Consider the following 144,179-nt stretch of genomic DNA (forward strand, 5'->3'; position numbering starts at 1 on the left):
AATTTTACTGAATTTTAATCATACTTTGACTTCCTTTTGCAAAATAACTAATTCAACCTCACAATTTCAGAATCTTATGCCCTTGAGGCCTCTTTTCTCCATTCTTCAAAATTCCAATTTTCAAACTTAAAATCAACCAACAAAAACAAAAACATTTTTTGGAAGAGAACTACGGTGGATTTGATCCCTTAAACGGGTACGTAGGCAAGGAGCAAAATTCCTTCAATTCAAATAAAATAAAAATTCAAACACATTCTTCTCCCTCTAATTCTTCACTTAGAATACCTTTAGGCTTAATATCACTTTCAAATTAGCATTTAAAAATAAAGCGCGCGCGTAGAAATTAAAGACGGTTCCTATAGGATACTATAGTCGTTATGGGTGCCTAACACCTTCCCATAGCAAAAACAACTCCCGGACCTCGATTCTCAAGGGTTTTGCTTACTTTTTCCCTTCCCAAGAAAAAATAAGATGTCACCGGTTTAAAAGGTTCAAACGTAATCAATGTTTGACACCCCGAAAACCAAGATAAAACACCCATTTGCAGACAGTGGGTTTGATATCAGGGCGACAAGAGACTATATTCCATGTAAAATTCTCTTGAAGATCCTGAAGTTCCTCATTCATTGCTTCAATCCAGCGCACATCTTTAACGGCTTGCGAGTAACAAGTAGGAATGGATAAGCTAGAGAGTGTGGCCATTAGAGAAGTATGTGTGGAATCATAACTGTCTCGTGAAAATCTATCTAGTGCTCGAGATGTTCGACCAGAACATCTTGGTTTGACTGGTTCAGGATCAGGTGGCAGATATGTGTCTAGAGGGGCAATGGGAACCTGTTTTATGCGTTGTCTGACATATATGAATTCTGGCTTGTAACATTCTATAGATTAAGGCATAATAGACAAATTTGGAAGAATAGCAATATCATTTATGTCAGGAAAAATAAAATGAAACATGAATTGACTACCAAAAAATGTATCATTCTTCAAAACTCGGAAGCGATGATTAGAAACATCATAACACACAAAACCCTTATGAGAGTTACTATACTCAATAAATGCACACAGAACGACCGTGCCCCAAGCCTATACCTTTCTATCTTAACTTGTCAATGATAAAATGCTAATCCTTCTGTGTTTTCTAAAATTACGTCTATGATAACAACAAAGTTATTTTTCAACTAGTTAAATTTTGGCAAAGTGCATAAAATGTTATTATGAGTACTGCATAACTGTGCGTCCAAAACAGAAATAGAAAGGAAAATTTAAGAAAAATTCCGTCTACAGAAGTTTTATATATCTTTGTGATGAATTTTCTTTACTAGAATGTATAATTCATTGCCACCATTTGCAATATAAAGATCTTCCATTGATTGAATTCAAAGCAGATGCAATTTCTCAAACAAATAGTTTGACAATCACTTATGCTATATTTAGCATTTCCAATATTATTTACCATTACAGTATTGGCATAACCCGATTTAAAAAAATAGTTTGGACAAAAAAATTCACATTGCCCCATTCAAACCAATTTAAGAAGAGGTTGTGATACCATATGAGGAGATCAATTTGAGAGAGAAAGAGAAAAGAAAATTCCGTACATTTAATGAATGATCTAATAGAAAGTTAGTTACAAGATTCCTATATATACAAGTGATGGAAAGATAGATAACTTGGAGAACAAGTACCGGTTATAACTAACTTCTAACGAGCTTATTTACGTATCACTAACTCAAATCTAGGAGCTATGACCTACTAATGACTGGTAGTAACCGAAAAAAATCAAACATAAACCTTGAGAGAAACACATTCCAAGATCACAAGCCAACACTACCAAACCAACTCAAGTAGATTTTATCTTTTTATAAAATTGAAATTTATCATATTAAAAAAATTGAAATTAATCAAGCATTATCTTACAGTTATTCGGGTGTGAGTTCGCTTCTATGATAATTATTCGCATGCCTACGTACAAGCACTAACATGTTAACATATCAAGTTTTTAAGATAAAACCATGAATTTCAAAAAAATTTATGCCTTTTTGAAAAATATAATTCTATTTCATTAGGTAAAGACGAATAAAATTATGAATAAATGATTTAGAAGAAGGGTAAACTTAGAAGAAATAAAGAGTGAAGGTGAGAAAAACACAAGAAGGGGGGTTGAATTGTGTTTTGGAAAATTTTTCGTTTCTCCTAAAAACTGAACACACTGGTCAGAAGCTAAGTGAGACAGCTTCTGAAGTGGTAATCAGAATCTAAATGCAGCGGAATAAAACAGAGAGAGAAGAAGAACGACACAAAGCAATTATATTGGTTCCTTCCACAATCTGGAAGTAGTCCAGTCCCCCTTGCACTTCCAAGGAAATTTCACTAAGAGTAACATCTGATTACAATTGCTCAAGCACACAAGCAAGAGACTTCCTTTGCTCAAGCACACAAGCAAGAGACTTCCTTTGCTCAAGAACACAATCAAGAGACTTCCTACTCAAGCACAACTGCAAGAGACTTCAAACTAAACAAAATTACACAGAAAATTGTTTAAGGTTGAACACTTGATATACAATCAGAGGTGCTCACAATACAAATCAGATACAGACTCAATGACTTAAGAATTTCTAAGATATGACTTTGAGACACAGAAATTCTAAGTGAATGCAGAACAATTTCAGCAGAGGTTTGGCACTTGTAAAAATGTTGTGAGTCTTTCGTTCAGTGTTCTTGCATTACCAAATCTCTAAGTCTTCACTCCTTTATATAGAGGGGTGAAAGAGACGTTGTGAAATTGCCAGCACATCAAAGAGTCGTTGTTGAAGCTTGATCTTTCACCAATAATCTTTTTCCTGATTTGGTTGTTGTCCTATGAAGAACAAATTTGAAATCCATTCCTTATCCAAAGGAACATCTTTGCAGGCGAAGCCGCATTCTGGAGCTGTTTCCTTGTCTTGTAGCGTGGACACAAAACAGAGTAGTGGAGAAGGTGGTTGTACAGTTCGTACAATAGTACAATGTCAACGCTTTCATCCAAATTGCAAGCACATGCCTTCAAACACCTTTGAAATGACCGTTGCAATGTTCCACTGATTTTCTGCTATGTTTTCGAATCCAATAGTCAGCTTTTGCAGTGTTGATTCTTCAATCTTTGAATCTTTTGAAAATCCAGTTGATCTTCAGCTTCTGGTGAAATGACTTATGATGAGGCGGCTTCTGATGATGCAGCTTCTGATACCGCAGCTTCTGATAACGCAGCTTCTGATGATGTGACTTCTGGACCTCTTGTCTTCAGAAGCAGTAATCTTCAGGAGCACCATTTCTTCAGGAGCACTTTACTCTCTTCAGGAGCAGCTTGACTTCAGGAGCGCTTTCCGTCTTCAGGAGCGTATTGCCTTCAGAAGCGTCTAAGCTTCATTTTCTTTTGCTCTTTATTTGCTCATTCAGAACCAATTAATGATGTAACTTTTTTAACTGTGGTCTTGTACACTTGAACAAATATTAGATTGTCCAATTTACAATTTTTAATACCTTCACTACTAAAAAAAGGTCATTTTCGAACAGAATTTCGGACGGTTTTGGGACAGAATTTACGGAAATTTCCCACGGAGTTCGGACGGAAATGTGTTTTCGGACGGAATTCGGACGGATAGGGCGTTGTCCGAAAAAGCCGCGTCGCAAATCATAATTCCGTCCCAAATTCCGTCCCAAAAATATTTCAGACGGATTTCACACGGTTTTCCCGTGGGATATTGGAATAGACTTCAGACGCATTTCGGACGGATTTAATTTTAATTTCCTACGGATTTCAGACGGAATTAAGTTTAATTTACAACGGTTTTCATACGGAATTAAGATAAAATTTCCTACGAAATTCGGACGGAATTCATTTAAAACTTCCAACGATTTTCTGGCAAAATTAATAATTTAATTTGCTTTAAAATATTTACCACGCTTTTTGGACGAGATTATAAACTTTTTTTTTACAGAATTGCCACAAATAGATTTGTTTTTTAATGTGTTTGAGATAAATTCAAATCCTAAAATTTATATTCAATAGTACAATACTAGATTCGAATAAAAATAAATATAATAATTCAAGAGTAAACAAATCCTCATTGTCTAAAATAAAATTATACGAACTAGATTCAATGTTCTAGCACAATATATTACAAACTAACAAACTAAATTGTTCATTAGTCAATACAAAAAAGTAAAGTAACACAAATTTGAGTAACACTTTGTTCAAAAGATGACATACTCGAACACAAGACAAACATATACACGCTCAAGTGAACTAGCAGGGACAAGGGCGACAACAACTGCCCTCAAAAAGTATACTTCGAACCATTTGTTCCTATAGAACCTAAACCATATAATTTCCCTTTTTTACCTTTGGGAGCTACTTCCTTCCAAATAGTCAAGTCATCTGACATATTATGCTGGGTTTCAGAAGACAATCCTTCTTCCTCTTGATTTTGAGACTTATATATTTCCAAAAGCTCTGCTTTTCTCTTCTTAAAATTTCCCTACAATTTTGAATTTTGTTAATCATTTAAATAACAACCAATTATAAATATGTAATTTTAGTAAAATCATAGATAAATTAAAAGCTATCATTTCTCAGCTCTATTATTATAACTTAAATCATAGATATATTTAATCTGTAATGTTAACTACTTACATGGGCTTGCTCAGCTCTATTATCAACCCATGTCTTATCCCTTTTAATATGGAAATCAAGAAATACCTCCTCCTGTGTCATTCTCCAATATGTTCACAAATTAATGGGGTCACATGACACAAATACACTGAAAATCCAGAAGTCATGCAATACTATCAACAAATAATCAATTACTATATTAATTCACCAGGACTATAGTACATTATCTTTCTAATGCTCAGAAATTAAGGTCTATTTATTATTTCATTTACTAGGCATATGTTAATTTACCTAAAGTACAATATTCATCAATTCACATTCATGAAAAGCATGAGAGGCAGAGTAGTAGCTATGGTTTGTACAGATGATAAGTAAAGAAACTCACTTTTTGGCAGAGTACTAGACACTGAATGTTGGTCTCAATTTTTTGAGTTCAAATATGATTTACGTTGTTAAGTGCAACTTTTTGCAATATTAGAACATAAGCACCACGGCAAACTCACTTTTCGATCCATCCCTATCATTTACAGAATCAATTTGAACTTAGAACAACAACAAATTTGCAGAGGCAACATATTATTTGAGAATGAAAAAATAATATGAATCAATTTATGACTATAAAATATATTTTTTTTCTAATCGGTGTATATTATTGAAACACACCAGGCACAAGACGTGCTAAACGGGTAGGCGGACAATACAAATAAGGGAAAACTACACGGAAGCTGCAGCAATAGCTGAAAACACTGCTGATACGCAGCTGCTAAACACCAAAACAGGAGGAAAAACATCACAGAAACACAGCTGGACCGTGCCAAAACAGTCCCTTTATGTCCCTTTATCATACTTTTTTTTAATGAAAATAGACACTTAAGTAAACCATTATCTTCTAATTTCTTTTTTGCTCTCATAACCAGTAGCCATATAAACTAGATCAATGGCCAATCTATCATTTTTGCTCTCTTTTCTTTTCTCATTCTTAGTGCTGACCAATTAGCAATCAATTATTTTTACAAAGAAACAGGACAATTTATAATTTGTGACATTAACAAGTAAACATTCTAAAAGGAAACTGGCTATTTGGTCATACAGTGGACACAATAATCCAACTGAAGAGAACTTCAAAGAGTTTTTAAGCTTTCTTGGAGAGCACAATGTAGACCTCACAGATGTAAAGGTAAATATTTGGTCCTCAAAATAATTACTAGTAAATGTACCTATGCAAAGTACTAATGAAATTAAGATTACTAATGATTGTTTTGCATTTTTTTTCTTCCAGAGATGTGCCATAGATGATGATACTTATTCAATGGTTGGAAATACACACACACTAAAAGGGGGCTTGCTTTACTAATTTAGAATATTACTTGTTGCAAAAGCATACCAGCAAAAACAATACAAGACAGCAGCGGCTGCCAAAGCATACTAGGAAAAATTAGGAAGAAAAGACTCCCTAAGCCGTCCTACAAAGCAGCTGAACACAACACCAGAAGAAAAAAAACAGCGACAATAGCAAAAATCCAGTAACAAATTAAGCCAATTGTAGGCTAAAACTAACTGCCGTGCAGTTGGGCTATTTGTACACCGCACCACAATCCGGGCAGCTGCACCCAAAATAGTGGTTTTATGAATGAAAATATTGTGACAAGAGCTTTCTACAGAAAAATTTCTAACTCTTTGAGCCAAACTTTCAAATAGTTATTTTATTATTTTAGCTTCCTAATAGATTTGGTGGTCTTTATTTTGACAAATATTTTAGGGTAAGCTACTGATACCAATATTAATGTCTTTATTGGTCTAAACTACCTCCAAGGGTCATACCAATAAAACAAAAAGGGTATGCAATAAGGCCATTGATGAAAACAAAATTGAATCTTTAACAAAACATAAAAAAATCCAAGTACTTGAAATTGAACAAAGAAATTGATTGAAGAGCAGCACACTGAGATCACACTGAGAAATTGATTTTAAAATTGGTTTTAGGGTTATGAGAGAGGGAGATGAAATTTTAGGGTAATGAGAGCAGAACACGGGAGGGAAATTTTGTGAGATATGCTGGAGATGAAACTTTCCCAATTAAAACCCTCAAAAATATTAGCCGTCCGAAATCCGTCTCAATATTTCACACGGTTTTGGGACGGAATTGTTTTTTTTTTTTAAGAAATTCGTGCGAAATTCGTTGGAAAAAACCCTGTTTGAACATGTCATGGAATTTTCACACGATTTTGGGATGGATTTGAGACGGAAATTTAGCTCCGTTAAAACCGTCCCAAATCCGTCCGAAAAATTCAGAAAAAATTGTATCCGTCCGAAAATTCCGTCTGAAAACGCTGTTTTTTTAGTAGTGCTTGTTATCATCAAAACTCTTTAAGGTTCATTATTAAACACATTTTGTTCCAACAATCTCCCCCTTTTTGATGATGACAAACAATAGTATTTAAAATTGGTCAATTGTTGTTAATCCAATTAACGAGTTGACTTTGGGGTTTCTGAGGTTTGTAAGCTCAGAGTCTGAGGTTTGTAAGCTCTAACTCCCCCTGAGTCTGATAGTCTTTAAGGTGAGGTTTGTAAGCTCCCCTTAAGTTCTATCCAGGTGAATTATATTCATTTTTCGCACAATAATATCAGAGCTTAAAAAAAATTGAAAGAATTGACTTATAGATAAGAAGAATGGTTCAATTAATTTTATTTGAAATTTCATACTCCCCCTTTTTGATACACTGTTTTAAGGTAAAACAAAGGATAGAAATTTTCAAAATTTTCAAATATTATTGATGGGGCTCATAGCCTTTAAATACTATCACATATACTCCCCCTTTTGTCATTAGCAAAAAGACATAACAAAAAGAAGAGATGAGAAAAACGTAAGATTAAAGGTTCAGAGCATAATTCAAATTATTTTAAAGCATATTAAACATCTTCAAAGATTAAATAAACAGGGCATAGCAAGCATTATTATCAGAGCAAATAACAACACACATGATATAAACAGTTAATGATATTCAGAAGTATATAATATCATAAGCGAAAAGAACTGAATCAGAAGCAGAGATGATCATAGAATATTAAAAGCCTAAAGAGACAAAAATAAGCTAAAAGTGTGCAACTATGGGTTTGGCTTATTTTTCTAAAATCTTCTTCAGAAGCTCTTGAACATCAGCATATTTCTTGTCCATCTCTGTTCTGTAGTTGTCTTATCTGATCTTGGCTTCTTGCATATCAGCTTCCAATTTTGATATCTTCAGCTTCTGCTCTAGTAGCTCTGTTTCAAGTCTTTCAAGTTCTTCTTTGAGCACCTTGTTCTCCTGAGCTAGAGCCAGGTCAGGTGCATCATTCTTCTCCAGGATCTCAGAAGGAATAATCAGATGCAACTCTTTAGTCAGGAATTCACCAGGTTCTCTACCTCTGATACTGAGTGGGTTCTTCACCCAAGTACCAAGAATTTCTACATCTCCAGTATTCTCTTCTATTCCATTCAACCAATCTTCCAGCTTCTGCTTGGCTTACTCTTGAGCCTCAATGTTGAGATCAGGTTGACGACCCTTTCTTTGATCCTCTTCCATTGCTTCTGATAGTCTATTGTATGACCCAAGTCATTTCTTCCTGGTATCAGTCTGAGAACTTCAGAAGCAATATCTTCCCACACATCCTGTAGTACTCTAGAATCCAAGAAAATGGTGGGAGGTGAAGGTTGTTTAGAGGGTTTTGGAGGGGCTAAGTGTACAATTGGTAGGTTTGATGATGATTGGTCATTTGTAGTTAAGGATTGGCTAGTTGATGGTTGGTCAGGAGTGGGGTCAACTACCATATCAGAGGCATGATCATCTTGATCATCCTCAGAGTCTGTGTCCATATCACATACACCAGTATGATGAGTGATCTTGATAGCTTGTACTGGTGAAGGAGTTATGGAAGCAGGGGTTGGCTCAGGAACATTGTGTTCAGGAGCGGCAGTTTCAAATGCAGGTTCTGGTATGGATTCAGGTTCAGGTTCAGGAATGGGTTTAGTAACTGGTTGTTCAGGAACAATATGTTCAGGAACGGTCTTTTCTGGTTCAGGAACAGATGGTTCAGGAACAGTTGGGGGTGATGAAGCTGTAGGTTCAGGTTGAGAGGGTGAAAAGGCTTTTTCTGGTTCAGGTTGTTTTTGTGGGGGGTTTTCTGAAACAACTTTATCAGAAGCGGCTGCTTCTGGGTTTGTTTCAGAGGCTTTTTGTGAGGTTGAGTCAACATTTTTTGGTACAATCATGTTGAGGGGTTGAATGTTAAGAGGTTGAGGGTGATGGCGGAGGATAGTACCAATGACTCTATCTCTCTGCTCATCCATGTCTTCTAATTTCTGATTGATTATGTGACCAACTGGCTCATATGTGCTTGACTGAGAAGGCTTGTTGTTGGTGTTGGTTAATGTTGGATGGCTTTTTACTGGCTTACGAAAAAGAAGTCCAATGGGTTTATCATCATCAGAACCAGAAGATGATGATGATGATATTGAAGAGGGTGAAGGAGAGTCACTGGATATCTCATGTACTACAGGTTCTGAGTGTGTGTAGACATTACCTGTTGTAGAAGGTTCTGAACAATCAGCTGACTTCATTTGATCATCTTCAGCAGTGCCAGGAATTTTAAGAAGTTGTGATGCTTCTGTCATTACCTTCTCTTGAAGTTCAGAAGCAATCTCCAAAGATTTTCCATCAGCTTCTGACACAGTAGTAGCAGCTCCAGCCTTCTTGGTAATAAGAGGAAAATCCTTGGTCATCCTTACTGCTTGCTTCCTTTTCTTCTTTGGTATTGCAGGTTGATCAAGATCAGTACCAATATCTAGCATCAACTTTGAGTCCAAGTATTCAATAGCTTTTTCAATTGATGGCATTCCAGAACCACCAATGTTAAGCTTATCAGGAGTGACTTTAGCCTTCTTCGCAGATTTTTCAACCTCTAGGTACTGTTCTGCAGTCATCTTCCTTTTTGACTTTCTGCCTTTAGTTCGTGGCAGAGCACCACCATACATTTCCTCGGGTACATCTTCTAATCTGATTCTTTCGTTGGTTGCCTCAAAGTGCTCCTTGATGTATTACATCTGTACATCAAGAGGATCCTTCTTACAGATAGGTGGAAAATCCCTCATAAGATCAGACCTGACATGGGATTCACTCAAATCAGTTTTAAGTTTGGTGACCTCACTGATTAGCTTAATATGCAGGAGTGTGTGAGCATTGATGAACTTCCCAGTCTTGGCGTCAATCATCTTATCAGTGTAGGCTTGAGCCCTGCTTAGACTGTCCAAGACACCTCCTTGATAGAATATCTCTGATAAGAGCCTTCCATAAGGAACCCAGGGTTTACCCAGCAGTTGACTCTGTTTCAGACACTCTATCATGTACTTGAACATGTATTTTGGCACTGTCACCTTTTCCTTCTTGATGAAGTGCTGGAGAAAGACTTTCTGTGCCAAATTGGGTTTTTCACATCCACCACATGGTAGTAAGTTCTCATTCTGAATCTTCAGAAGCATCTTAGTTACCATGCCCAATTTAGCATATTTCCTTTCCTTCTTGGAATTGTATATAACCAAATTAGCTCTTTCTTTGCAAATGCGTTCTTCAGCCGCACTTGAATGATCAATTCCAGAGTAATATCCAGAAGCTTTAGCTTTCAGAACAACTTCTATCTACCATTGTGTAATTCTCACTGGAATACCGCAGATACTTGACCTGATTTCATCTTCAATAAATGGCTCAAGTCCCATTTCTTCTCTTGTCTTCCCCTCTACTTCTGGATACATCAAAATCATTTGACTTTCTTCGGCTAGAGATGCAGCTCTGTTATAAACTTTTGCTCTTACCCAGAAGTGCCTAACCAATGCTTCATATGTTGGTCCATTCAACATCGTGAAGTATTCCAGAAGTCCTTGCACTTCATAGTAGCTTCTGATCCAACACTTATGGAAAGCTAGTGATTCAAAATCCACTGGATTTTCTATCTGAACCTCTAAATCCCATTCTTCCAATTTCATGCTTCTTCCTCTGTAGTCATATTCAGGGACCATTCGTTCTGAAGATTCTGAAACTTCTTGTTGCGAGCTTGATGATGCCATTTGATGATTGAAGAAGATTTGAAGAAGATTTAGGGTTCTAGGGTTTTTGCGCTTACTTCGCAAGTTTGAGAGCAAATGTGTTTGTTGTGAGTGCGTAGTGTGTGAATTGACAAAGTGTTAAAAGTAAAAACGATTGCAATTCAAAAGAGACAAACAAACATAACATTAATGACAAAATTGGGGGCACGTGAAAAGTACTTTCAAAGCTATTAAATCGTCATTGCCCTTTTAAGTTATACACCAATACAGACAGGCCACGTCAGAAACTATCAGAGTAACTACCAAGTTAGTGGGCCAGAAGTTACCATAAAAAGTAACTCCCAACGTTTCCACTAACTCTACTATTCAGAAGAAAAAAATCCAGCTTCTAGACTTAAGATGCTGACATCATCATCAAAAGCGAGTTTTCCTCAGAAACTCAATAAAGAGCTTCTGATGGACTACTGCTTCTGAACTAACCTCAGAACCTAAAATCCTATTCAGGAGCAAGCAAACTTTAATCAGACACGAAGTACATGTTGAAATTTTCCTTTATAAAATCAAATCTTTCAACAGTTAAAGGCTTAGTAAATATATCAGCCCATTGATTCTCAGTATCAATGAATTGTATATCTAAAATTCCTTTTTGAACATAGTCTCTGATAAAATGGTGTTTGATTTCAATGTGCTTAGCTCTTGAATGCAAAATTGGATTTTTAGACAAACAAATAGCAGCAGTATTATCACAATAAATGGGAATACTGTTAGCAATTATCTGATAGTCTTCCAACTGATGTTTCATCCAAAGTAGTTCTGTACAACAACTTGCAGCTGAAATGTATTCTGCTTCTGCTGTAGACATAACAATAGTTGTTTGTCTTTTGCTAGCCCAGGATATAAGATTGTCACCCATAAATTGACAATTGCCACTGGTTGACTTTCTTTCAATCCTATCACCAGCATAATCAGCATCACAGAATCCAATTAGCTTATAATCTAAGGATTTCCTATAGAGGAGTCCAAGATTAGTTGTTCCCTTCAAATACCTGAAGATTCTCTTGACAGCAGTCATATGAGATTCTCTAGGTTCTGATTGAAATCTTGCACACAAGCATACACTGAATAAAATATCTGGCCTAGATGCAGTGAGGTATAACAAAGAACCAATCATACCTCTGTACAGCTTCTGATCTACTTTAGTTCCTTCATCTTCTTTGCTTAAGTTGCACGTAGGATGCATTGGAGTGTTCATCTTTTTGCAATCTTCAAGCTTGAACTTCTTCAGAAGCTCCTTTATATACTTTGATTGATGAACATAGACTCCATCTTTGCATTGATTAATTTGAATGCCAAGGAAGAACTTCAGCTCTCCCATCATGCTCATTTCAAATTCATCCTGCATCAACTTAGAAAATTCCTTGCAAAGAGATGAATTAGTAGAACCGAATATTATATCATCAACGTATATTTGCACAACAAGAATATCTTTTCCAAGGGTCCTTCTGAAGAGTGTTGTATCAACCTGTCCTCTTTTAAAATCATTTTTGATTAAGAAATTACTTAGCCTATCATACCAAGCTCTGGGAGCTTGTTTCAAGCCATATAGTGATTTCTTCAGTTTAAAAACATGGTCAGGATATTTAATATCCTCAAATCCAGGAGGTTGCTTGACATACACTTCTTCTTCTATGACACCTTTGAGAAATGCACTCTTGACATCCATTTGATATAATATTATGCCATGATTAACTGCATAGGAAAGAAGTAACCTGATTGCTTCCAATCTTGCAACTGGAGCAAATGTTTCAGTGTAATCAATGCCTTCTTGTTGACTATACCCTGGTGCAACAAGTATGGCTTTGTTTCTTGTTACTTCTCCTTGCTCATTCAACTTGTTTCTGAATACCCATTTTGTTCCAATAACGTTCTTGTGCTGAGGTTTGGATACCAGATCCCACACATCATTTCTTTGAAATTGATTCAACTCTTCTTGCATAGCTAAGATCCATCCATCATCTGAAAGTGCTTCATCAACTGTTGTAGGTTCAATCATTGAGATCAATCCAATCATTGACTCTTCTTGTCTGAAGTATGATCTTGTTCTTCTTGGACTATCTTTGTTTCCAATGATTAGCTCCTCAGGATGTGAAAACTTATGCTTGAAAGTGTTTCTGGGAGGATCTGCTTGATGTGAGCCATCTTGGGCTTCATCAGAAGCAGCTTCATCTTGCGCTTCTGATGTGGGTTCAGCTTCTGGACTTTCTTCAGATTCAGTTATCTGATCAGGTTCTGGAGTTGCCTCAGGAACCTGTATCTCTGCAAAACTTTCACTTTGCTTTGAAGTTTAATCTTCAAGCTCTTTGTCATCAAATTTAACGTGCATAGATTCTTCAACACAGAGTGTCTCTGAATTATACACTCTGTATGCCTTTGACCTTTCAGAGTAACCTAAGAAGATTCCTCTTTGGGCCTTGGCATCAAATTTCTTTAGGTAGAGCTTGTTGTTCAGAATGTAACATGTACATCCAAATTGATGAAAGTAAGAGATATTGGTTTCCTTCCTTTAAAGAGTTCATATGTTGTTTTCTCCAAAACAGGTCTGATATAGATCATGTTCTGAACATAACATGCTGTATTCACTGCTTCTGCCCAAAAATGCTTTGGTAAATTGTTTTCATGGATCATGGTTCTGGCCATTTCTTGTAAAGTTCTATTCTTTCTCTCTACAAACCCATTTTTTTGTGGAGTTCTAGGAGAGGAGAATTCATGGACAATTCCATGTTTTTCACAAAAAGCTTCAAATGGCTCATTTTCAAATTCTCCACCATGATCACTTCTGACTTTCAAAATCTTTGATTCTTTTTCAGACTGAATTTGAGTGCAGAAACTACTGAATACATCACACGCAACATCTTTACTCTTTATGAATTTCACCCAAGTCCATCTGCTATAATCATCAACAATGACTAATCCATATTTACTTCCATATAAGGATGCAGTACTCACTGGTCCAAATAAGTCAATATGAAGTAGTTCTAAGGGTCTGGAGGTTGAAACAATGTCTTTGGTTTAAAGATGATTTCACAATTTTCCCTCTCTGAAATGCACCACATAGTGCATTTGAATGATAGTCAATGTCTGGTAGCCCTTTGACAAGTTGTAACTTACTAAGCTTAGAGATTAACCTCCAGTTAGCATGTCCCAACCTTCTGTGCCACATCCATTTCTTATCATTCACTGATAGAAGGCAAATTACCTTCTGATCAGCCAGTTCAGAAAAATTGATTTTGTAGACATTATCAACTCTCTTTCCTTTGAACACAATGGATTTGTCTTCCTTGTTGATTACAGTACAATTGGTTTTCTCAAAAAGCACATCATAACCATTATCACAAAATTGACTAATGCTCAAAAGGTTATGTTCAAGACCATCTACCAACCATAGATTATTAATTGAGGTAGAGGAATTACCAATAGTTCTTGTACCTATGATCTTGCCTGACTGGTTGCCTCCAAATTTCACATTTCCTCCCTCTTTCATTGTTAGGCTGAGGAAGCTGGACTTCTCTCCTGTCATGTGTCTTGAGCAACCGCTGTCTAGGTACCATGATCTTTGCTTTTGCACTACTCTTAGATATACCTGCATTATTGACATTTTTAGATTTAGGTACCCATTGTCCTATGGGTCCTGGAAGCTTAGTACTTAAGGCTTTACTCTTCACTTCTTGTACCTTGTGCTGTGAGTTGGGTTGCTTCTGATTAACCATCACCTTAGGTTTTGGTACTTCAGAAGCAGTAACTGTCTTCTTTTGAAACTTAGACTTCAGAACCTCAGATTTTGGTTTCACCGGACTCTGAGGAATAGGTTCTGATCTTTTCAGGATCCTAACCTTTGAAGTCTTGGAATCAGATTTGATCATAGCCTTTGACTTAGAGTTCTTTGGCTTTGAAGTAATCTTAGCCTTAGAACTAGAAGCTTCAGGTTCTGATTGAACAACAGTTTCCAACTCAGCACCTTCTGGTACAAAGAAGGTTTTCAGACCTTCCTTGATGCATTCACAACAAGATTTTAGATTGGTTTTCTCAAGTTTCACTTCTGGAAAACCAATTCCTCTGCCATTGTTCTTGTAAATGCTATAAATCATAGAAGCCACTCTGCTTCTGTCAATGCCAGATATAATAAAATCTTCAAGAGCAATTTCATGGTTACTTAAAGGTTTTTCATTACATTTTTCTTGTAGCTTCTGACATAAGAACCTGAGTTGATCTTCATACGTTTAGACATGAAGTCAAAGCCCCTAAGTCCTTGTTCAAAAGCTTTCAGATCCAATAGAGTTGATTTTTGCTGTTTAACCAAATCAGCATATTTTTCTTTTAAATCCTTCAACTCATTGGTTCTTACTTCAAAATTTGTAAGAAGTTCTTTAAGTGACTCAACAAGTTCATCTCTGGGAATTTTGGAATATACCTCGTTTTCATCTTTTGAGTCTGAATCTGATCCAGCTTCTGAAGTTGCTGTTGCTACCAACTCAACAGCTACCTTTGCATCTTCATCAGCTTCCTCTTTATCAGATCCAGATTCACTTCCCAAATCATCCCAAGTTGCCATTAAACTCTGCTTAATCTGTCTCTTAAATTTCCTTGGTTTGAATGTTGACTTCTTTGACTTGTCCTTTGATTTCTCCTTCTGAAGATCAGGGCATTCAGCAATGAAGTGTCCAGACTTCTTACAGTTGAAGCATCCCTTCTGATCTTCTTTTCTTGAGCTTCTGGAGTTACCCCTTCTGGCTTGAAACTTTCTGTTCTTCTTGGCCAGATACTGAAGTCTGTTGGAGAGCATAGCCATCTCAGCAGGATATCTGGTTCTGAATCTGAACTTAATTGATCTTCTTCCTCAGATTCAACCACTTTAAGAGCTTTTGATGACTTGCCTTTGGATGAAAGAGCTATTGATTTACTCTTCTTAGTAGACTCATGTTCATTAAGACTTAACTCATGAACTTTGAGAGAAATAACAAGATCTTCGACACTTAAAGTGTTTAAATCTTTAGCTTCCTCAATGGCAGTCACCTTTGGTCTCCATCTGGCGCGCAAGCATTGAGTATCTTGCTCACATGGTCAGAAGCAACATAACTCTTCTTCAGGATTTGTAGCCCAGAGACTAAGGTTTGAAACCTTGAGTACATCTCCTCAATAGTTTCATCATCCTTCATCTTGAATAACTCATACTGGTGTACAAACATGAGAGCCTTTGCTTCTTTGACCTTCTTGCTGCCTTCGTAGTTTGAACAGAGAGAAGCAAACATAGCTTTGGTAGTGGACTTGTCACTCATCTTCATATACTCTGCTTTAGGGATAGCAGTGACAAGTGCTCCTCTGATAATATGATGCTTCTTGTAGAGTTTCTTCAGCTCATGAGTATGTTTCTCTCTATCCACAGCAGCTCCTTCTTCATCAAGGACTAAGTCACCAACACCGTATTCTGGTATATCCCATAATTCTTCATCTAAGCTCATGATATAACTATAGAAGTTGGTTTTCCACCAAGAAAATTCTTCAGCATCTCCGTTGAACTTTGGAATCTTTCCAACACTGGATTTCTTACTATCACTATAATCATGTGAGACATTTTTATAGCTAGTATCACCAGAACTAGTGGGAGGAGGAGTAGACATGTTTTTCTCAGATCTTTGACTGTTGCACGGTTAAGTGTTACACAACAGACCAAGGCTCTGATACCAATTGAAGGTGAGAAAAACACAAAAAGGGGGGTTGAATTATGTTTTGGAAAATTCTTCGTTTCTCCTAAAAACTGAACACACTGGTCAGAAGCTAAGTGCGACAGCTTCTGAAGTGGTAATCAGAATCTAAATGCAGCGGAATAAAACAGAGAGAGAGAAGAAGAACGACACAAAGCAATTATACTGGTTCCTTCCACAATCCGGAAGTAGTCCAGTCCCCCTTGCACTTCCAAGGAGATTACACTAAGAGTAATATCTGATTACAATTGCTCAAGCACACAAGCAAGAGACTTCCTTTGATCAAGCACACAAGCAAGAGACTTCCTTTGCTCAAGAACACAATCAAGAGACTTCCTGCTCAAGCACAACTGCAGGAGACTTCTAACTGAACAAAATTACACAGAAAATTGTTTAAGGTTGAACACTTGATATACAATCAGAGGTGCTCACAATACAAATCAGATACAGACTCAATGACTTAAAAATTTCTAAGATATGACTTTGGGACACAGAAATTCTAAGTGAATGCAGAACAATTTCAGCAGAGGTTTGGCACTTGTAAAAATGTTGTGAGTCTTTCGTTCAGCGTTCTTGCATTACCAAATCTCTAAGTCTTCACTCCTTTACATAGAGGGGTGAAAGAGACGTTGTGAAATTGCCAGCACATCAAAGAGTCGTTGTTGAAGCTTGATCGTTCACCAATAATCTTTTGCCTGATTTGGTTGTTGTCCTATGAAGAACAAATTTGAAATCAATTCCTTATCCAAAGGAACATCTTTGCAGGCGAAGCCGTATTCTGGAGCTGTTTCCTTGTCTTGTAGCGTAGACACAAAACAGAGTAGTGGAGAAGGTGGTTGTACAGGTCGTACAATAGTACAATGTCAACGCTTTCGTCCAAATTGCAAGCACATGCCTTCAAACACCTTTGAAATGACCGTTGCAATGTTCCACTGATTTTCTGCTATGTTTTCGAATCCAATAGACAGCTTTTGCGGTGTTGATTCTTCAATCTTTGAATCTTTTGCAAATCCAGTTGATCTTCAGCTTCTGGTGAAATGACTTCTGATGAGGCAGCTTCTGATGATGCAGCTTCTGATACCGCAGCTTCTGATAACGCAGCTTCCGATGATGTGGCTTCTGGACCTCTTGTCTTCAGAAGCAGTAATCTTCAGGAGCACCATTTCTTCAGGAGCACTTTACTCTCTTCAGGAGCAGCTTGACTTCAGGAGCTAGCGCTTTCCGTCTTCAGGAGCGTATTGCCTTCAGAAGCGTCTAAGCTTCATTTTCTTTTGCTCTTTATTTGCTCATTCAGAACCAATTAATGATGTAACTTTTTTAACTGTGGTCCTGTACACTTGAACAAATATTAGCTAGTCCAATTTACAATTTTTAATAACTTGTTATCATCAAAACTATTTAAGGTTCATTGTTAAACACATTTTGTTCCAACAAAGAGATCCACCAAAAAAAAGTTATCAAAGATGTACCAAGGCTTGGTTTCTTCCTTATACAAGTACATTTAAAAAGGCTATTTTTTTATTCGATAAATAATGATAAATTTAAAAACAAAATAGTCAAAATAAAAAAATATTACGTTTGTTAAGGCTTGACCATAGTTAATTAAGGCTTGACCATTTTTAGCCAAGGCTTCAACTATCATATTTCCTTCCCTATGGATGTGACTGAAAATGAAAGACATGTTTCTCACTAAAGCCTTGAAGTTGTTCCATCGTAAGCTAAGACTCCGAGAACTGCAGAATTCTCATTCATGGTCATAACCATCATCAAAGAGTCACTTTCCAACCAAAATTCCTTCCAATTGAGAGATGCAGCCTTTTCCATAGCAAACATTGTTGCACAAAGTTCAGTCATATAAGAAGAAGCATGGCCAATATTATGATCAAAGCCTACAAGAAAGTGAGAGTCAATGTTCCTGAAAACTACTTCAATGGAACCACAATATATATGGAGATCCAGAAGTTGAACCATTGATCTTAGCTTTCATTCATGCAGTCTGAGGAGAAAGCCACAAGACTTCTGAAGTGGGAACTAATATGCTGCCTCTAAGAGGAATGTGAAAAAGCAGAGCAATTTTAAAGTATGTAATAGAGAGGTTGCTAGCACCAGAAGTCAAAGAATACCTGAACTTTACTTCAGCAATGACACTATTAATCATGATGGAGGTATAATCAATCTTATTATGAAAGTTTCTCTTAGCCCTTTGAATTGGGATGCACCAAATGATGTGCATGATTGCATAAATCATTACTTGATGTGCAAGCTTACTCCACCTACCAATGAAATTTTTTAGAGACCATAGAACAAGTAAAGAACAAGTGCTATAAAGTTTCTACTTGATATTTGAAGAAGCCGCAGACAGACACAATGCAACAATCCCTATTTCTTAAGTGTTCATCAATTGGGAGCTTGTTGTGTTCCAATCTCCAGGTGATGAAAGGTTTGGTGGGAGGAGCAAATTTGTTCCAGATTAAATTGCACCAAGGAAGCTTGGTTCCTGACACAACAAGAAAATCGTAAGCCAACTTACTATAGAGATCACCCTCCATAGAGCCAGTCTAGTTCAATCTATCAAAAGGAAGAGAAGTATTCATGTTATTTGCTCGGCTAAAAGCATCCTTCAGAATCAAGTAATCAGGTATATTCTACTTTCCATTTAGAATATAATCATAGGTTGTCATATTGAGAGAAGCATGAAAAGATGCAGGAATATTCAAATAATCCACTTAGGATCTAGCCAACCATTTATCTGTCCAAAACATCACTTGTCTCCCATCGTTTATGGTCCAGGTAGAATTTCGAAGCACAACATTGACATGAATTTTTAAACCATGCGAAAAAGATGAGGTGACAGGATAAATCACAGGCTTCCCTCTTTTGAGAAATCTAGCTATGCACACCCCAAACCATTGTTCATCTGAAGTCAGACGTTTCCAACAAAGATGAAGCAGGAAAGCTTGCTTCACAAGAAAAGGATCCTTCACAACCAAACCTCCCTCATCTTCTGGTTTACAAACTTTTCTCTACGCCACAATACAAATTTTGTGTTGAGTAATATCCAGTTGCCTTGCCATTAATGGAGACAGACAGCTTAGCAGATTGAAGGATAGAATCCAATTACAAGAACAAGCATTAAAACTAAAACACTTGAGAATATATAGCTTAAAGGACCACTTTATGGCATCGATGTTTTTCTTGATATCAATTTTGAGAGCCTTACTCCCCCATAAGATTTCTTGCTAAGAAAGTTAACATCTTCCGTTACTAGAGAAACAATTTTAGAAGCAACAATTCCTAATCTATTTGCTAGAATCTTCGTGATGATTTTAAATTGATTGATTGTGAAGGAAGTTCTAAACAACATGTTGTTAAGCCGGCAACAACGTCTGGACAAGTTAATATAGAGCAAAATAAAACAACCACCACTTGTAGTTGAATAGGTATTATGGGCACATCCGCAAATAAGTTAGTTCGTGGTAATGTTACTAACTTAAATCAGGTTGATACTCCATTTATTTTGAGCCGGTTCAAGAAAACAATATAAAGTGAGACGATCCATAAAACCAATGCTTTATGATTTTGATGAAATTGTGGTGTTCAACTAACTTGCAGGGATATTTTGAACTCCTGATCCAAATCAACTTGAAACTTTGAAAATTTCACAATTATATATTTCCGTCGGTTTTAAATACAATCTAAATGTAAAAACTAATTGATCCAAATTTAAACCAAAATATTCAATATCGGTGGTAGTGTCTACATATAATCTAACATTGATCTATCATTTATAGAAGGCTGATGATTTAGCATATTATATTTGGTAAGGGAATTGATGTATTATTCCATATAAAATTTATTATTGCACTCAAATTAATAATGAGTTTCATCAAATGACGAATTGTTCAAGAGAATTTGAGTTTAATTCATAGGGGGTATTTGTTTCAAATCATAATTGGAGATTCCCGGGAATACAATAGCAAGAAAGATATACTCATATGTCTGTTTCAAATTTTAAAATTTTATTCCTGAGAATTGAATTTTCCTAGGAATGTTGTTTTGTTCCTGACGGAATTGGAGGAATAAAGGTGTGTTTGTTTTAAGTTACATTTGTTGATTCCTAGGAATAAAATAATATAAATATATAGGTCTATGTTTGTTACAAGTTTACTAAATTTTATTCCCGAGTATAAAATGTTCTTGGGAATATAAAAAAATTCCAAAGAAAAGGGCGGGAATAAAGTTCTCATGGAGACGAGAATAAATTCATATGTAATTACCTATTATAATCCCTATTTTTATGGTTCCTAAGAATAATATAAAGTTAAGCAAACATATTTTTTCTAAATATCCTGGAATAAAATTCCCAACTTTATATTCCAAGCAATGTTATTCCTGAGAATAAATTTAGTAAACTTGAAACAAACACAACATAAAGTTCCCATGAAGGTGAGAATAAAGACATTAATTATTATCCATTAATATTGTTTTATCATTCAATTTTAGGAATACTTTAAATACGTTGAAACACATTTTTTCATTTAACCCAGGAATAAAATTCTCTTCCTTATATTCCTAAGAAAACTATTCCGGATTATATTTTGTAAACTTGAAACAAATGCCCCGTTAAAGAAATAATTCTTGGTCAGACTTTACATACCTTTCGAACGTACTCGGGATTAGCAGATCCCCTTCTAATGAAAATTGATAATTAGTGGGTACACAATTACTTTTACCCGTCAAGTAGCTTATGATTCGAAATGTGGATTTTTAGGGTTCGAACCTCGACCCCCTACATATATAATGCAATGTTCCCAAAAACTAAGTTGACCTCATGATTTTTTTTTTATCATTATGTAACCGAAAAAAAAAATTATCACTTTTTTCAAAGCTTAATAATTTCTTATTTCTTTATACATACTTTTTTCGGTTTTTTTCTTTTTGGTCAAAATTATTTCCGTTCGTTTTACTCTGTTTTTTGAAGGAAAAAGATGATATTTTTCTGAGAGAAAAAAAGATGACTTTTTTTTAGGGGCTGATATAAACCGACTTGTTATTTTCAGACTTATGATAAAAAAAAATTTCAATAACCCCTTGGAGATTTATCGTTGAAAGAAATAGGCAGATCGAGATAATCCATCCTTAATCAAAAAGGTAGAATAAGATTATAAATACTATCCGATAATAGAAAATAATTTCTTTTTTTTTTTTGAAGGATGAAAATAATTTCTTTAAAAGTAATCAAAAAAAAAAAAAGTAACTCTAAAACGGTAAAACGCTTGACCAAAAAAAATAACTTTGAAATGACATCAAATAAAAAGGAGCAAAATATTTGTTTATATTCTTTTGTACTCTCAAGATCAAAACCAAAACCATACTCAACCAATATCACTTGAAGCATGTTATAGATCTATAATAAAACATATGATATGAGTGACACACCTGATTAGTATTTCATTAAAGAAAAACGTGATGATTCCAATTAAAATAAGAGAAACCTAAAAAAAAACTAATGTAAATGAGAAATTCATAATAATAACAATCATAATATCAACCCATAAAAGTTCATATATTTTTATTTGCCTGCAATTTTTTGAAACTCAATACAACAGACTTTATTCATGTTGATCCAACAAAGATAAAAAGAAGCAACAAGGTTTTGGGACAAGAGAAATTAAAATAAACATAGTTTGCATGATATATTTATATAAAAATTCTAAAGCATTGGTTGTTTTCCTTTCTTTCTTGAGACTTTGTTTTTTGTTCCAACCACCGGTTTCTCTGCAAGAAGTAACATAGATTCAGTTGTTTCTAAATCACGAAGACGTGATCTCACCATTTCCTTAAATTTCCCATATGAATCTTTCAATTCCTCAAGTTGAGTGAGATCGGTCGGTTTGTATTCTTCTAGGATCTCATCATGTGCCCTAGCTTCATTTTCAGCCTCCTTTAGTTCAGCTAGCACATCTTCAAGTTGTTGATTCAGATCCTCTCTGTTCGGAACTTCAGAAGATGAGCTTCCTATGCCATCATCTAGGTTGAGCTCTCCTTCAAGAAATTTGGATGCAACATCATCAACACTTGGATGCCCGAAAGAGTAAGGCTTATTCCCAGGGGAGAACACAACAATAGCAATTTCTGCCCCGCACAAGATGGCAAGTTCATTTGCCTTCTTGAATAATCCTGTTCGACGCTTAGAGAATGTAACCTGCCTTATGATAGGGTCTCTCACCCTTGCAATCGCAATTTTGCGACGACCCATGACCCCTTCACCCACTTCACACTATTTGCTAGTAAAATAGAGGGATCTGAATTGAGGGGTTATTGTAGTTGTTGTGGCTATAGTCGAACCCTATGCCTCTATTTATATCCATTTTCAATAAAAAAAAGGTTCATTGTTCCAAATATTGTATTAATTATTTTTTAATTTATGAACAATTTTTTAATAAGATTAAAATTTATTTCTATTTTTCTTACTTGCAAAGTTTCTCCTAATATATAATATTTTAGTCTTTTAATTTTTTTATTCTTTTATGTAATTATGATAATAATAAATGTTGGAGTTTTATTATTAAATGTAGGAGTTTTATTTTCCTAAAAATAAATGTAGGAATATTAAATATAACGGAAAATATGTAAGATTATCGTATTGTAACTAGCGGAAAGACAGGCACAATCATGCCCGTCTGTCCGCTCTTTCTACTGCGCTAACACATGTGATTATTTTATTATGTTTGTTTGTATAGTTTTGATTAAAAATTTTAAATCTCAAAATATTAATGGATATTATTGATATATTGATTTATAAGCAAAATATTGTCAAGGCATATAACAAAATTATTTTTGAATTCAACATATTTTAGTTTGCCTGCATATAAAATTAAGGTAAAATAATGATCATTTGTTGTTTATTCTAATAGTAATTAGTAACGCGCGTTTAAACCGATCCTGATACTTAACTCGTGCTTGACTAATGTCATTAATAAACATTCTCCGTTACACTTACTTTCCATGCTCTTTCGTCCTCTGGCTTGTTTGACTGGTAATATTCTGATACTGACAAGCGGGATATTACAAATCATTAACATTATATTATTTTTTGCTCACGTTTGTTACTAATCTTTTTTTTAGAAAATTTAAAGTCCAATCTTTAACATAATTTTTTTCTCACGTTTGTTACTAATCTTTTTTTAGAGGATTTAAAGTCCAATCTTTAACAATTTCTTTTGCTCACGTTTGTTACTAATATTTTTTTTAGAGGATTTAAAGTCCAATTTTCAACAATTTTTTTGCTCACACTTGTCAAAAAAAAAAAAACAATTTTTTTGCTCACGTTTATTACTAATTTTTTTTAGAGGATTTAAAGTCCAATTTTTAACATTATTTTTTGGTCATGTTTGTTACTAATTTTTTTAGAGGATTTAAAGTCTAATCTTTACCATTATTTTTTGCTCACGTTTTCTACAGTTGATCAAAAGCTAAGGAAGTATAACTTAATAAAATAATAAAATATATGGAAATACTGTTTTTTTTAAGTAATAAAATAATATGGAAATACTGTTTTTCTGTGGAAGGGATATCAAAATACTTGGCAATTTTTGTCGGTTGTATTGAGGGGAACAACTCAGATGTATAACATAAAATCGGCTGATAAAAAAGTAACATGAATTATTATTTTGTGCTAGTTTTTGTGAGTTTGATCTATGATTAACGCAGGTAAATGAGGGTTAACGGGGACGATTAGTGACATGGATTAGTAATCCACGTGTTATTTTATAATTGGCTAACAGTAAGAACAGTTCATAAGAGTATTTTATAATTGTGTGTAAGTTTTCTCCTTAAATTAAATTTATTCTTATCTATTTGTTACATGTGTTATTTGTATTTAAAATTAAAATTAAAAATTAAGGTTATTTTTGGAAAGAAAAGTCCAACCTAAAAGTGTGCTGAAAGGGGTAGTTTTATATATATATATATATATATATATATATATATATATATATATATATATTATATATATATATATATATATATATATATATATATATATATATATAGTATAGAAGTATATATACATATGCATTATTATATAGATAGATTTAATTGATATTCAAATATCGATGTAAAAATTGTTTACAATACTTCACAAAGTCATTCTTTTTAGAAACAAGTCAATGTTAGAAGAGTTTTTTTTACCAAAAAATATAAAATCTTAGATCTGTTTGGTAACTTACCCTATTTGTTCACTATTGTTGGAATTGAAATTTGAATGGTTAATCTTACATTGAAAAATAAAGCTTTGAGAGGATTGGTCTTATATATCAAAATCAAGAGCGAGCTAAATAAATACTCTTTCCATCCCTAATTATAAGTTATCATCATTTCACCCATATTAAAAAATTTAATTTTATCCCGTCAGTTTAGCTCAGTCGGTAGGGATGTTGCATATTATATGTAAGGGTCGAGATTTGAACCTGGACACCCCACTGCTCCATATTTAAAATAAATGTGTGAGCTCTAGCCACTATACAGTCTATACTACTTGACCAAAATAATATATAATTAATTTTGTGCGGAACAGAGATATTTTGAGTTGGTTTACAAAACTGCATTGTCCTTAATAAATGATATGAAAAATATAAATAAAAGAATTCAAGAAAGAGAGAGTAATAAATGGTAAAATAAGAAAAAATAACATTATTGTTTCATTTGTAAAGTGACTTATAACTATAGAGACAATATTTTTTCTCAACACTACTTATAATTTGAGACCGATGGAGCAGGATAAGAGAGGTCATACTCCATACCCTAAGATTTTAGATGTAGATTGGGTGTTAAGATCTCTTAATTGTTTGCCTTATTAGGCCACTATTTATTGAGAAATGATATTTGTACAACCAATTTGCAACAACTTTTTGACAACTTTCTCTCTCATAGCATGATAAGGGTTCTTGGGGTCTGAATAGAGTTGAGATCTTTAAGTTTATTCTTGATGTTTTAACTTACTTTTAACTTGTAATAAAGTTAGAGTTAAAGATCTTTTTGGTCCCTTTAAATATACAATTTTTGCGTTTTACTGTCTCTAAATTTTTTTTTAGATTTTTAGTCCTTTAAAAAAAATTCATCGTCACTTTTGGTTCCTTCTTTTTAGTCAACCCATGTTTAACATACATGTTTTTTAATGAAATTTTTCATAAATGGATAGAATATTTAGAAAATACCTCCCAAAAAATAAAATTTTTAAACAAAACATGAATTAAATATGATTTTTAGTTTTTGGTGTTTAAAAATACATATTTAATTCATGTATTTGTTAAAAAATTATATTCTTTCAGAGATTGTCAAAATATTCTACACAATTCTGAAAATTTCAATATACAGTACGAAAGTTAGACATGGAAAACTTTTATAGCCTAAAAGTCAAACATAAATTTTAGAAGAACTAAAATGAAAAGTTGATATATTTATAGGAACCCAAAACACATTTAACGAAAAAATTAGTATACTACATTATATATCAAAGACAGTAGTTAATTACGAACATAATAAAATTTTAAAAAGGAGTATGACTTTTAATAATATTTATGAGAAAAGATAATATTATTGTTATTTATATTTAATGAAGAACCATAAAGCTTTAATTTAATATATTAATTTTTTTTTTTTTTGCTAATATAGATTTCAATTATTGTAATTATTTTAAACCAAACCAATAGATTCAAGTGGTTAATGACCTCCATCTAAAAAAAAACAATCGGAAGAATCTGAGTTTGATTCTTGGTTAACGCCTAAACTTCAAACTATAAAGTCGCCCAATCCCTGAGAGAGCGTTAACAAAAAAAAATATTTACAACCCCAACCTAACATTAATTTTTTAAGGTGGAGTTTAATATTAATGAAATATATTAGTTATCTACCACCAATTTTTTAATCGTATAGGTTATTTTACAAAAAAAAAAAAATCAGTAAATTACGTTGTCTTTGATAAAATTAAGCATCATTATTTTTCTAAGACCCCCTTTATTTTTACTATTTTATTGCACATATATATCTCTACCAAAAATAATTAAGAATATTATATATTTTTTAATATTAATTCGGAGCTCCACCAAAAGACAAGTATAGTCTGGTCAAAAATTGTTTTACACAGAAAACAAACTCTCATTTTCCCTAATGATTCGTCTTTTGGTGGAGCTCATTAATCACTTAAACTCAATCACTTTTTTTTTAACAAAAGATGCTTATAGCATTTCATTAATATTAAGATTGTTAATACAATGAGGTATATTGAAATAAATTGTTGGACTAGATGATAATGTGACAGCTTTTGCAAGGGCACGAGTTACCTCTTTTGCTTGTCGCCTATTAAACTTAACCCTCGAATTTGTAAACTGTGTGGTGAAGAAGTTCTTGCAAGTTGTAATAACATGGCCAAATTCTGTGACATAAATCAGATTAGTTGTGAAATGGATTTGTTGTTGTTTTAGAGTCTAACACAAAATTGACATTATCGAACTGCATGTCGCGGAGCCATTGCAAGGCATGGAGCAACCCAAACACTTCACCTACAACACATAGGGGTAATGCACATGGTTTTCGCCAAGACAAATCCAACACCATATTCATCACGCAAGCACATACTAATGCCTGTGCAGTTCAGCTGAGTCGAAAAAAGAAACATCAATATTCGATTTGAGTGTATCGCGTTGCGGTTATCACTGAAGAAGGCATGAACGTTGAAGTTTTCATCCGCTGCACAAGACTTGTCGACATGTCCTGAGTTTTCTGCCGATAGGCAGTTGTCCTCAGAGTATTTGCTAACTTCTAGTCCTCAATTAAGTGAGGTACTCAATCAACTCTTTGTGTGCATCACTCATTCACATCCTGCCTTAACTTTAGTTTCTGATGTTTCCAGAGACACCAAAATATGGAAGCCATCCATTGGGCATGTTCCAGCATGAGTTGTTGTAATAAATAAGATGACGTCGGATGCCGAATCAGTGGTAATTTGTAACAGTGTGATCAATAATCTGATAATGCAAATGAAAATCATGAAGCTATTCATAGGCAACCTCAACATTAAAAGAAAAATCTTTCCCTTTTAACCACAATTTAATGAAAAAGACGACGAGAAAGGTATACATCCACCAAAATACGTGCGTAATGGCCAAAAGTACGGCTCTGAGTCGTCGTATCAATTGTGATGGGCGTGCCTAAAGTACTAGAATTTTTAAACAAAGTACTATCCAAACAATACTCATGTGGTAGATCCATAAGACATATCCACACCTATGCTTTGTGTTTGACGTTCTGTGTGCTTCTTGCGGTCCTTCACTTATTGAGACAAACGAAACACCCCCAGTTTCAAGTTAGTTAATCCCATAGCCCAGGCCAAGGCACAAATTTTCAAAAGATGCATTTGATCCAAGGTCCAGTTGTTTTCAAGACTATAGCCATCCATTTGAATGTCTCTTACATGCTTCTATAACCTTGATGTACACGTCGTTACTAATTTTTATAGACAAAGAGTATTTTTTTCATTGTTAAAAGAAGACTCTTTGTCTTCTAAACAATGTCTCATCTAGCACATACTTCAAAGAACAACATTTGTTTCAAATGAATGTATTCACAGTATTTATTAATTAGTTTATATTTTTCCTTCCACTTCACATGACGTAGAAATTGTGGTCACGAAATCGGTGTGAGTATCTATCCCTTTAGAAGTTGTTTCCCTTTCAAAGATCTCTCTTGTAACATAAAATGCTGGTCTTCATAGTAAGGTTGTCAATGCAGATTTGTTTTTTAATATTGATATAACATCAGTCATTTTAGGTCGATCATTTGCATATTATTTTAAACATAAGAGACAAACATGAATGCACCTTTGCACTTCGTCAGGAACAAATATGTTGCTTATTAATGATGGAATAGAAAAAAATATAAACTCACCATCATTCCATAGCTCTCATTCCATCAGTTGTCTAATCAAATTAGAAAGAAGGAATAGAAAAAAAATATAAACTCAGTGGGACAGCTTTCTTCTTTCTAATTTGATTAGTATCTATTTTTTTCTAATAAGAAACTCGATCCAAACACACCCTTAGTATCTATTTTGGTGTTTTCTATTATATATAATTGACATTACTTTTATATTTGATATGTCTGTAAAACTTGCTATTTTGATAATATAATAGAAATTTTCTTTGATGTTGCTTTAAATTTTGTGTGGTGCAATAAAAAAGTATTGCAAGATATTATTTTTCGGTTAACTATGAATAACTTCCAAAATTTTATTATTAAAAAATATTTATTTAAGACAATATTGTTTGTAAGGAAAAAAAAAGTGACATATTGCAACGGACAGTCTTGTCCTATACCAATAACAATTGACGTGGTGGCTAACACTATTAAATAGGTTTAAAGAGTCATTGCTATAGCTCTGAAATATTTTACCAACGTCCTAATTTATTGTTGGTGTAAGTTATTGGGACGACATTTATTATACAACAGTAGGCGTCCGTAGGCTCTATGACCTACACCAACGGCTTTTGGACCTTTACTGACAGTTTTTGGCCATTGTTATATGGAAAATTTCTTATAGTGCCTAACGATTTTGTCAGTTACGTTTTAAAACACCATAGGAAAGGATGTATTCAACTTTTCTCGTTATAGCTGCTGTGGAGCAGGAATTGGTAAGTGTCCTGGATATCTTCAACATGGTCTAAATTTTGTTCTCCCTTCTATGTCAATCTTAGGCATCTTGGAAACAATGGTTACTTGGCGTTAATATAGTTTCTCAAAAACCTTTCACAAACCAATGCCCTGTGGGTTCTCTTTTTCTTCCAATTGTTAAATTGGAGGTTTCTGTTGTATCGCTTGATTGTTACCTTTGTCTTGCACCTCTTTCTTCTTTTCGGTATCCACAACACTAACTTATTGCAGGTGCAACCATCAATAGTTTGTAATTGTGTGATCAATAATCTGACAGTGCGAACAAAAATCAGGAAGCTATTCTTAGGCAACCTCAAAATTTAAAGCAAATTTTTCCCTTTCAACCATAATTTAATGACAAAGATGACGAGAAAGGCATATATCCACCAAAGTATGCGTGTAATGGCCAAAAGTACAATTTTGAGTCATTGTATCAATTGGGAGTCGGCGTGCCTAAAGCCCTAGCAATTTCCAACAAAGTTCTATCCAACCAATATTCTTGTGCCGGCTCCATAAGACATATCCACACTATGCTTGTGTTTGTCGCTGTGTGTCCTTTTTGAAGTCCTTTGTCCATTGCGATAAATGAAGCTCCTCCGGTTTCAAATTAATTGTTCCCATAGCCTAGGATAGGCGCAAATCTTCGAAGGATGCAAAGGAGAATTCATAAAAAATTAAACCAAGGGATATAATTTTCCAAGGTCTAGTTATTTTTCAATGTTTTGACAACTGTGCAATAATTTATTTGGTTGTGTACGCTTGTCACCCTTGTGCAAGACTAGCCATCTATGAAAATGTATTTACATTCTATAACCTTGACCTCCTCTCTAATTTTGATAGACAAAGAGTCTCCTTTTATTGTAGGTTGCGGAAGAACTTGAGAAAACAAACTTTGTTGATTAGCAGATTTTGTCAAAACTAGTTGGTTGTCAGCCACACAAGGCCATGGACATGAGAATTCCATGCTTGTGTCAAACCCTTACTGATGTTCCTTGCCTATGCTCTGAAAAACAATCGTGTTTGTATCCAAACAAATTCGAAAAGGAGAAAAATAATGTGTTAGTCTTTGTAACACCACTAGGAATAATGGCAACAGTGCGGATGCAATATCACCAATTGATCGAATTAAAACGTATAAGTAACAGTTGATGGTCGAAATTGAAGAGCAAACATGATGAGGCCTGTTAGGAATTGTAATATCCCGCTATTTCATGTTACGATGTAATACCTGTTAACGAATAAATGCGCGCGTTTGAGATTAGGGGCAATTTTGGAATTGGGGCGAGAGGAGTATTTAAGGGTCTTAGGTCCCAAAATATTCATTTTTCTTCAAGCTTTCTCTCTCTAGGTTTTTGGAAAGACTTTCGCTCTCTTCCCTCTCTAGAAAATTGGCTCCCATCTTGATGAGTCATAGATAGTTTAATTTATTGCCTTATTTAATTTAGTTTTATTAAAGATTTAGTTTTATTTTATTGCATTTTATTTCCTTTTAGAATATTTTACTTTAAATTGCTTTTTATTTTATTTTAGGAACGAATATATGGTGGAAGGTGTCTTGGAGCAAAAGAAAGAGGACTGGAACGAATACAGTGCGAAAATACAAAGATACGGGACAAAAATATGTTCCCCCATAGTCAGAAGCTTGGCACGGCCCGTGCCAACATGTGGCACGGCCGTGCCCGTCTCCATAACCTGTTTTGCTGCTTTTTCTTCGGGCCCAAGTTGCCCTGTTGCAGCTTTACTGTTTTATCCCTTTAGTTGCTTAGTTTCTAAGTCGATTGTAAAGCTATAATTAGAGTAGCTCTCCACCATAAACATTCACCTTTTACTTTTCTTAGAATATTTATATTTTCAATAAAAGTCTTTATTTCTTTACTTTCTTTCTCGCAATTTTACCTTACTGTTATTTTCTCTCTTCTTCCCCCATGTCTACGATGAACATGAGTGAGTAGACTTCTTCGTCTAAGGATTGTTGGGGAGTCTAAATGACATAATCTTGAACAAACCAAGCTTAAACCCTAATTTCTATGTAACCCTAATTTCTAATCTAGATTCACCGTCTTAACGTGGATTAACAATTATCAAACTGTGGAAGCGAAAGCGGAGGGTTTGATAATCGTTAATCCATCATCCCTAACATCAATTCATAAAGCAAGATCAGAGTCTTGATGTTGGAACAAGTGAATCTAGACAATAATTGCAAAACAGTGAAATAGTCTTTGCAATTATTGAGACAAATAGTAGTTTCAATCCTCTATGCATCTTCTAGTAATCAAGTCAGCGAAATAGGCTTGGTTACTAGAAGTAAACTCTCACCGGACTTTCATCGGAAAGGTGAGGGGCTAAGGGAAACCGGTCTTTAGAAATTAGTGTGTAAACCATGAAATTAGATGTTTAAGTCTTGTCTAGTGAAGGGTTTGTTATTATGACAAACCAATAATCCTAAGGCTCTTTATTAATATTGTTATTTACCTTCAGCAATCAAACTCCTCTTTACTAAACTTTCTCATCCTCTAATCATTCTTTAAAAAGTTAATTAAGTTAAACAACTCCCTAGCGGAACGATACTCTTCTTACTACTATTACTTCGATAGGCCGTGCACTTGCGGTTTGGCCCTATCAAGTTTTTGGCGCCGTTGCCGGGGAGTTAACTAATTTGATTAACTTTTTCTTAGTGATTAGAATTCTCTCTTCTTCTTTCTCTTTTCTTTTTATTTTTAACTTTTTATTTTTCTGTTATTGTTAACTTCTTGGGTTCTCAATTTTTTATGCGAAAAACCAGAAATCGAGTTGTAGTAATCAACGAGATCGAAAGGTATTTGCATAAACGAAAGAGAGACGCACGAAATAATAGCATCATGGCCAATCGCACTCTCAAAGAGTATGCAACGCTTACTACGGCCGAGCCACAAGCTGTTATTGTGTACCCAACGGTTGAGGATGACAATTTTGAAATTAAGCCTGCCCTACTTAACTTGGTGCAGCAAAACCAATTCTCGGGATGCCCCACTGAGGATCCCAATCTTCACATATCTGTTTTCCTACGAATTAGTGGAACCATGAAGGAGAACCAAGAGGCCGTAAGACTTCATCTCTTTCCCTTTTCCTTAAGGGATAGAGCTAACGCTTGGTTCCATTCCCTCGAAGTCGGTTCCATTACTTCATGGGATCAGATGAGGCAAGCATTCCTTGCCCGTTTCTTTCCACCATCTAAAACCGCTAAACTTAGAGACCAAATCACTCGGTTCAACCAAAAAGATGGGGAATCTCTCTATGAGGCGTGGGAGCGTTTCAAAGAAATGCTAAGACTTTGTCCCCACCATGGCCTAGAGAAGTGGCTTATAGTCCACACTTTTTATAACGGCTTGACTTATACCACTAAGATGTCTGTTGATGCAGCTGCAGGTGGAGCACTTATGAACAAGAACTACACGGAGGCTTATGCCTTGATTAAAGACATGGCTCAAATTCATTACAAATGGACCGACGAGAGAGCCATCACTAGTTCTTCATCTTCCAAAAAGGAGGCAGGTATGTACAAAGTCTCTAACTATGACCACCTTGCTTCTAAAATTGATACACTAACCGAAAAACTTGAAAAACTCAATGTTAGTGCTATCAATTCTGCTTCTACTCCTTCTTGTAAAATTTGTGGTATAACTGGTCATGCTGGTGTTGATTGCCAACTAGGTAGTGCTATTAACGGTGTTGAGCAAATGAATTATGCTAAATACCACCAAGGGATGAGACAAAATCAAAATTTTTACAAAAACCAAAATCCCTATGGCCAAGTAGCACCACTCGGTTATGCAAACAACCAAAGATTCACTCAGAAATCCAATTTGGAAATTTTGTTGGAAAACTCTATTGCCAACCAAAACAAACAACTTCAAGAACTTAAAAACCAAACCGGATTTCTGAATGATTCTCTTTCCAAGCTCAATACCAAATTTGATTCTATTGCTACTCACTCTAAAATGCTTGAAACTCAAATCGCTCAAATAGCCCAACAAGTGGCTACCTCTTCCCAAACACCGGGAGTCTTTCCTGGTCAAACTGAAGCCAATCCCAAAGGCCAAGTTAATGTCATATCTTTTGGGGGTAGTAAATTAGGCGAAACTTTTGCTAAGGTTAAAAACATTGGGAGAGAAAGTGTCAAGCCCTTAGGTGATAAAACTGTGATAGAAGAAGAAAAACCACTTGAAGAAAACAAAACTCCATCCCTTTTAAATCCTGAGAAGCTTAAACTTGAGGGTAAGTTTGAAAAATTTGTCAACATACTTAGGAAGATTTGCATTAAACTCCCCTTTGCTGAAGCTTTGTCTAGGATGCCTCTATATGCAAAAATTTTAAAGGAAATTTTTTCAAAGAAAAGGCCTATAGAGCATAGTGAGACAATAGCCATGGCTAAGGACACTAGTGCAATCATTCAAGAGGCACACCCTAAGCTCAGAGATCCAGGTAGCTTTGCCATACCATCTGAAATTGGGAATGAAACCATAAACAAAGCCTTATATGACTTAGGAGCTAGTGTTAGTTTGCTACCTTTGTCTCTTCTTAAAAGAATAGGGATAGGAGAGTTGAAACCTACCGAAATGGAGTTGAAGTTAGCTGATCGTTCTAAAATGAAACTAGTAGGATTTGTCGAGGACATACCTGTTAAAATAGAAGGGATATACATCCCAACTGATTTTGTAGTCGTTGACATTGAAAAGGACGAAGACGTCCCTATAATCCTAGGTAGACCTTTCCTCGCCACTGCGGGAGCTCTTATAGATGTTAAGAACGGTAGGATAGTCTTTCAAGTGAGTGACACATTGGTTGGTTTTGAGTTGGAAAACGTTATGAAAGGTCCCGCTCTTTACTCTTGTTGCATGCTTAACGATCATGTTGTGAAAGAACGTTTTGTAGCGTCATCTACACAATATGATATATTTGATCCATTCTAAGGACCCTTTCTAACCGTCAAGCTAATGACATTAAAAGAGCGCTTCGTGGGAGGCAACCCACACATTTAATCGCTTTTGTTTTGTTTTTCTTTGTTTTAAGTTGTTTTGTAGGTAATTGTCCATGTGTAGTTCGAAAAAAATCAAGAAATTGAAGAATTCTGAAGCCCCCAGGACCAGAGAGGTGGCACGGCCCGTGCTAGGCATGGCACGGCCGTGCCAAGTTTTTAAGAAAAAAATGCAGGTTGAAGTCAGAAAGATGGCACGGCCCGTGCCATGGGTGGCACGGCCGTGCCCGACCTCTTGTTGCCTATATACATAAATTTTTCTCTTCTTCTTCCTCATTCTCAAACCACAAACCTCTCTCTACCTTCAAACTTCTCTCTAAACCTCCATAACCTCCAAACCTTCAAACCCTCATATCTCCCTCAAATCTTCACCAAATCACTCAATTCTTCCCCCAATCAATTCTAAACTTCATTCAAAACAAAAACCACCAATCAAAAACATCTTTCACCCACTCAAACATATAATTCACCAAACCCTTATCTCCATTAACATTAACCCAAAAACCACAAAACCTTAACCAATCTCCACATCTAAAACCATAAAACTCACTTAAACATCAACCCCAATCCAAAACCAACCTTTCCCACTAAAATTATCATCAAAACCCTAACCTTCACCAAAACCCCAAAGTCAAACCAAGGTCAAAGGTCTAATGGCTTCAAGAAGGAGTGGCAAGGAACCGGCAACATCTTCCGGAGGACCACCATCCAAGAAAAGGGCACCGGCAAAGAATCATGGCATCACCTTCAAGGATAAGAACCAAAAAGAAAGGTACAAAATCCTTATCACTAAACCTTTGCATCCTTGTAGGTACCCTCATTCTCATACTATGAATACCTTAGGGATTAGGGACAATGCTTTTGAATTTCTGAATAGATTAGGATGGGGTGAGATGCTTAGTCCTATGAGGGGGTATGAAAATTTTACTTATGAGTTTTTAAGTCTATCCAATTCACGAAAGATAAGTTGAATCTAGATGACCCCGATCATAGAGTCTCCTTCCGGCTTTTGAATATTGATTACGAGATGTCCCTTGAAAATTTTGCACTGAAATGGGCTTCGCAAATGTGGGGTTCATCCATGACTCTTGGAATCAAGCTCTAAAGCCGGAAGACTATAACCACGCTAGCTTTTGGAAACGCATCACTGGTCGAGAACAATATGTTCCACGATCCAACAAGGCTAGTAACATCCACAACCCAGTTCTTAGGTACCTTCAGAGAGTAATGGCTTGTACCATTTGGGGTAGGAAAGAAGTAGGAACATGTAGGACGGATGAAATCTTTATGCTTTGGGCTATGCTTCATAATAATCCTGTGAATACTTGTTTTTACATGCTTGACTACCTTGCCTCAATAGGAACTAAGCCTAATCTTGTAGCTGAAATAGTGGTGGGGGGTGTCATCACATTCATTGCTAGGAAGTTTGGAGTGAGCGAGGAGGAAGGGATAAATGAAATTCAGGGCAACAATAGGCTTAACATAGAGACATTAATCTCTATGAAATTTATTACACATCATCCACCAATGCAATATGCCCTTAAACTCAATGTGCCTACTCTGTTTTTGCTTCCTATCCCATCTCGGACTAACACCGAGGTGGAGGAAAATTGGTTGTATGTTGATAATGAATAGGTACATGAGTAACATGACGAAGGAGAAGGTGCTAACTTGCACTATGAGGAGGAGCACCATGACCATAATGCCGGAGAACTCAATAATGATGAAAGATGGGCATGGATGCGAACCGAGGTCGAGAGGATAAGCACCAGCAACAAAGGCAAGGTGTAGAACTTTTGGGGCTGAGAAATGATGTCCAAAGGGGCAACCGCTTGTTGGAAGAAAACAATGCAATGCTCCGAAGAATGATGCACCAATTCAACCTCCAAGGTCCTCCTTATGGACCTCAATGAGAACATGTGAGCTTTCCTCTTCCTCTCTTCCCTCTTTCTTCTTCTTCTTCTACTGGGGGGGGGGGGGCTAATAAAGTGTCTAGAGTCGTAGTGTTCCAAACTCCCTTGAACTTTATTCTTTTGTTTTGTTTTTATAGCAAGAGGCATGACTAGTAGCTTGTTTTTAATGTAAAATATGGCATAAAATTTTTGTTTTGTCTCTTCTTTAAAGGTTGTTTCTTGTACATGAAAGTAGTTTCTTGTGTTTCTTTTGTTCTTGCTATACCCACATCTTGTTTTATTGTGAAAATCTCCAATGAGAAAAGCAACTGGTTGCAATCCTTGAGTAAATGTATGAATAGGTATTTTAAGGAGCACGTTCTATCTTTAGTGTTAACTTAGACCCTTTAAAGTCTTCAGAGTAAAAGTAATATAAGTTTGTGTGGGAAAATCAAATGTTCTTAATTGTTATATGCTTAATTGTTAAAGTTATAATGGGGCGGGAGAATGGCACCAACATGTGGGGGAAAGGACAATCCCTAACTTCCTAATTGTGGTGGTGACTCCCTAATTTGAACTTAAAGTGAAAAAAATTCATCAATGCTAGGGGGAAAGGACAATTACATCCGAGAAGACTTCCTACGCGGAGATGAAATAAAAGAAAATTTTGCAGCACTGCTTAGGGTGATTTTTAATCTAGGGGGAAAGGACAATTACATCCGAGAAGACTTCTTATGAGGATAGATAGCCCCTAAGCATCAGCAGACCCTTGTGTTTAATTGTTAAATTAATTCAATCTTAACTTAAATTCCCATCACTCTTATATGAAATGAAGAAAGGACTTTTCTCGGTTACTTTAGCACTAAGGATAGAACCTATTCCTCATAATATCTGTCTTATACAGGAGCAAGAAAAGGGTTGGACTGTACACACACACTCACTTGAGACTTGATGTTGGGTAGAATAGGTTCATGAGAAGTATTTGAAATTGTAATTAGTGTACTTGAAGCAAAGCCTTTCTTTTGAGACATGTGTTCTCAATATTGCCAAAATAATCTTTTGATGCTGCTATGTCTGTTGCCTTTTGCTTGAGGACAAGCAAAGATTCAAGTGTGGGGGAGTTTGATGAGTCATAGATAGTCTAATTTATTGCCTTATTTAATTTAGTTTTATTAAAGATTTAGTTTTATTTTATTGCATTTTATTTCCTTTTAGAATATTTTACTTTAAATTGCTTTTTATTTTATTTTAGGAACGAATATATGGTGGAAGGTGTCTTGGAGCAAAAGAAAGAGGACTGGAACGAATACAGTGCGAAAATACGAAGATACGGGACAAAAATATGTTCCCCCATAGTCAGAAGCTTGGCACGGCCCGTGCCAACATGTGGCACGGCCGTGCCTGTCTCCAGAACCTGTTTTGCTGCTTTTTCTTCGGGCCCAAGTTACCCTGTTGCAGCTTTATTGTTTTATCCCTTTAGTTGCTTAGTTTCTAAGTCGATTGTAAAGCTATAAATAGAGTAGCTCTCCACCATAAACATTCACCTTTTACTTTGCTTAGAATATTTATATTTTCAATAAAAGTCTTTATTTCTTTACTTTCTTTCTCGCAATTTTACCTTACTGTTATTTTCTCTCTTCTTTCCCATGTCTACGATGAACATGAGTGAGTAGACTTCTTCGTCTTAGGATTGTTGGGGAGTCTAAATGACATAATCCTGAACAAACCAAGCTTAAACCCTAATTTCTATGTAACCATAATTTCTAATCTAGATTCACCGTCTTAACGTGGATTAACAATTATCAAACTGTGGAAGCGAAAGCGGAGGGTTTGATAATCGTTAATCCATCATCCCAAACATCAATTCATAAAGCGAGAGCGGAGTCTTGATGTTGGAACAAGTGAATCTAGACAATAATTGCAAAACAGTGAAATAGTCTTTGCAATTATTGAGACAAAGAGTAGTTTCAATCCTCTATGCATCTTCTAGTAATCATGTCAGTGAAATAGGCTTGGTTGCTAGAAGTAAACTCTCACCGGACTTTCAACGGAAAGGTGAGGGGCTAAGGGAAACCGGTCTTTAGAAATTAGTGTGTAAACCATGAAATTAGATGTTTAAGTCTTGTCTAGTGAAGGGTTTGTTATTATGACAAACCAATAATCCTAAGGCTCTTTATTAATATTGTTATTTACCTTCAGCAATCAAACTCCTCTTTACTAAACTTTCTCCTCCTCTAATCATTCTTTAAAAAGTTAATTAAGTTAAACAACTCCCTAGCGGAACGATACTCTTCTTACTACTATTACTTCGATAGGCCGTGCACTTGCGGTTTGGCTCTATCAAGTTTTTGGCGCCGTTGCCGGGCAGTTAACTAATTTGATTAACTTTTTCTTAGTGATTAGAATTCTCTCTTCTTCTTTCTCTTTTCTTTTTATTTTTAACTTTTTATTTTTCTGTTAATGTTAACTTCTTGGGTTCTCAATTTTTTATGCGAAAAACCAGAAATCGAGTTGTAGTAATCAAGGAGATCGAAAGGTATTTGCATAAACAAAAGAGAGACGCACGAAATAATAGCATCATGGCCAATCGCACTCTCAAAGAGTATGAACGCTTAATACGGCCGAGCCACAAGCTGTTATTGTGTACCCAACGGTTGAGGATGACAATTTTGAAATTAAGCCTGCCCTACTTAACTTGGTGCAGGAAAACCAATTCTCGGGATCCCCCACTGAGGATCCCAATCTTCACATATCTTTTTTCCTACGAATTAGTGGAACCATGAAGGAGAACCAAGAGGCCGTAAGACTTCATCTCTTTCCCTTTTCCTTAAGGGATAGAGCTAGCGCTTGGTTCCATTCCCTCGAAGTCGGTTCCATTACTTCATGGGATCAGATGAGGCAAGCATTCCTTGCCCGTTTCTTTCCACCATCTAAAACCGCTAAACTTAGAGAGCAAATGGACCGACGAGAGAGCCATCACTAGTTCTTCATCCTCCAAAAAGGAGGCAGGTATGTACGAAGTCTCTAACTATGACCACCTTGCTTCTAAAATTGGTACACTAACCGAAAAACTTGAAAAACTCAATGTTAGTGCTATCAATTCTGCTTCTACTCCTTCTTGTGAAATTTGTGGTATAACTGGTCATGCTGGTGTTGATTGCCAACTAGGTAGTGCTATAACGGTGTTAAGCAAATGAATTATGCTCAATATAACCAAGGGATGAGACAAAATCAAAATTTTTACAAAAACCAAAATCCCTATGGCCAAGTAGCACCACCCGGTTATGCAAACAACCAAAGATTCACTTAGAAATCCAATTTGGAAATTTTGTTGGAAAACTCTATTGCCAACCAAAACAAACAACTTCAAGAACTTAAAAACCAAACCAGATTTCTGAATGATTCTCTTTCCAAGCTCAATACCAAAGTTGATTCTATTGCTACTCACTCTAAAATGCTTGAAACACAAATCGCTCAAATAGCCCAACAAGTGGCTACCTCTTCCCAAACACCGGGAGTCTTTCCTGGTCAAACCGAAGCCAATCCCAAAGGCCAAGTTAATGTCATATCTTTTGGGGGTAGTAAGTTAGGCGAAACTTTTGCTAAGGTTAAAAACATTGGGAGAGAAAGTGTCAAGCCCTTAGGTGATAAAACTGTGATAGAAGAAGGAAAACCACTTGAAGAAAACAAAACTCCATCCCCCTTAAATCCTGAGAAGCTTAAACTAGAGGGTAAGTTTGAAAAATTTGTCAACATACTTAGGAAGATTTGCATTAAACTCCCCTTTGCTGAAGCTTTGTCTAGGATGCCTCTATATGCCAAATTTTTAAAGGAAATTTTTTCAAAGAAAAGGCCTATGGAGCATAGTGAGACAATAGCCTTGGCTAAGGACACTAGTGCAATCATTCAAGAGGCACACCCTAAGCTCAGAGATCCAGGTAGCTTTGCCATACCATGTGAAATTGGGAATGAAACCATAAACAAAGCCTTATGTGACTTAGGAGCTAGTGTTAGTTTGCTACCTTTGTCTCTTCTTAAAAGAATAGGGATAGGAGAGTTGAAACCTACCGAAATGGAGTTGAAGTTAGCTGATCGTTCTAAAATGAAACTAGTAGGATTTGTCGAGGACATACCTGTTAAAATAGAAGGGATATATATCCCAACTGATTTTGTAGTTGTTGACATTGAAGAGGACGAAGACGTCCCTATAAAATTAGGTAGACCTTTCCTCGCCACTGCGGGAGCTCTTATAGATGTCAAGAACGGTAGGATAGTCTTTCAAGTGAGTGACACATTGGTTGGTTTTGAGTTGGAAAACGTTATGAAAGGTCCCGCTCTTTACTCTTGTTGCATGCTTAACGATCATGTTGTGAAAGAACGTTTTGTAGCGTCATCTACACAATATGATATCATTGATCCATTCTAAGGACCCTTTCTAACCGTCAAGCTAATGACATTAAAAGAGCGCTTCGTGGGAGGAAACCCACACATTTAATCGCTTTTGTTTTGTTTTTCTTTGTTTTAAGTTGTTTTGTAGGTAATTGTCCAAGTGTAGTTCGAAAAAAATCAAGAAATTGAAGAATTCTGAAGCCCCCAGGACCAGAGAGGTGGCACGGCCCGTGCTAGGCATGGCACGGCCGTGCCAAGTTTTTAAGAAAAAAATACAGGTTGAAGTCAGAAAGATGGCACGGCCCGTGCCATGGGTGGCACGGCCGTGCCCGACCTCTTGTTGCCTATATACATAAATTTTTCTCTTCTTCTTCCTCATTCTCAAACCACAAACCTCTCTCTACCTTCAAACTTCTCTCTAAACCTCCATAACCTCCAAACCTTCAAACCCTCATATCTCCCTCAAATCTTCACCAAATCACTCAATTCTTCCCCCAATCAATTCTAAACTTCATTCAAAACAAAAACCACCAATCAAAAACATCTTTCACCCACTCAAACATATAATTCACCAAACCCTTATCTCCATTAACATTAACCCAAAAACCACAAAACCTTAACCAATCTCCACATCTAAAACCATAAAACTCACTTAAACATCAACCCCAATCCAAAACCAACCTTTCCCACTAAAATTATCATCAAAACCCTAACCTTCACCAAAACCCCAAAGTCAAACCAAGATCAAAGGTCTAATGGCTTCAAGAAGGAGTGGCAAGGAACCAGCAACATCTTCCGGAGGACCACCATCCAAGAAAAGGGCACCGGCAAAGAATCATGGCATCACCTTCAAGGATAAGAACCAAAAGGAAAGGTACAAAATCCTTATCACTAAACCTTTGCATCCTTGTAGGTACCCTCATTCTCATACTATGAATACCTTAGGGATTAGGGACAATGCTTTTGAATTTCTGAATAGATTAGGATGGGGTGAGATGCTTAGTCCTATGAGGGGGTATGAAAATTTTACTTATGAGTTTTTAAGTTCTATCCAATTCACGAAAGATAAGTTGAATCTAGATGACCCCGATCATAGAGTCTCCTTCCGGCTTTTGAATATTGATTACGAGATGTCCCTTGAAAACTTTTGCACTGAAATGGGCTTCGCAAATGTGGGGTTCATCCATGACTCTTGGAATCAAGCTCTAAAGCCAGAAGACTATAACCACGCTAGCTTTTGGAAACGCATCACTGGTCGAGAACAATATGTTCCACGATCCAACAAGGCTAGTAACATCCACAACCCAGTTCTTAGGTACCTTCAAAGAGTAATGGCTTGTACCATTTGGGGTAGGAAAGAAGTAGGAACATGTAGGACGAATGAGATCTTTATGCATTGGGCTATGCTTCATAATAATCCCGTGAATACTTGTTTTTACATGCTTGACTACCTTGCCTCAATAGGAACTAAGCCTAATCTTGTAGCTGAAATAGTGGCGGGGGGTGTTATCACATTCATTGCTAGGAAGTTTGGAGTGAGCGAGGAGGAAGGGATAAATGAAATTCAGGGATAGGCTTAACATAGAGACATTAATCTCTATGAAATTTATTACACATCATCCACCAATGCAATATGCCCTTAAACTCAATGTGCCTACTCAAGTTAGCACCGAGGTGGAGCAAAATTGGTTGTATGTTGATAATGAACAGGTACATGAGCAACATGACGAAGGAGAAGGTGCTAACTTGCACTATGAGGAGGAGCACCATGACCATAATGCCGGAGAACTCAATAATGATGAAAGATGGGCATGGATGCGAACCGAGGTCGAGAGGATAAGCACCGAGCAACAAAGGCAAGGTGTAGAACTTTTGGGGCTGAGAAATGATGTCCAAAGGGGCAACCGCTTGTTGGAAGAAAACAATGCAATGCTCCGAAGAATGATGCACCAATTCAACCTCCAAGGTCCTCCTTATGCACCTCAATGAGAACATGTGAGCTTTCCTCTTCCTCTCTTCCCTCTTTCTTCTTCTTCTACTTTTTCTTCTTCTTTTAATTTCTTTATATTTTCAATAAAAGTCTTTATTTCTTTACTTTCTTTCTCGCAATTTTACCTTACTGTTATTTTCTCTCTTCTTCCCCCATGTCTACGATGAACATGAGTGAGTAGACTTCTTCGTCTTAGGATTGTTGAGGAGTCTAAATGACATAATCCTGAACAAACCAAGCTTAAACCCTAATTTCTATGTAACCCTAATTTCTAATCTAGATTCACAGTCTTAACGTGGATTAACAATTATCAAACTGTGGAAGCGAAAGCGGAGGGTTTGATAATCGTTAATCCATCATCCCAAACATCAATTCATAAAGCGAGAGCGGAGTCTTGATGTTGGAACAAGTGAATCTAGACAATAATTGCAAAACAGTGAAATAGTCTTTGCAATTATTGAGACAAAGAGTAGTTTCAATCCTCTATGCATCTTCTAGTAATCAAGTCAGCGAAATAGGCTTGGTTACTAGAAGTAAACTCTCACCGGACTTTCATCGAAAAGGTGAGGGGCTAAGGGAAACCGGTCTTTAGAAATTAGTGTGTAAACCATGAAATTAGATGTTTAAGTCTTGTCTAGTGAAGGGTACGGTTTGTTATTATGACAAACCAATAATCCTAAGGCTCTTTATTAATATTGTTATTTACCTTCAGTAATCAAACTCCTCTTTACTAAACTTTCTCCTCCTCTAATCATTCTTTAAAAAGTTAATTAAGTTAAACAACTCCCTAGCGGAACGATACTCTTCTTACTACTATTACTTCGATAGGCCGTGCACTTGCGGTTTGGCCCTATCACATCTCTCCCAATCCATCATCAATTAGTGTTTTCTTTTCAAGCAAGCAAGCAAACATGAATGGAATGATAAGCTTTTGATGGAAACAACTTAGTATTCTTGGAGCAAGCTTTCTTCACTTGATTCAATCATCTAGGGTTTTGGTGTAGAGCTTAGGAATACTTGAGTTTCACTTCTTTTGTGCAAGGTGAGTTCTTAGATAGTTAACCTACCATTGGGTTTGAGCAATTCTAGTAAGAAAACTTGAATTTATGCTAAGCTAGAATGATATAGTTTAGTGCCCCTTTTATGTCAATTGATGCTTGAAACATGTTTATATTGCTATGCATTCAATTTCCCTTCACTTTTATGCATTCTGGATGATTGTGGTGCATTAGGTTGCTTAGAATTGAGGTAAAACATCAAAAATCGCATTTTCTGCACTTCTGGTCCGAAGAAACTCCTATTAGCGAAATTATTTCGCTAATAGCGAAATTTTCCAGATTTCGCTAATAGCTAAAATTTGGCTATTAGCCAAATTTCCAGACAGCTCCAGAACCATTTTGCTATCAGCGAAATTTTAGCGAAAATGGCACATCAAGTTTCACTTTTAGCAGGCTTTTGGGGCCTTGTATGCCATCCGAAACCACTTGTTTAACGCTAATTAACCTAAAGAAAACCCTCAATCTCTAAGAATCTAATTCACCATCACAAAAGAGTTTTCACTAGAAATTGCATGAGACATATGAACATGTTTTCAAGCAATAATGGCACTCATGAGAATTTTACTCGAAACATGATGGGGTAGAGAGGAGTTAAGCAAGGGAAGGAACATAGAGCCTCGGCATAGCTTGTCGAGAATAGAACGTCATCATAGAATCTATGTATGATAAGATGTGAAGCGATTAGTTTAATCTATTCACTAAGAAAGTATAAGACGTAGGTGTCGTGCCACTTGTGATTTGCACTAGGTTGAGTCTCAAGGGGTTTCCATTAGGTGAAACGGGATAAGCTTCACATGAGGGGCCTGTACGACACAAAGGGAGTTCCGATGATACCTTAGATAGGTTTCCATCGGTTAGATACGTATTGTGCTCGGGATTACTCCACCCCGCGGGCTCTCCGTAAAAATGAACTCAGATAATGTTATTGTTCAACCCTAACCTCTTACTTAATGAATACGATTATGTATGTTATGATGTTATACTTGAGTGAGCTATGAAGATTACCGACGATGGGTTTAGGTTTTTCCTATTCGTCCGGTTTAGAGACGTGTCATGAATATGATAAGTATTGGCCTTGATGCATTAGTGTATCTCGGTATAGCGATCTTAGGTTCCCTCCGTCTAGACAAGCATGACCACACACATATAATCAACTGTCAGGTTGTAATGTAGACACGTGGTAACCGTAGGTTTTTCCCCAAGGTTACCTATAGCTTAGGACTAGGTAGAACTCACTGAGGCATTGTCTCATCCCTCTTCTTATTTGTTCAGGTTCACAGCTCTCTCGTGGCAAAGGTAAAGAGAAAGCTTTGGATTGATCGTGCTTTCGTGGATCCAACTTTGTGTCTTTCTAGTTGATGCATATGTTATATTATGAGATGTGTTGTAATGAACTTTGTAGTTAAGCCTCGTTCGACTATCCTTGTGAAAATAATGTAACATAAGACTCATGTTGGCTTGGTATCTAAACTCTCGACTGATGTCGTTTCTTTATTGTATAATTAATGTATCCAATATCAGTTTTTAACGCACTTGTTGAATATTCTAGACACTTTCAATTTGGGCATTACAGGAATGATGAGTTGATTGGTGCTATGTAAAACGCAGGTGAGGGGCGTTGTTTACGTAGTGTTTCATTTATATTTATTCTCCAGTAAGAACGAAAAAAAATCTATTTTAAATGGTTTAACAATAAATTTGCTAGACCATCGAAGAAAAAAATATATTATAATAATAATAATGTTTTTTTTCTTTCTTGAAAGAGTTTAGCAGAAAAACTATCACATACTACATGCAGAGAAGTATGAAATTGTAGGTTCAAACCAATGTCTCATCTAAGTTGTACATTCAAAATTAGAGCCATTATATATAAAACAAAGTATTTAGGCACTTCAAAGAACAACATTTGTTTCAAATGAGTGCATTAACAGTATTTATTGATTACTTTATATTTTCCCTTCTACTTCACACGAGGTAGAAATTGTTGTAGAATAGGTGTCGGTGTCTGGCATTTTAGAAGTTGTTTCTCCATCAAGAATGTCTCTTCTAACATAAAATGCTGGTCTTCTGGGTATTGTTGTGAGTTCATATTTGTTTGTTAACATTGATATAACATCAGACATTGTAGGTCGATCTTTTGCATATTGTTCTACACATAAGAGACCAACATGAATGCACCTTTTCACTTCATCAGGAACAAATGTGTCATTTAAAGTTGGATCCATTAGCTTTATATACTCACCATCATTCCATAGCTCCCATGCCTATCAGTTATTTTATCAAATTAGAAAAAGGAACAATTTTTATAAAAAAAATATAAACTCAATGAGACAAATTTTACATACATGTCCTATTAGATTTAGTGGCCGATCAACATCATAGAAGCTATTGTTTCTTCTACCACAAATAATTTCAAGTAGCAGCACACCAAAGCTATAGACATCAGACTTAGTAGAACAAATCCCTTCCATGGCATACTCTGGAGACATGTATCCACTGTACAGAAAAATTATTTAAAAAATCAAAAGCATTTTCTTTATGTAATCATAAAAAAAGTTTAGAGCACTCACTATGTCCCAACAATCCTGTTGGTATTTACTACGGATTCTTGTTGTGTGAACATTCTTGCCATGCCAAAATTAGAAATTTTAGGGTTCATATTGTCATCAAGAAGTATATATTGCTAGCCTTCAAGTCTAGATGAATGATTTTGAGTCTTGAGTACTTGTGAAGATATAGTAATCCTTGAGAAATTCCTTCTATTATGTTGAAACGCTTCTTCCAATCTAGACATTTCCTTCTTGTAGAATCTTCTCAATGAGTTACATAAAACATGATATTTAAATGGTTATATTCATGTTTGGATAACTTGTTATAGTAGTGAAACTTCTAGGATATTTACAGAATAATTTTAATTAGCAAAAGCAAAGTTTTTGGCCCAAAATTTCCGAGACACCCTAGATCGAACACGCTGTAAAATACACTTTGGATGTAAAATGTGAGGTGACAGAAAATAACTTAAAAAACGTGAATTGTATGTGTTGGTGGTGGATTTTAAATCATGTGTCAACAAAATATTTATCTATATGAGTTTGTCCTAAAAAACATCACATACAAATATATAGTCTAACACATCCTCACCAAATAAATAGAAATCCAAGCTTTTGTTTGACATGTATTCATATATTAGAATCCTTTCTTCTTCATGAATGCAACAACCAAGTAGTTGGACAAGATTTGTGTGTTGAAGTTCACATATCAATGCCAATTCATTTTTGAATTCCACAATTCCTTGTCCAGATGTTTTTGAAAGTCTTTTTACAGCAACTTCTTGTCCCGTTGCCAAGATTCCCTGAAGTCATCAAACAAGACAAAATTTAGATGTATTTTCTTAGAAACTTTTTAATGGATCTCTAAAAAAATGGGTACTTAAGTTGACAACCATACTAAAAACACCTAAAACCAATGCATATATGTTTTGTCCAAAACAAAAATCGCCAAACAAGAAAAGAAAAATATAACCACATTATAAGTAGTGTGTCATATGTCAATTGTGATAGTAATTTAACTTGTGTTCAAGTCACCTTATAAACGGGTCCATAGCCTCCCTGTCCTAACTTGTTTTCAGGTGAAAAGTCCATAGTTGCTTCCAAAATTGATGTATAGTTAAAAACTTTTATATCATGTCCCTTGAAGTCATCTTCAAGATCTTTGATATCATAAGATTCATGGGAAGCTGCCAAATCTTGCATCTCATTCTCCTCTCTTTTACTTTTGATATCTACATGACAAAAAAAAAATATAAAGATAGAAAACAAAGGGATTGATTTTCGTAAATATGTACTAAACTATATTTGCAATATCCAAGTACCTTTACGTGCAGATTTCTGTTTCTTTTTCGTGACACATAAAAGGAGTGGGCATAATAGGAGTGTAGCAGCTGCTATTGCAACACCTATCCATATCCGCATGATTTTACCTGCATTGAATATAAACTATAAATTTGAATAGTAATAGCTTCCTATGTAATTTCTACTAGTTATTCAGCATTGTTCATTTAATTTTTGAAAAAAATATTGTTGATTTTTAAATGTTCTTTATGATGTGTCTAATGTTAGTAGGAGTAACTTAGACAGAGGCGAAGCTCTATCGCCCTCCGCAAACCGCTTCCTTTTCATACCTTAAACACATTTGAAAGGAAAGAAAGGCTGCATGATTATGAATCTAGTCCTTCAAGATCTAGGAACTTATCTCGGGGCTCACATGCTTCGCCAAAGGATATCTTATCGATATTATCATTTCATTTTGGATTAATGGAAGAAAACACACATTGGCTTGAAAACCTCATTATCCTTATTTTTATGTTTAAACCTTGCTCAATCCTCCCACATGGGTATTCGAGACATTGTTAGTTACAGACTTAGAGTGAGATGCCACAATCTGATTTTCTATCAAGATGTGGATAATGTTAGTAATCTTGATAGTGTTATGGGTTATTTACTAAACATTATTTTTGAATTGGACTTTCTATTGTAATTTTATACATATCATATATATAATGACAAATAATACATTTTACAAACAGCTCACATTTGCAACGCACGGATGTGTGATCTAGTTATATAAAAAATAAATAGAATTATATTGGACTTACCATGGTGATTTAGCGTTGGCTTTACCATGACGTTATAGATATTTGGATACTCCAAATCAATATCTTGTGTCGAATTCGATGAATAAAATACACATCCAGTCCCATTACGATAATATTCTTGGAACCCATTGCAGTCACAGTTTCTCCAACAACTGAGCTTACAATCACTATAACCATAAGTCACATTGTCTTCGATGGTTGCACTGTCGGTGTTGGGTCTGCCTGTCTTTTTTTGAAACACCTCACCAGGTTCCCTACAAGTTGGCATATCATCCCAGTTTTGGCACCCTCCATCACTATTATATCCATAACACATATCTGCATTCGCAATCTCTCCTTCAGTACTCGTTAACATCCCCGTTGAGTACAGTTCCCAACCTGGAAACATCTTATAATTCTGATCTTTGATTTTAAAAGTGAAGGAGTCTTCATCCTTGTTAGAGACAATAATGTATTGATACACTCGTTGAACTTTCACCGGAATGTTCTCGAATAATCCATTGCTTCTACGTTTTCCGCTTTTCCAATACACTTTGCCGCGTTGCTTGATGTTCAATTGACCTTCGTTTGGTTCCCATTCAAGACTAAATCCACCTGAATTTGGTAGTTGATGAGTCATAGATAGTATTATTTATTGCCTTATTTAGTTTAGTTTTATTTTATTTTAGATTTGATTTTATTTTATTGCATTTTATTTTAGTTTAGAATATTTTACTTCAAATTATGTTTTATTTTATTCTAGGAATAAATATATGGTGGAAGGTGTCTTGGAGCAAAAGAAAGAGGACTGGAGCAAATACAGCGCAAGAATACGAAGATACGGGACAAAAATATGTTCCCACCAAGTCAGAAGCTTGGCACGGCCAGTGCAAACATGTGGCACGGCCGTGCCGCCTCCAGGAGTCTCTTTTGCTGCTTTTTCTTCGGGCCCAAGTTACCCTGTTGCAGCTTTACTGTTTTACCCTTTTAGTTGCTTAGTTTCTAAGTCGATTGTAAAGCTATAAATAGAGTAGCTCTCCACCATAAACAATCATGCTTTACTTTGTTTATTTCAATTGCTATTTTAATAAAAGTCTTTATTTTCCCTTTTACTTTCCTTGCAATTTATTTTACCGTATTTCTCTCTTCTTCCTCCATGTCTACGATGAACATGAGTGAGTAGACTTCTTAGTCTTAGGATTATTGGGGAGTCTAATGACTCAATCCTAAACAAAACATGTCTAAACCCTAATTTATATGTAACCCTAATTTCTAATCTAGATTCACCGTCTTAACGTGGATTAACAATTATCAAACTGTGGAAGCGAAAGCGGAGGGTTTGATAATCGTTAATCCATCATCCCAAACATCAATTCATAAAGCGAGAGCGGAGTCTTGATGTTGGAACAAGTGAATCTAGACAATAATTGCAAAACAGTGAAATAGTCTTTGCAATTATTGAGACAAAGAGTAGTTTCAATCCTCTATGCATCTTCTAGTAATCATGTCAGTGAAATAGGCTTGGTTGCTAGAAGTAAACTCTCACCGGACTTTCATCGGAAAGGTGAGGGGCTAAGGGAAACCGGTCTTTAGAAATTAGTGTGTAAATCATGAAATTAGATGTTTAGGTTTTGTCTAGTGAAGGATTAGTTATTAAGATGAACCAATGATCCTAAGGCCCTTTATTATTATTGTTTTTACCTTCAGCAATCAAACTCTCTCTTATTAACTTTCTCTCCTCTAATCATTCATTAAAAGTTAATTAAGTTGAACAACTCCCTAGCGGGACGATAACTCTACTTACTACTATTACTTCGATAGGCCGTGCACTTGCGGTATGGCTCTATCAAGTTTTTGGCGCCGTTGCCGGGGAGTTGTTGAAATTTGATTAACTTTTTAATAGTGATTAGACTATAAAAAAAAAAAAAAATCTTTTTCGTTGTTTTATTTTATTTTATTGTTTCTATATTTCTTTCTAAAAAAAAAAAAAATCTTTATTTGATTCTATTTTATTTTATTTACTTCATATAAAAAAAAAATCTTTCTCTTTATTTTATTTTATTTTATATATAAAAAAAAAAATCTTTTTCTATTTCTTCTTTTGCCTTTAACTTCTTGGGAAGATAATAACGATATGGCTAAGGAATGCACTCTCATAGAGTATGCAATCCCATCTTCAAATGAGTCATACGATGCTATTGTGTACCCAACGGTTGATGACAATTTTGAAATAGAACCTGAACTTATTGAGTTAGTTCAGCAAAATCAATTTTTCGGATCAACCACTGAGGATCCGAATTTTCATATTTCAACTTTTTTAAGACTCAGTGGAACCGTGAATGCAAACCAAGAGGTCGTAAGGCTGCACTACTTTCCTTTTTCCTTAGGGGGAAGAGCTAGTGCTTGGTTTAATTCATTAAAACTTGGTTCTATCACTTCATGGCAACAAATGAGGCAAACTTTTCTTGCCCAATTCTTTCCTCATTCTAAAATTGTTCGCTTAAGAAAACAAATCATACAATTCACTCAAAAAGATGGAGAATCTCTTTACGATGCGTGGGAGCGTTTCAAAGAAATGCTTAGACTTTGTCCCCATCATGGTTTAGAGAATTGGCTTATTATTCACACTTTTTATAATGGCCTTTTGTATCCCACAAAAATTTATGTTGATGCAGCTGCAGGTGGAGCTCTAATGAACAAAACATACACAGAAGCATATGCTTTGATCGAAGACATGGCACAAAACCACTATCAGTTGACCTACGGAAGGGACACCACTAATGTTGCTCCTTCACCCTCTCAGAAAGAGGTAGGTATGTATGAAAATTCTTCCCTTGATCATCTAGCTGCTAAAGTTGACGCACTCACACAAAAATTTGATAATATAAATACTAGTGCTGTCACACCTCCCCCTGTATCACCTCTTTGTGAAGTTTGTGGTGTATTTGGCCATATTGGCATTGATTTCCAACTAGGTAGTGTTGTTAGAAGTCCTGAGCAAGTAAACTATGCTCAATATAATCAAGGGTTTAAAAATAACCAAATTTTTTTTTCAAACCCCTCAAAATCTTTTTGGACAAGAAACAACACCACTCAGTTATGCAAACAACCAAATAGTCCCTCAAAAATCCAGCTTGGAACTTTTTTTAGAAAATTTTCTTATAAATCAATCTGAGCAGCTCCAAGAGTTTAAAAACCAAACTGAATTTTTGAAGGACTCTCTTGCCAAACATACATTGAACGTAGACTCCATAGTTACTCACAGTAAGATGATAGAGACTCAGACTTCCCAAGTACCCCAACAGCTGGCTACTCCCTCTCAAACCTCCGAAGTCCTTCTAAGCCAAACCGAAACCAACCCCAAAGACCATATACGTGCTATTATTTTTAGGGATGGTAACCAATTAGAGGACCCCGTTGTGAAAATTAAGAACAATGAACGAGAGATAGGAAGTGATAAGCCTCAAAGTGAGAAAGCTATAGGAGAGAATGACAAGCCATTTGTTTCACCATCTCATGAGCCTAAAATTCCTTTAACACAAGAGTTTGCTAAATCCAAGTTAGATGAGCAGTTTAGAAATTTTATTGAAATACTTCCAAACAAATTGCCACCTAAACTTAAGGATCCAGAGAGATTTTCCATACCTTGTGTCATAGGATATAAAACATTTGAGAAAGCCATGTGTGATTTGGGAGAGCATGTTAGTTTGTTGCCATTATCCCTTTCTGAGAGATTGGGTATAGGATAGATAAACCACCTTCTAACCGTCAAGCTAGTGACTCTAAACAAGCGCTTCGTGGGAGGCAACCCATGATTTTTATTGCTTTTATTTTTGTTTGTTTTGTGTTATTTTAATTTATTTTGTAGGTATTTGTCCAAATATGATACAAAAAAGTGAAAGAAAGTTGAAGCCATTGACCTGAAACAAAAAAAAAAAATTGAAAAAAAAAAATTTTAAAAAATAAAATAAAAAAAAAAATTTGTGTCTAAGGTCCAGAGGCTAGGCACGGCCCGTGCCTAAGGTGGCACGGCCGTGCCCAAAAAAAAAAAAAACTTTTTTTAAAAAAAAAAAAAAAAATTATTTTTTTCCCTCATTCAAAATAACCTCTTTCATCCTTTATCCATAACCCTCTAAACCAAATTCATACACCATTAAACCATAACCCAAAAACCAAAACTTCTTCACCAAACTCCATCATTCAACTCTTAAACTTCACTTAAACCACAACCCCATCACTAAACCAACCCTTCCCAACCAAAACCTTGCCTAACCCTAACCTTCCCCAAAATCCACACCAAGTCAAGTTAAGGTCAATGGCATCAATGAAGAAAGGTAAGGAGATTGAAGACTCCGGAAGTGATGCAAGAAGCAATCAACAACCTGCAATCATAGGATCAAATTCAAGGATCCCGAGCAAAGAAATAGGTATAAATCTCTAATCTCTAGAACTATCTCCACTTGCAGGTACCTTGATGTTAATGCTATGGATAGACTAGGAATAGAGGATAATGTGATTAGGCTGTTGAATAACACAACTCTATGCATAGGTACCTTGAAAGGTTTATGGCTTGCACCGTATAGAGTAGGAAAGAGGTAGGGAATGATGAGAGCTGTTTATGTTGTGGGCTATGCTTTATAACCATCATATTAACATTTGCTATTATTTGTTTGATTATCTTGTTTCAATTGTTAAAAAGAAACCGGATGATAAAGGTGATATAATGGTAGGTGGAATCATCACTTTTCTTGCTAGGAAGTTTGGGGTGAGTGTGAATCAAGGGATCAAGAGGATAGAGGGAAACTTTTGGCTAGACTTATATACTATCACTACTTTGTCCTTAGAACCCATGAACCTACTCACAATTACCAATATGAATGGAGAATTATTAGAGCTTATCATTCTACCTAATCCGGACATAACTAATCCGGAGGTGGTGGAAAATTTGTTTTATGTTGGCACTAACCCACAGGTACATAATGATGGTGATGATGATGGTAATCAAGAAGGAGGTAGGTGCAAACTTGCACCATGAGGAAGAAGCCGGTGGAAGCTATAATGAAGAACGGTGGGCATGGATGCAAACCAAGGTTCACAAAATAAGCACCGAGAAACAAAGACAAGGTGTTGAAATGGCCGGGCAAAGAAACAATGTCCTAAGGGGCAATCGAATAAATGAAGAAAATCAAATGCTACGGAACATGATACAACACCTTCTCCTCCATGGTCTACTTTATAAAATTGTGAGCTTTCCTCTTCCTTTACTCTCTCTTCTTCCTCCTCTTCTTCTACTTCTTCTTCTTCTTCTTCTTCTTCTTCTTCTATTCTTCTTCTTTTATTTTTCTTTTTGAATCATTGAGGACAATGCTTCTCCTAAGTGTGGGGGGGGGGGGGGGGGGGGCCTAATAAAGTGTCTAGAGTCGTAGTGTTCCCAAACTCCCTTGAACTTTATTCTTTTGTTTTGTTTTTATAGCAAGAGGCATGACTAGTAGCTTGTTTTTAATGTAAATATGGCATGAAAATTTTTGTTTTGTCTCTTCTTTAGGTCGCCTCTTGTACATGAAAATGGTTTCTTGTGTTTCTTGTGTTCTTGCTATACCCATATCATGTTTTATTGTGAAAATTCTCCAATGAGAAAAGCACCCGGTTGCAATCCTTGAGTAAATGTATGAATAGGTATTTTAAGGAACACGTTCTATCTTTGGTGTTAACTTAGACCCTTTAAAGTCTTAAGAGTAAAAGTAGTATAAGTCTGTGTGGGAAAATTAATCAAATTGTTCTTAATTGTTATATTCTTTTTAATTTGTTAAATGTTAAATGGGGCGGGAGAATGGCACCAACATGTGGGGGAAAGGACAATTACATCCTAACTTCCTAATTGTGGTGGTGACTCCTTAATTTGAACCTAAAGTGAAACAAATTCATCAATGCTAGGGGGAAAGGACAATTACATCCAAACGCGGAGATGAAACAAACAATAATTTTGCAGCACTACTTAGGGTGATTTTGAATCTAGGGGGAAAGGACAATTACATCCGAGAAGACTCCCTACGAGGATAGATAGCCCCTAAGCATCTGCAGCCCCTTGTGCTTAATTGTTAAATCTAATTTAATTTTAACTCAAATTCCCATCACTCTTATATGAAATGAAGAAAGGACTTTTCTCGGTTACTTTAGCACTAAGGATAGAACCTATTCCTCATAATATCTGTCTTATACAGGAGCAAGAAAAGGGTTGGACTGCACACACACTCACTTGAGACTTGATGTTGGGTAGAATAGGTTCATGAGAAGTCTTTGAAATTGTAATTATTGTACTTGAAGCAAAGCCTTTCTATTGAGACATTTGTTCTTAATATTGCCATAATCAAATCTTTTGTTGCTGCTATGTTTGCTGCCTTTTGCTTGAGGACAAGCAAAGATTCAAGTGTGGGGGAGTTTGATGAGTCATAGATAGTATTATTTATTGCCTTATTTAGTTTAGTTTTATTTTAGATTTGATTTTATTTTATTGCATTTTATTTTAGTTTAGAATATTTTACTTCAAATTATGTTTTATTTTATTCTAGGAATAAATATATGGTGGAAGGTGTCTTGGAGCAAAAGAAAGAGGACTGGAGCAAATACAACGCAAGAATACGAAGATACGGGACAAAAATATGTTCCCACCAAGTCAGAAGCTTGGCACGGCCAGTGCCAACATGTGGCACGGCCGTGCCACCTCCAGGAGTCTCTTTTGCTGCTTTTTCTTCGGGCCCAAGTTACCCTGTTGCAGCTTTACTGTTTTACCCTTTTAGTTGCTTAGTTTCTAAGTCGATTGTAAAGCTATAAATAGAGTAGCTCTCCACCATAAACAATCATGCTTTACTTTGTTTATTTCAATTGCTATTTTAATAAAAGTCTTTATTTTCCCTTTTACTTTCCTTGCAATTTATTTTACCGTATTTCTCTCTTCTTCCTCCATGTCTACGATGAACATGAGTGAGTAGACTTCTTAGTCTTAGGATTATTGGGGAGTCTAATGACTCAATCCTAAACAAAACATGTTTAAACCCTAATTTCTATGTAACCCTAATTTCTAATCTAGATTCACCGTCTTAACGTGGATTAACAATTATCAAACTGTGGAAGCGAAAGCGGAGGGTTTGATAATCGTTAATCCATCATCCCAAACATCAATTCATAAAGCGAGAGCGGAGTCTTGATGTTGGAACAAGTGAATCTAGACAATAATTGCAAAACAGTGAAATAGTCTTTGCAATTATTGAGACAAAGAGTAGTTTCAATCCTCTATGCATCTTCTAGTAATCATGTCAGTGAAATAGGCTTGGTTGCTAGAAGTAAACTCTCACCGGACTTTCATCGGAAAGGTGAGGGGCTAAGGGAAATCGGTCTTTAGAAATTAGTGTGTAAATCATGAAATTAGATGTTTAGGTTTTGTCTAGTGAAGGATTAGTTATTAAGATGAACCAATGATCCCAAGGCCCTTTATTATTATTGTTTTTACCTTCAGCAATCAAACTCTCTCTTATTAACTTTCTCTCCTCTAATCATTCATTAAAAGTTAATTAAGTTGAACAACTCCCTAGCGGAACGATAACTCTACTTACTACTATTACTTCGATAGGCCGTGCACTTGCGGTTTGGCTCTATCAGTAGTGAAGGAGCCAACCATGAAATCAAGGACCAATTATGTCCAGTTTTTCGGTTAACTCCCAACTTCATCGTTGGGATCAAAATGTATGTTGGATAATCAAAACTCTGCCATAATATACTCTTTGTCCCATTTGGATGAAGTTGTTGAAGCACAAAGTTACCAGTGTGTAACATAGTGGCCACGGTGTTGTTGGTTGGTTGAGACGAAGAGTAAATGATTATTGGTAAATTTCTATTTTGAAATTCTATTTTGAGCACACCAGAGTAGTCTAGTGATAGAACTGCTGAATTTAAGTCTATGGAATGATTTCTATTATACATCCACACCTAAGTGCCATAATCCGCATTAACACCAATGACCAAGTGAGCATCCTCGCTATCTAATGTTCGATTGAAATATAGACAATACTTGCCTTGTTTAGAACATAGCTTGGATTTGTAATTCAATGTATCACCTGGCTTCAAACTATCACTTGTTGCTTTAACAAGAATACTAGTAGTAGTACTCCACCAAAACCATAAGTATATCAATACAACTTGTTTCTTTACTTCAAAGCTTATCATGATTGATGAATATTGTTTCAAAAAGAAGAGAAATATACTCAGCAATTTAAAGGAGAATAACCTCAACTCTTGCAATCTGCACTTCCTAACTTTGGATACAAAATTTTATGCAAGTGATTATGGGCCTTTATCAGAATTAATTCTGGTTCACACGATTAGTCACAAACCTTTACCTTTATTTTTCCACTACAAAATGTTGCATTAAAGTATGTTTCTCGGCAACTTTAATTTAATGGCAAAGGAAAGATCGATTTATTTTGATACAAATGTTTTTTTTTAAGAGTAATTAGGAAAATTTTAACCAGTACCATCTCGTAAGGGTATTTGTTAAAAAATCAAATAGAGTAAAATTATCTTCAAACATCAACGTCTTAAAAGGGTAAAAAATGAACTTTTTAAAACAAAATTATATTTTCTTTGTTTCTTTCACAAGTGTCTTAGAGACAATGGTTTGCATAACTCTAATAATTAAGGGTGACAAATGTAAAGCTAATAACGTTTCCCATTCACAAAGGGCCTAAGTAATGAATTTTTTTGAGAGAAATGAATTTTTAAAACAGAACTAACGAAATAAAATAACGTGGTGTATAAATAATGAAAAATTTTGTCTTTTTTTGTTCATAAAAGAACAAGTAGGTGTCGTCTGATCTTTTATTCTGGCTATCATATGTTGTTATTTCGTCTCATTCAAATAAAGCATCATTTATCATCTTGTTCTTTCTAGGTTGGTTTTCTTCTAGTTTCAACCTTGTTGGCTGCTACCCCTCTTATTTTATATATAATTTTTTTAATTTTAACAAGTTTTATATATTATCTTTGCTATTCAAAAAGTAGAAAAAAATGAGAGATGTATTCTTTTTTAGAAAAAAGCATATTTAAAATTATAAAAACTTTCCGTAACTAAAAAATATTGTCATTCATAATGAAAATACCTAACGAAAAATATATAAATTCAGAAATTTGTTTACAATTTTAAAGTTTAGTGACCTATAAATTATTTTTCTTTTTTTTTTTTTTTTTTGAGAAACAAAGGGGCCTAAGCCCGGGAAGAGAGAAAATTAAACAGAGATGACTCTAGGGGTCGGTATCCCCATAACATCAGCTAACACTAGAGGACTTAGCCTAGCTGGACATTGCTCATATACACGCAACCCAGGCGCATGCTCACAACCCATGTTTGCAAGACCGTCTGCACACAAATTCGCCTCACGATAAGAATGACAAATCTCCACTTCCCACTCCAAAGCAAGCAATCGTCAAATTTCTTGAATGAGATGCCAACCAACAACACTGCCATCCTTAGTTGTCTGCAGAGTACAGACCACCACACTCGAATCAACGAGCAACTCAACCTTCGCAAAACCTTTCTCTCTAGCAATTCGGAGACCATCGAGGACTCCCCAAAGCTCTGCTAAATACGCATTACATCTACCCAAGTTACGGGAAAAACCAGTAATCCATTGCCCTTCAACATTTCGAAAGAGCCCTCCACTACCAGCTGATATATCTCTTTTACTAGCTCCATCTGTATTCAAACGAATCCAACCTTCCTCTGGTTTCTTCCACATCACATCAACTTTCACTCGATGTTGAGTACAAAATATTTAGTTGCCTACAAAATAATTCCACCTTTTATGTATTATCTTTACTACTCGAAAATTTAATAAACAATGAAATTGTATTCTTTTCTAGACAAAAGAATATATAAAAAAAAATAAAAAATCAGTAACTTATCATATTATTTTTTTTGAACAAATCAAAAACTTATCATATTATTTAATTTTCAATACTTTTGTCTATACACTTTTTTTGGTACAACTTTTGTCTATATTACTACTAAACTAAAATTGTTAGTTTACTGCAAAAAAATGTTAGTAAATTAAGTTTAAAAAGAGGCCAACAGTATGACCAGAGATGTTATCAACTTTCCATCACTCATCCTTCAATTATTGTGTTAAAGTTGAGTGATATTTTTCCTTGCTTTAAAAAAGTAGTTTGGGGAAAACTACTCTTGTGGACAATTTTGTAGTGGAAAATAAAAATCACGTTGGTTTTATTAGATTGTGTGGAACATGAAAATCTGATAAAAGCCAATTAATTAGTTTGAAATTTGTATCCAAAAAATTGGGGTTCAAAGATGTGCAATGCATTGTATGATTTTTTTTTTTTGGTTACAAAGCTAAACAAAAACAAGAAAAGAAGCAAGACAAAAACAGAAACTAGGCCCTAGGGAAGAAGACTCCCGAGGTGTCACTCCGAAGCAGCAAGAGCAGGTCTTCAGGAGGAGCAGTGTGGATGACTAAATCAGCATTGGATGAAGCTCCTAACTTTGCCAAGAAATTAGCGCATTGGTTACCTTCTCTGAGAGTATGATGAACTGTGAAATAATTATTGGTAGCCAATATATCCTTAATGTTTTGAATGAGGACAGCATATACATGATAGTGTGGAGTGTCCCCCTTTATGAGATTAATAGAGAGGAGGGAATCCGAGTAACAAGCCAAATCATCTATTCCCATATCAATAGCCATGTGCAAGCCGTGATAGACTGCTGTTAGTTCAGCCAGCAAAATGCTTATGAGTGGGAGATCATACCTGAGAAAGCCGAGAGGAAAAGACCCCCATTATTGCGAAAATGCCGCCAAAATCAGTTCGAGTAGGAGTCCCATTGCAACTCCCATCAACATTCAAAATGGTGCCCATATGATTGTTGCAATTCCACTTGACATAGCGATCATCAGAAATTGCAGCATCACCATTTTTGAAAGCTGAGATAATGGTGTCAACTGAATTATAGATGTTGGAGACAAGGTAGTATAGAGACCAAGTTTCATTGTTGAGACACATCATGTTCCTATTCCTCCAAACCAACCAAATAGTGGCTAAGAACAAAGTAGAGTGAGAAGAGTTGGTACCATTCCGGATCTATTCTGTAGCGCATGTAGAAAAGAAATCATGACTCGAAAATCCGATTTTGTGCCAAATTATCTTAGAATGTCTGCAATCACGGATGCAATGAAGGAAATATTCTTCATCCACAACGGGTGCAAGTGGCTGAGGAAGCAATTTTACGGTGGTGAAGTAAAGTTAGAGTTTGAACAGCATCATGACACACCAACCAAACAAGAAATTTGTACTTTTCCGATGCTTTCAACTTCCAAATCCACGACCAAGAATACCCACTTTTTGTAGAATAAGCACCATTGTATGATTTGAAACTGAAACAACTTTTCCTATGTCTTGGTGAGTATTTTTCTTCTAGCAATCAAATTAATTGGGTATATAATTTTTCCGAGCTTAATTTTCTATTGTTTTTGTAACTCAACAACAATTCATTTATTGTGCAGCACCTTACATGTCACATATCAAATTATAAAGTAGTAAGTTATTGTCTTCCCATAGATTGTTATTTTTGACTCGGAAAATAAACAAAATTTAATTAAAAATAATAAATTTGAGGGATTTGCAGAGTGGTTACTTCCATGATTGCTGACGTGATGATAATCATCATGTTGGAGATGTAAGCAAAGGACGTGATTTGCCCAGCGTTTAGAACCTTTTGACTTTGGACCATCCCTTCTAGATGAGCTGTGGAAATTTTAAACAATTGTTCTACCATTTCATCCAGTTTAACAATGTCCTCTTCCGCATCTCGGTATTCCTAGGAATTAGGGTAGTACTCCGACCATTCTTGAGGATATTTGTTCGTTTGATGTTCGTCATAAGATGCCATGTACTTTCTTTGTTCTTCTGATGACCCCGAACATTTTGGAAAGCATGTATCACTTCCATGACCTTGTGCGAAGAAGTCTCCAAATTGTTTCAAGTTGAATGTTCATAAATTTGTTTCTTGCTAGCAAGGCATCATATGAATTTAATTCAATCAAACATTTCTTTTTCAAGACCTGCACCTAGCATAATCTAAACTAAAACAAGAAACCTTTAAGTAGCACCGCACAAGAAGAATGAGTAGTAACTTTTTTTTTCCGGTTTTGGAATAACTAAAAAAAAACTAACTAAAAAAAAAACTAACTAAATCTAATCTAAACTAAATAATATCCTAAAAGCTATAAACAATAAAAACAAAATAAAAACTATCCTAATATAAAGTAAAACAAATCTAACATAAGAACAGGCAAACAAATCTAACCTAAATAAAAGGAAAATAAAAACTAATATAATAAAATAAATTTTAACTAACCTAAAAATAATGAAATAAAAACTAACCTAATCTAAAAAGATTTAACCTTATCTCAAAACAATAATCAAATTTATTCTTATGGTTGATAATCCTTGAAACCCTTCGAGTGCAACCTTATTGTCCAAAAAATTTCAAAACTATTATTGTGTTTTGACCATCTTGTCTAACCTTGTTTGATTCAATATCAAAATTAACCTTTTGGTATTTTGTTCGATATTTAAGATTAAGATTAAATAACCATATCAAACTTCACCATTTAGAAAAATATTTTTAACATCCATATATACCTCTCCATCCAACTATCCATTTAGAAAAATAGTTTTAACATCCATTTGATGGATAACAAACTTATGGATGGATGTTTGTGCAATTATAGCATTCTGATTGATGCAATTCTTACAATAGGTGCATATGTATCAAAATAAGCAATGTCTTCTTTTTGTGTTAACGCTTTTGCAAATTGTCTAGCCTTGAATTTATCAATGGTACCATCCACTTTCATTTTCCTTTTAAAGATCCATTTACAACCTATTGGTTTCGATCCGAGTGAGAGATCTACCACTTTTCAAGTTTTATTACCCATAATTGAATCTATTTCTTCTTCGATAACTTCTTTCTGAAAGGATGAATCTTGAGACTTTATAGCCTTTTCATATGCTACCAAATCATGCTCAAGGTTAAAGCAAATTGGTCCATTACTATTTATGAATTTACCTGTTCATTCTACAAGAAACATTATGAAATCAGATCTAAAATCTTTCTCTTTTCGGATCCTCTTACTTCTTCTAAGTTCTTAATCATCCAATGTATCTACATTAGATTCATTGTTTTCTAAATTTTGTACATTAAAATGAACAATATCCTTGGGATAAGAAATTGAGTTAAATTTTTCTTCTTGAAAAATTGCATCTCATGACTCAGTTACTGTATTAACAGAATATGAGTCATTCGATTCAATATCCAAGAATTTGTATGCTTTACTATTTTCTGTATAGCCTTAGAATACACATTCAATTCATCTTTCACCCAATTTATTTCTTTTTGGTTCAGGCACTTTCACAATTTCTCTACAACCCCATACTTTTAAATAATTAAGATTTGGCTTCCTTTGTTTCCAAAGTTCATATGGGGTTATTTTGTTCCTTTTGTTTGGAACCCTATTTAGGATGTAACATGTTAATAGCATTGTTTCAACCCAATATCCTTTAGATAATCCAGAATAGGACAACATGACATTAACCAATTCTACCAAAGTCTTATTCTTCCTTTCTGCTATTCCATTTTGTTGTGGGGAGTAGGGTGCAGTAACTTGATGCATAATACCGGTAAATTCAAAATAACTCAGATGATAAAACTCTCCTCCCCCAATCACTTCTAAAGCATTTAATGAAAGTTTCATGTTGAAGTTCTACTTGTGTTTTAAACATTTTGAATTTATCTAAGACTTTATCTTTTCTTTTATATCGTTCACCATGGTCATGGATGAGAATGTGAGCGTTCATCTCTCCCAAAAAAATTCAGCCATTAATTAGCCATAAATAAGTCATAAATCAAACCTAAAGAGTGTTTAATATAACTTAATTGTTGGGAAGAGGTTGCTCCACTTGAAATCTAAAAAGTTTAATGGTTATGCACGTAAAACTCAAAGAGTATGGGGTTGCCACACTAACCTTTAGGTTCTATTCGCCCACACCAATAATTGTGTATTGGATGCAATAGGAATGACCAGCAAATCCCCGCTTCAGGATACTACGAGTTCATTGATGTGTATTGCACAATCACACCAAGCCTATCTTTTAACAATATTTTACATATTTATGGTTTCAACATTTGACTCATGCATTAGAGAATTGATGGATGGTTCAGAGTAAGAGAATGAGGGAGAATTATGTTATTAATGTACAATTCGTGTCCAACCTGATGCCCAAATGCCAAACATTTATAGTGCAGTATATGGCCTTCACATTAGAGAAAACACCATTTTGCCAAAGGTTATGAGCATATACATGAAGTATTTGACTTGAATCAATGTTATGGTTCATTATCTATCAGTAAATAATATTATTCCAATGTATATGAATCATTCCCATGAAGAGTTGCAACTTTTGGTTCTAAAGTGATTCCATTATTTTGGAAATCACCAACGGATCATAGTAGATGAGGTATGTAAAATAAAGACATGCAAGTAAATGACTTAAAAGTAAATGTCTGGAAATGTAAAGCAAAAAAAATGAAAGACAAGAAAGTAAAGAAATGCAAGTAAAGAACAAAAGCTTAAGAAAAATTGTAGGAATTGATTTCAACCTTGGGGTAAGTTTACGAGTATGTAGAGATGTTTTTTTGCCTCGGTAAATTTGCTGGTTTTAAGTGTTTGCAACAGTTGTAGACAATACATTAATTTCGACTTATAAGGCATAAACCAGTATATTTCAAGTGTTTGTTACAGTTATTTTGGCATGCTTACTAAATTTTCAATGCTGAGAATGTATTTATTTTTAAACATTCTAGAGGCAATGCTAGTTTTATTTTATTTATTTTTTGAACGGCAATGCTAAGTAATATCTATCTACAGAAACATGGACAAAAACTGAAGCGCAGGTGGTAAGCCTTTTGAATCCAGTGGGATGAAGATCTGAAAGATATATAGTTTTAAGATATAAATATAGGAATCCATATCTAAAGTACAAGATAAATGTAAAAACTTGTTCCATAACCTTTCTATAAAGAAGTGCTGTTTACTTTAGATTAGAAAAATGAATGTGAAAACTTCTTTTGATAAACTAATTATCATCCAATTTCCATGTCTCTTTAGCATCGTTGAAATATATGATGATTTACCCTACCTACGATTTAAAAATTAATATTTTGTCTTTAAAAGAAAACGTTTTTCAAAAAATTACTAAAGGGTCTACTTTAGATTATAGAAATGAATGACAAAGTTCCTTTTATGGACTGATTATTGTTCTCGCATTTCCACTTGCTTGCATGCACCACCATCTTTATTAATCCGACGTTAAATGAAAAAAATCTTCATTAATCCAAAACCTAATTGCAAATTAACCTTCCCACATTCGAAGCATTAACAATGGTGCTTTGTAGTGCACAACGAAAAGCTGATGTTTTGCTTCTCTTCACATACTTGAGCTTGTTTTGTTGGACGACTAGTATTGTCATGGCAGAAAATATTGATAGTATGAAGCCAGGAGATAAACTGAATGCCAGTACCAAATCCATGTTGAGTTTTAAACAACGTAGATATTGCATGAATTTTGACCAAAAACCAGATCGTGAAAACCTCACTTATCTTTGCATATTTGGCCAAGGGAGAGATACTTGGTTAGTGTGGGTTGCTAACAGAAACCAACTTGCAGACAAAAGTTCAGCAGTTCTATCACTAGACCACTCTTATTTACTCAAAATAGAATCCGAAATTGTTGACCCAATAATCCTGTATTCTTCACCTCAACCTTTTAACAATAGTACTATTGTTGCCACCTTGTTGGATAGTGGTAACTTCGTGTTGAAAGATATTCAGAACAACATTGTGTTGTGGCAAAGTTTTGATCACCCAACCGATAGTTGGCTCCCTGGGATGAAATTAGGTGTGAATCACAAAACTGGTCATAAATTGTCACTGGTTTCAAGAATCAGTGAAACAATCCATGCTCCTGGTCCATTCAGGCTTGATTGGGAACCCAACAGAAAAGAATTGGTCATCAAGCATAGAGAAAAGGTTTATTGGAGAAGTGGAAAACTGAAAAACAATACATTTGAGTATATATCTGGAAAGGACTTTATGGTCAACGCTGTGTCGAATGAGAATGAAGAGTATTTATCATACACAACTACAAATGAAGACAGTTGTACAGTATGGACTCTATTACAAACTGGGCAACTGATAGACAGGAAGGAAGTGATCACATAGGAAGGGCTGATATGTGTTATGGGTATAACACTAATGATGGATGCCAAAAATGGGGTGATGCAAAGGTGCCTACATGCCGGAATCCTGGTGATAAGTTTGATAGCAAGACAATTTACCCTAATGAAAATATTGAACACGATATTCTAAATGCTAGTTATGGCATAAGTGATTGCCAAGATATGTGCTGGAGTAAATGCAGCTGCTTTGGATTCGAAAACTTGTATCATAATGGAACTTGTTGTGTCTTCTTGGTATCAACTGAAGGTCTTAACATCGCAGGGAGTGGTGATTACAAGTTTTACAATATGCTAGTTAAGAACAACACCGATCACAAAGGTATGTATATTCGTTGTTGTTGTTAAAATCCTGACTTAAATTTTAAAATCCAGGATTTTGCAACTTTATTCACCTTCAACGACTCAAATCCATAGCAGAATCCTAAAATATGCAAAATCCTAGTAAAATCGTATCAAAACTGCACAATATCGTGAAATCCATACAAAATTGCACTATTTTAAAGGGTTTTGAAGGATTTTGTCCTGTTTTTTTGTAATTATTTATGTATAAGTATTTTGTGAACTTTAAAAGTGACTCATTTATGATTATATACAATTTATAACATATATTTAGCATTTTTTTGTTTTGGTAAAATCCATCGATTTCGATTGCGATTTTACGATTTCTTGTATCAATTCTACAAAAGTAATTCAATAAAATCCTTCGATTTTGATTGTGATTTTACGATTTTCGATTTCGCTATTCCCTTTCGACTTGAAGCAAAATCCCGATTTTGACAAGTATATCCCTAACTAGAAAATACTACATTTTAATTATACCTTTCTACCAGAGGATGTAATGTCCCTAACTAGAAATCAAAATAGAACTTAATCTTATTCTCTCCTATTAGCTTGTTAGTATATTTATGAAAAAACTACGTCGCTCGCCACTTGAGCCATGTAGGCTTTCGTCAATTCCTTGATTTTGTATCTGTTAGAATTAAGTAAATCTGTAGATATTCATTTAATTGTACAATTTCCTAGATTGTTTGTTTATAATCTTAGAGAATACAACTTCTTAATGGTAATTCATTAGGCGTTCAATTTATTTATTGTAACACCAATTTAAATAGAAGTTGTGTGATCTGAGTATTGACACACATAATTTACAGAAGTTAAGGTATCCAAGGAAGGTAATACTAACAAGTTGATATTGATTTGCGTTGGAATCGGGATTTTTCTACTCATTATTGGTTTTTCCATTTTGTTTCGAGCATTAAGGAAATGAAAATATCTTCTTCAAGGTAATTACATTTTTCTTAACAAGAAAAAATTTAATACTACTATAAAAATATCCCTTAATAATTCATTTTTCATCTTTATATAAACAGAGAGGGAAAGAATGAGAACGCAGATTGAGATTCAAGATCTAGAAGGTTCTAGGCAATACTCTAATGGCGATGATCTAATAGGCGATTTAAGCAATGGAGATGACCTAAAAGTGTTTAGCTATTCATCAATACTTGTGGCTACCAATGGCTTTTCATTAGAAAATAAGTTAGGACAGGGTGGCTTTGGACCTGTTTTTAAGGTGACACTTTTTTATAGTTTTTCTGAGATAAAATAAGTACATGATTAAACAGTTAAGATAATGCATTCATCAATTTTATTAATGATGTTTTTATATTCAATTCAGGGAATTCATCAATTTTAAGTAGCTGTGAAGAAACTTTCAAAAACATCTGGACAAGGAATGACTGAGTTTAGAAATGAATTAACACTCATTTGTAAGCTTCAGCATACAAATCTTGTTCAACTAATCGGTCATTGCATTCATGAACAAGAGCGAATGTTGATCTATGAGTATATGCCCAACAAAAGCTTGGACTTCTTTTTATTTGGTGAGATATATTAACTTTACAATATCTCATTAAGGTTGTGTATTGAATATTAAGAAGAGTAATTTAAATTTCTTGATGCAGAGAACTAAAAGTTATTAATATATACCAGTAAAGTTATATTTATTTTAATACTTCTTCTCATGGCATTGTATTTTTTTTCCTTTTTTGTGAGAAGATTCCACTAGAAGAAAGTTGTTAGATTGGAACAAACACTTTAGCATAATAGAAGGAATTGCTCAGGGATTACTATACCTTCACAAATACTCAAGACTCCAAATTATCCAGAGATTCGAAGGCTAGTAATATTCTCCTTGATGAAAATATGAACCCGAAAATTTCTGATTTTGGTGTGGCAAGAATGTTCACAAAACAAGAAACCGAAGCAAATACCAACAGAATTGTTGGGACATAGTGAGTTTTTCGTGTTCTCTTTTGCATCTAAATTCTAATGAGAATTGCGTAAACTGAAACTATTTTTTAATGTCGGTAATATTTTTTGTTCCATACAGTGGTTACACTTACATGTCTCCAGAGTATGCGATGGAAGGAGTATTTTCTACAAAGTCTGATGTGTATAGCTTTGGAGTGCTGCTCCTTGAAATTATCAATGGTGAAAAAAACAATAGTTTCTACTCTGAAGACAGACCACTTAATCTAGTAGAACATGTATGTCATCATTTCTCTATACTCATTCTAAACAATGCATGCATGTTGACTGAGTTTTGACATGAAATATTTCACTGATGTGATCACAGGCATGGGAGCTATGGAAATAAGGCGTGGTTCTTGAGTTGGTGGAACCAATAATCCTATATGCTTCACCTCAACCTTTGAATAGAAGTACTATTGTGGCCACCTTGTTGGATACATGCAACTTTGTGTTGCAAGATATTCAGACGAAGAAGGTATTGTGGCAAACTTTTAGATCATCCTACTGATAGTTTTCTCCCTGGGATGAAATTAGGTGTGAATCACAAAACTGGTAAAAATAGCAGCTTCTGGTCCATTTAGGCTTGATTGGGAACACATAGAGGTAGAGAATTGCTTATTAAACATAGAGAAGAAGTTTACTTCAAAAGTGGAAAGTTGATCAGACATAATAAATTTGAGCATATAGCTGAAGATAAAGAAGTTCAGTACACACCTGTGTCTAATGAGAATGAAGATTCCTTCTCATTTACACTATCAAATGATGAAGACCTTACTATATGGGCTCTAATGGGAAATGGGCAGTTGATAAACAGGAAAAAGAAAGGAGATACTTTAGCAATGGCTTATGTGTGTTAAGGCCAAAAGTACGAGGACAGGCCTGCTTGCAGGAATTTTGGTGATGTATTTGAAAGTAAAGAAGGTTATCCCAATCCCAATATGACAATGTTAAATGATATAGGAAATGCTAGCTATACCATAAGTGATTGTCAAGCTATGTGTTGGCGAAACTGCAGCTGCTTTGGATTCAAAAAGTCTAATACCAATGGAACTGGTTGTATGTTCTTTCTATCATCTGAAGGTCATAATTTTGCAGCTGGTGGTGAAGAATTTTACCTTTTGCGTGAGAAAATACAAGATATTTATGTCTCTAAATCATTTTACCAACTTGAAAGTGAAAAAAAAATATACTTGTTATTAGTGTTGTATTATAGGCGTATATTAAATTGGGACCATATTAAATTTTAGGCGCAAAATTGAGCATGTAATTCTCTAACTCACAGACTATGTACAACTTTTTGCTTTTTAAACTGATAAAAGCGTCTCACTTTGGATAAGAGCAGGTTTGGACACGTGTGAAATGCTCACTTCACATTTGGACCATATCAAACGTCGTCAACTTATCTAACAGAGGTTTGGCGGCCGCATTTAAACCATCAAACTCTGCCCTCGTAACCGGTTGATCTCCCATGGCTGATCACGTTAAAAAAAAAAACAGGAGAAACCTGCTCTGATATCAACTGACGCAGTACAGAAGCGTAAGATAGCAAGCGCTAAACCTAAAAGATAAACTGACAGGTTGCAAGCGACAAACCTATCAAAATAAGGGTTTCCAGAATCCACCAGAATTGAGAGAAAATCTCGAATAATTTTATTGAATCAAAAAGTGCCTCTAGACTGCATAATGCTCTGTTTAAATAGAAAAAGAAATAACAAACCTGTGGGCCGAAATAAAACAAAACGAAATAATAATAGAAAGTTCTAGAAAATTACTAAGATTTGGCTAAAATAAAATACTATAAAATTACTAAGGAAACCCTCCTGCATCAATTGTACATACAATATTTGAGCCATTATATAAAAAACAGGTATTTAGGTACTTCAAAGGACATCATTTGTTTCAAATGAGTCTATTCACAATATTTATTAATTACTTTATATTCTTCCTACCACTTCACATGAAGTAGAAATTTCGGTCATGGAATAGGTGTCAGTATCAAGACTTTTAGAAGTTGTTTCCCCTTCAAAGATCTCTCTTCTAACATAAAATGCTGGCCTTCTTGGTAAGGTTGTGAGTTCATATTTGTTTGCTAACATTGATATAACATCAGGCATTGTTGGTCGATCACTTGCATATTGTTCCACACATAACAGACCAACATGAATGCACCTTTGCACTTCATCAGGAACAAATGTGTTGTTTAATGTTGGATCCATTAACTGTAGATACTCACCGTCATTCCATAGCTCCCATGCCTATCAGTTACTTTATCAAATTAGAAAAAGTAACAATTTTTATAATAAAAAAATTAAAGTCAATGAGACAAATTTACATACATGTCCTATTAGATTTAGTGGGCGATCAACGTCATAAAAGCTATTGTTTCTTCTACCACAAATAATTTCAAGTAGCAGCACACCAAAGCTATAAACATCAGACTTTGTTGAACATATTCCTTCCATGGCATACTCTGGAGACATGTATCCACTGTACAAAAAATTATTTAAGAACATCAAAAGTATTTTGTTTATGCAATCATCAATAAAGTTTAGAGCACTCACTATGTCCCAACAATCCTGTTAGTATTTACTATGGATTCCTGTTGTGTGAACATTCTCGCCATGCCGAAATCAGAAATTTTTGCGTTCATATTCTTATCAAGAAGTATGTTGCTAGCCTTCAAGTCTCTATGAATGATTTTGAGTCTTGAGTACTTATGAAGATAAAGTAGACCTTGAGATATTCCTTCTATTATGTTCAACCGCTTCTTCCAATCTAGACATTTCCTTCTTGTAGAATCTTCCCAATGAGTTACATAAAACATGATATGTTATTTTCATGTTTGGATAACATGTTATATTAGTGAAGAGAAATGATAGCAAGACACATCCTAACACATAATTTCCATCACACTCTATGATTGGTTAAAATCCACATGGGACCCACAAACTTTATATGGGACCCACATGATTTGATGGGACCTATGTGAATTTAAACCAATCAAAGAGAATGTGTTGGAAAGTATGTGTTAGAATAAGTGTTGATAGCATTCCTTGTTAGTGAAACTTCTAGAATATATACTACAATATTTTAGTTGGCTAAAGCAAAGTTTGGTGGCTGCATAATAATGATCACATTTATAAGGATCAACGATTATATTTTGCCCCAAATTTTCGAGACACCATAGATTGAACACACTGTAAAATCCAAGGTGAGAGAAAATAAACTAAAAATTGTGAATTGTATATGTTGGTGTCGGATGTTAAAATGTGTGTCAACAAAACATTTATCTATATGAATTTGTCCAACACATTCTCACCAAATAGATAGAAATCCAAGCTTTTGTTTGACATGTATTCATATATTAGAATCCTTTCTTCTTCATGAATGCAACAACCAAGTAGTTGTACAAGATTTCTGTGCTGAAGTTCACATATAAGTACCAATTCATTTTTGAATTCCACAATTCCTTGTCGAGATGTTTTTGAAAGTCTTTTTACAGCAATTTCTTGCCCTGTTGGCAAAATTCCCTGAAGTTGTAGAACAAAAATCACCAATCTTAATTACAACGGTAATGCACCTTATAAACGGGTAGTTTGTTTGCAACATGAAGGTGATACCAAAATTATAATAGTAAGTAATTTAAATCTAAATTAGAATCGTAAAGTCACCTTATAAACAGGTCCATAACCTCCTTGTCCTAACTTGTTTTCAGGTGAAAAGTCCATAGTTGCTTCCAAAATTGATGTATAGTTAAAAACTTTTATATCATGTCCCTTGAAGTCATCTTCAAGATCTTTGATATCGTAGAATTCCGCTAAATCATTGCTCTTATCTTCCTTTCTTTTACTTTTCTTATCTACAATAACAAAGAAAAAAAAAAAGATAAAGATAGAAAACAAAGGGATTGAGTTTAGTAAATATGCAGGTACCTTTACGCGCATATTTTTGTTTCCTTTTGGCTACACATAAAAGGAGTGTGCATAATATGAGTATAGCAGCTGCTATTGCAGCACCTATCAATATCCACATGTTTTTACCTGCATTGTGATATAAGGATGGTAATCACAAAAAAAAAAAAAAAAAAAATCATTTTATTTTTAGAAAAAATATTAGTGTTGATTTTTAAATGTTCTATATAATATGTCTAATGCTGGTAGGAGTAACTTAGACAGCGGCGAAGCTCTATCACCCTATGTATAATTCAAATCTGCGACGCGCGGGTGCGCGATCTATATAGTTATCTAAAAAATAAATAAAATGATATTGGACTTACGATGGTGATTTAGCGTTGGCTTTACCATGACGTTAAAGATATTTGGATACTCCCAATCAACATCTTTTGTCGAATTCGAAGAATAAAATATACATCCAGTCCCATTACGATAAAATTCTTGGAACCCATTGCAGTCACAGTTTCTCCAACAACTGAGCTTACAGTCACTATAACCATAAGCCACATTGTCTTGGACGGTTGCCCTGGTTTTGGGTCTGCCTTTCTTTATTTGAAACACCTCACCAGGTTCCCTGCAAGTTGGTATATCCTCCCATTTTTGGCACCCTCCATCACGATTATATCCATAACACACATCTGCATTAGCAATCTCTCCTTCACTACTCGTTAACATCCCTGTTGAGAACAGTTCCCACCCTGGGAACATCTTATAATTTTGATCTTTGATTTCGAAAGTGAAAGAGTCTTCATCCTTGTCAATAATGTACTGATACACTCGTTGAATTTTCACTGGAATGTTCTCGAATAAACCATTGCTTCTACGTTTTCCGCTTTTCCAATACACTTTGCCGCGTTGCATGATGTTCAATTCACCTTCGTTAGGTTCCCATTCAAGACTAAATCCACCTGAATTTGGTAGTGACGGAGCCAACCATGAAACCAATGACCAATTATGTCCGGTTTTTCGGTTAACACCTAACTTCATTGTTGGGATCAAAGTGGCTGTGGGATAATCAAAACTCTGCCATAATATACTCTTTGTCCCATTTGTGTGAAGTTGTTGAAGCACAAAGTTACCGGTGTCTAACATAGTGGCGACAGTGTTGTTGGAGGGTTGAGGTGAAGAGTAAATGATTATTGGTAAATTCCTATTTTGTGATTCTATTTTGAGCACACCAGAGTAGTCTAATGATAGAACTGCTGAATTTAAGTCAATGGAATGATTTCTATCATGCATCCACACTACTTTTCCATAATCAGCATTAACACCAATGAACAAGTGAGCATCCTCGCTATCTAATGTTCGATTGAAATATAGACAATACTTGCCTTGTTTAGAACATAGCTTGGATTTGTACTTTATTGTATCACCTGGCTTCAAACTATCATTTGTTGCATTAGCACAAATAATAGAAGTAGAACTCCACCACAACCATAAGCATATCAATGCAACTAGTTTCTTCATTTCAAAGCTTACAAGATTGATGAATATTGTTTCAAAAAGAAAGAGAAATATACACTAAACCCAAACGAGAATAGTATCAACTTTTACAGTCTGAACTGCCCAACTTTGGATAAAAAAAAATTATACAATTTACTTTAGGCTCTTATCAGAGTTAGTTCAGGTTTCCACGATTAGTCACAAACCAACTTTACCTTTATTTTTCCACTACAAAATGTTGGACTAAAATATGTTTCTCAGTAACTTTTTGGAAAGCAAAGGAAACAATCAGTTTATTTTTATACAATAATAATTAGGAAAATGCAAACCAGTGTCATGTGGCAAAGGTACTTGTTAAAAAACCAAGTATAAAAAAATTATCTTCAAACATCAATCTCTTATTAAAGGATTAAAACTGATATTTTCAATACAAATTTATCTTTGCTTTGTTTTTTTAACAAATGTTTCATGAACACCGGTTAGCATAACCTAATAATTATGGGTGACTAATGTAAAAAACCTAACAACGTCTCCAGCTCACCAGGGGGCATAAGTAATTATTTTTAGAAACTCAAGCAATGAAATTAAATAACAATTTTTGTAATAGGCAAATTAAACGACGTAATATATAAATAAAGAAAAGACTTTTTTTATTCAAAAAAAATAATGAAAAGATTTTGGCTTTTTTTGTTCATGAAAGAATACAATTTTCAAGTAGCTGTCATCTGATCTTTTATTCTGGCTATGATCTGTTGTTAATTCGTCTCATTCAAATAAAGCATCATTTCCCATCTTGTTCTTTCTAGGTTAGTTTTCGTCTAGTTTCAACCTTGTTGGCCGATACCCCTCCTAAAAAATACTGTCAACCGTAAACAAAATACCTAATTGCAAAAAAATATATGATGTATATATATTTTTTTTTTTAGTTTAGAGACCTATTTAAAAAGTTTCAATTACTTTAGTTACCTACAAAGTAATACAACCTTTCATGCATTATCTTTACTATTCAGAAAAGTAATAAAAAGTGAAAGATGTGTTCTTTTTTAGACCAAAGCAGACTCAAAAATAAATAATCAGCAGCTTATCATATTATTTAATTTTCAATATATTAGTCTATTACTACTAAATTGAAATTGTTAGTTTACAGAAAAATGTCAGTAAATTAAGTTTAAAAAAGAGGACAACAGTATGACCAGAGATGTTATCAACTTTCCATCACTCATCCTTCAATAAGTGTGTTAAAGTAGACTGATATTTTTCCTTGCTTTAAAAAAGTAGTGTTGGGGAAAAGTACTCTTCTTGAACATTTTGTAGTGGAACATAAAAATAATGTTGGTTTTATTAGATTGTGTGGAACGTGAAATCTGATGAGGACAATAAGTAGTACTTATCCCCAGGTACTAGGTTCGATTCCCACGTGAGGCAAAAACACTACAAGGGGGTAGTGATTAAGCTTGTGAGTAACAGTGCCGGGTAGCGCATAGTGGAAGTCGGCCAAGGCCGGGTAGCCCAGGGAAGTCGGGCTGTTACAAAAAAAGGCGCCTTTTATTGTAACAGCCCAGGCGGGTCCCGACTAGGCACTGTACCCCCCGGCACTGTTACTCACAAGCTTAATCACCCCCCCCCCCCCCTATAGTGGTGTTTTTGCCTCCCGTGGGAATCGAACCTAGTACCTGGGGTTAAGTACTAGTTCAATGCATTCCCACTACCAATTGAGCTACCAAATGTAACTTAATGACCCAAGGCACGGTCTGAATCGACGTGCTCTGATACCAAATGTAACACCCATACTAGACGTATCTAGAAAGTCTAGCATATAAGTTTACCTTTAGTGGGAATGGATTGAAGTAGTACTTATCCCCAAGTACTAGGTTCGATTCCCACGGGAGGCAAAAACACTACAAGGGGGGTAGTGATTAAGCTTGTGAGTAACAGTGCCGGGTAGCCCATAGTGGAAGTCGGCCAAGGCTGGGTAGCCCAGGGAAGTCGGGCTGTTACAAAAAGATGTAATATCCCGCCTGTCAGTATATCGGAACGGTATTAGTCGATCGTCCTAGAGAATATATCACTACTACAAAAATGAGTTTATGTAGCGCTTTTTTTTTTTTTGCTTTAGATAGTGCTTTTGAATCGCTACTGTAAATGGCGCTGGTAAAAGTGATATAGCACTTTTTTTATGTATAAAGCGCTAGCTAAAGCTTATATAACGCTTTATGTCAAAAAGCGCTAGCAAAGGGTCTCCTTAGATAGTGATTTAAAAAAAATGCCATCTAAGACAGGTTTAAAGACAACGTTTTTGTTTTAAAAACGCTATGTAACATTATGTTTAGATAACACTTTATAAAGGAAAAAAAAACGCTAGAAGAAGCATTTATTTTTATTTTTTGTCAATTTTTTTTCCTTTGCAGATAGCGTTTTTTTATCAATTTAAAGTAAAATATATATAAAGTCATAAATTTAAAGGGAAATATATATAATTTTGGCACATTATAATTGGAACTATTATTTATCAAATAAAACTTAACCATATCATAAAAAATGTATGTATATATAGCATAAAAGTCAGAAATGTATAGCCTATAATATGGTAACATAGATATCTCTAGGAGTTAAACCTAATTAGTTAACATAAACATCAAAATCTTCTATGGTATCATGCAGTCTTCATCTATCTTCTTGATCTTCTCAACATTTTTATCCAAAACAAGCAAGCAAATCATCATTCATTTCCAAATTTCGTTCACTCTCCTCCACTTGAATCCTCCACCTGAATATATACCAGAAAACACCATTAAGCAATAATACTATATTATATTAAAGATAAATTCAAAGTACTACTGATCATGAGTACAAATTAAAGCAAGATTATAAATTAAAACAACTACCGCTTCTAGCAAATGTATTGAGAAACATGAAACCCACCTTATCATAAAAATATCATATAACTTTTAGGCTGAGCATGAAATGACACCATTCTTCTTGGATTTCTCTTAGTTTATCTTTTTAGTATGTCACACACTTGAAATCATCAATGTACTGCATATATTACAACAAAAAATAACCATGTTACTTAATAAACTTAATTATATACAAATATTATACTTTAATATAAAAATAACATACCAGCTTTGGAATCTCGTTTAGTTTTGAAATGAGAATCTCTTTCATAAACCTCATCACAAAGTACCCGCAATCTATACCATTTTCTTGGCGAGGACGCTACAAAAAATAAAATAAGTTTGTATCAATCAAATTATTTATATTATTCATACACTAATTTTTTAAGGTTGTTATGTTATATTACTAAACCTGTACTTGGACCCATGATATGTTGTTAAATTTATTCTTTGATACTTGAGAGTCCCTTGCAGAGCGAAATACCTGTAGAACTCTACAAAATATAAATGTAAACTCAGATTACATACAACTAATCATATATATATATATATATATATATATATATATATATGTATATATATATATATATATATGTATATATTGTTTTCATATGCATCAATATATAAATTTATATATACTTACGTGTCAAACATATTCTACATTTTTGGGTAATTCAAATAGTCATTGAGTAATGGATCCAAATAATACATGATTTCCGATATGGGATATCAATGACAACTAACACCCAATGTCCACTACACAAATGTCAAAGTTAATTAGAAAATCTTCTATAAACTATGGTAACAAGTTAAGAAAAAATAATCAAAAACAAAGTTTCAAGGAAAATCTTACATAGGTAGAATAAATAACTTGCGCTCATCTTTATATTTCAAAAATTCCTTAACCATGTATGCTTTGACCAATTCTTGTTCTGCTTCAATTAACATCAATGATATTCGATGGGGGGATAAGAAGGATATGATTTTTTTTGCGGATAGTAACTGTGTGAGAAAGATTAAGTGAGAGAGAACGACATCAACATTAACATTCAAATCGAACATCATTCAAGTATAGATCACGTAACATCACATTTATATCAATCATTGAATAATTAACCAATACAAATAATCGTGGCAAATCAAACATGAGCACACACAAAATTTAAATCAAGAAACACCTTAATAAAGTTTCTAAATCCTCTTTTAACCTCACACTTCAAAGTTTGCATATTAATTTGATTATTTTCTCAATGGGCTACAACCGTCGCGGCGAGCCCCAAATGAACTTTGGGAAATATGAATTTTCCCTTCATCTCAATTAATTTATACTCATGATCTCGAACTCTTCTCTCTCACCCCATACCTGAATTGGCGGCGGCTACAATTCCGAATAGTTTAACAACGAGCGTCTATTTTTCGCCGGTGTAGCAACTCAATGCCTTTCCTTGCTTGCAATTTGATGTGAGACGCGACGTCGCACCAAAGACCTTCCTCTATGAGTCTAACCGATGCTCACCCTTAAAAGCCAAATTCATATCACCAAGTGGGACACCTTAGAATCCAAAGAAGTATGATGACATGTCGCACCCTTAGAAGGCAAATTAACATCACGATGTAGAACACCTCTAAAATCCAAAGAATCATGATGACGTGAAGCACCTTTAGAAGCCAAAGTATTATCACAAGGTGAAGCACCTATAGAATCCCTAGAAACATGTTGATGTGGAATAGCTTTTAAAGCCTATAAACATGTCTACATGAAGCACGCTTATAATTCCTGGAACTATCACAATGAAAAGAATTAAAATCATGCTATTCTTCAAACTTTCGATACCCGTAATATCGTCCTTGTTGTGACTGCAGTAATCAATTATCTCATTGGCACCTTGCCTCGTGAACCCTAATTCTCTTATGTTTCCTTTGCTATCTATTTCTCTGTTTGTTGTAACCCTAATTCTCTAATGGTCTCATCTATTTATAATCATCAAGTTTGTTTCTCACTTAATCTTTCTCACACAGTTACTATCCGCACCTCTATTTATAATCATCAAGTTTGTTTCTCACTTAATCTTTCTCACACAGTTACTATCCGCACCTCATCTATTTAAATAGCTGTGAGAGAGAACTTGAAGACAATTTTTTTTTTTTGCGATAATATGATTTATTTATGGAAAAGTAGGATTTAGTGGGATCTGAAAATTTTGATTTGTTTTTTTAGATTTGTTTTTTTAGTTTGGATTTGTGTTTTGGAAAAAGTTTGGATTTGTTTTTTTGGAAAAGTTTGGATTTTGTTTTTTAGTTTGGATTTGTTTTTTGGAAAAAGTTTGGATTTGTTTTTTTGAAAAAGTTTGGATTTAGTTTGTTATATATATATGATAAAAATATTAAAAAAAAAAATTCAAAAAAAAATTGAAATATGCTATGCAGGGGATCGAACAGGGGACATGTTAGTTAATGTACATTAAATCACTTGATAAAATGGCGCTTTTTTAACCTATAAGCGCTATCTTTCTCAAGCATACATTAGCGCTTTTTTTAACTTATAAGCGCTATTTAAGGTTGATTTATATATAGCGCTTTTCATAAAAAGGGCCATATACGATTAATCATGTTTTTTATTTAACTATCTATTATTTTTATTTAACCTATACTGACGCTTTCAATACAAAGCGCTAGCTAAGACCTCCGTGTTTTAATTTATAGCGCTTTAGTGTTAAAAGCGTTATTTATGAGGCGCTATATTTTCCCAATTTTGTAGTAGTGTATTTAGAGAAGAAAGTTTAATGGAGAATATTTATTACGGAGTAAGTATCAGAGACGGATTTAACGCGCTAGAGGCAAGGGCAATTGGGTAATTGCACGTTCTAAGGATATTTATTTGGATTGGCCCAAAAATATCTCACTTCTAATCTTCTTTCTCTCTCTAGGTTTTGGGTAAGAGCTTTCTCCTCCTTCTCTCTTCTCCACCTATCCCTCTCTTCTCTCCTCACCTCAATAATTCATCAAATCTTCTTCCTCAATGATCCATAACCAAGTTTTGGTTCCTTTATTATCCTTCAAGAGATTGGCAACTTGGATGAAGTTTGTTTCCAATTCTTCTCCTTTCTTAGAAGAGTTTCAAAGTTAGGGTTTTGATCTTTGGAAGTGGGGGGCTTGAGCTTGTTTATGTTATGGTTTCTTCTTGATCAAAGAATGAATATGAAGTTGGATTGGATTGTTATCACTACTCTTCCTCACAAAGGGATTCTTTTGAGATTAGGGTTTGTTGATGTTTGGAAGCTTTTGGGAATCAAGTGCAATCATGTTAGGTGAGTTGTAATATCCCGCCTGTTAGTATCAGAATATTACCAGTCGAACGTGCCAGAGGATTAATGTTGCGGAAAGAAAGTTTGAAGGAAACATTAATTAAGAGATGTCAGTTTAATACGACTTATGCAGCAGTGTCAAGCTAGATACGCTTAAGGCAAGGGCAAAGAGGTAATTGCACGCCAAAGGATATTTATTTGGAATTGGACCCAAAATCTTCATTATTTCTTTGTCTTTCTCACTCTAGGTTAGAACAATTTTCTTGTGCTCTCTCCTCTCTCTAAGAACCGATCCTCCTTCTTCTTTGGGAGCAAACCAAAGATCAAGATCATGCAAGTAAGAGAACAAGCAAGCTTTGGGTGTGTAGGAACAAGTCTCATCATATTGTTTTTCCTTTTCTTCAAGAGTAGAGATTCTAGGGTTTGGTGTAGAGCTTAAGGAAGCTTGAAGTTCACTTCTTTTGTGCAAGGTGAGTTCCATAGATAGATTATCTACCTTTGGGTTTGATTAATCTTGTATAAAATCATGATTTATGTTAGTTTAGAGTTTATGGAACTTTAGTACCCCAAGCCAATCCTAGGTGAGTATATGTTCAAATTGCCATGAGTTATGTTAAAATAAGTCTATATATGTTGTTGGATGTATTTGGTGCATTACAGGGTCGAATTGGACGAGTTTTGGGTCGAAAATGGCGAAAACCCGCAGCCGAAACACGCGAAAACGCAAGCTTCGGAGCGCTGCGCCTGTACAAGGGCGCTAGGCGCCCACACACAGGGAGCCAGCGCTAGGCGCCCCACCCCTGGCGCCAGGCGCCCCAGACAGGACAACCTCCGGGTTGTTTTGCGTTTGGGTGCTTGGGGGCAGTCGTGCGGGGGTCCGTAGCGATCGTTTCGAAGTGTTCTTTTGTTGTTTTTACTTATCTTTCTACTGGAACAAACTTGGCTTTATCAAATCATAGAATTTTCAAATGGCTTGAAACTTGGGTTTATGGCATTTTCGGTCTTTAGAAAGTATTGGAAATTTGCACACGTCGTCAATTGATCCTTGCACCATTAATCATGGCAATCTTAGCATGTATCACGAGGATGGCTCAAGAGAGTTTAAGCATGATGGGGTAGTGATGAACTAAAATGTGAAATGAAATTAGAGCCTTGACATAGCTTGTCAAGAACTAGAATAGCTTATAAGGAAATAGAATGTTAGGTATGAGTAGTATGCTTGCGTAGATGCGAAGTGGTATAGAGTATTCTCTTCGCATAGAAGTTAGAGTGCCATACGAGTATGTCAAGATGTGAATGAATTAGACATTTATTCACATAGCAAGTTAGGGAAGCATATAGTTTACCTATAGTTGGATCGTATAGGAATCCGAGGTAAAAGAGATAGCACGTATAGATTTAATACTTATGCGTTTATAGACTAAGACTTTAATAAAGCTGTGAAGCGATTAGATATCTATTCACAAAGAAAGCTTTAATAAGATGTAGTGGTCGTGTCTCTTGTGTCCACACTAGGTTGGTTCAAGAGGTTTCCATTAGGTGAAACGGGGTTAGCCGTAAGGATCCCGCACGTCACTGCAGGAGTGCCGTTGGTTATACCTTAGATAGGTTTCCATCGGATAGATAGGGATTGCGCTCGAGGTTACTCCACTCGGGGCTTTCCGTAAAATAAACTCAGATTATAGCTGTTTGCTAAACGCTAACTTAATGAATGAATCTGACTATGCATATTATTAGATATATTTATGTTATGTCATAGAGCCTTGACGTAGATCGTCAAGAATTAGTAGAGCCTTGATGTAGATCGTCAAGAATAGTAGAACATAGACGTAGAACGTCAAAACTAGTATGATAGTAAGATAGAATATGTTGTTAGATACGACATAGTTATGCATAGAGCAAGTATAGAGAAAGATATGCCGAAGACGATCTTAGGTTTCCCCTAATCGTCCGGTTTAGAATCGTGTCATGATTATAGTATGCTTAGGCCTCGATACGTAGAGCGTATTCTTGGCATTGCGGTTTTAGATCCCCCTCGAACGCCATGACACGTATAGGAAGTGAAGCCTATAACAAGTGAGATAAGACTATGACGGCCCTAGTATGCACGACCGTCTAAGTATGCAAGTCCCCACACACGTATAATCAACCGTCAGGTTGTATTTTTAGACACGTGGTGACCGTAGGTTTCCCCTGAGGTTGCCTATAGCCTAGGATTTAGGGGAACTCACTGAGACATTATGTCTCATTCCAATCCTTATTTGTTTCAGATAAACAGGTTGGATTAGCAAGCTAGTAGCCGAATGGATGATGCGACAAGTGTTCGTTCGTACCCGCTGCAGGATGATGTGGATAATCAAGGATGCATTTGTATTATTTTTTTTAGAGAAGTTGTGTTGTATTAAGATTATGTACGAATGCATTTGGTTGTATATTCATTCATTTGTAGTTATTGTTGTAAATTTTAATGTATCCAGTACTAAACTAACGCACATGCTAGACTTTCTAGATACGTCTAGTGTGGGTGTTACATTTGGTATCAGAGCTGGTCGATTCAGATCGTGCCTTGGGTCATTAAGTTACAACAAAGGTAGTAGGACCATTGGGTTCCGGGTAAATGTTCTAGTTGTTGTTGTTAGTTGAGCCTGATCAACTCAATTTAGCATTCGACGATTAGAATGGATGCCTGAGAGCTGAATAGGACCCTGGAGGGACGAAGTATGTGAAGAAGATGCACTGGAAAGTGTGAGCTCAGAAGTAAGAACTCGGAATGAGTATTAGTAAGAAGTTGATCGTGCCAGTAGGTGGACGGTGAACTAAGCAAGTAGAAGTATGAATCCTCCGGGAATGTAAGGCAATGTAAAGAATGGACGTTCAGACAGCGTTGGAAAGTTGTTGCTGATGCTTCATATACCTGTAAGTGAAGAATGTAGAAATATCTTAGCAGGACCTGCAGCTTCAGTAAAGGGTCGTAGTTAGAACGGAATTGTATTCCAGAAAGTAAGCGTAAGGCTACAAGATAGAGAGCAGTCGACGTAGGTTGACGGGATTAGTAGACTCTCAGGATTAGTGTTATGTTATTGAAGTTATGGACTTGAATGTTCAAGTGAACAAGGTTCTAGTGTTCAGGAAGCTATGTTAAGCGGCAACGCAGAGAAGTAAGCTACTCGTAGTAGAAAGGGATTCAGTGAAGTTTTATGTTATCAGGAATGAAGCATTAGTTTCTAAAGTGCCGAGAATTGTATCGAATTAGGTTGATGCTTGCCATGCATATGTAGTAGAATATTTTAGATGTTGGGAATGACTGATGTGCATTGATTTAATTGAGAAATAAAAATTTATGCTAAGTATGTTTTTGAAAATTTAGCTGAAGAAAACTCATCAATAGCGAACCTGGAGCGAAATTTTCGGTTTTCCCGAAGACTTTCAGTTCGTCTCTAGGGAATACAGTGACTATTGGAGAGTTGTCTTCACCATCTTTTATGCAACGAAAAATTGTTTTTGATATCGAGTGACGAATGCATATCACATCCTATGGTTTTCAAAGGGAAAAAAAAAAAAAAAAGCATGAGCAACTATCAACGAAAATCGATCCGGCTTAACGTGACTTTGGAAGTTAATGTGTCAAAAGATAAGAATGAGTTTAGACCAAGAGTTTAGAGGCACCAGTATCTAGAATGGAAGTCACAGGTGTAGATTTGAAGGAAAGAGTTAAAGTGGTGAAGAGTTTTATGAAATCGCAAGGCTCTTGGATTTTGCTGAGATAAGAGTACCCCTCGAATCTATGTTTTGCTTGATGGACTTGCGAAGGCTCGTTAGGATGTCAAACCGTAAAGTTTACATGATTTTAGAAGGACATACGCATATGGGTGATTGAAGTTGACATTTTTAAAATTTAAATGAAATTTTTGTAGGTACCGGTCTGTTACGACTCGCGTAGTTGGGCTAAACTCACTAGAACTAGGACTTGATGGCACGTATGTGTTATCAACTCATTCTGTGATTTTAGAGTAACGACTGGGACCTAGGTTCAGTATATGTTTTTATATAGTTGTAAATCATCAACGTCAATGACCCTTGTGCTAATTTACGAAATTTTCTTAGAAAGAAAAACTAACGAGCAAGCATAGGAAGGATTAAGCAAAACATAGCATGCGAGATACGAAGCTACAATGTTAGATGCATAAGGAAGTATGTCCGAGTGCAAGATGAGTCTACTATGGGACGTTGTAAGAGTGTTTCATGGAATAGTAGTTATGTAATAGCAAAGATGTGCTCCTTGAGTTAAGTTGCTTGGAAATAAGAGTAAGTATGCCATTGATATGTCCAGAGGTAAGTTTCTTTGAGATTCAATCTTACCAGCCAAGAGTAGAGCGAGGTTGCAGAGTAGCATGCAACATAGAAGTAACGAGCAGAGTTCAAGCGGATATTAATGTAATAATAGAAGAAGAATAAAGTTTATTCGTCTCAACGGATCAGAGTATTGGTTGAAGACAACCGGTGGGAATCAGAGTAGCGCAACGGAAGTTAATTACTTAAGTTGCGAACAGTAGCCATGGAACATGGAATTTTGTAGTAGGAAACTTCGTGAAGAAGTTCAGGATAGAAATGCAGCTTTAGTGAAAAGTCTTATGTGGAAAGCAAGGAGTTCTCGTTATGTTAAGTAAGTATAGATGCTTATGCAGCCAGTAATGATTAAAGTAAAAGTTTAAAGAAAGCATCTTCACTCAGGTAAGATGAGAAAGACTAGAGTTATACAGATGAATTAATCGAGTTGCCTTTTTGGTGATGTCGAATGCGTAGAAGAGCTGTTGGTTAGTCAGAAAGAGTATTTGCTATGTTAATGGAGTACGATTTATGGGTTATGCCTGACAAAGTACATACCCTCTTATACCATGCTTGTTAAATGATAACGATACTTTCTAGAACGGTGTCAAGCCATGATTTTATAACTTTTAAAGTTAAGATTGGTTTTGAGGAACTTGGGAACGATGTTTATTTAAAAACATGAAATTTCACATTGTTAAAACTGATGAGATACGTCGTAAGCGAGTAAGCTCACTTAAGACGTACAGACTTCAGGACCAGCTTGTTAGAGACAAGTGTGAAGGAGAGTCATAGAACCTTTTTCAGATATAGAGACTCGTCCTGTGGTTCTGCAGTACTAGTATAGACTCAGTTTTAAAATGATATTTTTTTTTTCTAATCATTTATCTATTCGTTCCAAGAACCTAAGTACCAACGTTTAGAAACTCTTAGAAACAAAAGCTAGAATGAGTATCATTAATAACTAACAAGCAATGGCGCTAGAAAGTATGCCAATATTAGGAGATAAAGTTTTACGAATGACAATGCTCAAGTAATGTTCATGTCATGCGGGATGCACAGATTTGTGCTTAGAGTGTTCAATGCAAGTGCAAATAGACTTAATAGAAAGTTTCAGGAGCATGTGAATCGCCAGACAGGATAATAGATTGTCAGATGAATCAGTGTAGTTGATTTTACTTCTTCATGCCAAGCTAGACAAGTTATCCATGAATTGCAGTACAGGGAGATTATGACGAGATAGAAAGGTTTCTTAAGACTCTGATTAGAGATGAGTAGAATCATCAAGATAAGTAACATCAGTAAGAAGCATAAATCGCAAGGTGCGGTAAGAAAGATTATGTATGCGTGATAAGATGTATGCATGATAAGATGTGTTAGATACAAGTAAGCATTGCAGGGAAAACCTGGATATCAGTAGAACTCCAGTTTAAAGGCAAATCCTGAGTGATTCAGATAGAGAAAAGTTACTTAGATGCAGAGTTCATGTTAAGCAGAGAAGGAATAGATCCGAGACAAGCAATCCTCATATAACAAAAGTTAGTTTTAATCACTATGTTCTCAGATAGTTCTGTGATTTGAGGAAAATATTAAGATAGAAGAGATCATATTCGTTTATGCGGATTAAGAAGAGGAAGAGTTACGTGTTGATAAGAAAAGTATATTTCAAACTCCTTGAAGTGGTTTTACTCAGATATTGTATAACTAAAATCAAAGGAGGTAGATTTTAGTTACGATGATTGGTAGATGATTTCTAAATTTCGAGGACGAAATTTCTTTAAGGGGGGTAGAGTGTAATATCCCGCCTGTTAGTATCAGAATATTACCAGTCGAACGTGCCAGAGGATTAATGTTGCGGAAAGAAAGTTTGAAGGAAACATTAATTAAGAGATGTCAGTTTAATACGACTTATGCAGCAGTGTCAAGCTAGATACGCTTAAGGCAAGGGCAAAGAGGTAATTGCACGCCAAAGGATATTTATTTGGAATTGGACCCAAAATCTTCATTATTTCTTTGTCTTTCTCACTCTAGGTTAGAACAATTTTCTTGTGCTCTCTCCTCTCTCTAAGAACCGATCCTCCTTCTTCTTTGGGAGCAAACCAAAGATCAAGATCATGCAAGTAAGAGAACAAGCAAGCTTTGGGTGTGTAGGAACAAGTCTCATCATATTGTTTTTCCTTTTCTTCAAGAGTAGAGATTCTAGGGTTTGGTGTAGAGCTTAAGGAAGCTTGAAGTTCACTTCTTTTGTGCAAGGTGAGTTCCATAGATAGATTATCTACCTTTGGGTTTGATTAATCTTGTAGAAAATCATGATTTATGTTAGTTTAGAGTTTATGGAACTTTAGTACCCCAAGCCAATCCTAGGTGAGTATATGTTCAAATTGCCATGAGTTATGTTAAAATAAGTCTATATATGTTGTTGGATGTATTTGGTGCATTACAGGGTCGAATTGGACGAGTTTTGGGTCGAAAATGGCGAAAACCCGCAGCCGAAACACGCGAAAACGCAAGCTTCGGAGCGCTGCGCCTGTACAAGGGCGCTAGGCGCCCACACACAGGGAGCCAGCGCTAGGCGCCCCACCCCTGGCGCCAGGCGCCCCAGACAGGACAACCTCCGGGTTGTTTTGCGTTTGGGTGCTTGGGGGCAGTCGTGCGGGGGTCCGTAGCGATCGTTTCGAAGTGTTCTTTTGTTGTTTTTACTTATCTTTCTACTGGAACAAACTTGGCTTTATCAAATCATAGAATTTTCAAATGGCTTGAAACTTGGGTTTATGGCATTTTCGGTCTTTAGAAAGTATTGGAAATTTGCACACGTCGTCAATTGATCCTTGCACCATTAATCATGGCAATCTTAGCATGTATCACGAGGATGGCTCAAGAGAGTTTAAGCATGATGGGGTAGTGATGAACTAAAATGGGAAATGAAATTAGAGCCTTGACATAGCTTGTCAAGAACTAGAATAGCTTATAAGGAAATAGAATGTTAGGTATGAGTAGTATGCTTGCGTAGATGCGAAGTGGTATAGAGTATTCTCTTCGCATAGAAGTTAGAGTGCCATACGAGTATGTCAAGATGTGAATGAATTAGACATTTATTCACATAGCAAGTTAGGGAAGCATATAGTTTACCTATAGTTGGATCGTATAGGAATCCGAGGTAAAAGAGATAGCACGTATAGATTTAATACTTATGCGTTTATAGACTAAGACTTTAATAAAGCTGTGAAGCGATTAGATATCTATTCACAAAGAAAGCTTTAATAAGATGTAGTGGTCGTGTCTCTTGTGTCCACACTAGGTTGGTTCAAGAGGTTTCCATTAGGTGAAACGGGGTTAGCCGTAAGGATCCCGCACGTCACTGCAGGAGTGCCGTTGGTTATACCTTAGATAGGTTTCCATCGGATAGATAGGGATTGCGCTCGAGGTTACTCCACTCGGGGCTTTCCGTAAAATAAACTCAGATTATAGCTGTTTGCTAAACGCTAACTTAATGAATGAATCTGACTATGCATATTATTAGATATATTTATGTTATGTCATAGAGCCTTGACGTAGATCGTCAAGAATTAGTAGAGCCTTGATGTAGATCGTCAAGAATAGTAGAACATAGACGTAGAACGTCAAAACTAGTATGATAGTAAGATAGAATATGTTGTTAGATACGACATAGTTATGCATAGAGCAAGTATAGAGAAAGATATGCCGAAGACGATCTTAGGTTTCCCCTAATCGTCCGGTTTAGAATCGTGTCATGATTATAGTATGCTTAGGCCTCGATACGTAGAGCGTATTCTTGGCATTGCGGTTTTAGATCCCCCTCGAACGCCATGACACGTATAGGAAGTGAAGCCTATAACAAGTGAGATAAGACTATGACGGCCCTAGTATGCACGACCGTCTAAGTATGCAAGTCCCCACACACGTATAATCAACCGTCAGGTTGTATTTTTAGACACGTGGTGACCGTAGGTTTCCCCTGAGGTTGCCTATAGCCTAGGATTTAGGGGAACTCACTGAGACATTATGTCTCATTCCAATCCTTATTTGTTTCAGATAAACAGGTTGGATTAGCAAGCTAGTAGCCGAATGGATGATGCGACAAGTGTTCGTTCGTACCCGCTGCAGGATGATGTGGATAATCAAGGATGCATTTGTATTATTTTTTTTAGAGAAGTTGTGTTGTATTAAGATTATGTACGAATGCATTTGGTTGTATATTCATTCATTTGTAGTTATTGTTGTAAATTTTAATGTATCCAGTACTAAACTAACGCACATGTTAGACTTTCTAGATACGTCTAGTGTGGGTGTTACATGAGTTCCTTAGATAGATTTCCCACCTTGAGTTATGTTATTGACTTGTAAGATAAGAAATGAACTTTAGGGTTTGCATATAGTGTGTAATTACCCCTTTTCATGCTATGCTTGATAAGCTTGCCAATGCTTGGCATTCAAATGTTTTATAAGTATTTTATGACCTCTAGAATCATATTATGCATAAAGATATTTGGTTTTGAGGCTTTTGGGTCAAGAACACCTTTTATGCAGGGCTGGACTGTCACAGCTCGCCTCGCGAGCTAGTGAGCTTGCCATGGCGAGCAAGACAACCGAACATGGGGTACTGCTCGCCCCAAGCTCGCCTCGCGAGCAAAACAACTCGCCACGACGAGTGATGCTGCTCGCCTCGCGAGCAAGACAGTGCTTGCGGCATTGTTTGCTCGTCTCAGGCCTTGTTGTCGTCCTTTGAGCCGGTGTTACCCGAGCAGTCTTTTATGAAAATAAACCCCTCAAACCAAGATTTTATTGGCTAATTTTAAGTAAAGATTTTCTGGGAAGAAGTAAGTATTTGGCATAGGTAGCAAAGCATGACAACGAAAGAATAGTAAGAAAAGAACGGGTAGCGAGTCAACCATTAAGAAAGGGAATGAAAGTTGTCGAGAACTAGAATAGTTAGAAAGGAATAGAATGCTATGCATTAGTAATATGCTAGATAAGACGCGAGGTAATGTGAGTATTATCTTCGCATAGAATCAAGTGTCATACGAGTATGGCAAGACGTGAATCGATTTCATATCCATTCACAAAGTAAGTTAAGCAAGCATATAAGTTTACCTTTAGTGGGATCGTTTAAGGGTCCGAGGTAAAAGAGTTAGCATGTTTAAGTTTATTTTTCATGCATAAGACTAAGACTTATAAGAAAGAAAGAAAGAGTGTCATGTCTCTTGTTATCCAAATTGGATTCAAGGGGTTCCCCAAGGGGGAATGGTTAAGCCGCAAGGGAGCCGCATTTCACTAAGTTAAGGTGTCGTGTCTTTTGTATACCTTCCAAGGTTGGGTACAAAAGGTTCTCCAAGGGGGAATGGGGTAAGCCGTAAGGGACCCGCATGTTCACAAAGGGAGTCCGGTGCGCTCTTGCTAAGCATTTCACCGGTAGTAAGGGATTATCTTCCAGGGTTACTCCACTCGGGACTAATCCATAAAATGAACTCAGATAATATTGTTTGTTACACGCTAACATAATCAATGAAGCTGACTATGCATATTCATCATACATTTATGTGTGTTATGTCATAGAGCCTTGGCATAGACTGTCAAGAACTAGAAAGAATATAGAAGTAGAAAGTCAAGAGCTAGCAAGCTAGAAAGAGTCACTTTATTGGCAAGATTAAGAAAGTTTATTAGATGCAACTTATTCAAGTAAGTAAGTAAGTAAGCAAGTAAAGAGAGTTATACCGACGACGATCTTAGGTTTCCCCTAATCGTCCGGTTTAGAGTCGTGTCATGACTTTAGCATGTGAAGGCCTTGATGCGTAGATCGTATCTTGGCATTGCGGTGTTAGTTCCCCCTTAACCGCCATGACACGTCACAGATGAGAAGCCTATAACAAGTAAGATAAGCCTATGACGGGTCTAGCATGCACTACCGTCTAGGAAAGTAAGACTCCACACACGTTTAATCAACCGTCAGGTTGTATTGTAGACACGTGGCGACTACAGGTTTTTCCCGAGGTTGCCTATAGTCTAGGGTTAGGTGGAACTCACTGAGACATTATGTCTCATCCCAATCCTTATTTGTTTCAGATATCATGATGGGTTAGCAAGCTAGTAAGTCGGATGGATGCTGCGACAAGTGTTGGTTTGTATCCGCTGCAGGAAGATGTGGATATTCAAGGATGTAAACATTATATAAAGAAAAGTTAAGATGTAATCTCTTGTACGAACTCACGTTGTTGTATAGTTATTCATTCGAAGTTTCATTGTTGTAAATTTTTAATGTATCCAGTACTAAACTAACTCACATGCTAGACTTTTTAGATACGTCTAGTATGGGTGTTACAAAAACAAGAAACCTTTCCATAGCACCGCAGCAGAAGTATGAGTAGTAACTTTTTTTTCTTTCAGTTTTGGAATATATAAAAAAATAAACCAAACTAACACTACAAGAAAATGTTGTTTTAGATGAAAATGGATGCTAAAAGGGAAATTGTGGATGCTAACTGCCTTTTAAAAAAAAAATAGAGTCCAAGAAATTGACGACAATAAAAGCTTGGATACTAATTAAGTAAAAACAAATCTAAATCTTTTTGGTACTTTTGAAATAACATGAAAAATTAAAACTAACCCAATCTAAATAAAAGTAAAACAAATCTAACCTAAATGAAAGGAAAATAAAAACTAACCTAATAAAAAGAAATTAAATCTTATCTAACCTAAAAAATAAGGAAATAAAAACTAACCTAATCTTCCTTAAAAAAATTTAACCTTATCTATAAAGTCTTAAAACTAATTCTAATCCTAAAAGATAAGCCTAAACTAGAAAGTAGGAACTAACCCGAATTTTTAGTAACTAACCAAAAAACAGAATTAAACGAACCCTAAAAAATTAAAATCAAACATTATATAGCTCAGTTGGTAGGGACAATGCAATATATGCAAGGTCGGGGTTCAAACCCCAACCACGACAAAAATAAAAGATAACAATAGAAATTTAAAATAAAAATTTAAAACTGGAAATAAAAACTGACCTAACTGACCTAAGCTAATCTAATTAATTATTCACAAAATAAATTATAGAGATTACCTTGTCAAAATATCAACGATCATCAGCAACGGAGATAAAAACTTGATGGTATAATTTAGGCAAGTGGTAGTAAGTTACCGTCTAAGCATGAATTTTCGTTCAACTCCATAATTAGTTTGAATTTATTTAAAAAGCAAATAAAAGAGAAGATTTGAGAGTGGTTGGAGGGTTTTAATTGTTATAATCTTAAATACTAAAAAGACGTATGAAAATTGGATGACAATTAATTTTTTGCAGTCATTTTTAATTTATTTTTATACTCCATTGGCAAATGCTAGGTTTTTTTTTTTTTTTGAATGGCCAATGCTATGTAATATGTATACACAGAGACATGGACAAAAACTGAAGCACATGTGGTATGACTTATGAATCCAGTGGGATTAAGATATAAATATAGGAATCCTTATCAAAAGCACAAGATAAATGTAAAAACTTGTTCCATGCAAGATCAACATCTAGTTATTCAACAAATGTGACAAGTTGTTCAACAAAGTAACCTTTATATAGAGAAGTGCGGTTTACTTTAAATTAGAAAAAAATGAATGTGAAAACTTCTTTTGATAAACTAATTGTCATCCAATTTACATATGCCTCTTTAGCATCTTTGAAATATATGATGATTTACCCTACCTACGATTTAAAAATTATTATCTTGTCTTTTAAAGAAAACGTTTTTCAAAAAATTACCAAATGGTGTACTTTAGATTATAAAAATGAATGACAAAGTTCCTTTTATAGACTGATTATATATTGTTCTCGCATTTCCACTTGCATGCATGCACCATCATCTTTACTCATTCAACGTGAAATAAAAAAAAAATTATTGATCCAAAACTTTCTCGCATTTGAACCATTAACAATGGTGCTTTGTAGTGCACAACGAAAAGCTGATGTTTTGCTTCTCTTCACATACTTGAGCTTGTTTTCGTGGATGACTAGTACTTCTTCTATCTATGTCAAAGCTGAAAATATTGATAGTATGAAGCCAGAAGATAAACTGAATGCCATGTCCAAGCTATGTTCTAAACAAGGTAAATATTGCATGAATTTTGACCAAAATCCAAATCGTGAAAACCTCACTTATCTCATCATATTTGGCCAAGGGAGAGATACTTGGTTAGTGTGGGTTGCTAAGAGAAACCAACCTGTTGCCGAAAATTCAGCAGTTCTATCACTAGACTACTCTGGTGTGCTCAAAATAGAATCCGAAATTGGTGAACCAATAATCCTTTACGCTTCATTAATTAACTATGCAAAGAAACGATTTTACACGGACTAAAACAAAATACCAAGGACCAAAACCAAATTTTTTATATTTACAGGGACTAAAACCAAAAAAATATTTTTACAGAGACTAAAACCAAAATGTCAGATATTTGCAGGGACTATTTTCATATTTAAGCCTTAATGTTATTAGTGTTTATGCACTTTAGATAGGGTTGGAATAATATTCTAAAGTAAACTTTTGGAAGGATTTGAAAGGCTTGATTCAAGATATACCACAAGGAGAACAAAAATTATAGGAGGGGATGTAAATGGGCATGTAAGGAGTGTTTGATAAGTTTTGAAGGAGTGAATGATTGTATAGCCTTCGAGAGATAAATACATAAGGTAAATTCATCCGATATTTTTTTTGTCTATTAATCTTACTTTAGGAAAAGAAGAAGGAATCTTATTACATACAAGAGTGAGATGTCATGTTGTCGGATAGATTTATTTTTAGTAGGAATTCTAACAAAAAGATTTCTTTGAACTTAAAGTTTTAACTGGAGAGAGTTTGACTATCCAACATATAATATTGGTTATGGATGTAAGTATTAAGAGAAGAGCGAAGAGGAGATGCCACAGTTGGTATACAAGGATCAAGTGGTGGCATTTAAAGGATGAAAAACAAAGTGTTTTCCTACAAAAGATTTTAAAGGAAGGTTGTGTAAAGCTACATAGAAGCGAAAATACTACATGGAACAAGATGGCTCTAGGAGAATTAATAGGTTTTGGACCCAGCTAAGAGTTAAGAATCTTGGTGGAACCAAAGTGTGCAAATTAAAGTGAGAATCAAAAGGGAAGTGTGGTATAGGTGTAAAAGTACAAATATTTAGGAAAATTATAAGAGAGCTAAGAAAGGGGCCAAGAAGACATTGAACACAAATCGAACACAAGCTTTTGAGGGTTATACGAAAAGTTTATATATACTATTGCTAAGGGACAAGAAAGAAAGAAAATATATATGGATAAAGTGAAGTGTATTAAAAAGGAAGAGGGTAAATGAAAGTAGTATTTTCAAAATTTATTTAATGATGGTTGTGAGATATATATTACCATACTCGTACATGATAGACATTAGAGAGGAGGATAGATACTAAAACTACTATCATCGGATTCGAGAAAATGAGGTAAAATAAGTGTTGAAACAGATGAGTAACGAGAAATTTCATCCTCAAACCTGAACCTGCCCCAAACCTAGAATTTTCCCCAAACCCGAACCTACTACAAGAAATTAATATCCACCATTTTTTATTAATATACTCAATTTGAGGCAAGAAAATACCCAACACCATATTTGCATCAAACATACCTCTCCATGAAGTAATTAGTCAATTTCAAACTAGGGTAATGATTACAGTGATTGTTCAAAAATATCTCAAAAGTTGGGATAATATTTAGAGACTTGCATGCCACATATCAATATATTTCTACATTCGGTACGAGTTCGAAGTGTGTATCTATATCTCTATTACCCGCCCCATACCTGTATTTTGGAATTGAGAAATTCCAAACCCAGACAAAGGGGAAAACCCATCAAATCAAAATGAGCTCAGTCGGGTATCCGCGTGTACAAGTTTTATTGCCATGCCTAAGTTCCACAAGTCAATCATAATAGGAACATGGGCTACCATAGATCATATCAAAAACCATTTTCAAAAGGTGAATTTGACAATAGTTAATATAAGTTATTTTTTTAAAATGTCAATGTAATATATTCTTGGTTCAAATATTATTATGTTGGAGGGATTGAAACAATTGTCCTTTTTTTTAATGACAAGTGTTAGTAATTAGTTTTTACATTAATATTTACTCATTCGTTTGAGTTTTGACTCCAATACCTCCAACTCCTTATTCCTTAACTCAAACCAATTGAACTACTCTATCCCATAAACAATTTATTAGTTAGGATAAAGATACTAATTTAAAATAAAATATAGTTGTAAAGTACACCCTCCGGTCACTAATATAAGCAAAAATCCAATTTCTAGGTTCATTCAATTAATGATGTATGTAGTCTTTATTATAGGCTACATACATCATTTATTGAATGAACCTAGAAAGTGGATTTGTGCTTATATTGGTGACCGGAGGGTGTACATATATATACGTTATATTTGTAAAAGCAAATATCTTGATACAACTATATAATACTTTTTTACAAAAAACTACTGTCATACCCCAATTTTTGACCTAAGGACCTACATTCATGCGTCGTTTGACCCTGATTAGTCTCTGACTTTTCAAGGATATTTCAGTAGAGGGGTACTTTAAAATACCTCATTTTTTGTTCCGATATCGGACCCTCTTCTCTCCTTTATTTTATTTTTATTATTATTAGTTTTTATTTTATTTTATTTTTATCTTTAGTCTTTTTTTATTATTTCCATCTTTTATTTTACCATTTTTTTATTTTATTTTATGTCCACTTTTCTTTTTAGGTTATTTTCTTTTTTATTTTAATTAGTCAAGCGTCCAATAGGTCTAAAAATAATTTGTCCGGGGTCCAAAAGAATTTTCTTTCTTAGTCGCGCCACCATTCAAGGCCAAGATTCCTCATGTCAACTTTCACATTCCAAAACCATCAATCTCATTCAATTCCCCATCAAAAGCCATTAAACCACTTTTCCATTCTCATCAACCTCCTCACCTATAAATAGAGTCCTCATTCCACACTTCAAAACACACCAAAAAGTTCTCTTGAGTTGTCAAAGAACTTTTCTCTCTTCTCCCTCATTTAGCTTGTGTTGACGAGCTATTCTTTTCTTCTCTCTTTTTTCTGTCCCTTCGGAATAAGTCCCTTCGGAATTTTGTCCCTTCGGTAATTTTTGTCCCTTCGGTTGTCCCTTTCTTTTATTTTCTTGCATTTTATTTCTTTTTAGCATTTTATTTTATTTCTATTTAGCATTTTAATTATTGTCATTTATTTTCCTGCAATTAGAATGTATTTAGGTCCAATGTAAATATAAATAAGAAAAGTCTCTGTGTGTGTGTGTGTGTGTGTGTGTGTGTGTGTGTGTCTTTTATTTCTTTATCGCTTTATATATATAAAAAAAATACAAAAAATTAGATTAGGGATTTTGTGGTGACCCAACGTCACTACAAAAATCCACGCGCTTTTAATTTTATTGCTCCGTTAGTTTAATTTTCATTTATTATTCCAAAACAACAAAAACATTCAAAAAATCAAAAATCACAAAAATATTTTCATAATAAACCTTGATTTTCAATCAAGTGATCGTCCTTTTTATTTTCTTTCTTAATCAAATATCAAATCAACTTTAATCATATTTTGAGTCTATTTTTCTTTCAATATAAAAAATACAAACCAATTCTCATTTGCCACTTGGCTTTTCATTTTAAAACCTTTTCAAAAATTAAATAAAAAAAACACACAACAAATCAAACGTCAATTTCAACCCTGAACTACGAGGTTTTGATCCCTCACGGGTACGTAGGCAGAGGACACTCGTCCTTCCAAATCAATAAAATGTAGATAAACTAGGTCTCTTTTCTTTTATCATTTCAAAATTCATTTTTAAAATAAGCAAGTTTATAGCACATCATTTAGATAAAACCAAGAGGTTCCCGTAGAGTACTACGGATATTTAGGGTGCTAATACCTTCCCTAAATATAACCAACCCCCGGACTCCCCAATTTAAATAAATTTTTTCAAAGTCGTGAAATAAAAAGTGAGTCAAAAGCTAATCAAATAGCCTTGATCTCCGAAAAATGACGCGACAGAAATGGCGACTTCACTGGGGACCCCCTAAGAGGGTTAAGCCTAACTTGGCTTTGTTTAAAATTTTGTGTTTTAAACTTGCTTAAAAAATCAAAAAAATCAAAAAAATAAAAGATGGAAATACGTGTATATATGTTTTCTCCTTTTTCTTTCTTCTTTCTTTTAACATGAGTGGTGAGATAAGTCCTAACCCGGACTTGAGGGAAATATAAGATAGGACGGGGTATAATCATAGTGCCATACCAAGAGCATTCTTGGACCATGTGTACATGTGATAACCCTACTCGGTGGAGGCCTCACGGAAGGTAGTACTCTTGTTGTCATGAGCATTCATGTCGACGTTATTACTTTCAATGTGAGTGTCCCATGAAGCCGTGGACCTTAGTTACCCTTAACCCATCTTGGCCTTTTTAGGACGTAGTGCGGTGGCTAAACCAAGAGCATTCTTGACTTTAGTTGATACGCGATACTACACTCAAACTAGACTACCTTATGAATGTTATTGGACTAGGAGCATTCCTATACACCAATATATTCACAAGGGGGTTGCAATTTGGGAACTTGGTAGAACCCTTATTACAAGTGCAAATGAAACCATAGTCCTTACCAAATGGCGTTGTTACCCTTGACTCCAACATTATGGACTTGAACCTAACCATGTTTTCACCTTTCTTTTTGCATAATCATGCATACATGCATTCATTCATAAACAACTCTTTTTCTCATTAAATACCGAAGGACTTCGATAAGTTTTTATAAACATCAGAGGTATGAACCTTGTAAAAGGAACACCGAGAAATACATTTTCAAAAGTCTTTAATGGACCTTAGCCTTTGTTGGGGTGTTTTTCCTTGACTTTGCTTTTGCCCTTAAGGGAACTGTTCGTAATATTTCAAAATATCAAATGAAACAATGTTCCTTATGAAGTTTACAACTACTTTGACAAGTCTTTCAAAAAAAAAGTGTCTATTTTTGCATAAACATATCATGCATCATTTTGCATTCATAGTTTCTAGTCTGTGTCTCATACTTTGTTTCTGTCTACAAAAGGTCAATCCATCAGTCTACTCGCATCTACAACACTCGTGCAAACAGAATGCATCAGTTTGAACAAGAAATCCACAAGCTTCGTGAAGAGGTGACAACCCTCCGGGCCGAAAATGAGATTTTGAAGAACTTAGTATCTTTGATGATGATTGCACAGAGTCAGCCAGTATCTCTTCCTATTGTCAGTACTCAAGCTCAGACGGTTGCTTCCACTATCCCGATTTCAACAGTGTTTGCTAGTACTCCTCAACATGCTATGCTGGAAGGTTATCTCTGGAGCACGCCTTTAAATTCTGGTGAAGTATTCCGTCCGAGTGTCTCTAAGGTTCAAACTCCTTTTGTGCAACAGACAATGCATATCCCTCAATCAAGCCCTTTGTTCCCTCAAGCTGCTATAACCTACTCAGCTCCTTTAGTTCATGATCCCATCTATCAACCAGGAAGTGTGGTTGCATATAACCAGGTAGAAGAACTGAGAGAGAAGTTTGATGCATTACGACTGGAATTGAAAGCTCTCCATGGGGAAGAACTGTTTGGGGAAAGTGCTTATGATCTCTGCTTGGTACCAAATGTCGTGATACCACCCAAATTCAAGGTCCCTGATTTTGAGAAGTACAAAGGGAATACTTGCCCTAAGGACCATTTAACAATGTATGCCAGAAAGATGTCCCCTCAGGCCGGCAATGATGAGCTTCTTATCTACTGCTTTCAAGATAGTTTGACTGGTGCCGCTTTGAAATGGTACACGGGCCTAAGTCGTGCTGATATCAAAACTTTCATTGATTTGGGCGATGCCTTCGTCCGACGATACAACTATAACTTGTACTTGGCCCCAGACAGAGACGATCTGCAAGCCATGACCCAGAATGATAATGAATCTTTCAAAGCATATGCCCAGCGATGGAGAGATTTTGCCGATCAAGTCCGTCCACCTTTGGAAGAGAAAGAATTGACCAAGATTTTCTTGAGGACTCTAGATCAGTTTTATTATGAGAAAATGGTTGGAAGTGCTCCCAACAACTTCGCAAAGATGATGATTAAGGGAATGCGTCTCGAAGAAGGGGTCCAAGAAGGACGTTTGGTCAAAGAAAGTGTTCCTACTGACAGTTCAGAAGAGGAAGACCAGGAAAGGAATGTGGTGGAAAGTCAGCCTCAACAACAGTATCTAGCTTATCACCCTACTGCCGCTGTTATGCCTATCATAAATACTGTTCAAAATCCGGGTTATCAACCCCAGTTTCAACAATGTCAACAACAGCCTCGACAACAGACTTCAAGGAAACAGATTGACCCTATTCCCATGAAGTATGCAGTTTTGTTTCCAAAATTACTCGAAAGGAATTTGGTCTACACCAAGGCTCCTCCTCCAGTGCCAGCAAAATTGACATCCCGGTACAGGCCCGATCTCTTTTGTGCTTTCCATCAAGGGGCACCAGGTCATGATATCGAGCACTGTTTTGCGTTGCAGAAGATAGTTCAGAAGTTGATCCAAAAAAACCTCATACCTTTCGAAGAGTTTGAATTTGAATGTGCAAGTTAATCCGCTATCGGATCTTGGTATCTAAACACATGAAATGTTTTAGCTGCAATCGGGTCGTTGCTGATGTTTATTTCTATTACTCATCTGTTCAATTAATATGTTTGTTTGTTGCTTTATGTCTTTCAAAAGAAAAAAAATCCTTTCGTCCCACCCGAGACGGAAGTGAACTTGTTTAGGGCTTTTTGCTTTATGTATTTTCCATCATTAATAAAAAGGTCGTTTTGATCCCGACCTTGTTTTTCTATTTTTGTGCATATTCTGGAAAAATGGTAATACAAAAAACCAAAAAAATTCTTTAATCATTCTCAAATATCTGCATAATCATAACTACTTGTCAAAATCAATAATCAAATCATGCATTGATAAACCCGTTGAACACATTAACCTTGTATTCTCTCTCGACTTTGATTTCCCTGTGTCCGAAAGTGAAGAAGGGGAATGAATAGATTCCCGACAAGGTCTCTCGCATGCCGGGGCATCGAAGCTGCAAACAAAAACAAGAAGATTGTCCAGAAGATTGCAGTCATTTCCAAAGTCTGGTATGAGATGTTACTGTTTCCTCGCATGGATATCGTGCTTCAGTACACATTTCAAAAGGGGCAACCCCCCCTCCTTCCCCAATATACAACATGGAAGTCGTGCTCCCCGTGGAGGTCTGAAGTCATGTCAATAGGAGTTCTGCTGAAATCCCAGCTTGATTTAACTTTAAATACATGACGACCTTGTACAACTACATCAAAAGAGGTTGAAACAAACTTCCAAGAAGAAGGTTCGTCCTTGTGAAATTCAAAAACGAGACTATGTGCTCAAAAAGGTACTATCTTTTCAATCGGACTCCATGGGCAAGTGGACGCCTAACTATGAAGGCCCATGTGCAATGAATTTTGTGACTACGGATAGTGACAAACACACACATCCTATGAATGCCGGTGCAGTCAAGAAATACTCTTTCAAAAATATGAGTTCGATAAGTCGCAAACCTGAAAAGGCGGCTTAGGCAAAAATGAGCGTCTCGGTGGACTGAAAACCCGAAAGGGCGGTCCAGGCAAAAGTTAGAGACATGAACAAAAATGATTATCCTGATAGATTGAAACCCAAAAGGGCGATCTATGCAAAAATTAAGGATCATGACAAGTAACTGAATCAGTCAGCACAGTCCACTTGAGGCATCCAGTCGTCAAAAGAACCTCCGATTCGAAGCATCTGCATATCAAAGACTCGGAACTAGGGCATTCAAAGTTGGAAAAGAGTACATGGTTAATGTGTTCAATGTACCCTTCCCATATATTTACCATTTTCCAAATTTTTCAAAGATCCGTGGAGTCATGCTATTGGCATGTCACCACTCAATTCATCGAATTTGAGCCTGTTCCCATTTATTTGAAGCTCCCACTTATTCTATTTGCAAAATTTCTTCTATTTTTGATGGCAATACTTGAAGCAAAAAATTTCAAAATACAAAACTTTTTTTACATTTTTTGAAAAGTGTGAGCAATAAACACACTCCCTTTTTGAACTTGTGAGTAGTTGAAACGTACATCAGCATTCGCCTCAAGAACAGTTACACTCCAAAAGAGAAAAAGGGCTAAGCATTGTGGAGAGGACTTCTGCCTTAAGCAAGATGCTGTCACAGTCCAAAAATACAAAAAAGGATATACAAAAAGAGCTCGCTAAGCTGAAAACCTGAAAAGGCGGCTTAGGCAATAGAGAGCGTCCCGGTGGATCGAAAACCCGAAAGGGCGGTCCAGCAAAAATTAGGGGCACAAAAAAGAATATATTCCCGGTGGACTGAAAACCCGAAAGGGCGGTCCAGGCAAAAGTTAGCGATTTTCAAAAGAAAAAAAAACAAAAAAACATGACTGCTGAAGCATGCCGATAGGAATTACACTCTGCGCCGGTTTACAAAATGGCGACTTCTTCCAGATTCTTTTGGTTAACAATGGGCTTTATCCCCAGGAGGCATCAATTGCTACCTTGTGCCTGACTTTACCTCATCAAACGACTCGATTTTCTCACAATAGTATCATATCCAAGGAAGTTTGCCGAGTGTTTGTATTGCGTTGTCCGACTCCCATCTTACCTGTCTTGTCTCGTCTCATCAAGTTCATCTGTCACAATCCAATCTGTACACTCATACATTCATTCATCCATTCATACATTCATGCATTATTACCTTCACTCATACACAGCATATACACAACATTATTCATACATAACCGCATTGATCACCCATAATCTTGTATGGTTGTACCCTTTCAGTTCGATCTTCACTCATTGTTGTGTCAAGCGAATAGCTTGCAAAGATCTTTTGTTACCTCTGTGTCAAGCGAATAGCTTGCAAACAATCTTTTGTTACATTTGTGTCAAGCGAATAGCTTGCAAACCTCTTTTGTTACCTTGGTGTCAAGCGAATAGCTTGCAATCCATCTTTTGTTACATGTGTGTCAAGCGAATAGCTTGCAAAGATATTTTGTTACCTCTGTGTCAAGCAAATAGCTTGCAAATATCTTTTGTTACCTCTGTGTCAGGCGAATAGCTTGCAAACAATCTTTTGTTACATTTGTGTCAAGCGAATAGCTTGCAAACCTCTTTTGTTACCTTGGTGTCAAGCGAATAGCTTGCAATCCATCTTTTGTTACATCTGTGTCAAGCGAATAGCTTGCAAAGATCTTTTGTTACCTCTGTGTCAAGCGAATAGCTTGCAAACAATCTTTTGTTACATTTGTGTCAAGCGAATAGCTTGCAAACCTCTTTTGTTAGCTTGATGTCAAGCGAATAGCTTGCTAACCATCTTTTGTAACATGTGTGTCAAGCGAATAACTTGCAAAGATATTTTGTTACCTCTGTGTCTAGCGAATAGCTTGCAAATATCTTTTGTTACCTTTGTGTCAAGAGAATATCTTGCAAACATCTTTTGTTACCTTGGTGTCAAGCGAATAGCTTGCAAACATCTTTTGTTATCATTGGTGTCAAGCGAATAGCTTGCAAACCTCTTTTGTTACCTTTGTGTCAAGCGAATAGCTTGCAAACATCTTTTGTTACCTTGGTGTCAAGCGAATAGCTTGCAAACATCTTTTGTTATCATTGGTGTCAAGCGAATGGCTTGCAAACCTCTTTTGTTACCTTTGTGTCAAGCGAATAGCTTGCAAACATCTTTTGTTATCATTGGTGACAAGCGAATAGCTTGCAAACATCTTTTGTTATCATTGGTATCAAGCGAGTAGCTTGCAAACACCTTTTGCTTCATTGGGTCAAGCGAATAGCTTGCAAAATACCTTTAGAGACTGGTTAATATCCTGCCAAATGTCTTTAAATCAGGTTGATACCCTGCAAATGCTTCTAATCAAGTCAATTTCAATGGTGTCGTCCCCAGTTTATCTGTTCTAGAGACGTCGCCAATCAATTTCAATTTCAATAGTGTCATCCCCAGCTTAGTTGTTCTAGTGATGTAACTAATCAATTTCAATAATGTCATCCCCAGCTTAGCTGTTCAAGAGATGTCGCTAAAAGTCTTGTAGACAATCTTTTCCCCTGTGAAACTACATTCCCTAGCGGAGTCGGATCCCTTTCTGTAACAAACTTGGGTATCCCGTTGTTGTTTCTCTCCCCAGTCAAATCATCTTTGCCGTCCTGCATTCATACTTGCATCATGAGCATTTCACAACATCTTAGGTCCAAAATTGGTGTACTTTTGTATTTAAGCCTCTTCGTTCCGTCAACTCGAAGATTCCATCTTCAAATCTCCGGACGAAGAAACTTAAATAGGGGCATCTGTCATACCCCAATTTTTGACCTAAGGTCCTACATTCATGCGTCGTTTGACCCTGATTAGTCTCTGACTTTTCAAGGATATTTCAGTAGAGGGGTACTTTAAAATACCTCATTTTTTGTTCCGATATCGGACCCTCTTCTCTCCTTTATTTTATTTTTATTATTATTAGTTTTTATTTTATTTTATTTTTATCTTTAGTCTTTTTTTATTATTTCCATCTTTTATTTTACCATTTTTTTATTTTATTTTATGTCCACTTTTCTTTTTAGGTTATTTTCTTTTTTATTTTAATTAGTCAAGCGTCCAATAGGTCTAAAAATAATTTGTCCGGGGTCCAAAAGAATTTTCTTTCTTAGTCGCGCCACCATTCAAGGCCAAGATTCCTCATGTCAACTTTCACATTCCAAAACCATCAATCTCATTCAATTCCCCATCAAAAGCCATTAAACCACTTTTCCATTCTCATCAACCTCCTCACCTATAAATAGAGTCCTCATTCCACACTTCAAAACACACCAAAAAGTTCTCTTGAGTTGTCAAAGAACTTTTCTCTCTTCTCCCTCATTTAGCTTGTGTTGACGAGCTATTCTTTTCTTCTCTCTTTTTTCTGTCCCTTCGGAATAAGTCCCTTCGGAATTTTGTCCCTTCGGTAATTTTTGTCCCTTCGGTTGTCCCTTTCTTTTATTTTCTTGCATTTTATTTCTTTTTAGCATTTTATTTTATTTCTATTTAGCATTTTAATTATTGTCATTTATTTTCCTGCAATTAGAATGTATTTAGGTCCAATGTAAATATAAATAAGAAAAGTGTGTGTGTGTGTGTGTGTGTGTGTGTGTGTCTTTTATTTCTTTATCGCTTTATATATATAAAAAAAATACAAAAAATTAGATTAGGGATTTTGTGGTGACCCAACGTCACTACAAAAATCCACGCGCTTTTAATTTTATTGCTCCGTTAGTTTAATTTTCATTTATTATTCCAAAACAACAAAAACATTCAAAAAATCAAAAATCACAAAAATATTTTCATAATAAACCTTGATTTTCAATCAAGTGATCGTCCTTTTTATTTTCTTTCTTAATCAAATATCAAATCAACTTTAATCATATTTTGAGTCTATTTTTCTTTCAATATAAAAAATACAAACCAATTCTCATTTGCCACTTGGCTTTTCATTTTAAAACTTTTTCAAAAATTAAATAAAAAAAACACACAACAAATCAAACGTCAATTTCAACCCCGAACTACGAGGTTTTGATCCCTCACGGGTACGTAGGCAGAGGACACTCGTCCTTCCAAATCAATAAAATGTAGATAAACTAGGTCTCCTTTCTTTTATCATTTCAAAATTCATTTTTAAAATAAGCAAGTTTATAGCACATCATTTAGATAAAACCAAGAGGTTCCCGTAGAGTACTACGGATATTTAGGGTGCTAATACCTTCCCTAAATATAACCAACCCCCGGACTCCCCAATTTAAATAAATTTTTTCAAAGTCGTGAAATAAAAAGTGAGTCAAAAGCTAATCAAATAGCCTTGATCTCCGAAAAATGACGCGACAACTACACAATATTACGAGTCATAATTTTTGTCAGAATATATTAAATAACTTAAATATTCACTAACTTTGTATAAATTAATTTTCAAAAAATAATAATTTTATGATACATTAAAAAAGTACTTCGCACTTGCATCACAAAATTTTATGATACATTAAAAAAGTACTTCGCATTTGCACTCGACGCTGACAGTCCCTATTGAGATTAATGAAGCATCATCGCTTACTATGGAAAAGGATAGTCCTAGGGTAGACCATGTGCGTGCTGCAAAGTTGATAATTTGGGATGTGGCTCCAATGATGCACCGATGGTGTTTCAAGGCAGTTGACCGATCAATGCGTGATATCATGTCCAAGAATGTTCCCCTAAACGAGTTTAAACCTTTTGGTGGAATGACAGTAGTTTTAGGTGGTGATTTCAGGCAGGTATTGACTGTTGTCCGAAAAGGAACGAGGCAGGATACGATTGATGCCTCAATCAATTCATCAAACATATGGGCTTATTGTAATGTGTTGAGGCTTACTGTTAATATGAGATTGGGTGCATCTTCAGTACCCGTAGAGCATGAAGAAATTGCTAATTTTGGCAAGTGGATACTCTCAATTGGAGACGGCAACGACGCTTCTGATGAGAATGGTGAAATGAAGGTAGAAATTCCTGAAGATTTGCTCATATCGGACACAACAAATCCGTTGATGTCACTTATAGACTTTGTGTAACCCAATTTGAATGATAACCTTGGCGACCCGCTATTTTTCCAAGAAAGGGGAATACTCACACCAACGCTTGATTCAGTTGAGCATGTTAACGAATATATGATGTCGCTGATTCCAGGTGAAGAGAAAGAGTATGAGTATTTAAGCTCTGATTCTGTTTGTCGACCGGGTGAAAATTCCGTTGTCCAAAGCGGGTGGTTCACAACGGAATTTCTTAATGGTATTAAGAACTCTGGAATTCCAAATCACCGGTTGAAACTAAGGGTGGGATGTCCAGTTATGCTGATGAGAAACATCGATCAGGTCAATGGACTGTGTAATGGTACGAGGTTGACCGCTACACATCTAGGGAAGAGCACGATAGCTGCTACCGTAATTACAGGAAAAAGGGCAGGTACTAGGGTATTCATTCCCATGATGAATGTTATTCTGAGTGATCCAGGACTACCCTTCAAACTCAGGCGCAGGCAATTTCCATTGACACTTTGTTTTGCAATGACAATAAATGAAAGTCAGTGTCAATCTTTATCTCAAGTGGGAGTTTATCTTTCTAAGCCCGTGTTCACGCATGGACAACTCTATGTCGCTGTCTCTCGAGTTACTTCTATAAAAAGGTTTGAAGCTGCTCATCTTGGATGAAGATAATAATGTTTGCAAGAAGACCACAAATTGTGTATCGTGAAATTTTTCAAAAAGTATGATCACCGGTTATGTTTTAGAATTGTTTTTTTTTTTTTGAAAGAATGTTTTAGAATTGGTGTTGCTATAATTTAGAAAACTAAAGTTGTGTATTGTTTGGAAGTCGGTTTTTTTTTAATTTCTTTGTAAGGTGTACTGGTCATTAGAGGACATGCAATTTCTATATAAGCAGATCCTCCTGCCATTGACTTTTAAATGATGCACTTTTTAGGTATAACAATACGCTGAACTTTTTTTTTTACATCGTTGTTACCCTAAAATACAATATTTAAATTAGACCATTGATTTTGTAAAAAATAAAAACAAATAACAATCGGCTTTTCTGTTGCCCAAACTATATTTATACACACCCGTAAAAAAGTAACGTTTGCATTCACAGACTAGGTGTATACATCTGACACTGACTATTATATAAAAAAAATACAATTTTTTTAGTTTTTATGATGAATAAAATACATTATGTCAACAAATAATAATATACAGTACGTTGGCGTATTTTTGCAAAAATATTACATATGCTAAGTTTAACAATGAGTATATCTTATACTACAAATAATTAGTATAAGTATAAATCCAAATACTTTAATCGTTATGTGCAATGTTTAGATATTTCAAAATATATACAAAATTAACAAAATTTAGATGATATATTTTCCCCTATCAAATTTAAATTATAACCACACTTATAACTTTAAGATAACATAATATAAAATCTATACATTTGATAAAAAAAAGTTTTTTATTTCCCCGTACTTGGCACGGGTCACTATACTAGTTCTTACTCTAAAAAATAACTCTACTCATTTTTACTTCACTTAAGTCTCATTTTTACCAATTACTTCTATTCTATTAATTCTTCAAAGTTAGTACTAACGTCAATAAATATTTCTCCACACTCCTTAATCACTAAAATGTCATTCACTCTTAAATTACCGAAATACCCTTAATTTATCTATTACTAATCTATATAATATAAATTTAGGACCTATTTCATGTCCCTTTATGGAAATAATTTTTCTTCTCTTCTCTTCTTGACATGTGTTACTCCAATTCAATCTTTTAGAATTTCCTAAACTCACGACACGTGGCACTCTAATGTTGTTTTATTCTTATGCATTATTTTTGAAATTATTATAACTTTGCATTATTATAACTTTCACAATTAATTTTTGTAATTCATTTTTGGTATCATGTGTATCAATTATATTATATTATTGTGTTATATTATTTGTATTATAATGTAATGCAATATATAAATTCTCTAAAAAAGAAATTAATAATAATTTTTTAATGAAAAATATTGTTGTAACATTGACAGATTGATACCCTATTTAAACTAATATTTTTTTTTGGAGAGAAACCGATTAAATTTAAGACTGTCGTTGTATATTTTATAACTTATATCAAGTAGCCATGTTATTAAAAAAAAACAAAAAAAACATGCATTATTTTTTTTATGTTTTTTTAAATGTTTTATAACTTATATCAACGAGCCATATTATTAATATATATATATATATATATATATATATATATATATGTTTTCTTTTGCTCACAATGAATTTGACATTTAATGCTGTTAATTTTATTTTTATTTGAGTTTTATAAAATTATTCTAATTTCATGTGTTGCTATTCATGGAATATTAAATATATAATATACCTGAACTATTATTTTAATTGAATTTTTTCTTTCCACACACATATACACACGAATCTATTTATATCTAAATTATTTTGTGTTTGAAATTAAAAGTAACAAAACCAAATGATACACTTCATTATATTTTGTATTTTCGTTCTTAAAAAATAGCATATGTCGTATTTTCGTTAAGAAAATAAAGAAGTTTATATTTGTAATATTATTATAAAAACGGGTCAAACTTAAATGTCACTATAATGTGAAAACAATAATGAAAACAAACTATTAATAAGAATTATTATTTTGTGGTCAAAATTATTTTTTTAATGAAACATTTAGTGAGAAAGTATTCACTATTATCACTGATCAAAATTTTAATTGTTTATGCTTGGATTTACATATATTATAATAATAAAAAAACACATAAACGGAAGAAAAAAAATGACCTCTATTTTTACAATATTTTTAAATGATTATGTTAAATATATATGTCAAAATTACCTCAAACTAAGCATAGGAGATTTCATAAAAAATAAAACAAACAAAAAAAAAACTTAGAATAGGACACTTTTTTATGATACGCTTTTAATGGCTATTAAAATAATTTATGGACATTAAAATTGATTCATGACCAAATAATTTTGTAAATGAATACCCTATATAGAACAATTGTTTTTTAAGAATGTTAAAAAAATTATGTTTATTATACCAAATTACGTTGTGAAACAAGTCTATAAATTAGAAATTTGGATTGGCATAATTTCACATCACAATTCACAACTCTTATCCCCCGTTTTTTTTCTATGTCACTCTTTCTTTTTCTTTCTATTTTGTTTAGTTTTTTATTCTTTGTTCTTCATTTTTTTTTTAATTGGATATCAATGCTACAAGAATTATATTTCTTTTATGTTGTGATTTTGATGATTCAAATGTTCACACAAAGATTGTTTAGTTTTTTTTTATTCTTTTTTCTTCATATTTTTTTCATTGATGTCAATGTTTCAAGAGTAATATTTCCTTCATGCTGCGATTTTGATGAATCAAATGTTAACTACATAAAAATAGTTTCTTCGTCTCTCCTATAAAAAAAAAATCTTCATCTCTCCTTTATTTTTTTTTCCTGTGACTTATTTTATTCTTCCTTATGTTTTTATGACATTGTTTATGCTTTTTTGTTTTCTTTATTATTCTGTTTACATTTATGGATGGTTCATAAATGAATACTATATATTTTTTTTTACTTTTGTGGTTCTGATGCATACAGGTGATTTGAATCAAGAAATCATGAACAAGTACAAAAAATAAGAATAAAGATATTATTTTATAGATGAAACCGATTATATGGTGGTTGAGTTCAAGACAACATATTCTTCACACGAGGGCCCAGAGGAAAAAATTAGATGACCTTATGACAAACTTTGAGATTCCAAAAAAAAAAAGTCGTTCTTAGAAAAGAATCTAGATAAATTTTCTACAATGATGAGTCACTTTTTATGTCTCTTATACAAAGAAGAATTGTATAATTTTTTGTTATAATTTATATGTAATCGGACTGAAAAATGGAACAAATGAGTATTATATTGATGAAATTAATTAATAAATTAATTATCATTTTAATGCTTTTTACTACAATTAGTTTATAATGGAGTTTATCATTTTCTCTATTTTTTAAAGTCGGTTTAGTCAAAATAAAAAATAAACATCATGCACACACACTATCAAATGACAACACCCAAGTTTCAATTCCAAACCAGCAATCTCATGTCCTCTTTTCTTCGGTAAATTGTATATTCGTTTATTGCTTACAAATTTTAGTATTTAATTTGTTATTATTTTATTTCAATAATTTCTTTAAAAAATTATTTTTCATTATGTAGTTGACAAAGAAATCTATGACCAGTTGTTTACTGGACGATAATCAATAGTAATAATTTTTTTTTGTTGAGGGAAGTAATAATCTTAATTGACATATTTAATTTATCCATCACAACACGATATATGTTGTAATGTAAATGGTAATTAATAAAAATAATAAAAAAAATATTAATTGATTCATATAGTTACAACTCATTTAGTCATTTTCACAAAAGAGTAGAGAGAAAACTCTTTTTTTCGAGTAAAATTTAATAATGACATGAAATAAACCTTTTTTTTTTGTAGTGCCATGAAATAAACCTTTGACCAAATAATTAAGGAGTTTATATTTTATGTTTATAAATTATGAAAATTTGAGACATTATTATTTTTTAATTAAGACAAATATCTTTAAGGATCAACAATATTTTGAATGTAATTAATTTGGTATAAACTTTCTAAATAAGTGATCGCATTGTAATATTTGAAATAAACATTGTAATATTTTGAATGAAATTAATTTGGTACAAACTTTCTAAATAGTCTATCTTTTTTTTTCTTTGTTTCACGACATTTGATTCCAAAGACTTAGGAGAAATAAAATAGTTCAAGTGATTGTTATTAGTTGTTGTGTATGCTTATAGCAAGGGATCGTGACTTCCGCGTGAATACGATATAAAAAATTGTTAAGGAGTACCTCTAAATAACCTTCAAATAAGCATAAAAAAAATCTTATTTTGTTCTTTCAAAAATTAAACACATACTTTAATTGTATTAATTATAAATGATTTGTTGAAACTTTGACATGCTACAATCAGGGCTATCTTAAAAAAGAAATTCACTGAATTCTTTAAATCATTTGAGAATATAAAACAAGTTTTCCGTTTTCCATAGTCAATCACCTTTAAATGACTTTTAAACCATCATAAAAAAAAATCTTTTTTTATTTTTAAAAAAATAAAACCCATGAATTAATTGCACTAAAGGTAGTAAACAAATTGTAGAAATTTGAAATGCTTCAATCAAGTCAATCACAAAAAACAAATTCAAAGAATATTTTAAATCAAGCAATAATAAATAGGTATGTCTCATTCTTAGTTGTGTTTACTCTTGACCCTCATCCGAATCTTCAATACATGTTTCTACTATTCTTGGTAATAGATCATTAAACCATCTTTCAAATAAAAAATAAATCAAACCAAGCAAGTTCTTGGTAATCAAGAGAATCAATCAAAGTATGAACTTCATACTGATAAAAAAATTGGAAAAAATAACTTATTTGATATTATGTGGTTGCTAATTTAAAATTTAACAGAAAAACAATGGTCACCCTTAAATTTTAAATGAAAGTTAAAGATAAGCTAATTAATTAGTTGTAGAAATTTCTATTATACTTATAAATGATTATTATAGTTTTTTATTTACAAGAATTTCCATTTTTAGTGTTTTTATTATGAATTTTTTTATTATATAAATCATTAAAAAAATTATTTCCATAATCCTAATGTGAATTAAATCAAAATTAAAAAATATATTTTATCAGAAGAAAAATGAATAAAATTGGATATTTAAAGGTTTTGAGTTTTTTTTTTGGTACAAAAAGGTTTTGAGTTTTAATATGAAAAATAATACATAATAAAAGAGAATACAACGGGTACTCTAACTCATATTATACCAAGCAAACAATTCTTTTTCCTAAAAAATAAAATAAAAATATACCTTTTTTTCTCCTGATTTTTTTTTTTTAGTAAAAGTGGGATGGGGAATTTCAATATGTCATTGTTTTTTAATGAACTGAATAGAGTTCCATTGATGAGGGAAATAAGATATATCAATGTAAATGACTATTAACATAGGAAATAGAATCATTCAATTCATTCATCGTCTAATTAAAAAAAATCATTCAAAAAAAAATTAAATTTAAGCAAATATAATTTTATGATCGTTATGGGTATGAAAAAAATTAATTATCGATGAGGAGACCTATTTCAAAATAAGCAAACATGTTTTTGTATCAACGCCTACATGCGTTCACATGATGGGTCGGTTTTCATTATAATCTATTACTTTATGCAATCAAGTTTCATTAGGGTGGATTAACAAATAATTGCACATATCTTTTTAACAAATATCTTATATATATATATATATATATATATATATATATATATATAGTTAAAGGGTGCAATATTGCACATGTTAAAGTATCTAAAAGCAGCAACTATTTATTGAAAAACAACAATTATTTATTAAAAAATTACATATTAATAGAAAATACACAAGTTCCAAATCAACCATACTACTTTAAACTTCTTAACATGTGAAAATTTGCACATGATAGGAAAACTCTTTAATTAAATGTTATAAAAATTTCAAGACTTGGACTAGATTCTACTGTTTAAAATTTGAACACTTGAATTTAATTGAAACACTCTGAATCTCTATGGCATGGACCAAGTATATAATAGTGTGAACATTAGGTCAGTGCCTAGAAGAAACGTGTTGTATAGCTCAAGTACAATGTTAATTGAGTCAAAGGTGGATACATCGATGCCTGAATGAAGTAAAAAATAAGGAAGGGTCCCACACCTTTGTGAACAAGTGTGGGTAAAGAAGTTAGTTCATGAGAGTATGATCTGTTTTTGAACATGGAATAAAGGCACCCTTACTTGAACATATATGGAAATCATTGACGTTATGACTAGGAGGAAGATTAATTTTATGTTCCAACAAGAAACTAAGTGGGTGGGTGAAAAGGTGAAAGAATTAGATAGTTCAGTATTTAAGCATTGTTAAACTGGAATAGTTAGATCGAGAAATGGTGTAGGCATTATTGAGGATAAGAATGAAAAAAAAAAGATATTGTGAATGTAAAGAGGATAGGAGATTGGATTGTAGCCCACAAATTTGTAGTTTAACAAGACATCTGTAATTTATTTTTTTGAAAGGAAATAAGACATCTTTAATGTTATTAGTGTTTACTCACCTTAGGTAGGTATGGAAGAATATCCTAAAGTAAAATTTTGGAAGGATTTGAAAGGCTTAATTCAAGATATACCACAATAAGAATATTTTTCTAGGAGGGGATCTAAATAAGCATGTAAGAACTGTTTAATAATTTTGAAGGCGTGAATGAGGGTATAGCCTTGGGGAGAAAAATGCATTCGGTAAATCCATCCTAGATTTTGTGTTGTCTTTCAATCTTACTTTAGGAAAAGAAAGGGGAATATCATTACATACAAGAGTGAGATATCATGTTCTCAGATAGATTTATTTCTTATTGGGAATTCTGACCTAAATATTTGTTTGAACTTAAAGTTTTACCTGGAGAGAGTTTGATTATCCAACATATAATATTGGCTATGGATGTAAGGGTTAAGAGAAGAGCGAAGATGAGATGTCATGATTGGGATACAAGGATCAAGTGGTGGCATTTAAAGGATGAAAAACATAGTGTTTTCCTACAAAATATTTTAAAGGAAGGTTGTGCAAAACTACATAGAAGCGAAAATAATATGTGGAACAAGATGACATATGAGATTAGCAAAGAAGCAAAAGAGACACTAGGAGAATTAATATATTTTGAACATAGCTAGGAGTAAAGAATCTTGGTGGAACCAAAATGTTCAAATTAAAGTGAGAATCAAAAGAGAATGTTTTAAAGTGTGGCATAGGTGCAAAGGTACATATTTAGGAAAATTATAAGAGAGCTAAGAAAGGCACCGATAAGGCATTGAACGCAGCAAGATCACAAGCTTTTGATGAGTTATACCAATTCTTACACGCCAATGAGGGAGAAAAGTTTATATATTCTTGCTAAGGGACAAAAAAGTAGGAAAATATATATGGATCAAGTGAAGTTTATTAAAATGGAAGAGAGTAAATTTATTGTTCAGCAAAGAGATATAAAGGGTAAATGGAAGTAGTATTTTCAAAACTTATTTAATGAAGGTTATGAGATATATATTACCATACTCGAACATGATAGACATTAGAAAGGAGGATAGAAACTATAACTATTATCATCAGATTCAAGAACACAAGGTAAAAGAAGTGTTGAAATGGGAAAACACCCAATACCACATTTGATATCAAACAGACCTCTCCATAAGGTAATCAGTCAATTTTAAACTAGGGTAATGATTACAGTGATTAAAAGTTCAAAAATATCTCAAAAGTAGGGAGAATATTTAGAGACTTGCTTGTTACATATCAATATATTTCTACATTTGATACGGGTTCCAAGTGAGTATCTATATCTCTATTATCCGCACCATATCCGTATTTTGAAATTGGGGAAAATCCAAAGCCAGTCAAAGGAGAAAACCCGTCAAATCGAGATGAGTTCAGTCAGGTATTCGCGTGAACAGGTTTTATTGCCATGCCTAAGTTTCACAAGCCAATCATAATAGGAACATGAGCTACCATGGATCTTATCAAAAAACCATTTTAAAAAGGTGAATTTGACAACAGTAAATATAAGTTTTTTTTTGTTTGAAATGTCAATGTAAAATATTCTTCGTGCAAATATCATTATGTTGGAGAGATTGAAACAATTGTCCTTTATTTTAATGATCGACAAATGTTAGTAATTATTTGTTAGATTGATCTTTACTCTTTCGTTTCAGTTTGACAACAGTATCTCAAACTTCTTATTCCTTAACTCAAACCATTTGAACTATTCAACCCCTTGAAACAATTTATTAATTAGGATAAAGATACTAATTTAAAATAAAATATAGTTGTAAACTACATATACTTTATATTTGTAAAAGCAAATATCTTAATAAAACTATATAATATTTTTCCAAAAATTACACAAAATTACGAGTTATATTTTTTGTAAAAAAGACTTTACAATTTATACAAAAGTTACTTTAAATTTATACTGATTTATTTATCAAATAACTTAAATATTCATTAACTTTGTGTAGATTAATATTCAATTTAAATTATATATATATATATATATATATATATATATATATATAGTTAAACCTAAATAAATACATAAATTGTTTGAGTAAAAGTAAATAAGATAAGTACGTTAATTTTTGCATTGCATATATTCTCCTACTATCATTTTTAGTTTTTATGACAAAGACAGAAATGAAAATAGACATGTTTCAAGACATAATGATATGTTTTTTTTAACGCTAGAACATGTTGTAATTGTCATTTAAGAGAATTAGAACAAATGGCGTGTCATTGTGCAACTTTAAAAGGAATAACTGCACTTAAAATGCATTAAGAGGTAACATTAAACTTCAAAGTAAAAAAATGTCTCCGCTGAGATACGCTTTGTTAGTGTTGTCACCACTGCACTTTTCTTTGCGTATTCCTTTGTTGTAGTTTTTGAAGCAACACAAGTCAAAATTGCTTGGAATTCTGTGATGACGAGTTTAGCACCAGGGTGCAAATGACATGGACGAGACAATTATTTTTATAAAAGTTTCTTAGACAAATAATTTATTTCAAATGGTTCTGAGATCACTTATCTCTCTTTTTCTCAAAATGAAAAGCTTATGCAAAGGAAGTGGAGAGAAACTACTCATGTTATTGTTGAAGATGTGAAGAAAAACAGTACTTCACTAATAAAAAATAGGGATAAGGGTGATACATTTGAAGACTATTAGACATTAAGAAATTTAGCACATTCCAACCTTGATGACAATGTTGTTTTCGAGGGATGTGTCTTTAAGGATATAGTAAAGGTTGATTAGAGTAGTTTAAGTAGTTAAGAGGTACTTTTTTAGGATATAGTAAAGAACAAACTAAGAGTTACTAACTCTACGATACCATTCAACATTTTACATATTTTTTAGGCTGATATGTTTAAATATAAAGGATTCTCATATAAAGCTAATATTTTTTCTTTCGCTTCAACGTGCACACATATGCATGCAAGGGTGTTAATATTAATTTCGTGACTTTACATTTAATATGAAGATCTGTATATCGGTGACGATGACTTGAAGAACCTCTGTTTGAATGAAATTGAAATGCTGCTTCAGGAAAACAGACAGTCGCTTACTGATTCCAAATCTATGCCCAGGCCAAACGCAGCAGACATGCCAACTTTCACAAACAAGCTTATCGTTGATGAGCTAAATTACAACAAAGATGAACTGGAAAAGACACACGCTGATATGTTACTGATGCTGACTGATGAACAAAGATGTGTGCATGACAAAATCATGGAGTTCGTTGATTTTGACGACGGTGGTTTCTTTTTCTTATATGGTTACGATGGTACTAGAAAAACCTTTATATGAAAAACATTGTCGGCTACTGTTAGATCGAAGAGGTTAATTGTATTGATTGCTGCATTCAACGGTATATGGACTCTTCTATTAACAGGTGGAAGAACCGCGCACTCGACGCTGACAGTCCCTATTAAGATTAATGAGGCATCATCCCTTACGATGGAAAAGGATAGTCCTAGGGCAGACCTGGTGCGTGTTGCAAAGTTGATAATTTGGGATGAGGCTCCAATGATGCACCGATGGTGTTTTGATGCAGTTGACCGATCAATGCATGATATCATGTCCAAGAATGATCCCCTAAACGAGTTTAGACATTTTGGTGGAATGACAGTAGTTTTAGGTAGTGATTTCAGGCAGATATTGCATGTTGTTTGAAAAGGAACGAGGCAGGATATTGCTGATGCCTCAATCAATTCATCAAAGATATGGGCTTATTGTAATGTGTTGAGGCTTACTGTTAATATGAGATTGGGTGCATCTTCGGTACCTGCAGAGCAGGAAGAAATTGTTAATTTTGGCAATTGGAGACGGCAACGACGCTTCGGATGAGAATGGTGAAATGAAGGTAGAAATTCCTGAAGATTTTCTCATATCGGACACAACAAATCCGTTGATGTCACTTATAGACTTTGTGTATCCCGATTTGAATGATAACCTTGGTGACCCGCTATTTTTCCAAGAAAGGGGAATACTCGCACCAACACTTGATTCAGTTGAGCATGCTAACGAATATATGATGTCACTGATTCCAGATGAAGAGAAAAAGTATTTAAGCTCTGATTCTGTTTGTCGATCGGGTGAAAATTCTGATGTCCAAAGCGAGTGGTTCACAACGGAATTTCTTAATGATACTAAGAGCTCTAGAATTCCAAATCACCGGTTGAAACTAAGAATGAGATGTTCAGTTATGCTGATGAGAAACATCGATCAGGCCAATGGACTGTGTAATGGTACGAGGCTGACAGTTACACATCTAGGGAAGAGCACGATAGTTGCTACCGTAATTACATGAAAAAGGGCAAGTACCAGGGTATTCATTCCCTGGATGAATCTTATTCCGAGTGATCCAGGACTACCCTTCAAATTCAGGCGCAGACAATTTCCATTGACGCTTTGTTTTGCAATGACAATAAATAAAAGTCAGGGTCAATCTTTATCTCGAGTGGGAGTTTATCTTCCTAAGTCCGTGTTCACGCATGGACAACTATATGTCGCTGTCTCTCGAGTTACTTCTAGAAAAGGTTTGAAGCTGCTCATCTTGGATGAAGATAATAATGTCTGCAAGGAGACCACAAATGTTGTGTATCGTGAAGTTTTTCAAAAAGTATGATCATTGATTATGTTTTAGAATTGTTGTTGTTATAATTTAGAAAATAAAAGTTGCGTATTGTTTGGAAGTTTTTTTTGTTTAATTTCTTTGTAAGGCATACTGGTCATTACAGGACATGCAATTTCTATATAAACAGATCCTCCTGTCATTGACTTTTAATTGATGCACTTTTCAGATATAACAATACGCGGAACGTTTCTTTTTACATCGTTGTTACCCTAAAATACAATATTTACATTAGACCATTGATTTTGTAAAAAATAAAAACAAATAACAATCGGTGTTTCTGTAGCCCAAACTATACTTATACACACCCGTAAAAAGTTTAACGTTTGCATTCACAGACTAGGTGTGTACATCCGACACTGACTATTATATACAAAAAATACAAATTTTTTAATTTTTATGATTAATAAAATACATTATGTCAACAAATAACAATATACAGTACATTGACGTATTTTTGCAAAAATATTACATATGCTAAGTTTAACAATTAGTACCTCTTATACTACAAATAATTAGTATAAGTATAAATCCAAATACTTTAATCGTTATGTGCAATGTTTAGATATTTCAAAATATATACAAAATTAAGATGATATTTTTTTGTATATCAAATTTAAATTATAACCACACTTATAACTTTAATATAACATAATATAAAATCTATACATTTGATCAAAAAAGTTTTTTATTTCCCGTGCTTGGCACGGGTCACTATACTAGTAAAAAACAATTAACCCAATAATTCAAACACATGCATCAAACAACAATTAATTAATTAATATATAATAAATAATAATAATAATATCGTAAAAAAAAAAAAAGGGATGTTACCCCCCAGTATGCAACACAAGATGTGGGTATCTGAGAGGTTTCAACCTTGTTGGGATGTTGCAAACTCACCTCACCTCGATGCCCCACCTATCTTTTAATTTATCGAATCAAAATAATTTGAAATATTTAAAGATTTATTTCAGATGTACAAATACTTAATGAATTGACATCATCTGACACTAAAAAAAATTTCCTCGCATAAAAAATACTATATGTAATAATTTATTTATTTATATTTTATCCTATGTAGATATTCAAATCATTTGTATCCTTCAAAAAGAAAGTCAAATCACTTAAAGTTTAGTCAACTATTTTTTAACTTTATTTTCAATTAATCAATTAATATTAATTAAAGATTATTCAACTATTATATACCTTTTAAACATGGAGTGATTGCCCCTCTCTCCCCTCTCTCTTTTCTTTTGTGAGCCGTCGCTGAAACCCTAATTTCTTCTCCTTCATCCACCAAAGAGGGGTGGTTTAGGGTCAATTTTTGACCCCAAATCACCCCTCTAAATCGTTTTTCTCCTCCTTCCTTTCTATTTAAATAAGTGATTTTCACATCGAATTGGGTTTTCCTTTTGTGATTTTGTCGTCTTAGTGCGACACTGTTTTGTTTGTCGTCTTTGTGCGACGTTGTTTGTCTTTTCCCTTGTTCAGGTATTTGTTCGATTCAGATTGTTAGATCAACTTCGATCCAGTGCAGATCCAACCAATGACTTTGGCGTCATCAACGTTGCAGATCCGGAGACATGACTATTTCGGAGATTTTAATATAGTCATATTTGCAGGCTTATGTACTTTGCCATTTTATGCTATTAACATGGATGTCGTGAGTTTGTTCACGGATTCATCCTTTTTGTTTTTAGCGAATTTGTATTGCATCGATGTACTCTATCAATTTGAATGAATAAATGTCGTTTGTTTTGTGTCAAAAAAACTATTATATACCTTTTCTAACTTTATTTTCATTTATTCAATTTCAATTAATTAAAGATTATTCAACTATTATATACCTTTTTTAACTTTATTTTCATTTAATCAATTAATTATTATATTCTCGTAAATATGTTTCTTAAATGAAATAAAAAATATTAAAAGTGTGCTCAAGAATGTCTATATAAACATATAAGAAACTTATTGTATGAAAAAGATGGAACCTGCAAGGAATATTGCTCTAACAATGGCATTCATTTTGGCTTTTTTTATCATTGCATCAGGTTTAAATCCAATAGATGATTTTAGGAGTATTTTATCTCTTATATTTTTAATTTTCACTTCTACTCGTTTAAACTTCGACTATTACATATTATGCATGCAATATTATTCTTATAAGCATGTATTGTTTGTTTATGTAGAGATGCACGTGGAATCACAAGCAGAGAGAGTGGATTGGATTCCCTACATAAAGTGTAAATTAGATAAGGAATGTATAAATTTGAAATGTCCTGATTATCAAGTTCCAGAATGTCTAATTGATAGGTGTCGTTGTAGCAATTGATACAAGCCTACAATGAATTTTTAGTCCAACACCATCCATTATAAATTAAGTAATGGATTGATATCATTATATTTCGATAAGAATAACGTATAAAATATCAGTTACGAAGAGTTGTCAACTCATATTTTGTATTAAAATCTTTCAAAAATAAAATAAAACTGTTGGATTAATCTAATTTTTATATCATAGTCATGTTTTTCCTCCATAAATGTCTTGGTTAGTTTGATATCTAAATATTAGAACATATTATTTTTGTCTTTATTAGACTCAATTATGTGATATTACAACATTATTTTTATTTGGATTATTGTTGTAAAATTATTTTTTACTGTGATTATTTTAAATACCTTTGTAAGATCAACGTGTTTTAGCATATTTTCTTTAAAAAATATTTTATCGTAATTTGATTTTGAAAAAATTTATCCTTATGGTTTATTTAGTGATTTTATTATTTTATAATTTTCCTCATTATATTGTCAAGTTAATGTTACTTGTTATTTGATAAATGCCTTATTTTATTTTAGCAATAAATAGGAATATTTATTTTACTATAACTTGAGAGGACTGCACTTAGCTGACCAAGAGAATGTTGACCAAATTAAATTGTACCCATAAAGAATTTTGATGGTGTAATGCCTAATTGCCTATTATTTTGATGGTGTAATGACTCACATTCCATCAGGTTTAAAGTCTCATTTTATTCTTGACGGTCGTTGCATAGATTGATTTTGGTATGAATTAAGAAGTTAGGAGAGTTTTCTACCTAGCAAGTTAAACATATATTACCGAAAATCAGTTTTAAAGTTACAAATTGTTGATTCTTTCAAAATAAAAGTTACAGATTGATGATGAAAATATTTTTATTATTTGAACCGATAGTGTAATACTTGTAGTAGTGATGTATTGGTTGAAAACAGTTTTGGAGCAAAGATTGGGTTTTATAAATAGTTTTTAAAGTAAACTTCTTAGTACTAAAGGAATAAAATTAATGTGTAAAATTCTGGAATTTGGTGTACCACACTTGATATGCTTGCAAATGAGTATTTTCTAATTTTTTTTTTTTTTGTTTTAAGCATGGTTGAAAATCTTTATGATGTGTGGGTTCATTGAAAGATGATTTTGAATCTTAGAAATTGGGAGAAACGATTTTAGTTTAAAATTTAAATGAATAATATTTTTTCAAAGAGTTAAAATTCTGAATATATTTTATGAGATAATTACTTTTTCTTTTTTTGAGGTAAAGAGAAAATTACTTATTCTATTATATGAATTTTTCTGATATTTTTTTCTATCATATGAATTTTTCTTTGATATTATTGATATTGTAGTTTCTCTTTGATTTTGTTGTATATGTAGTATGAAATGACTTCAAGTTGGATTTATTGTATTTAATGTTTCGAACCAGCATATTAACAAAAACAATGACATGTCCTTTACTTTTCCTACATAACTAGTTACAAACCCGTGCTTCGCACGGGGTGGATTGCTTTTTTTTTTTCGGATAATTTTGTTGGCAAACACATATTTGTTAATACGCTTAAAAGTAAATTGATTTGAAATTTAGATGTTACATGCATAAAAATATAAAAAACCATGATCCATAACATATCAAATCTTAGATAGGTCTACCATAAACGAAACCATTGCAAAAAAATTGTTCCAAAAAAAATGAGCAAATGAACAAATATTGCACAAAGAGTCGATGCACACCAGTGTTGGCTCTCTCGTAAGGTTCAAAGAAAGTATCATAGCCCGGTTTAACTTTGTGTGTGTGTGTGTCGGGGGGGGGGGGGGGGGGGGGGGGCATAAGTAATTCCTGGTGGTAGATCACTTATGCAGAAAATCTCATACTTGAGATAAAGATGTTAATGTGTCAAGTGTGATTTAGAGTTACAAATTAGATGCAGTAGTAAATGTTGAACAATATATAAGTGATATGACTCATATATCTAACGCCTTAAGGCTTGTAGTGAAATGGTGGTGTAAATTTGCCGATTTTATAGAAATTTCGTTCCAAGGAAAAAGTAAGGAAATTGCAGAATGTAGTTGCATTTTTTTAGCAAATATCTGCCATTCAATCATAAAATCTTGATGCAATAGAAGAGTGTATCACATTTTGAGAAAACAACATTATAATTTACATAATATTGGTTGGAACCATTAAAGGAACCTACAATGTGGAAATTAGCATTAGTCATAGACAAACCGACAAGGGATTTTTGCCTACATTTACATCAGTCAAAATGAAACAAAAGAATTGGCATCCCCATTTGAACATAGTTTAGCATTAGATCTAAGATAATACGACAAAGTGGTGGTAGTTAAGCAAGGATTATCTACTTAGGATCAACACGCACGTGCATGTTTTTAGGTGGCTTCTCAAGATCGAATATCAGCTTAGCACCTATCTTCAGCACACATTCTCTGCAAAAATTAAACCATTGGCAACCCAAATAATTTTTGCAACTTGCTCTCTCTGCAGTTATAAGGTGACACTTATACTTGCGTAATGTCTGATCATCAATTAGTGTCATAGTCTTGCACTTTCCTTTGAGAATAGTTCTTGACACCTCATTTGGAAAATACTAAGCAGAGGAGGAATTGAAATATTAGTTTCATATCATCGACAAAATGAACGCTTCATTCCCCTTAGAGTAAAGAAATTTTCTCTGGATATCAAATAAATACATTGGCTGAAACCATAAGAATAGTTAAAAAAAAGCATTAGGAATATTGTAGATAATGTTAAGCTAGTGGAGAACGGGTTGCATTATCTTTAGTGAAGAATCTAGGTCTTTTGACATATCAAATAATGGTATGGACATTGACGGCGTATTTCGCAAGTGTACGAAATCGTTCAAGTAGTAAAAATAAAACGGTAAGACCGAGTGTCGAACTCAAGGATCGCGTTATACTGTTGAATAGAATTTAAGACTTAATCGAACAAAAGGTTACGAAGTTGGTTATATCGCAATGATGAAAATTAAACAAAGTAAAGTGGTTCAAATTAATAAGAGAAAAGTGTTGGGGATGAGTTTTACTGGATGACAAATTCATGTTAACAACCTAATTCGTGCCCTAATTCCTTAGTGACAGAAACGTTAATTCTAAAATAAACACCTAATTCCTTAGTGAGTTTTAAGATCAGAATTAAGCATGAACGATCAAGGACTCTCAATTGGTTCCAAGGGTTTGCATCTATTCCTAGATTACAAAGGCAAGGATTTCTTATCTCAAGGCGTTTATAAATTCCACTTCTGTTTCGCAATATAAACCATAAATCAATTTAAAGGTGATCAATCAATAAAAGCATTAAGAGCAGAGATAAGAAAAGCAATTCAATGAATTTCATCAATAATAAAAACTAGGTCATATGACAATCATGTTCATCTAGGTTACTCATCCCCAACAATGGAGGGTTTAGTTACACATAGTCATTAAGCAAGAAAAAGCGATAAAGGAAAGATTACAAGAATGATTCATCAATGATCCTTGCTAAATCTCCTTCAATGGTGCTCCCGAGTGCTTCCTCTGTGTTTCTGTGCTTCTTGATCTCCAAAAAACGTGAACCCTAATTCTGAAAACGAGTTTCCTTTAAATAGAGCTATAGAAAATCGGTGTCCGAACCCCCCAAATCGGTGGCCGAACCCCCTTCATTAACCAAAACGCGTGCCAGCTTTTCGCAAAATCGGTGGCCGAAATCCTCAAATCGGTGGCCGAAAAATCCAGCGACGACAGCACTGAAATCAGCAGCAAAATCGGTCACCGATGTGGCAAATTCGGTAACCGATTTCTGACTTCTATGAAACCTTCTCTTTTGCTCCTTTGTGGCTCTTGGCTCCCAGAATTACAGTGAATATGAACCAAAATGTCATCAAAAAGCCTAAGAAAACTAAGATGACGAGGTGTCATCACAACCCCAAACTTGCATCGTTGCTTGTCCTCAAGGAACGCACTTTAAATGAAAAGTAACAGTAGAATAACACTTACCCCACCAATGATTATGTCAAAAGTTCACTCCTTTGTTAGCAATTGATGAGCTAACTTGCTTGGCAACACATTCAATCCACAACTTCTCGCAACAATATAGAAACAAGGTTCACACAGTCGACATGCAAACTACTATATTACCAAAACTTTAAAAATTTCTAAGCATCAATCAAAGTTAATATCATGCACACACTTTTAAGGACTTTTTCGGTTATAACAGGGCTTAGGTTCGAGGTGGGATAATTTGGAAAGTAGGCTTAATAAAAATAACTTGGAGTTAAGCATCATCCTACGGTTCTAAAAATTAAAAACAATACCACACAAATTCAGAGACTAGAGATCATTAACACTGAATAAAAAAAAACTGATCACTTGTTGTCTTTATGCATATTCATATTTTTTTTGAGCTGAATTTTTAACGTTTCAGCTTATTTTTGACATGCGTTTCTTTCTTTTTCTTTTATAAGACAACACAAGATGATCTTCAATTCTCTAGTACCCCTACCCCAAACTTAGAGTGTTGCTAGTTCCATGAGCAACCCCAAACTTGAATTTTTTTAACACTGAAACACAATTCATGCCTAACTCCAACAAAATTATTGGGACAATCCTATGGTCTCTAGGCTTGTAATGTGGTTCGTCACCGAAACAAGGAGTCTAATCATAATGGCTCAACTTGGCTTAAACAAAGGAATAATTCAATATAAACTCAGGTTGGCTGCAAAGGCTCAAGGTACAAGCAATTTGCCTTAGTGTGCACACAATATAACCAATCAATAGCAGAGAAAAATCGAAAGCCCTAGAAATAGCATTCACATGGAAACACTCATATTTGTTAAAATTGAAAAATAAAATTTAGCTATGACCTTACAAGATGAGGTTTCTGGAAGTTGTGGCTACCTAAGCATTCCGTCCTGCCGTACACTTCCCATTGAAAAGATCCAATCAAGCAACCACCTCCTTTGAACTTTTGACAAACCATTGGTGAAATCTTTGTTACTAAACTGGTACCTTTCAAGAAAAGTTAATTCATTAATAATAAACAACCGCAGATGCATTACAAAAGGGGAATAACCAAAACATCACAATACTATTCAGGTTCGATTCAAATACAACTGAAAGAAATGACAGAAGCAAATAACAGAAACAACGAAACTAAAAAAAAACTGAAATGCAAATAAAATGCTCGGGCTAGACAAGGTGCCCAATTCACTGTGGTCCTCCTGAAGGTCCTCCTGGATCCGCTGATGGAAACTGATAAAACTGAGGATATGTGCCAGTTGCATTCTGATGCTCAGCCTGAATCCTGTAATACTCCTGCCTGATACGTTCCTCACTCTCAGCCCCTCTCTGCCTCTCTGCTGCAAAATAATCCTCCATGTCCTGCGGGCTAGCAAACCTCTCAAAAGCATTCATCCTGGCGAGAGGACTCTGACGATAACATGCAGCTTCGACCAGAAACAGCTCCGGGAAGGCTGGTGGTGGCATCCGGTCTCGAGCAGAAATCTCCTGGACCCAGTTGGCCATAGCATAAGTGTACTCCGCAAAATAGGGCGGGAGGCCCTGCTGCTGCATCATCTGAGGCTGCATCTGAGGCACCTGATCTTCTTTCATCATCTGAGGCTGACCTTGCTGCCCCTCTTGCTGCGCAAGCCCACGTTCAAACTCCTCCTGATCCTTCTCAAATTTCAGCATAACTTTGTTGGAAATAGGCTGCTGGGATGTCAAGAACACATGAGAGGACTCGGTCGGAACATGTGCATCCCTGCATAAGGCATTAATCAAACAGCAATGTCCCAACGTAGCCCTGGTAGTCGTAATAAGCTCCTTCAAACTGTGGTACATCAACGACCCTGCATCAATTTCTTTGTCAGAAAGTAAAGCCAACAATATGTAAACACGAGCACAGGTCATCTCAGCTTTAGCAGATGTCCGCTCAATAGTGGTGAGAATAAAAGATGCCCATGCTTTGTATTCCGGCAGCAGGTCCACGGCATCGATTCTCTGGGGTCGTCCTCCATGTCCTTTCCAACCAGTACCCTCCCCCATCAAACCAGCCAGCAATGCATCCCACTGTTCCTTAGTGGATTCTCCAGATTGCTTCTTCCTTTTACGCATAACCTCGCACTCCTCTGGTCTTGGTAGCCCCAAAACTCTTGCAATATCACTGGGAGCATAATCCACTTGCTTCCCCCTCACCATGGCATGCCTCCCGGTACTCCCCTCAACAAATGCATTAGCCAAGAATTCTAAGGCTATGCTTTGATTACTTTCTGGGGTCACCATCCCAACTATTCCTTCCCACTGCTTCTCATGAATCTTCTGTTCAAAATTCGGGTAACAAGACAAATTTTCAAAATCAAAGCCTCTCTCCTTGGTAAACACACACTTTCTGATCACATTATATCTATCCTCCGCCTCTTGTGACACAAACCGGTTATATGGTGGTTGAATGGGTGGTGGAGGGCTTGGTGGTGGTGGTTGAGAAGAGGAAGTGGAATCTTTCTTGCTCTTCCTCTTCCTTGTGGGTGGTAGTGGTGGGTCTTGTTCTTGGTTCCTTGTTTTGGCCATGGGTGTTGATGAATTGAATGGAAAGTGTGTGAAATTGGGGTAAAGTTAGGGTTGATATGAGGTTTGGGGTGGTTTGACTGTTGAAGATGAAGATTGGGGTAATGGATTTGGTTGTTTGTAAGTGAAATTGGGGTTGTGTTGATGGTGTATGATGGTTTAGAAAGGTAGAAGATGAAGGTTAAGGGGAGATTTTCGGTCTAGGGGAAATTTGACAGAGTAACCCCAAGTTTTCAATTTGTGGATGTGTTTTTTGGTGGAGGGATATATAAAGATGCAGGAAAATCGGTTACCGATTGGTGTTTATCGGCTACCGATATGTTGTGCAACGGGCAAAATTTTGAAATACAAACCAAAATCGGTTACCGCTTGCCATATATCGGTCACCGAAGACCGATAACAACTCTTCTCCTTATAGACCTCAGATGAACGGTGCAGTTGAGGCCGCTAACAAGAACATCAAGAAGATTGTTCAGAAGATGGTCACTACTTACAAAGACTGGCATGAAATGCTACCGTTTGCCTTGCATGGTTACCGTACTACAGTGCGCAGTTCGACCGGGGCAACCCCTTTCTCTTTGGTATATGGTATGGAAGCAGTTCTCCCTCTGGAAGTGGAGATTCCATCTCTTCGAGTAATCATGGAAGCAAAATTAACTGAGGCTGAATGGTGTCAAAGTCGGTATGACCAATTGAATTTGATTGAAGAGAAACGTATGGATGCTATGGCTCATGGACAGTTGTACCAAGTGCGAATGAAGAATGGTTTTGACAAGAAAGTCCGACCTCGAGAATTCAAGGAAGGCGAACTTGTATTGAAAAGGAGGATAAGTCAGCAGCCCGACCCAAGGGGCAAGTGGACACCTAACTATGAAGGTCCTTATGTTGTCAAGAAGGCTTTCTCTGGGGGTGCTTTGATTCTTACACACATGGATGGTGTCGAACTTCCAAATCCTGTTAATGCCGATATAGTCAAGAAATACTTTGTCTAAAAAGAAAAGAACAGCGTGGTAGGTCGAAAACCCGAAAGGGCGGCCTAGGCAAAAATGCGCTTCCCGGTGGATTGAAAACCCGAAAGGGCGATCCAGGCAAAAGTTAGGGACAAAAAAAATGAATATGAAAAGCTCGCTGAGATTGTACGCAACACAAGCAAGAATGAGCGCCTCGATGAGCCGAAAACCCGGAAGGGCGGTTCATGCAAAAATGAGGTTGACAATAAAAGACAAGTAACTATATCTGGCGAATCACCATCACCCCTTGGGGCATCTACAACTGACAATGGTCGTCTTCATCAGAAGCTTCTGTACTTGTGAATTCAAAATTTCTATGAAATGTAGCAGTCATCGTGTTCAATGTATCACCAACCAATAAAAATTACCATTTTCCAAGCTTTGTAAATCCGTGGAGTTATGCCTTTGGCTAATTTTCACTCTTCTACATCAATTTGAGCCTGTGCTATTGTTTGAAACTCTATTTTCTTTCTATTTTCGATGCTATATACAAAATATTTTCTTTCTATTTGATAAAGTCAATGTCTGAAACAAACATCTTTGAAAATTGAAAAATCTTTTTTGTCTATTTTGAAAGCAAACCTGAGCAATAGGGTACATTTCAAACGAAACATGCATGAATAAATGAATGTCAATGTCTATTTCAATACATGTTACAAGCAGGTTACTCCTCAGGATGATCTGTGGTCAATGGCAAGAATGAAAAAAAACAGAATGAAAATGAAAAAAAATTGAAAAATGAAAATGAAAGGTGTAACACCCCGTTTTCCCAACATAAAAATTTCATTTAAAATCAGAGTATTTAATTCATAACGGAATGCCACACACTACTTTAACATCTCAAAACAGATAAAAATAATTATCCTTCAAAATCAACATCATGAAAAATCTTAAACTGTTGCAGCGGAAAATAGTTCAACATTTAAAAGTCTTGGCACGCAGGCCTTATTGGAAATTCTCATAAATTAGTTCATAAAAGAAACACGTAAGGAATAGAAGTAAAAGCAAGCCCCCATCCCGTTACGTATCAGAGCACCTAGACACCAACTGAGAGTCCACTCATGAACGCCTCTAATCTTTATTACCTGCACATTACCCACGGTCGAGGCAACATATACGCAGAAGGGGTGAGATTTCATAATCAATACATTAAGAATATAATCCAATAAAATGCATTTAACAACTTAAACATTAATAACATATCAACAATTAGCATATTTTTCATTTCATAACAAATACAATCATCAAATACCATTACTAATTTTCATCACAAATCATAATCAACTTAACACTTAACTTGACGACACAACTCATCTTTGACCATGCAACTCTATCAACTCAACAACAACTTAATAACACAACTCTTCTTTGACCATGCAACTCTATCAACACTCAACAACAACTTGACAACTTAAACATCATGAACTTCTTGATATGCAAATGCATGTGGTACCAATCAACAACAAAATGAGCATAATGGCTCTTCGACGTGTGAGCACAAAGGCTGCCGGGCCTAAAGCCCCCAACTTTAATGAGCACAAAGGCTGCCGGGCCTAAAGCCCCCAACTTTAATGAGCACAAAGGCTGCCGGGCCTAAAGCCCCCAACTTTAATGAGTATGCAATGAACTCAACTTCCAACAACTTAGACAACAACATAAACAACTCATACGACTCATAATCATGGACCACTCCTTGAATTCTACAACATAGACCGACTCATGCAACTTCAAGACACTAACAGTCAAAAGCAGGGAACAGCAGCAAGATACAACATTTAATAACATTTGAATGCGTTAACATCATCTAAGGTATGAGTTACATCAACATAAATACCATAAAGCATCATTATAACATTCATGCAACCACACTTCTAATCTCAGTCACCTGAACAGACTGCAGGGTCTATAAAAACATCCTAAACAGCTCTCTTACTTAATTCTAAGGTCAACTCAAGACTACACGTGCGAAGGGATCGCATCGGGACAATTTTGGGCAACTAACAGCCTAACTCGCAGTGGCGAGTAACTCTGCTCGCAATGGCGAGCAAAGCGTGCATTCTGGGTTCCTAAGTCCTTACTCGCAGTGGCGAGTTATTTTGCTCACAGTTGCGAGCTTATAGGTTACTCGCAGTTGCGATTTGCATTGCTCGCAGATGCGAGCTCTGGGTTCTAGCTCGCCGTTGCGAGTGTTCTTGCTCGCAGATGCGAGCGATGAATGTCAGTACGGCCAGAAACCTAAAAATCACAACTTTTCACCTATATTCATGATTCCTTCATCCAAATAGCATCTAATTATCATCTTAAGTCATATCTAAGGTCTGTACACTAATTTTTGCATCAATCTAACATCTGTTCTTGATTCATTCATCAAAATTGATTCTAAACCTAATTCTCAATTCTCACCAAAACTTAACCTAATCATGCTAAATTCATCCTATAGAATTATACCCTTAATAATATTGGAAATTAGTCTCACCCTTACCTGATAATAGCAGAATCGCAGCCCTCCTTTGGTTCTTCTCTCTTTCTGACTTTTCTCCCTTTTTCTCCAAAAACGTACGTACTACTTTTCCTAACTTATGTCTGTCTATTTATCTCTCCTCTTTACTCTTCTCACTATTAATTGCTCATCTCACCACGCAGCCCAATCTTTAATATTTTTATTTTATTTCTCATATCTTATTTTATTTATAATAAAATAAGTCACACCAACATAACAACTTCACAACATCAATATACTTCACGTCATTCTAGAAAATCACATAATTTATCTATAAATCATGCAAACTATTTAAATTCTTAAATCATATAAATATATATATATAAATAAATATATAAATCCTCATTAAATTAAGTAAATAATTAAGACGGGCGTTACAACTCTCCCCAACTTATAGAATTTTCGTCCTCGAAAATTTACCTCAAGCAAACAACTCTGGGTAAGACTCCATCATCTTACTCTCCAGCTCCCACGTCAAGCTTTCACCAGTAGTGCCGCTCCAAACAACTCTCACTAGAGGTATTTCTTTGCCTCTCAACGTCTTCATTTTGCGATCATCAATCCTCAAAGGTAAAGTCTCCACCGTAAGGTTGTCTCTAACTTGCACGTCATCACTCTGAATCACATGGGACGGGTCTGGAACATACTTCCTCAGCTGCGACACATGAAACACATCGTGCAAATTCGATAAATGCGGTGGTAAGCCAACTCTATAAGCCACCGTGCCAATTCTCTCAGATATCTGATAAGGACCAATAAACTTTGGAGTCAACTTCTTTGACTTCAATGCACGACCAACACCGGTCGTTGGGGTAACTCTCAAGAACACATGGTCTCCCTCTTGAAACTCAAGGTCTTTCTTACGCTTATCATGGTAACTCTTCTGTCGACTCTGCGACGCTTTCATCTTCTCTTGAATCATTTTCACCTTCTCAGTAGTCTGTTGAACAATTTCTGGTCCTAGAACCACACTTTCACCGGTCTCAAACCAACACAACGGAGTCCTACACCTCCGACCATACAAAGCCTCGAAAGGTGCCATCCCAATACTTGAATGATAGCTGTTATTATAAGTGAACTCTATCAACAGAAGATGACTATCCCAAGTTCCACCTTGCTCAAGTACACAAACTCTCAACAAGTCTTCGAGTGACTGAATTGTTCTTTCCAACTGACCATCTGTTTCGGGATGATAAGCCGAACTCAATCTCAACTTAGAGCCTAAAGCCTCTTGCAAACTCTTCCAAAACCTCGAAGTAAATCTTGGATTTCTATCTGACACAATGCTTGAAGGAACACCATGCAACTTCACAATATCTCGAATATAAATTTCCGCCAACTGAGCTACAGGAAAACTAATATTGATCGGAATGAAGTGTGCCGACTTCGTCAATCTATCGACAATCACCCAAATAGCGTCATTCCCTTTAGGAGTATTCGGCAAACTCGTCACAAAATCCATGGATATACTATCCCATTTCCATTCTGATACATCTAACGGATCAACTCAGCAGGTTTCTGATGCTCTTCCTTCAACTTCTGACAAATCAGACAAGAGTACACAAATTGTGCTACATCACGTTTCAACCCAGACCACCAAAACAACTTCTTCAAATGTTCAGCATGTTCTTCTTCTGTCTTAGAGTAAATTAAAATATCATCGATGAACACAACCACGAAGCGATCCAAAAATGCATGGAAAATGCGATTCATATACTCCATAAACACGTCAGGCGCATTACTAACACCAAAAGGAATAACCTTATATTCATAATGTCCATATCGCGTCCTAAAAGCCGTCTTCTGCATATCTTCATCTTTTACTTTAATCTGGTGATAACCCGACCTCAAGTCAATCTTGCTGAACACACGTGCACCCACCAACTGGTACATCAAATCATCAATTCTAGGAAGTGGATATCTATTCTTTATAGTTACTTTATTCAGTTGTCGATAATCAATGCACAACCTCATACTTCCATCTTTCTTAAACAACAATACCGGCGCTCCCCAAGGTGAAACACTCGGTCTTATGAACTTCTTATCTAGCAAATCTTCCAACTGTTTCTTCAACTCAGCCAACTCAGAAGCTGACATGCGGTAAGGTGTCATAGACACAGGCTTCGTTCCCTGAACAAGATCAATAGAAAATTCAACTTCTCTCTCCGGTGGTACATCAGGAATTTTATCAGGAAAAACTTCAGGAAAATCACACACCACTTGTAACTTATCAATCACTGCTTGATTCTCCAAAGATAAGGATGCCATCAACGAAAACATTAAGATTTCATCGCGTACTAACTGCTTCAGCTGCTTAGTAGACAAAAACTCTGCTCCACTTTCCTCTTCAGCAGAAGAGAAACTCACTGACTTACTAAAACAATTAATGAGAACATGGTTGTACTCCAACCAGTTCATACTAAGGGTTAAACAACAAACAGGACAACTCAATGACGGTATCTCAACCGTCAACGACACTACTCGACTCATCTATTTGGCCGGACGGACTGACCTGCTCTGATACCAATTGTAACACCCCATTTTCCCAACTTGAAAATTTCATTTAAAATCAGAGTATTTAATTCATAACGGAATGCCACACACTACTTTAACATCTCAAAACAGATAAAAATAATTATCCTTCAAAATCAACATCATGAAAAATCTTAAACTGTTGCAGCGGAAAATAGTTCAACATTTAAAAGTCTTGGCACGCAGGCCTTATTGGAAATTCTCATAAATTAGTTCATAAAAGAAACACGTAAGGAATAGAAGTAAAAGCAAGCCCCCATCCCGTTACGTATCAGAGCACCTAGACACCAACTGAGAGTCCACTCATGAACGCCTCTAATCTTTATTACCTGCACATTACCCACGGTCGAGACAACATATACGCAGAAGGGGTGAGATTTCATAATCAATACATTAAGAATATAATCCAATAAAATGCATTTAACAACTTAAACATTAATAAGATATCAACAATTAGCATATTTTTCATTTCATAACAAATACAATCATCAAATACCATTACTAATTTTCATCACAAATCATAATCAACTTAACACTTAACTTTACGACACAACTCATCTTTGACCATGCAACTCTATCAACTCAACAACAACTTAATAACACAACTCTTCTTTGACCATGCAACTCTATCAACTCAACAACAACTTGACAACTTAAACATCATGAACTTCTTGATATGCAAATGCATGTGGTACCAATCAACAACAAAATGAGCATAATGGCTCTTCAACGTGTGAGCACAAAGGCTGCCGGGCCTAAAGCCCCCAACTTTAATGAGCACAAAGGCTGCCGGGCCTAAAGCCCCCAACTTTAATGAGCACAAAGGCTGCCGGGCCTAAAGCCCCCAACTTTAATGAGCACAAAGGCTGCCGGGCCTAAAGCCCCCAACTTTAATGAGTATGCAATGAACTCAACTTCCAACAACTTAGACAACAACATAAACAACTCATACGACTCATAATCATGGACCACTCCTTGAATTCTACAACATAGACCGACTCATGCAACTTCAAGACACTAACAGTCAAAAGCAGGGAACAGCAGCAAGATACAACATTTAATAACATTTAAATGCGTTAACAGCATCTAAGGTATGAATTACATCAACATAAATACCATAAAGCATCATTATAACATTCATGCAACCACACTTCTAATCTCAGTCACCTGAACAGACTGCAGGGTCTATAAAAACATCCTAAACAGCTCTCTTACTTAATTCTAAGGTCAACTCAAGACTACACGTGCGAAGGGATCGCATCGGGACAATATTGGGCAACTAACAGCCTAACTCGCAGTGGCGAGTAACTCTGCTCGCAATGGCGAGCAAAGCGTGCATTCTGGGTTCCTAAGTCCTTACTCGCAGTGGCGAGTTATTCTGCTCGCAGTTGCGAGCTTACAGGTTACTCGCAGTTGCGAGTTGCATTGCTCGCAGATGCGAGCTCTGGGTTCTAGCTCGCCGTTGCGAGTGTTCTTGCTCGCAGATGCGAGCGATGAATGTCAGTACGGCCAGAAACCTAAAAATCACAACTTTTCACCTATATTCATGATTCCTTCATCCAAATAGCATCTAATTATCATCTTAAGTCATATCTAAGGTCTGTACACTAATTTTTGCATCAATCTAACATCTGTTCTTGATTCATTCATCAAAATTGATCCTAAACCTAATTCTCAATTCTCATCAAAACTTAACCTAATCATGCTAAATTCATCCTATAGAATTATACCCTTAATAATATTGGAAATTAGTCTCACCCTTACCTGATAATAGCAGAATCGCAGCCCTCCTTTGGTTCTTCTCTCTTTCTGACTTTTCTCCCTTTTTCTCCAAAAACGTACGTACTACTTTTCCTAACTTATGTCTGTCTATTTATCTCTCCTTTTTACTCTTCTCACTACTAATTGCTCATCTCACCACGCAGCCCAATCTTTAATATTTTTATTTTATTTCTCATATCTTATTTTATTTAATAATAAAATAAGTCACACCAACATAACAACTTCACAACATCAATATACTTCACGTCATTCTAGAAAATCACATAATTTATCTATAAATCATGCAAACTATTTAAATTCTTAAATCATATAAATAAATATATAAATCCTCATTAAATTAAGTAAATAATTAAGACGGGCGTTACAAAAGGCTCGCTAAGTCGAAAGCCCGAAAGGGCGGCTTAGGCAAAAATGAGCACCCCGCTGGTTGACAACCTATGAAGGCAATTCAGGCAAAAATGGGGCAATGAAAAGAATTTTATTCCCCGGTGAATCGAAAACCCGAAAGGGCGGTTCAGGCAAAAATGGGATTGAAAAATGAAAGAATGAAATGTTGAAAAGCGTTGACCACATATACGAACATCCAATGTTTACCCAGCACTGACACGCCTAACAACGGCGACCTGTATCCAAGAATCTTCCAAAGGTCCCTCCTCTACAAGTTTTATTGCCCTCAGCCATGGTTTCGATACGTCTCTCAATGACGGTCTCTCCAAAGAGGATTCCTATGTGAATATGTTGCAGCACGAGCCACTACGTGCCCAATCTTCCAATGTTTCGTCTGCCTCTGTGAAATTTCTCTGTCAAACTACAAACCAATCATGCATTTCAAGCATTCATATATGCATAATCACGCATTTTATATGCTCATACATTCAATAATCTTGTTATACCATACACACATGTTGCATTCCCGATTTCAATTTCCCAACTCAACTCAATCTTCACTTTCAAACTCAACTCAGTCTCCAATTTCGATCCAATCTCAATTTCAATTCAATTCAAATGTCAAATTCAAACTCAATCTCAACTTTCAATCCAATTTCAATGTCAATTTAACTCAATTTAATTCCAATTTCCAATTCAATTCAATTTCAACTCTCCAATTCAATGTCTATGTCTATGTCTCTGATTAATTTCAATTTTCAATCTCTCTTTCAATCTCAAACTTTCAATTCAATGTCTTTGTCAATGTTAATCCATTCTCAATTTGCTTTTGGGCCAACAAAAATGGTCATGTCTACCTTCAAATCAAGTCAATATCAACTTACTCTCAATTTGAATCTTTCTAAATCCAACTTCCAATTTGTATCTTGTTCAGACGACCTATCTAAGATTAGGGGGGAGATCCTCAGTAGTGGTGACCCTTTCACTCTTCCACGGACTGATACATGTACCGAATGCTCATACGGGAAAGTTGTCTCCTGGGTCTGGAACGAAGTCTCCGAAAAATCCTTTCTTTCTCGTCCACTCAGGGGGGTGCGGACACACCTGCGCGGATTACAGGTGACGGTTACAAGAATGGCGGGGCAACATAATGATTCTTTTCATTTTCCTCATAATCCTAGTGATCTCATCATTGCTAAAGCCAAGGAAATCCATAAGTGTTTAGTGAAAGCTCTTGATCTTAATCATCGAGAGGTAGAGTTTCTCAAATGGGAAGCTCCCTCCCATCCTTTTTTTAAAGTCAATGTTGATGGTTGCGCCAAGAATAATCCAGGACCAGCAATGGGGGACTCATTATAAATTCGAATGGAGAATGGATCATTGGATTCATGGAGAACCTAGGACATGCTACGAACTGTGCCAGCAGAATTTTTTTGCCATTTTCAGCAGCAACTGGAATGTGCTCGCTCTCTTCTGTCATTACTTCATCCCACCACAACTTCTTCTTCAGAAGCTGTTAGTGTTGAATGGGCTGAGAAGTGTGTAAGCCTTACTTTAAGGTGTCCTTGTGGCAAAGGATATGCAATTTTGGGCAACTAACAGCCTAACTCGCAGTGGCGAGTAACTCTGCTCGCAATGGCGACCAAAGCGTGCATTCTGGGTTCCTAAGTCCTTACTCGCAGTGGCGAGTTATTCTGCTCGCAGTTGCGAGCTTACAGGTTACTCGCAGTTGCGAGTTGCATTGCTCGCAGATGCGAGCTCTAGGTTCTAGCTCGCCGTTGCGAGTGTTCTTGCTCGCAGATGCGAGCGATGAATGTCAATTCGGCCAGAAACCTAAAAATCACAACTTTTCACCTATATTCATGATTCCTTCATCCAAATAGCATCTAATTATCATCTTAAGTCATATCTAAGGTCTGTACACTAATTTTTGCATCAATCTAACATCTGTTCTTGATTCATTCATCAAAATTGATCCTAAACCTAATTCTCAATTCTCACCAAAACTTAACCTAATCATGCTAAATTCATCCTATAGAATTATACCCTTAATAATATTGGAAATTAGTCTCACCCTTACCTGATAATAGCAGAATCGCAGCCCTCCTTTGGTTCTTCTCTCTTTCTGACTTTTCTCCCTTTTTCTCCAAAAACGTACGTACTACTTTTCCTAACTTATGTCTGTCTATTTATCTCTCCTTTTTACTCTTCTCACTACTAATTGCTCATCTCACCACGCAGCCCAATCTTTAATATTTTTATTTTATTTCTCATATCTTATTTTATTTAATAATAAAATAAGTCACACCAACATAACAACTTCACAACATCAATATACTTCACGTCATTCTAGAAAATCACATAATTTATCTATAAATCATGCAAACTATTTAAATTCTTAAATCATATAAATAAATATATAAATCCTCATTAAATTAAGTAAATAATTAAGACGGGCGTTACAAAAGGCTCGCTAAGTCGAAAGCCCGAAAGGGCGGCTTAGGCAAAAATGAGCACCCCGCTGGTTGACAACCTATGAAGGCAATTCAGGCAAAAATGGGGCAATGAAAAGAATTTTATTCCCCGGTGAATCGAAAACCCGAAAGGGCGGTTCAGGCAAAAATGGGATTGAAAAATGAAAGAATGAAATGTTGAAAAGCGTTGACCACATATACGAACATCCAATGTTTACCCAGCACTGACACGCCTAACAACGGCGACCTGTATCCAAGAATCTTCCAAAGGTCCCTCCTCTACAAGTTTTATTGCCCTCAGCCATGGTTTCGATACGTCTCTCAATGACGGTCTCTCCAAAGAGGATTCCTATATGAATATGTTGCAGCACGAGCCACTACGTGCCCAATCTTCCAATGTTTCGTCTGCCTCTGTGAAATTTCTCTGTCAAACTACAAACCAATCATGCATTTCAAGCATTCATATATGCATAATCACGCATTTTATATGCTCATACATTCAATAATCTTGTTATACCATACACACATGTTGCATTCCCGATTTCAATTTCCCAACTCAACTCAATCTTCACTTTCAAACTCAACTCAGTCTCCAATTTCGATCCAATCTCAATTTCAATTCAATTCAAATGTCAAATTCAAACTCAATCTCAACTTTCAATCCAATTTCAATGTCAATTTAACTCAATTTAATTCCAATTTCCAATTCAATTCAATTTCAACTCTCCAATTCAATGTCTATGTCTATGTCTCTGATTAATTTCAATTTTCAATCTCTCTTTCAATCTCAAACTTTCAATTCAATGTCTTTGTCAATGTTAATCCATTCTCAATTTGCTTTTGGGCCAACAAAAATGGTCATGTCTACCTTCAAATCAAGTCAATATCAACTTACTCTCAATTTGAATCTTTCTAAATCCAACTTCCAATTTGTATCTTGTTCAGATGACCTATCTAAGATTAGGGGGGAGATCCTCAGTAGTGGTGACCCTTTCACTCTTCCATGGACTGATACATGTACCGAATGCTCATACGGGAAAGTTGTCTCCTGGGTCTGGAACGAAGTCTCCGAAAAATCCTTTCTTTCTCGTCCACTCAGGGGGGTGCGGACACACCTGCGCGGATTACAGGTGACGGTTACAAGAATGGCGGGGCAACATAATGATTCTTTTCATTTTCCTCATAATCCTAGTGATCTCATCATTGCTAAAGCCAAGGAAATCCATAAGTGTTTAGTGAAAGCTCTTGATCTTAATCATCGAGAGGTAGAGTTTCTCAAATGGGAAGCTCCCTCCCATCCTTTTTTTAAAGTCAATGTTGATGGTTGCGCCAAGAATAATCCAGGACCAGCAATGGGGGACTCATTATAAATTCGAATGGAGAATGGATCATTGGATTCATGGAGAACCTAGGACATGCTACGAACTGTGCCAGCAGAATTTTTTTGCCATTTTCAGCAGCAACTGGAATGTGCTCGCTCTCTTCTGTCATTACTTCATCCCACCACAGCTTCTTCTTCAGAAGCTGTTAGTGTTGAATGGGCTGAGAAGTGTGTAAGCCTTACTTTAAGGTGTCCTTGTGGCAAAGGATATGCAATTTTGGGCAACTAACAGCCTAACTCGCAGTGGCGAGTAACTCTGCTCGCAATGGCGACCAAAGCGTGCATTCTGGGTTCCTAAGTCCTTACTCGCAGTGGCGAGTTATTCTGCTCGCAGTTGCGAGCTTACAGGTTACTCGCAGTTGCGAGTTGCATTGCTCGCAGATGCGAGCTCTAGGTTCTAGCTCGCCGTTGCGAGTGTTCTTGCTCGCAGATGCGAGCGATGAATGTCAGTACGGCCAGAAACCTAAAAATCACAACTTTTCACCTATATTCATGATTCCTTCATCCAAATAGCATCTAATTATCATCTTAAGTCATATCTAAGGTCTGTACACTAATTTTTGCATCAATCTAACATCTGTTCTTGATTCATTCATCAAAATTGATCCTAAACCTAATTCTCAATTCTCACCAAAACTTAACCTAATCATGCTAAATTCATCCTATAGAATTATACCCTTAATAATATTGGAAATTAGTCTCACCCTTACCTGATAATAGCAGAATCGCAGCCCTCCTTTGGTTCTTCTCTCTTTCTGACTTTTCTCCCTTTTTCTCCAAAAACGTACGTACTACTTTTCCTAACTTATGTCTGTCTATTTATCTCTCCTTTTTACTCTTCTCACTACTAATTGCTCATCTCACCACGCAGCCCAATCTTTAATATTTTTATTTTATTTCTCATATCTTATTTTATTTAATAATAAAATAAGTCACACCAACATAACAACTTCACAACATCAATATACTTCACGTCATTCTAGAAAATCACATAATTTATCTATAAATCATGCAAACTATTTAAATTCTTAAATCATATAAATATATATATAAATAAATATATAAATCCTCATTAAATTAAGTAAATAATTAAGACGGGCGTTACAAAAGGCTCGCTAAGTCGAAAGCCCGAAAGGGCGGCTTAGGCAAAAATGAGCACCCCGCTGGTTGACAACCTATGAAGGCAATTCAGGCAAAAATGGGGCAATGAAAAGAATTTTATTCCCCGGTGAATCGAAAACCCGAAAGGGCGGTTCAGGCAAAAATGGGATTGAAAAATGAAAGAATGAAAGAATGAAATGTTGAAAAGCGTTGACCACATATACGAACATCCAATGTTTACCCAGCACTGACACGCCTAACAACGGCGACCTGTATCCAAGAATCTTCCAAAGGTCCCTCCTCTACAAGTTTTATTGCCCTCAGCCATGGTTTCGATACGTCTCTCAATGACGGTCTCTCCAAAGAGGATTCCTATGTGAATATGTTGCAGCACGAGCCACTACGTGCCCAATCTTCCAATGTTTCGTCTGCCTCTGTGAAATTTCTCTGTCAAACTACAAACCAATCATGCATTTCAAGCATTCATACATGCATAATCACGCATTTTATATGCTCATACATTCAATAATCTTGTTATACCATACAAACATGTTGCATTCCCGATTTCAATTTCCCAACTCAACTCAATCTTCACTTTCAAACTCAACTCAGTCTCCAATTTCGATCCAATCTCAATTTCAATTCAATTCAAATGTCAAATTCAAACTCAATCTCAACTTTCAATCCAATTTCAATGTCAATTTAACTCAATTTAATTCCAATTTCCAATTCAATTCAATTTCAACTCTCCAATTCAATGTCTATGTCTATGTCTCTGATTAATTTCAATTTTCAATCTCTCTTTCAATCTCAAACTTTCAATTCAATGTCTTTGTCAATGTTAATCCATTCTCAATTTGCTTTTGGGCCAACAAAAATGGTCATGTCTACCTTCAAATCAAGTCAATATCAACTTACTCTCAATTTGAATCTTTCTAAATCCAACTTCCAATTTGTATCTTGTTATTGGTCAAGTGGCTAGTTTGATCCAAAGAACAGCTTGTACCTACTTATATGCCTATATTTCCGATCAAACGGCAAGTTCGATCCAAAGAACAGTTTGTACCCTTTGCTTATGTTTTGTTATCGGTCAAACGACAAGTTCGATCCAAAGAACAGTTTGCACCAACTTACATGTTGTGATATTGATCAAGCGGCAAGTTCGATCCAAAGAACAGCTTGTATCTACCCTTTGTCCATATCTCCGATCAAGCGGCAAGTTCGATCCAAAGAACAGCTTGTATCTGCCTATATGGCTATGTTTTCAATCAAGTGGCAAGTTCGATCCAAAGAACAGCTTGTACCCATCTCTTGTTTGTATTTCTTGGTCAAGTGGCAAGTCCGATCCAAAGAACAGCTTGTACCCATCTCTTGTTTGTATTTCTTGGTCAAGTGGCAAGTTCGATCCAAAGAACAGCTTGCACCCATCTCTTGTTTGTATTTCTTGGTCAAGTGGCAAGTTCGATCCAAAGAACAGCTTGTACCTATCTTTTGTTTGTATTTTCTTGGGCAACTGGCAGGTTCGATCCAAAGAACAGCTTGTACCCATCTCTTGTTTGTATCTCTCGGTCAAGTGGCAGGTTCGATCCAAAGAACAGCTTGTACCTATCTTTTGTCCCCTGGTTTGTCTACCCTGTCAATGTCTACCTAAATCCCCAGTGATATGACATGCTCTGTAGACTCCAGTTTGTTTGTCTCATAATCAAAATGTTGCATGACATTCATGTTTTTGAAAATCTGAGAGCATATTTTTACGTCCAAAAACAGTGCAAATGTTAATATTTAAGTATCTTTGTCCCGTCAAATCAAAAACTTTGTCTCTTGACTCTCCGGACAAAGAAACTTAAATAGGGGCAGCTGTTATACCCTAATTTTGGACCTAAAAATACTAGCTCAACTCTTCTTTTCTTGCATTTCAAGTCATTTGAATTTGTCTCTGATTAATTGCATTTTTCTCTGCATATTATTTAAATGTTATTTGCAAAATTCATGAAAAAGGGCATTTTAGTCATTTCCTATGTTAAAATTCCTTTCAATCTTTGAAAAATTGTTTGAGTCTTTTCAACTGGTTTGAATAAGTCCTTATCTCAATTCTATGTCAAAATCCATTTCAAAAATTGCATTTGAAGTCATTTTAAGTCAGTTTAGCCCCTAGGGGCGTTTTAGTCTTTTCATGTGTTAAAGTCCTGTTAAATCTCTTAAAATTGTCTCTGAGTCTATTAATTTGCTTGTATAAGTTCTTGCTTTAGTTCTCTGTTAAAAAATCATTTTAAAATTGCATCTGAGTCATTTTGAGTCGTTTTAGTCCCTGGGGGCATTTTGGTCATTTCACATAAAATTTCTGATTCATTTTAATTTGCTTTGTTGCTTTTAATCGTCTCGCTTTACGTTAATTTTCAATTTACTTTTTCAATTCAATTTTAGTTTTAATTTTCATTTTAGTCCTTGTACTTTTGTTATTTGCATTTTAATCCCTTTTTAAGTTTGTTAAAGTCAAAGTCAAGAGTTTGTTACAAGTCAAGTGCCACATGGCATCACATCATTGGTCCAAGCATTCCCACATCACCTATAAATAGGTCAAAGTCATGGTCAAGGTTCATACACACTAATCATTTTTTCTTTCACCAATTATTTTCAATCATTTTCACAAAAATACACAAAAAATAACATAAAAACAATTTCTCTTTTTCCTTCTCTCTCCCCTAACCGTAACCACCATCTTCAATCACCATAACAACTTTTCTCCACCACTCAACCACCCTAACCAACCTAAACCACCACTTCAACCACCACAAACCACCACCTCTAACCTCCATAACCACCACAAAACCTCCATCTTCCTTCTTCAGATTCGACCTTCAACAACAACGTCTTCAAACTCGAATCTCACAAACCTCCATCAATCCATTACGTTCTCAGATTCAAAGCATTCAGATTTCCACAACAACAAACCGAGTTATACGCATGCCATTTCATACACAACCATCATCATAACCGTGAAAAATGAACAATTCCAAATATCACACCAACACAACACCGAATTAGTCATCATCCATTCATTTCGGAACCATCACAAAGTCGTGAGTTCAGGTAGAAGCAAAGAAATCGAAATCGAGTTCAAGAGGAGGAAAAGAAACGGAAGTGCAAGAAACGTGAAAGATGCAAGTCATGAAGCTCGTAATGGTTTCGAAACAGTGAAGATTTGAGGTAGTTCCTCTTTGCCTTGTTTTCGCTTTGTTATGTTGTAGATCTAGGTATTTCAGTGCATGTTTCCGAATATATAATCGTAGATTTGAATGGAGGAAGGAAAGTTGTTTCGAAAACTGCAAAAAAATTAAGAAAGGGAGGCGGTTTACGCTTTTGCAGCGGCGGCGCCGCCACTCTAGGGTGGCCGGCCACGTCGCCGGAGAAATGGAGAAGATGAAGCTTCATCTTGTGTTTTGCTTGTTCCAGATCGGTTATGATGAGAGAGAAGAGAGGCTTTGATGTTTTTTGAAAGAATTTGTTTGGAAAAAATGAGGAAAGGGGGTCCAATCCTTTTATACCATGTCCCAACCGAACTGGGTATTTTGACCCATAAGCCATGCTAACCGACCCAACTCTGGTGCCCAAACCCAGATCCAACTCAAACCTTTGGGCTTGGGCCTGTGTTTGCTGAATTTCGTTTCTTGCTAGTTTCTTGCTGTTTTCTACACTGTTTTTGCTAAATACACCACTGTTGTGTTAAAATTTCTTGTGAAAATTCCAAACCATTTTCTATTGATTTTCTTGTTGATTTTCGATTGTTTCTTGATAATTCTTGCATGATAAGTATTGGAAAATATGTGGAAAATATTTTGTGCTTTTTGTTAATTCAATGTGTCAAATTGTGGTAAAATCTTCTAAGACTTGTGTGAATTTTTGGCTCATAATTGTGGATACTTGAGGCTTGCTTGTGAAATGTAAATTCATGCTAAAATTCACTTCAAAATTATGTGCAACCTTCTTGTGCTTTTGGCTCACTTTTTCTTGTAAAACTTTGTGCAATTTTGAAGTGATTTTGGCTCTTGAATTTTGGCACATAATAATGGCTTTGAATATGCATATTTTTAGTGAGTTGGCTTCTTGATTTGGTATATACTTGCTGTTTGATTTGGTTTCATGTTGTGGATTTTGTACCTTATGAGTAATGTGTGGTTCTTGTATTAAATAAAGTGCAAATAGGCTTGAAAATACTATGATTGTATTGCATACTAATTTCCCTTGATTTCTCACATCATGATTGAACTAAAACTTTTGAAATGTTATCATTGATGTGAGGATCCTAGGCCTTAGTTTTGCCCTAGAATTTTAGTAATCTCAAGTACTATTTCATCATGGTCTTTGATTAAGTTCTTGGTTAATTTCTAGGCACCTTAATCCTCTTTATTTGTTTCCATTTCTTTTCTATATTTTTGTGCTACTAACCCCTTTTATTTCATCTCATGTTTCATAAGCATACTTCATTCTTCCATTTTAGTTTCATTTCTTGCATTTTAATTCTCATACCAATACTTAGAATGTAAAACTTAGGAATCTTGTACTTTACTTTTATGCAATTTTACTTTCTTACAAGACCATAGAATGTATCTAGGCCAATGATGTAAAGAACAATGGACTCTAATGATGTACACCGACACAAGCACCGACACATGCACACTCATCACATAGATATTTTTAGATGTATGGCTAGGATATGCATGTTTAGATGTATGTTTAGGATTGTATGCTTAGATGTATGCTTAGGCTTTACACTTAGAAAAATCAATTTTCCAAAAAACTTGAACAACATCACTCAAATATTTTTCTAAATAAACCTTGGGATCAAAATCCCATTGTATTTTCCTTTTCTTTTCTTAAACAAAAACCCTTAAAGAATTTTAATAATACCTAGACCACCTTTCGCAAAATAACTAATTCCACCTCACCTTTTCTAAATCTCATGCCCTTGAGGCCTCTTTCTATTTTTCAAAAATTCCATTTTTCAAACTTAAAATCAACCAACAAAAACAAAAATACTTTTGGAAGAGAACTACGGTGGATTTGATCCCTTAAACGGGTACGTAGGCAAGGAATCAAAATTCCTTCAATTCAAATAAAACAAAAATTCAAACACATTCTTCTCCCTCCAATTTATCACTTAGAAAACTCTTAGGCTTAATATCACTATAGTCGTTATGGGTGCCTAACACCTTCCCGTAGCGAAAACAACTCCCGGACCTCGATTCTCAAGGGTTTTTCTTATTTTTCCCTTCCCAAGAAAAAATGAGATATCACCGGTTAAAAAGGTTCAAACGTAATCAATGTTTGACACTCGAAAACCAAGATAAAACACCTGGCAATATGCAAGATTTCTTGTAGTGTCTATCTATGTCAAAACAGAAAATATTGATAGTATGAAGCTAGAAGATAAATTGAATGCCATATCCAAGCTATGTTCTAAACAAGGTAAATATTGCATGAATTTTGACCAAAATCCAAATCGTGAAAACCTCACTAATCTCTGCATATTTGGCCAAGGGAGAGATACTTGGTTAGTGTGGGTTGCTAACAGAAACCGACCTATTTATTAGAGAATAAAGAGAAGGATATCAATAAGGATGCGGTTACTTGAGCCACAAGGAATAGAGTTACTTAGATTGCAAGCTATTGCTTCAGTTTGTATCTTAAGTCATTTTTTACATGTTATAGTTGCCTATAAATACTTGATGTAACTTCACTACACAACTAATGAGAATGAACCTTTTTCACTTTATTGCATTTCATAACATGGTATCAGAGCCTTTTCTCCCATTTCCATGGAGAAAGTTTGTTACAAAGTTTGTTACGGTTCCATTTCTCATCTTCTTCATTGATTCGCCATTGTTGTTGCAGAAATTTCTTGCTTTGTTGATTGATTCTTCGCAGAATTTCTTGCTCGTTTTTGCTTCTTCTTCAGTTTTCTTGCATAGTCCTACAAATTCGTTCTTCGTTTTTCTTCACCATGGTTCGCAACGCACAACCTGGTACTGAATCTGTGTTCTGTGTTCATCCGAGTGAAGGACCGAACTCTGTTCTGTTGCTCCTCCTTTAGATGGATCCAATTACCTCGCATGGAGTCGTTCCATGATTCGTGCTTTTGGCGCGAAGAACAAATTGAAGTTCATAGATGGATCTATGGAAATTCCTGATGATGATGATTTGAACCATGCTGCATGGGAAAGGTGCAATCATCTGGTTCAATCTTGGATTATCAATTCAGTTTCACCGCAAATTGCACAAACTCTCGTGTTTCATGAAAACGCCCTTGATGCATGGTTAGATCTCAAAGAAAGATTTTCTAAGGTAGATAGAATTCGTATTGCTACTCTGAGCTCTAAAATCAACAATTTGAAACAAGGATCTAAAACTGTATTGGGTTATTTTACTGAATTAAAAACTCTTTGGGAAGAGTTGAATTCCCATAGGCCTATGCCTCATTGCACATGTCCTCATCCATGTAGATGTGCTGCAATATTGAGAGAAGCTAGAAATTTCAGACTCGAGGATCAAGTTATTCAGTTTTTGACTAGATTGAATGATCAGTTTAATGTGGTGAAAACTCAAATTCTTAAGCTAGATCCTCTTCCCTCTATTAACAAGGTTTATTCCTTAGTGATTCAAGAGGAAAGTAATAATCATTCACTCTCTGTTCCTGTTGATGAGTCTATCTCCTTTGTGAATGCTTCTGAATCATCTCAAGGAAGAGGTAAAGGCAGAGGAAGAGGATATGGATATTCTTCCAATTCTAGGCCACCTAGGCATTGTACCTTCTGTGGCAAGAGCAATTTTACT

General features: G+C 35.1%; 3 protein-coding genes, 2 long non-coding RNA genes, 2 other non-coding genes and 3 pseudogenes across 10 annotated transcripts; 3 read left to right on the forward strand and 7 right to left on the reverse strand.

The window, feature by feature from the left end:
- Positions 1–4,195: 4,195 nt before the first annotated feature.
- Positions 4,196–5,218, reverse strand: LOC146898963 (uncharacterized). The gene is made up of 3 exons (XR_015024112.1): positions 5,040–5,218; positions 4,676–4,747; positions 4,196–4,520 (listed from the first exon to the last, which is right to left on the reverse strand). It is a non-coding gene; the product is annotated as an uncharacterized LOC146898963 (long non-coding RNA).
- Positions 5,219–22,105: 16,887 nt separating this feature from the next.
- Positions 22,106–22,767, reverse strand: LOC146898964 (agamous-like MADS-box protein AGL29 pseudogene; annotated as a pseudogene).
- A 9,651-nt stretch (positions 22,768–32,418) lies between these two features.
- On the reverse strand, positions 32,419–32,525 carry LOC146898965 (small nucleolar RNA R71). Its single transcript, XR_015024287.1, has one exon. It is a non-coding gene; the product is annotated as a small nucleolar RNA R71 (small nucleolar RNA).
- Positions 32,526–45,347: 12,822 nt separating this feature from the next.
- Positions 45,348–56,582, reverse strand: LOC146898966 (G-type lectin S-receptor-like serine/threonine-protein kinase CES101; annotated as a pseudogene). Its single transcript, XR_015024110.1, has 8 exons — positions 55,834–56,582; positions 48,195–48,802; positions 47,412–47,519; positions 47,125–47,321; positions 46,682–46,892; positions 46,111–46,350; positions 45,886–46,036; positions 45,348–45,804 (listed from the first exon to the last, which is right to left on the reverse strand). The product of XR_015024110.1 is annotated as a G-type lectin S-receptor-like serine/threonine-protein kinase CES101 (transcript).
- LOC146898967 (small nucleolar RNA R71) lies at positions 50,670–50,777 on the reverse strand. The gene has a single exon (XR_015024362.1). It is a non-coding gene; the product is annotated as a small nucleolar RNA R71 (small nucleolar RNA).
- Positions 56,583–63,580: 6,998 nt separating the features above from the next.
- LOC146898968 (G-type lectin S-receptor-like serine/threonine-protein kinase At1g67520) lies at positions 63,581–67,475 on the forward strand (annotated as a pseudogene). Its single transcript, XR_015024114.1, has 7 exons — positions 63,581–64,855; positions 65,688–65,819; positions 65,907–66,106; positions 66,212–66,416; positions 66,592–66,827; positions 66,926–67,082; positions 67,172–67,475. The product of XR_015024114.1 is annotated as a G-type lectin S-receptor-like serine/threonine-protein kinase At1g67520 (transcript).
- Positions 67,476–68,629: 1,154 nt separating this feature from the next.
- LOC146898969 (G-type lectin S-receptor-like serine/threonine-protein kinase At1g67520) lies at positions 68,630–72,377 on the reverse strand. Of its 2 annotated transcripts, XM_085732886.1 has the most exons (7): positions 71,123–72,377; positions 70,779–70,886; positions 70,518–70,705; positions 70,166–70,376; positions 69,408–69,645; positions 69,183–69,333; positions 68,630–69,101 (listed from the first exon to the last, which is right to left on the reverse strand). In XM_085732886.1, the coding sequence occupies exons 1-7, from the start codon at positions 72,264–72,266 to the stop codon at positions 68,781–68,783; spliced, it is 2,361 nt and encodes a 786-aa protein (XP_085589012.1). In that variant the 5' UTR covers positions 72,267–72,377; the 3' UTR covers positions 68,630–68,780. The 2 variants fall into 2 exon arrangements, with proteins under 2 accessions (XP_085589012.1, XP_085589013.1); XM_085732887.1 differs by lacking the exon at positions 70,779–70,886.
- A 2,367-nt stretch (positions 72,378–74,744) lies between these two features.
- Positions 74,745–75,638, reverse strand: LOC146898970 (uncharacterized). The gene is made up of 4 exons (XR_015021556.1): positions 75,552–75,638; positions 75,366–75,461; positions 75,165–75,278; positions 74,745–75,009 (listed from the first exon to the last, which is right to left on the reverse strand). It is a non-coding gene; the product is annotated as an uncharacterized LOC146898970 (long non-coding RNA).
- A 15,072-nt stretch (positions 75,639–90,710) lies between these two features.
- LOC146898971 (uncharacterized) lies at positions 90,711–91,130 on the forward strand. Its single transcript, XM_085736666.1, has one exon. It carries the CDS (start codon positions 90,711–90,713, stop codon positions 91,128–91,130), a length of 420 nt encoding a protein of 139 aa, XP_085592792.1.
- A 4,823-nt stretch (positions 91,131–95,953) lies between these two features.
- LOC146898972 (uncharacterized) lies at positions 95,954–97,444 on the forward strand. The gene has a single exon (XM_085736667.1). It carries the CDS (start codon positions 95,954–95,956, stop codon positions 97,442–97,444), a length of 1,491 nt encoding a protein of 496 aa, XP_085592793.1.
- The last annotated feature ends 46,735 nt before the right edge of the window (positions 97,445–144,179 follow it).

The sequence above is a fragment of the Medicago sativa genome, chromosome 8 (assembly GCF_051527215.1).
Source record: "Medicago sativa cultivar Bolivia chromosome 8, Bolivia_mono, whole genome shotgun sequence".
NCBI classification, from domain to species: domain Eukaryota; kingdom Viridiplantae; phylum Streptophyta; class Magnoliopsida; order Fabales; family Fabaceae; genus Medicago; species Medicago sativa.

Excerpts from the sequence above, each read along its gene's own strand:
- LOC146898969 (XM_085732886.1), bottom strand. The coding sequence starts at position 72,266 with ATGAAGAAACTAGTTGCATTGATATGCTTATGGTTGTGGTGGAGTTCT. Across the intron at positions 70,706-70,778 it reads ACAAAAATATGCGCGTAAAG|ATAAGAAAAGTAAAAGAAAG; the intron begins GTACCTGCATAT and ends TTGTTATTGTAG. Across the intron at positions 70,377-70,517 it reads GTTATGGACCTGTTTATAAG|GGAATTTTGCCAACAGGGCA; the intron begins GTGACTTTACGA and ends CTACAACTTCAG.
- LOC146898971 (XM_085736666.1), top strand. The coding sequence starts at position 90,711 with ATGGTGCTTTGTAGTGCACAACGAAAAGCTGATGTTTTGCTTCTCTTC.
- LOC146898972 (XM_085736667.1), top strand. The coding sequence starts at position 95,954 with ATGCATCAGTTTGAACAAGAAATCCACAAGCTTCGTGAAGAGGTGACA.